This window comes from Microcaecilia unicolor, chromosome 7 (assembly GCF_901765095.1).
Source record: "Microcaecilia unicolor chromosome 7, aMicUni1.1, whole genome shotgun sequence".
Taxonomy (NCBI): domain Eukaryota; kingdom Metazoa; phylum Chordata; class Amphibia; order Gymnophiona; family Siphonopidae; genus Microcaecilia; species Microcaecilia unicolor.
Genome location: NC_044037.1, coordinates 103,532,255 through 103,647,419, shown reverse-complemented (window position 1 = coordinate 103,647,419; position 115,165 = coordinate 103,532,255). Strand labels below are relative to the sequence as shown.

The 115,165-nt window shown below is 43.8% G+C and overlaps 1 protein-coding gene across 1 annotated transcript; it reads left to right on the top strand.

Moving 5' to 3' along the window:
* Window positions 1-29,601: 29,601 nt before the first annotated feature.
* Window positions 29,602-101,532, top strand: PPP4C (protein phosphatase 4 catalytic subunit). The gene is made up of 9 exons (XM_030209671.1): window positions 29,602-30,153; window positions 51,181-51,312; window positions 62,508-62,559; window positions 86,864-86,914; window positions 92,794-92,895; window positions 94,349-94,522; window positions 97,932-98,058; window positions 99,530-99,719; window positions 99,805-101,532. The coding sequence occupies exons 2-9, from the start codon at window positions 51,215-51,217 to the stop codon at window positions 99,932-99,934; spliced, it is 924 nt and encodes a 307-aa protein (XP_030065531.1). The 5' UTR covers window positions 29,602-30,153; window positions 51,181-51,214; the 3' UTR covers window positions 99,935-101,532.
* The last annotated feature ends 13,633 nt before the right edge of the window (window positions 101,533-115,165 follow it).

Genomic DNA, 115,165 nt, shown 5'->3' with positions numbered 1-115,165 from the left:
AATTGAAAATGGTATTCTGAAATAGTTTCTGAACTGGCTGTGGGATTGAGGTCTGCCAGGAAGCAGAGCCATGGGGCAGGGCTGGGGGCATGTACTAAAATCACCTAAAAAATTGTACCCCTTGGCAGTGCTGTTTTAGCTCTTTAAACTTGCTTTAGTCATTGAGGCTAGATTGCCTTCACTTCTAGAGGTTTCCACACCTAAGAGAGGCCCATTGGGGGCCTCCCTCTGAGAGCATCACAAAGGTTCTAGCGGGGGTTGGACTACACTTTTGAAAAAGTGGGGAGGTCCCTTCCTCTGACAGAGGAGGAGGAGTGTTCTCACCATCATTTGCTTTTTCATTTGAGGCGCTCAGTTTCTCCAATACCCAGGGGTCTGACCCATCTGAGGGTGACTTCATTTTGGAGGTGCTAGCAGGACCCCCCACATCTTCTGCTTCACAAAGATCTTCCCAAGGGATGCTAGTGGAGTTGGAGTCCCCAGAATGGGTCCCTCTTTCCTACCCTTCCATCCTGTGTCATCCTTCTTTCTCTCCCCATCCTTCCACCCATCTAGCCTCTCCCAGTCCTTCCTCTTTGTCTCCCTACCCTTCCATCTGGCGTATTCCCTCTTTCTGCCCCCTCCCAGCATTTTCCCTCTCTCTCCCTCCTTTCATCCAGCATTTCTTCATCTGACCAACTAGGGTCTCCCTCAGTTTCTCCCCATGCTTCTCCCTCTCCTGCCCTTTTCCATATCCCCTCTTTCTCTTTCCATCTTTCCACTCATTTCTCTCTCTCTTTCTGTACCCCTTTTCCATCTAGCGTCTTTCCTCCTAGCATTTTTCCTCTTTCTCTCCCTCCTTTCATCCAGCATTTCTCCTCTTTCTCTCTCCATCTGACCAGCCAGGGTCTATCCCTTGCTCCTCTTCCTTCTCAGCAGCTTGTCTCTCCCCTGCCTTTCTCCATGTCCCCTCTTTCTCTCTCCATCTTTCCACTCATCTCTTTCTCTGTACCCCTCTTCCATCCAGTGTCCCCACTCTTCTTTCTTTTTGTCCCCTCTGCTCTCTCCATTTATCACCTCCTGCCTCCCTCTCAATGCCCTTTCCCTCTTCCCCTATGCTTTCCACCCAGTACCCCATGTTTCGTGGCTGCTGCTGCCTCTCCTGATGTAGCAGCAGTGGCCCCAGCAAAACAAGAAAAACAAGCATGGGGACACAGCAGCCTTCAGGCATGCGCTGTTGGCTCTGATGTCCTCTGCCCCCGTTGACATCAATTTCCCATTCCGGGGGGCAGAGGATCAGCAGAGCTGACAGCGCATGCCTGAAGGCTGCTGCAGCCCTGAACTTGTTTTTCTTGTTTTGCTGCAGCTGTTCATCAAGAGCGAAGCAGCAGCAGTGGATCCCCTGGCGCAGTGTGTCTCAGTGGGAGACTTTCACGCTTTGGCGGGAGTGCGGGAGATGACCCACCAAAGCGGGAGTCTCCCACTGAATGCGGGAGACTTGGCAGGTCTGAAATAAGATGAATGAAATTAACCAGAATTTAGTGGCCCCCTCCCACCCCAATGCTAGACCCAGGAATGAGGCAGTAGAAACAGTCCATACCCCCAGGAATGAGGCAGTAGAAACAGTTCATACCCCACAAGCCCCAATGGGGTAGTGAAGACTCCTGCTGCAGAGAAGCTGCGGTATAAGAAACACTGCCTGCACTCAAAATGGCTGCTGTTCTCACCAAAAACCAAACAGGACCACAGTCCTGCTGTTGCTGAAGGAGTCTCCAGAGACATGTGTCCGTGGTCTCCTAAACCTCCCTCTCTCCCAGCCCTCGGGAATTTTATCAAAGATAGAAGTGGTCTGTCACAGGAGGGGCACAGGAAACTGGTAGCTGTATTGAGCTATCAGCTCCCGCAGCTTATACAGCACTGGCTAGCTGGCATGCCCAGAGCACTGTGTCCTGTCTGTCCGCATGGACTAACTGTAAACCCAGGATTGCAGTGTTCTTGCTGAACCCCTGCTTACTCCTCCACGTGTGTTATGCCTCTAAAGACTGCAAAAGCAGTTTCTGTTTTACTTTTTTTTATTTTAAAGAAGCTTATCTTCCTATACAGGAAAAACTGAACCAGGCAAAAACAGTCCAATTTGTTTGCCTGGAGCTGCAGGTGAGCCCAGGGGAAACGCCAAGTAGGTGTAAGGGAAGCAGGGGAGGGGGGATGTGGACTCGCATGCAATATAGCAGGGTTCTATGGTAGCCATAAACCTTGGCCAGTGGCCACTATCAAGCAATACTTGGGAGCACTCTGCACTCAACCACGTCTGATCAATGGATCCAGGAACCTGGGAGCCAGGCTCCATCAAGTTGTGAGGCAAAAGGCCTGGGACCAGGAGCAACAGTCTGAACAACCTTAGCCTCTGCTGGAGGTAGCTAAAATACTGATCCAGCACAGCAGGATATATGGTGATGTCATTGGGAAAGATCAGTTTCTCTATCTCCCTCTGCTGGCAAGAAGGGATAACACTTGCTTTTTAAGGGTCATTTATTAGTAAGGTCAAAAACACAAACAGGAAGAAGCCTCAACGAAAATCCAACAGGAACCAAAAGGAAGTAGAGGATGACACAAATGACAACCAACCATGGAGATGAATCTCAAAGGTTCTTTAATGGGAGCACCAGAATATGGCCCCTATACGAAGTGGCAGTTTAAATATGTAGCCTAAGAAATCTAATATAAAAAATACCAACCCCTAACACTGCATACTGTATTATCAGGCTGTTAATTTAAACATATATTTTGCATCCACAGAAATCCCCATAGCTCCTCCTCTAAAAATGGATACAAAACAGAAAAAGGGCATTTCACCAGGAACTTGCCATACAAAAAAGTCGACTTTGATGTAATCTCAATAAAAACATAGATCCTTTCCAATCCCAAGCATATTATGAAATACTGTATCTATAATACGAGGAGTATTTTCAAACCTATGGAACTGTCTAAGTGCTTTGAAAATGAGTCCCTTTGCCTACAAAAGTTACTCAGGACCTGTAGAGCTAATCTACTTTACCATAACACCGCTAACTTACAGAAGTAACACAACAAGGACCCTACCTAGGATAATGAAACACAATAAAGAATGCAGTCAGATCTAGAACATCAAACAGACTACCTGGCCTCAGTCACAAACAATGAACACAAATAGACCCTTGCCAGGTACAAAATAAGTGAGCACAAATTAAAATATAGATAAGTAGACAAAACTTAAACTTAAAGCCCGAGAAGCCACACTCTGCAGGCAGTGCAATACTAGAGAAAGAGAAATAGAAACAGCCAGGGCCAGTCTTAGACTGGGTGACAGGGGTGGTTGCACAGGGCCTCATGCTCCCAGGAGTCCTGTGCCTCGCCAGCCTTGGAATGTCCCTCTCTCTTTTGCCCCACCTGAAAACCAGCGTCTCTCCCTCCCGGATCCACTAAAATTGCTTCATTCTCTTCTCTGATGCTGACAGCCACGATTAAGACATGTTGCAGTGGCTGGCGTCGGGGTCTTCCCTCTGCCGGTCCTGCCTTGATCCTGCCTATGCGGAAACAGGAAGTTACCCAAACCGGAAGGCACCATGGTAGGACCGGCAGAGGGAAGGCTCCGACACCAGCCACAGCAGCGTGTCTTAATTGCAGCTAGCGTTAGGGTAGGGGATGAAGCAATTTTAGCAGATCTGGGAGGGAGGGAGAGACACTGGATTTTAGGTGAGGAGAAGCACGGACCCATTGGGGGGAATGAGAAGGGAGAAATACGTTGTACCTGTTGAGGGGGAGAGGACTGCTAGAAGGAGGTGGATATGTGCTGGGCTGGGGAGGGGGCTGGAGGGAGGTGGACATGTGCTGGGCTGGAGGGAGATGGATGTATGCTGACCAGGAGGAAGGGGCATTGCAAGAAGATGGACATGTGCTGGACCAGGAGGAAGGGGGCATTGTGGGGAGATGGAGATTTGCTGGGCCAGGAGGGAGATGGAGATGTGCTGGACCAGGAGGGGGAGGGCATTGGAGGGAGATGTGCTGGGCGAGGAAGAGGGAGATGGAGATATGCTGGATGGGTGGGGGTGGGGTAGGGCAGTGGTTGGACCTGCCAGAAAGGGGAGCACAAGAGGGGAGAGAGAGATCAGACTGGGGGAGTGAAGAGACAAAGACCAGATTGGGGGGTGGAGAGTGGAACAGAAGAGGAGAGGTGCTGGACCCAGAGACAGAGAGAAGGAATTATGCCAGACCACGAGAGGGGCAGGGGAAAGAGAGAGAGAGAGAAATGCTGGACCTGTGGGGTATGGGAGGAAGGGGACGGACTGAGCATGGAATAAAAATAAGGGACACAGGGCAATGCTGACGTTCAGAAGGCAGATACTGAACAGGAACACAGAGAAGAGATGCTGGACAGGACAGATGAGACTCAGTCAGAAGATGGATGGCAGACATGGAGAAAGAAGAAATGTGAAATGGACAGGAGATCCAGAAAAAGCAGAAGAGACACAGACCGAATCAAATGTAAAAATATAATGCTCAGACTACAAAGGTAGAAAAAATTATTTATTTTTTGAATTTATGTTGGAACAAGTCAGCTTTGGAAAATATAAATCTCTGATATTTTGTATTTCCATTTCTGTTTCTCTAGTATTGCTGTATAAGCAGAGTCTGACTCGTGTTTTCCAGTTCAGATTTTTGCCTTTGTATCTCTTGGTTTTTTTTTTAGTTTATTTTTATTCACTCAGTTACAAAGTGTAAACACAATTTGTTTACCATTAAAAAGACAATACAATTGGAGTCCAACGAGACCCAGTATAACTCCACATTTCTAAAAACAGACTCCCGATGTGGTATACACTCCACACTGAATTTTTATTTTTAAACCCATATCCCCGTCCAACCATACATTCGCACTCTCCACTTCCAATTCTCAACATTCAGACCCCATTCGCCTCCATATATCCCAGCATTCAACTCAATTCCCTCCCCCACTTATCCCCCCAACCCTCCCATGGAAGCAGATTCAAGCAATTTGCCCACAACGTGGCATATTGTTGATTACTTGAACTAGTGGATTTGGAGTAAAGCTGACTCTCATGTTTGCCTACCTCCCTCATCTTTGTGTGCCATGCTTCTCCTGGGATGTTCTCTTCTGTTGTCCAGAAATGTAGAATAGTTTTTTTGACCAGCAATAGTGTAACATACACTATTGTCCTATATGGCTGTGTCAGGCCCTGGTCCTCTAGTAGAGCTTGGTCCCCGAGGAGCAAAGTTGCATAGTCCCATGTTAGCGTCCTTTGTGTGAGCGTGTTAAGTATGTGAAAGGCTTCATTCCACAGTGTCAGAGCCGGGCACTCCAGGAAGGAGTGGAGGAAGGTCCCTCTCCCCCTCCTACATTTACCACACTGGTCATCCCGCCAAAGTCCCATTGCTACCCCTTTTGCTTTAGAAATGTATGCTCTGTGTAATACCTTATATTGTGTCTCTTGCAAATCAGCTGCCTTAACCATTTCATATAGTGTTGAGAATAGAGTCCCTAAACTTAGACCAGTATAATGCGTGCCTATCTCCCCATTTCACTGAATTGCTAACCTATCCATATCTGCCCTGGGCATAGTCATGTGTAAGATCTTATACCAGGTTGATAAGCCATTAAGTTTACTAGGGATGCCGAGAAGGATCCGATCCACTGGACCCCACGTCCACGAGTTCCCAAACTCTGCCTACAGCGTTGACCAGTAGTGTCTAACCTGAAGGTACTGCATCATGTTATTATTTGTAAAATCCCATTTCCTTTTTAACTGATCAAAAGTGTTAAAGGAGTCTGTCCCTTGTACTAATAAGTGTCCCATATTCCTACAGTCCTTCTCTCTCCACTTGGTAAATTCGGATAGTCCCATGCCTGGCTGAAACGCCTATTTCCCACCATACCCAAAAAAGGAGATGCTTCTGGCGATCGCTGCTGATGCTCCCGCCACCACATCCAGGCTCTCCGCAAGGGCTTCAAGAACCCCAGTTTGCCTTTAAGGCGCGGATTACTACTAGACCCCACATGAAGCGTTAATAAAGGACCATGGGCAACTCCACTCATCTAATCCCCCTCTAGGTAGAAAGCGGTATAATCCCACTATCCCCTCAAAAATAAAGCTCATCAATGCTGCCACGTTATACAACCGAAGGTCAGGGAAGCCTAGACCTCCCTGTTCCTTTTTAAGTGTAAGCTTGGAGTTCCCTATCCGTGCACCTTTCCTCCGCCATATAAAAGCTTTTATGGTGGAACGAAAGAGCCGTTCCTCCCTCCTTAGGACCCATATGGGAGCTGCTTGCAATGGATATAGGATCTTAGGTAATAAAATCATCTTTACTAAAGCAATTCTTCCCATCAGAGAGAGCGGACGTTCCTTCCATTTGTCACATAATTGTCTAATTCTCTCCAGCTGATCAATCACATTTCTCTTATAAAAGATTAAATTATTTGTGCTGAGGAAAATCCCCAAATACCTCATCGCTCCTTTGACTGGCTTAATAGGCAACCCACTCAGCCCGGGATCCCCTATTGCTCCCGATAATGGCAGCAATTCCGATTTACTACAGTTAACTCTCAGGCCTGAGAGGTCTCCGAAGTCCTCTATCAAAGCCAAAGCCCGGGGTAAATTTTCCTGAACATTTTTCACATATAGTAATATGTCATCTGCAAAGAGGTTTAATCGAAGCTCCCCAGGTCCCACCTGCATCCCTTTAAGTTGCCCACTGCTACAGAGCTTTATGGCCAGTGGTTCAATCGCCAACAAGAAAAGTAGAGGAGAGAGGGGACACCCCTGTCTCGTGCCTCTCTGTAGTGGGAAACTATCCGTAAGTTTTCCATTCACCAACAACCTTGCCTTGGGGAGATTATACAAAGCCTGTATCCAAGACACTACTGCTCCAGAGATGCCGAACCTTCTCAATGTCCCAAAGAGGTATTGCCATGAAATGCTGTCAAAAGCCTTTTCCATGTCTAGCCCCACAATAGCCTCCAGCCCTCCCTGTCCCTTACACTCTTGTATAGCCATCATAGCTTGCACAATATTCATGAAACCATATCTGCCTTGGACAAAGCCCACTTGGTCTTCATTTATCAGGTCAGGGAGTACCTTATTTATTGGTCTGGCTAATACAGCTGCCAGAAATTTTATATCCTGGTTTAATAAAGAAATAGGACGGTATGATCCCACCTGCGCCGGATCTTTACCTGGTTTTGGCAAAAGGACTATATGAGCCATATTACTCTGGATGGTCAAACCCTCTTCTACCAACCCATTAAACCATGCTCCCATAGGTGCTGCCACCAAATCTGTTAACATGCGATAATATTCAGGCCCGAAACCATCTGGACCTGGGGCCTTGGTTAACTTCAGGAGTTTAATGCCGAGCTTAATCTCTCTCTCTGTTATGGGTATCTAGCTGTTCTTCCCTTAATTTTGGTAAGTGTAGGCCATGAAAGAAGTCCTCGCACTTCTTCTGGTCTAAATCTCTGGCAGCATATAGAGAACTATAATATTTAACAAACTGCTGCATAATGTGTGATTCTTTAGTGTACACTATCCCCTTATCATCTCTAATATGGGATGTGACTTGTCTCTTACGCACCGGCTGTACCAAATTCGCCATTAATTTGCCCGCTTTACTGCCCCATTTGAATAATCTAAAGCGCCGGAAGTATATATCCCTCTCCGCCCTCTGGGTCAATATGTTATCAATCTGTCTCCTGACTTGTGTCATTTTTAGTTTAAGTGCATCAGTCAGAGATCCCATATGTGCTCGTCGTAGCTGATGATATTCCTGTGTTAATTTCAGGAGCTCGGCTTCCCTTTTCCTCTTCCCCCTTGCTGTGTACGCTATAATGTACCCTCTCATAACCGCTTTAGATTCCTCCCAGTACGTCCCCGCATTTACTTCCTGTGTTTGATTATGTTCCTGATATTCCAGCCACTTGGTGCGTAGGTATGCATGAAAATCCCTATCACTGTACAACGAGGAGGAGAGCTTCCATGTCCTCTCTCCCGGCTCTGCCACAAAGGAAACAACCATCTCCACAGCCGAATGATCACTGAGCACATTATCGACTATCTCCGCCTTCGTGATCCTAGAGACCAGTGAGGCCTGTACTAAAAACTAATCCAATCTTGAATATACTCCATGTGGATGGGAGTAAAATGTGAATTCCTCATCATGTGGATGAAGGAGTCTCCAGATATCCACTAACCCAAGTTGTGATGTGACAAAGTTAACCCCTTTACTCTTCCAATTCCTCCCCTGCATTTGCTTTTTAGGTTTACAGTCGATTGACAGGTTTGCCATTGTGTTCATATCCCCTCCCATAATGAGCTGATAATTGGAATAAGGTACCATCCTTGCCACTAGTTCTGAAAAACATTTGTGAGAATAAACATTGGGGCCATATACATTACAAAACGCAATCTGTTGCCCCCATAGATCCCCTAACATGAGCACATATCTACCCTCTTTATCCTGTATCACCTTATGTGTGTTGAAAGGTAGTTGTTTATGGATTAGAATAGCCACCCCCCTTTGTCTAGAATTATAAGCTGAGTACCCTACCTCCCCCACCCATCCTCCCCTCAGTTTCTGGTGTTCTAAGGCTGATAGGTGAGTCTCTTGAAGGAATGCAATGTCTACCTTTGCCTTGTTCAGCCACGCTAGGATTTTAGTTCTTTTGACCGGGGAATGTATCCCATCCACATTTAAGGTTATTACTTTCAAACTACCCACACAAGTGATCTATATGATCTTTATCACAAACATATACAGTGTTTACCTCGCTGGTCTCCCAGGTTAACCCATGAGGTCTTGTTTCCTTCCCAATCACTATCCAGTTGTTTACAGCATAACATCCTCTATCCCGCACCACTGTCCCGTTCCCTTCAAAACCAGTTTGCTCCCTGATCCGAGCATCCATGAGCTGACCCCCTTCCCAACCCTTCCCGCCCCTCTCCCACTCCCTCATACACTCCTCATTCATCCCTCCACACATTCTCTTGCCCCTCCCTCTTTTTTCCCTTCCCCCCTCCCCTCCGCCCCTCTCCCCTCCCTCCCATTACCTTCCCACATCCTTCACCTACCCAAGGCGACCAGAAGAAGAAACATCCTGCCCCCCCCAACAAAGTAATTCTATGATACTACAAGACTGTACTTTATAACAACTAATGCTCCATAACTGTTCTTCAAACCCTTAAGGATACCAATAACATAGTCTCAAGGAGAACCTTCCAGACAGCTGCTCTCATGTACTTCACATGGCCATGCTCCAGTTCTCCCTCGGCCTTAGTATTGACCAATTCTCCGGCCCTTCTATTATTTCACAGTACAATTTACCACTGCAGTTTCTCGTGAAATCAAACTTAAATCCACTGTCCACGGTACAAATGAGGAAGTTCCAGTCACTGCATCAAACCTCGTTGCCCCGCTCCGCAGATCTCTTTTATTCTGGTTCTCGTTGCCCTGTTCCTTTCTTCTTGGTGTAATTCTCCAAAAAAAACTTTTGCTGCTGCGACATCATTTATGATGGTTGCCTTCCCATCAACCCAAATCCTCAGCTTGGCCGGGTAGAGCAGGGCAAATCGTACCCCTTTTTGTAAAGGGCAGAACATGTGGGCACCATTGCCTTTCTCATGAGGGCCACATGCGTTGATTAGTCATTAAACAACAGCAGACGATTTCCCTCATATAGGAGCGTCTCTTTGGCTCATGCAGCTTTTAAAATCCTTTCTTTTGCCTGCCAGTTCATGAAATGAGCAATCGCAGTCCAGGGCCTGTTATTACCCTCACCACGAGCTCCAATGCGGTGCACAGTAGAAAAGGCCTCCCTGCCCCTCTAGGCCCAGCTGTTCCGGGAGCCACTTAATGAAAAATTCATACAGGCTTTTGACTGACACTGCTTCAGGTAGTCCTATCACTCTTAAGTTATTTCTGTGGGAGTGATTCTTCTGCTCCTCGACCCGTTCACGCATCTCTTCGATTTCCTTTTGAAGTGCGGCTATCTGCGCTGTGGCGCTCTGTGCCTCCTCCTTTCTAGCTGAGATCCGCTGTTCTACTTCTGCCAGACGGGCCGAGTGTGAATCGAATTTTTCATTAATTTCATCAACGGCCAACTGCAGTTTGTTTAGTTTGTCCTCCAAAGCTGCTGAAACGGACCATGAGATTTCCTGCGCCCAATCTGTTGACGGGATTGTTAGAGTGGTCTGTGCAGGCTGCATCCCAACCATTTTGTGCAAGCTGCTCCTTGGGGGATTTAAAGATTTTCTCTGGGCTCGTGAGGGCATACCTTGGAGGGAACTCCCCCAATCGATTTTCAATCGGGATCTGCTTCCCAGGCAGTAAGTTCCTCACTTGCCCCGACCCTGTAAACTAGGTAGCAGGCATCACGTGACCCCCTGTATCTCTATTACTGGTCTGTGATTCCTTGTTTCATATTTATTGATACTCTATCTGTGTTTTGCATGCGTGAGTAAGGTGCGCTATTCTTCTATACTAGCATGTAGTTTTTGTGTAGAGATCTGTAGCATTCCCTTTTGTCCTTTTTTTTCACTACGTAGTGTATTGGGTTTTAGGGTATTGTGTAATATTTACAGTGTTGCCTTTTCACAGATAAGGTTGTTTTTCTTTGTGTCCTGGGAGTTAGTGCTGTTATGGTACAGTAAGGTTCTGAGTGTGTTTCTGCACAAGTTTGTGCTTAGTGTTTTGTAATGGAGGGATTGTGCATTGGCCTTACTGAGGTAATTTCAAAACTTTATTTCACAAATCCTGTCTGATGTTATGACAAACTAAAATTAAATTAATCATCAAATGTACATACATACATGTGTCAATGTTTACAGTAATAGGGTAACTTTAAAGTACTTTGCCCACATACCTGGATCTTTTCTTAGTTAATTAATATTTTTTCTTTATATTCTCTTCTATGTTATGAGAATTGGCACTCCTAATTACAGCAGACTTGAACTGAATCATTTCTGGTTATTTCCATTGCTTAATACTAGGTTTCCTACGATAGCGTTGTGCTTATTTGAATTATTTTTTCTGTACAAGTTTTGCTTGATTTGTCTTTATTTTAAAACACACCTTGCCAACAAGGGACAGGGCTAGGAGGGGCGGGGCTAGGTGGGGTATGGGGCCCCACCAAACTGGTCTGCACAGGGCTCTGCAGTTGCTAAGACCGGCCTTGGAAACAGCACCCTGCATTCTTCAAACTATAAAGAAAGAAGTGTAAATTGAATTTACTGTAAAATTGACAATTTTCATTCACTGAATTAAGAATAAAATTCTTCTTTCTTGTTTTGTTTTTTTTTCCAATCATGTTTCTCCCAGTCTCTGCTTTCCTCTAGCTCTTCTTAACTTTCTTTACAAGATCTCCAGTCCATCTCCTACTTCTTGTCTTCTTCTTCTACACTTCTTCCCCTATATCCATCTCTGATTTAAATCTTCTCCCTTCAGCTTTCCTTCATTTATTTTTCCATCTCTCAATCTGCTCATACTACATTTGTTCTTAGTAGTCAATCTTCCTTTTTTAAAAACCACATCTACCTACAACTTTTCATCTCCCTCACCCCAACCATCCCATTCTTCATTCTGTTATTCCTGTTTTTTGCTAACTCTCCCCTCTTCCGGCATCTCCTCTTTCTATTTTCTCCCTTTAGTACAGCACCCTCTCTCTATTTTCACTCCTCTGACCAGTATTTTTCTCTCTCCCACTTATGTCCAGCACATGCTCCTTCCTTTCCCTTAATCCAGCATCTCTCCCTGTCACCCTACTCCCCCTCATATCCAGCATCCCTCCATGTCCCTCTCCCCTTCCATGTCAACATCTCCCCTATATCCCTATTCCTCCCATATCCAGCATATCCTCTCACTATCCCCATCCCCAGTCTAGCACCCCCTATTATTTTCTTACTCCCTCCATTTCCAGCATCTCCCATCTTTCTACTCACCCCATGTCCAGCATCTCCCCTGTCTTCCTACTCACCCCATACCCAGCATCCTCCAATATCCCTTTTTCCTCCCAACCTGATCTAACATCATTTCTTTCCCCCTCCTCCAAACCAGCATCTTTCTTTATCCCATTCCAGTACATCTCTTCTCTTCCCCCATCCCAATTTAGCATCTCCATTCTGTCACCTTTTTTCCCCCTATGACCACTATATCCCCTTCTTTCCCTCTTTGTTGTCTGAGCAATTTGTTTTCTAGTTGGGCTGGTCTCAGTCTCTTTTCCACTTTCCTTATGTCAGTCTTCTCCTAAATTCTTTTCCAGGTTTCCCTTTCATACATAGTAGATGATGACAGACAAATACCTGTACTGTCCATCCAGTCTGCCCAACAACATAAACTCATTGTATGTGCTACTTTATATGTATACCTGGCCTTGATTTGTCCTTGCCATTTTCAGGGCACAGACTGTAGAAGTCTGCCCAGCACTAGCTTTGCTTCCAAATTACTGGTGTTGTCACCCAATCTCTGCTAAGCTTCTATGGATCCATTCCTTCTGAACAAGATTCCTTTGTGCTTATCCTGCACATTTTTGAATTATGTTGCCGTTTTCATCTCCACCCCCCCCCCCCACAGAAGGGCATTCCAAGTATCCACCACCCTCTCAGTGAAAAAATGTTTCCTGACATTTTTCCTGAATCTGCCCCCCTTCAACCTCAATTAATGTCCCCTAGTTCTACCACCTTCCCGTCTCCGGAAAAGGTTTGTGGATTAATACCTTTCAAATATTTGAACATCTGTATCATATCACCCGTTTCTCCTTTCCTCCAGGGTATACATGTTCAGGTCTGTAAGTCTCTCCTCGTACATCTTGTAACACAAATCCCATACCACTTTTGTAGCTTTTCTTTGCACCACATAAGTACATAAGTAGTGCCATACTGGGAAAGACCAAAGGTCCATCTAGCCCAGCATCCTGTCACCGACAGTGGCCAATCCAGGTCAAGGGCACCTGGCACGCTCCCCAAACGTAAAAACATTCCAGACAAGTTATACCTAAAAATGAGGAATTTTTCCAGTCCATTTAATAGCGGTCTATGGACTTGTCCTTTAGGAATCTATCTAACCCCTTTTTAAACTCCGTCAAGCTAACCGCCCGTACCACGTTCTCCGGCAATGAATTCCAGAGTCTAATTACACGTTGGGTGAAGAAAAATTTTCTCCGATTCGTTTTAAATTTACCACACTGTAGCTTCAACTCATGCCCTCTAGTCCTAGTATTTTTGGATAGCGTGAACAGTCGCTTCACATCCACCCGATCCATTCCACTCATTATTTTATACACTTCTATCATATCTCCCCTCAGCCGTCTCTTCTCCAAGCTGAAAAGCCCTAGCCTTCTCAGCCTCTCTTCATAGGAAAGTCGTCCCATCCCCACTATCATTTTCGTCGCCCTTCGCTGTACCTTTTCCAATTCTACTATATCTTTTTTGAGATACGGAGACCAGTACTGAACACAATACTCCAGGTGCGGTCGCACCATGGAGCGATACAACGGCATTATAACATCCGCACACCTGGACTCCATACCCTTCCTAATAACACCCAACATTCTATTCGCTTTCCTAGCCGCAGCAGCACACTGAGCAGAAGGTTTCAGCGTATCATCGACGACGACACCCAGATCCCTTTCTTGATCTGTAACTCCTAACGCGGAACCTTGCAAGACGTAGCTATAATTTGGGTTCCTCTTACCCACATGCATCACTTTGCACTTGTCAACATTGAACTTCATCTGCCACTTGCACGCCCATTCTCCCAGTCTCGCAAGGTCCTCCTGTAATCGTTCACATTCCTCCTGCGACTTGACGACCCTGAATAATTTTGTGTCATCGGCGAATTTAATTACCTCACTAGTTATTCCCATCTCTAGGTCATTTATAAATACATTAAAAAGCAACGGACCCAGCACAGACCCCTTTTTACATCCTTAGCAAGATACGGCCTCCAAAACTGAATACAGGTGGGGCCTCATCAACGACTTGTACAGGAGCATAAACACCTCCTTTCTTTTGCTGGTTACACCTCTCTCTTTCTATTTCTTCTCTCTCCTTTTATCTTCTCTACATCTGTCTGGCTCTAATCTTTTTTTTTTTTACTTTTCTCTTTTCTATGTTTTTTATCTACCCATTTAATTTATTTATTACATTTGTACCCCGTGCTTTCCCCACACATGGCAGGCTCAATGCGGCTTACATAGTAACAATATAAAGTATTACAAAGTCGTAAGAATATACAGTTTGTAGTAAACGCAAAATTGATGGGGTTAACGGATAAGTGAATTGAACATAGGAGGGATTGGGTGCAGAAGGAAATGGGCGTTAGGAGGTAGGCATAGGAAGATGGAGAGGAATGGATATGGGGTAGCAAACAGGATCATGGGAAACATGGTCAGTGTATAACAATTGTCAATAAGAATCATGTGGGCAAGCTTTGGTTAGGTTGAATCGTTAGGGTAGGCTATCTTGAAGAGATGGGTCTTCAGTGCTTTTCTGAAGGGCAAAAGGCCATTAATGGTACAGATAGGTCTTGGTAGAGCATTCCAAAGCTGGCTACCTGAAAAGGAAAAATTGGATGAGTAGAAGGATTTGTACTTAATACCTTTGCAGTTGGGGAGGTGTAGATTAAGGTAAGTACGGGAAGATGTCATGCTGTTCCTGGTTGGGAGGTCGATAAGGTGATTCATGTAGGTGGGGGCTTCTCCGTGTAATATCTTGTAAATCATTGTGTGGACTTTAAAGTTAATTCTTTCTCTGATGGGGAGCCAGTGAAGCTTCTCTCGAAGAGGTGTTGTGCTGTCGAATCTTGACTTGCCAAAAATTAGTCTGGCTGCCGTGTTTTGGGAAATCTGGAGCTTTTTCAATATTAGGGACTTACAACCTAAAAACCCTCGTTCTCCCTTTCTCTCATTTATTTATTTATTGCATTTTTATCCCACATTTTCCCACCTTTTTGCAGGCTCAATGTGGCTTACAATGTATCATTCTTGGTGGTAATAGATTAGAACGTAATCAATTATTGTACATAGAGATTTTGAGTGACATGGTAGAAGTTTAAAACAAGCAGATATTATAAAGATAATCACTTATTGTTACATAGAGATTTTGAGTAACGCAGTAGAAGTTTAACAAGCAGATATTATAAAAATAGTTCTGAGTAAAGGTATAGAAGATGCATGCATTTATATTTGTTGTTCTATGTGGTATGCCTTATTAAAAAGATGGGTCTTCAATGATATTCGAAAGTTTGTTAGTTCGTAGATCATCCTCTAGTCATTAGTCTTCTCCTTTCACGTCTCATCTACCTGCTGTTTTTCCCCATTTCCCTCTCATTCCCTCTCTAGCACTCCCACACCACATAGTACCTAGTGAGAAAAAAGAACAAACAGGATTACTACAGATTTCTACACAGAAACCACAGGCTAACAGAATACCACACCTTAGTTAAATGCACAAAACATAAACAGACCCTCAACAAATAGGAAACATAGAGCTGAACCTTCAAGAAGTCAAACCTTGCGTACAGTAAACAGAGAAACAAAAACAAAAATGCAAGACATCAGAGATACACATTTCCCAAAGCTGACATATTCCAAAGAACACATTCAAAATAAAACACTTTGAGGGGCATTTTCGAAAGAAACGTCCAAGTTGCGATTTAGACGTCTTTGTAAAATGTCCAAATCCGGGGGCGGGGAAAACCGTATTTTTGAAAAAAGATGGACATCCATCTTTCGTTTCAAAAATACCATCAAAGACGTCCAAATCCAAAGACGTTCTTAAATTTGGACGCCCCTAGATTTGGAGGTCCTTGGATTTGGAGGCCTTTGAATTTCGGCGATTTTCGAAACCAAAGGCGTCCAAGTCAAAAATGTCCAAATGCAAGCCATTTGGATGTGGGAGGAGCCAGCATTTCTAGTGCACTGGTCCCCTAACATGCCAGGACACCAACCGGGCACCCTAGGGGGGCACTGCAGTGGACTTCATAAAACGCTCCCAGGAACATAGCTCCCTTACCTTGTGTGCTGAGCCCCCCAACCCCCCCCCCCCAAAACCCACTACCCACAACTGTACACCACTACCATAGCCCTTACAGGTGAAGAGGGGGCACCTATATGTAGGTACAGTGGATTTGTGGTGGGTTTTGGAGAGCTCGGTGTTTCCTTCACAAATGTAACAGGTAGAGGGGGTATGAACCTGGGTCCGCCTGTTTGAAGTGCACTGCAGTACCCACTAAAACTGCTCCTGGGACCTTCTTGCACTGTCATGGACCTGAGTATGACATCTGAGGCTGGCATAGAGGCTGGCATGAAATATTTTTAAAGATGTTTTTTGAAGGGTGGGAGGGGGTTAGTGACCACTGGGGGAGTAACGGGAGGTCATCCCCGATTCCCTCCAGTAGTCATCTGGTCATTTTGGGCACCTTTTTGTGCCTTATTCATAAAAAAAACACGTCCGGGTGAAAACGTCCAAGTGTTTGTCATGGACGTCCTTGTTTTTTTCGATTATGGGCCAAAGACGTCCAAGTGTTAGGCACGCCCAAGTCCCGCCTTCACTACACCTCCGACACGCCCCCTTGAAATTTGGACGTCCTTGCGACGGACTTCAGTTGGAGACGTCCAAAATCGGGTTTCGATTATACCGATTTGGACATCTCTGGGAGATGGATGTCCATGTTCCGATTTATGTTGAAAGATGGATGTCCTTCTCTTTCGAAAATGAGCCTGTTTGTATACCTTTCTTGTCTGAGCATTTTATTTTCCATTTGCTTTGGTTCAAGTGTCTGTTTTCTGCTTTTCTCAGTTTTTTCCCTGTCCTTGCAGAGTCTTCTGTCCATTTGACATTTCTTTTCTCTCCATGTTCACCATCTATCTTCCCTCTGCATCCCTAGCCATACAATCCATCATCACACCTCTGTATCCCTATCCATATCCTCCCCCATGGTCAGCATCTTTCAGGAACTCTTCTTCCCTTCTTTTCTAGCATTGCCCTCTTCCCTAGCCTCCATCTCCCTGTTTTCCAGCATTGACTCCTCCTACCAGGAATAGGGTTACCATACGTCCGGTTTAACTCGGACATGTCCTCTTTTTGAGGACATGTCCGGGCATCTGGGCAGGTTTTGTCAGCCTACCTGCTTGTCCAGATTTGCGGATGAATGGCCAGGCAGGCCTCAGGGTGTCCTTTCCTCCCCTCCTTTACCTTATTGTAGTACCCTGTTGATCTAGTGACCTGCTCGGGGAAGGAAAGAGCCCCCTCTTTCCTGCCCAGCGCAGCTGCAGATTGTCTTGCTCCTGGTGCTGCTTCAAAATGGGTGCCAAGAGTTCAAGTGGCGGCCTCATGAGACTTCCGCAGAAGTCTTGCAAGGTCACTGCTTAAACTCTTGGCAAACATTTAGAATCGGTGCCGGGAGCAAGACAGGTCCACAGCCGCACCAGGCAGGGAAGAGGGGCTCTTTCCTGCCCTGAAGAGGCCACTAGACCACCAGGGCACTATAATAAGGTAGGGGAGAGGTAGTGAATGGAGTCATGTGGGTGGAGGGAGACTGGAAAATTGGGGAGATATACATGGAGGGAGAGAGAGGGAATCTGGCTTTCTTTTGGGGGGGGGGGGGTCAAAGTGACAGGGGCATGACAGGAATGTGATGGGGTAGGACAGGGTGTGACAGGGGAAGGGTGGGGTATGTCAGGGGGCAGGGTATATGCCCTTTTTCCTTAGGGCAAATATGGTAAACCCTACCCAGGAATATCTCACTCCCTCTCTCTCCTCTTCCTTCCCCCCATGGTCTGGCATATCTCCTATGATCTCTCCCCCCTTCTGCTCCCCCTATGAGTCCTGTATCACTCCCTTCCTTTCCCCTCCCCACGGTCTTCACTACCTCTTTTTTAGTACTGGCAGTGGCAGCGATTACATAGTAACATAGTAGATGACGGCAGAGAAAGACCTGTACGGTCCATCCAGTCTGCCCAACAAGATAAACTCATGTGCTACTTTATGTGAATACCTGACCTTGATTTGCATCTGCCATTTTCAGGGCACAGACCGTAGAAGTCTGCCCAGCACTAGCCCCGCCTCCCACCACCAGCTCTGCCACCCAATCTCGGCTAAGCTTCTGAGCAGTGGCGTAGCTACGTGGGTCCTGGGGGGCCTGGGCCCCCGTAGATTTGGACCTGGACCCCCTGCTGACGACCCACCCGACCCCCCTCCAACCCGCCGTCGCCTGCCTTTGCTGGCGGGGGACCCCAACCCCTGCCAGCCGAGGTCCTCTTCTTCTCACAAAAGGCTTCCTTTTGTGCAGGACGTCAGACTCATGGAACCTAGAACTTGTACACAGTCCCAAGCCTGCGGGTTTGGAGTTTGAAATGGCGCTCGTAACTGAGCCTGTAACCGCTGTGCTCGAGCTGAAGGAAGAGAAACTATCCCTGTTCGGGTATCGAAGCACACCCCCAAGTATTCCAGCGTTTGGGAAGGCATTAGGCCGCACTTTGGGAAGTTGATCACCCAACCAAGCGACTGAAGCAACCCGACCACTTTGTCAGTTGCCCGCCGACTCTCCTCAAAAGAAGACGCCCGCACAAGCCAGTCGTCTAGATAGGGATGGACCTGAATCCCTTTCTTCCTGAGATAGGCTGCCACTACTACCAGGACCTTGGAAAAGGTCTGAGGCGCTGTGGCTAGGCCAAAGGGCATCGCTTTGAATTGAAAATGATGACCGAGCACTGCAAAGCAAAGAAAACGCCTGAGGGGAGGCTAGATTGGAATAGTAGATCAAGAGAGATCTAAGACGGGTCGCCAAGAACCGCCCTTTTTTGGCACAACAAAATAAATGAAGTATCGACCGCACCCTCTTTCAGCTGGGTACAGGCTGGATGGCATCCAGCCGTTGTAAGTTGAGGAGGGTGTGTCGAACGGCCCGCACCTTGGCGGGACATTTGCAAGGAGATTCCAGAAAAGAGTCTAATATTGGACGAGTCAATTCTAACTTGTAGCCTTCTCTGATAACCTCCAAGACCTATTCGTCGGATGTAACCCTGGTCCACTCCACTAGGAATAGGGACAGTCTGCCCCCAATAACCGGCTGGATATGAACCAGGGCCCCATCATTGGGCGGACCTGGCTGCGGGCTGGTTTCTGTTACCGGAAAGGAAGGCCCGCCTGTCACCTCGAAAGGGCTGAGGCTTCTGAGAAGACCTTGCTCTCTGAAAGGAGGCCCTGCGACCTGGACGGTAACGCCGTGTATCCCTAAACTTAGGTCTAGGTCCCGCCGGTCGTACAAACTTGGACCTGTCCTCCGGGAGGCGCTGGCTCTTAGAGTCACCGAGGTCCTTCACAATCTGTTCTAAGTCTGTCCCAAACAAAAGCTTTCCCCTAAAAGGAAGACTTGCTAAACGTGACTTAGAGGCCACGTCTGCAGCCCAATGCCGCAACCACAGCCAGCGACGCGCGGTGACTGCTAGGGAAACCTCCGTCGCTGAAGCCCTCAAAAGATCATAAAGAAGATCCTCAAGGAAGGCTAAACCAGAGTCCAAGGCCATCAAAACAGCCACGAGATCTTCCGGAGAGGAGGCTTTCTGTACCCACGATAAGCATGCCTGCGCCTCATAGGAGCCACAAACTAAGGCCTGCAGGGAAAGGGCCGCTACTTCAAAAGACAGCTGCAAGTCTCCAACTTACGATCCTGAGGATCCCCCCCCTCCTCCACAGGGAGAGTGGTTTTCTTAGTGACCGCTGTGATTAAGGAATTCACCGTAGGGACCTTCAGCAAGTCTAAGTCAGGAGCAGGTAGCGCATAAAGATGCGACATAGCTCTAAGCAACCTTAAGCCCACTGTCCAGCATAACCCACTGCGCCGAAATAAGAATCTTCATGGCCTCATGTACATGAAAGGAATGAGGTGGACATTTGGTGCCAGACAAAATAGAGGGCACCGGACCTGTTCCCCCTGACGATTCAGGGGGGAAATGGCCAAAACCTCAAAAGCCCTAACAATCATGGAGGGAAGCTCTTCCCTGCGAAAAAGGCAGGCAGCTGTCGGATCATCCCCCTCCTCAGAGGGCAGGGTGACCTCATCTGCCAAATCCAAAGATTCTGAGGGAGAGCCCGGAGACAAAACCGGGCCATCTATGTCACCCAGGGACGTTTTGGCAGGAAAGACTGAGAGGCTGCAGCAACCGAAGTTAGCTGAGGAAGAGATGGGGCTGCTTGAAGAGAAGCTCCTGACTTCTTCAAAAGAAAGGCATTGTGCATTAAAAAAATCCGGGGAAAAAGGAACTGCAAGGGACTCCCCTGCTCCCTGTACATCGCTTCCCTCCATCGGAGCCTGTGTCACAGAAGCGCGCTGCACCTCTTGTCTATCAACCACCATGTATAGAATGTTTGTACGTTTGGGAAGCTTGCCAGGTGCCCTTGGCCTGGATTGGCCGCTGTCGTGGATAGGATGCTGGGCTCGATGGACCCTTGGTCTTTTCCCAGTGTGGCATTACTTATGTACTTATATGCGGAGTGGGTCACACTTGAGAGGAAAAAATGACGCCCGCGAACGCCCGCTGCACTAACTGCCCCGAGGAAACTGCAGAATATCCCCTGCGCTTCTGACTCACTGGACGCCTGAGGGGAACTCCCGTTGCGCTGAACATCCGCTGCGGGCTGACGGTGGCAGGACTCACACTCCCCCGATGCGGCTCTCTGTCCCCCAAACTGGGAGCAGCGCTTAGCCGCCTCAGAAGGCACTGACATGCTCCACAAACGCCTGCCCCAAAACTGACTCGGCAGAACATCTAATTCCTTCGTATGATTAAACAAAAACAAAGTCTCTTACCATTTTTATTTTTTTTTAGTCAGGAGAGAAAGGAAACACCTGATCAGGCTAACAGCCCCAGGCAATGGAGAAAAGGTAGGGGGAGACAGGGAGGTACATGGCACCACCAGGTGTACACCACAAGCTGCAAACAGCCACTCAACCCCTGTCTGTGCTAAACTAGGCCCATAGGACACCAGTAGCTAGATCAAACCAGAGCTGCACAGAGATGTCCCTCCACCTGCTAGATAGAGAGAATACTGAGGTTCAGTTGGCTGCACAGGTCCAAATATAGCAAACCTCGGAGGTTCTCTCTATCTCCACCTGCTGGTAGAGGGACACAACCCACAAGTCTCTGGATTGATCTGTGGGACACCATGGAATCCACAATAGAACACTACCTCCTAACCCATGACTCTCCAATTTCCTCTGGAGTCTTTCATGAGGTACTTTGTCAAACGCCTTCTGAAAATCCAGATACACAATGAGAGGCATAATCGAACGCCCATCTCCATGGGCATCTATCTCCGAGGACGGGTGCGTGAAGGGGCGGGCCAGACCGTATTTTCGAAAAAGATGGGCGTCCATCTTTTTTTTTGATAATACGGTTTGTGCCGGGAAAAATGGTGGAGGCTATTATTAAGAATAAAATTATAGAGCACATACAAAAGCATGGGCTACTGAGACAAAGTCAACACGGTTTTAGTGAAGGGAAGTCTTGCCTCACAAATCGACTGCATTTTTTCGAGGGGGTGAACAAACATGTGGACAAAGGGAAGCCGGTGGATATTGTATATCTAGATTTTCAGAAGGCGTTTGACAAAGTGCCGCATGAAAGACTCCAAAGGAAACTGGATAGTCATGGGATCGAAGGCAGTGTATTATTATGGATTAAGAGCTGGTTAAAGGATAGGAAGCAGAGAGTAGGGTTAAATGGCCATTATTCTCGATGGAGAAGGGTGGTTAGTGGGGTCCCTGAGGGGTCTGTGCTGGGACCGCTGCTTTTTAACATATTTATAAATGACCTCAAGATGGGAGTAACTAGTGAGGTAATTAAATTAAACTTCCTGAGCCCCTACGTCTTGCCCCATCCTTGGCCACCTTTAAATCTAGACTGAAAGCCCACCTCTTTAACACTGCTTTTGACTCGTAACCACTTGTAACCACTCGCCTCCACCTACCCTCCTCTCCTCCTTCCTGTACACATTAATTGATTTGATTACTTTATTTTTGTCTATTAGATTGTAAGCTCTTTGAGCAGGGACAGTCTTTCTTCTATGTTTGTGCAGTGCTGCGTACGCCTTGTAGCGCTATAAAAATGCTAAATAGTAGTAGTAGTAGATGACACAAAATTATCCAGGGTCGTCTCGTCGCGGGAGGAGTGTGAAAAATTACAAGAAGACCTCGTGAGACTGGGGGATTGGGCGTCCAAATGGCAGATGAAGTTCAACGTTGACAAGTGCAAAGTGATGCATGTGGAAAGGAGGAACCCGAATTACAGCTATATTATGCAAGGTTCCGCGTTAGGAGTTACGGACCGAGAAAGGGATCTGGGAGTCATCGTGGATAGGACGTTGAAATCTTCAGCTCAATGTGCTGCGGCGGCTAAGAAGGCGAACAGAATGTTGAGTATTATTAGAAAAGGGATGGAAACCAAGCATGAGGATGTTATAATGCCGTTATATCGCTCCATGGTGTGACCGCACCTGGAGTATTGTGTTCAGTTCTGGTCGCCTCATCTCAAAAAAGATATAAAGGAATTGGAGAAGGTGCAGAGAAGGGTGACAAAAATGATAAAAGGGATGGGACGACTACCCTATGAGGAGAGGTTAAGACGGCTAGGACTCTTTAGCCTGGAGAGAAGGCGGCTGAGAGGTGATATGATAGAGGTTTACAAAATAATGAGCGGGATAGAGCGGACAGATGTGAAGCGTTTGTTTACGTTTTCTAACAATAATAGAACCAGGGGACACAAGATGAAATTAGAATGTGGTAGGTTTAAAACAAATCGGAGAAAGGTTTTCTTTACTCAGTGCATAGTTAGACTCTGGAACTCATTGCCGGAGAAGGTAGTGAAGGCAGCTGGCCTTGCTGAGTTTAAAGGGGGGCTGGACAGATTTCTGAAGGAAAAGTCCATTGATCGTTATTAAATTTGGTTTTTTTTGCCAGGTTCTTGGGGCCTGGATTGGCCGCTGTCGGAGACAGAGTGCTGGGCTTGATGGACCTTTGGTCTTTTCCCAGCGTGGCAGTGCTTATGTGCTTATATTTGGGCGGATTTGAGCTGGGCGGTTTCATTTTTCAGCGATAATGGAAACCGAAGGCGCCCAGCTCAAAAACAAACAAATCCAAGGCATTTGGTCATGGGAGGGGCCAGGATTCGTAGTGAACTGGTCCCCCTCACATGCCAGGACACCAACCAGGCACCCTAGGGGGCACTTGTAACAATTAAAAAAAAGTTAAAATACCTCCCAAGTCCATAGCTCCCTTCCCTTGGGTGCTGAGCCCCCCAAAACCCACTGCCCACAACTCTACACCATTACCATAGCACTTATGGCTGAAGAAGGGCACCTAGATGTGGGTACAGTGGGTTTTGGGGGCGGTTTGGAGCGCTCCCATTTACCAGCACAAGTGTAAGAGGTGGGGGGGGGATGGGCCTGGGTCCACCTGGCTGAAGTCCACTGCACCCACTAACAACTGTTCCAGGGACCTGCATACTGCTGTGATGGAGCTGGGTATGACATTTGAGGCTGGCAAAAAAAAGTTTTTAAAGTTCTTTCTTTTGGGTGGGAGGGGGTTAGTGACCACTGGGGGAGTCAGGGGAGGTCATCCCCGATTCCCGCCGGTGGTCATCTGGGCAGTCGGGGCACTTTTGGGGGACTTGTTCATGAGAAAAAAGGGTCCAGAAAACGTGACCCAAATTCTCGCTTCTGGCGCCCTTCTTTTTTCCATTATCGGCCGAGTGCACCCATCTCTCCTCGGCCGATAAACACGCCCCAGTCCCGCCTTCACCACACCTCCGACATGCCCCCATCAACTTTGTCCGTTCCCGTGAGATTGCAGTTGGAGATGCCCAAAATCGGCTTTCGATTATACCGATTTGGGAGCCCACGGGAGAAAGACGCCCATCTCCCGATTTGGGTTGAAATATGGGCATCTTTCTCTTACGAAAATAAGCTGGAATGTCAACCAGCTCACCTTTATTCACATGCTTGTTCACCCCTTCAAAGAAATGTAATAGATTGGTGAGACAAGATTTCCCTTCACTAAATCCATGTTGACTGTCTCATTAATCCATGATTTTTGTACATTCCTTTTGTACTGGTCTAATGGGACAATAAGGAAGGTGAAATTTTATTCATACCTGTTAATTTCCTTTCCTTGAGTCCTACTAGACAGTCTGGGACCCAACCTGGAAGACTGCTCTATTAGGGATTGGTTTTCATTCTGTTCTTCCTTGCATGAAGCAGGGAATTATGGTTATTAGTTATAACGTTCTGCAGGGGTTATCCCTATGGGGAAAGTTTTTTTAGTCTGGACACTATGCTGCTTGAGCTCAGCAAATACTGAAGGATTCTGGCAGGCACCAGTCCTTACATTAGTAATGTTTTTGGAAAAGTTCAGATTTTTCAAACTCCATTTGCTGGTCAGGAAGGGATATAACCTACTGGACTTGTCTAGTAGTACTCAAGGAAAGGAAATATTCATAGCTGTTAAATTTCACCATGTGGTTTATTTTTAGCTTGTTCTGTGGGTTTGGTTTATTAAAACTTTTTTTCTTTCTCAGCTTGGGACAGTGATCGGGCCTTAAATTTCTCTTGGCTGATTGTTGTGTTCTTATATTTGATGCTGTTCAGTTCTTTCAGGCAGTGAAATACCATCTATTAGACCAATGTAAGAATTTCCCAAGAATATTACAGAATAAGCTTTTCAGGCATCATGGTAGATAGGTGCCATCCTTATGAAAAGCAACTGAATTCAGTTTTATTTTAATATCTTTTGAATTTCTTACTCTTTCTAATTTTCAGAATAGGTTTGTCAAAAGAGGTTTCCTGAGTGCGAGTTGTTTCCTACATATCAAGATGAACAGTCAGTCAAAAGTTCTGGAGGTGTCAGTGGAAGGTCACCTGACTGAGGAAACAGTGAAGAAGATAAGAATACAGAAAAGAAATGGAAAATGGACAGGAGGCCCTGGACAGCACACTAAGAGGATAGAAGAAAAAAGCAGCAGAAACTAGGTCCAATATGTTTAGAAAAACATCACCAGACCAAAAAAAAAAAAAGGTAGAAAAAAATGTTATTTTCCATTTATTGAATGGAATGTGTCAGTTTTGGTAATTGACATCTGCTATCTTTATATTTTGCATAGTACAGGAGCAAATGCATCTCTTTCTTGTTCTCTGGTGTTGTGCTGCATGCCGAATCTGGCTTTTTGAAGTTTCACGTTAACTTTGTCTCTATATTTTTACTTTTAGTTTGTGGCCACATTCTGTATTTGGAGAGGGTCTATTTGTGGCCTGCATGTGTGACTGAGCTCAGTTATTCTGATATAGTATTCCAGCTTGTTCAGTTTTCTCAATAGGATTCACTATGATATTTATGATGCAGCCTTTTCCTAGGAAGGGCCTTGTCGGTGCTGATATGGAATAGTAGACTTGACTTTTATAGAGTTCTGTATTCATTCATAATAGGTCTGGTGTTGGAGTGGGGCTATATTACTGCTACTGACATGAAACTAGAATCAGATTTTTTTTAAATATATATAGTGAATTCTATAGGAACATACCCTAGTTTTGTTCTGCACACATTGCATGTGAGAAAGACTTCTGTGGATGCAGAATGTATATTTGCTTTTAACTGTGACAATACAGAGCCAGGGGTCTGTATTTTTTTTATATTAGAGTTTACCACTGCTTTGTAAAAGGGGTCCTTTGTTATGTTTAACAAATAAAAGATCTGCATTTATTTTATTATTATGACTTATAGAAGCACTTGTCCCTGAAACATGCTCAAAACAGAATATTTAATTTGCGTATCTAAAATGTAAACTTCTGCAAAAGAGATGAAGTGAAGATGTGACTCCACCATGAAAGGGAAGTTTAATTGTACTTCCATTTAATTTCAATATATTCCATCTTAATAACACCAGCCTTCCAAAGGCAAATTACAACAACAGTTAAGATGAACCCATCAGGAAAAAGGATATCCTTACTGAGATTTTGCCATGTATTACTGTATTATATAAAACAGTGTAGAATAATGAGCACAAAATACAGAAAGTGTATTACTGCTGCTTCTACCAGTTACAATATTTTTTTATGCTGGTTTAGTGATTTCCAATTTTATTTCATAATATATATGTGTAATCCCCCATTATATAGGGATTACTAGGTGGTACCAATCAAATACTACACATCCAGGTTCTAAATACCTATATAAAAATATACCAGATGTCACACAACTAAATATTTCTGGTAATATTCAAAATTAACAAACACTATTATTGATAAATTAATACAACATAAAAGCAATGTTGTCCATAATCTCCATGTACCTATTAACACAATATAATCATAAATGTACAATTATACTTACAATACAGATCCTAAGATATATAACACAAGCAAAAAAGCCCGTTTCACGAAAATGAAACAGGCCCTAGGAAGGCTATTGCCTAAGCGATTTCTCCTCTCTCCCCTCCCATCCATGTCGAGCAATTCTCCTGTGCCCTCCCCTCATTTCCATGTCCAGTGACTCTCTTTTAAGCGATTTCTCCTCTCTCCCCTGCCCTCCATGTCCAGCAGTTCTCCTATGCCCCCTCCCCTCATCCATGTCCAGCGATTCTCCTTTGCCCCCTCCCCTCCACTGACTGTCTAAGCAATTTCTCCTCTCCTATCCCATCCATGCCCAGCGATTCTCCTCTGCCTGCCCCTCCATGTCCAGTGACTTGCCCCAGCCCCCACCTGCCCCCCCCCCTTTAAGCACCCAAGGTCAAGTTTAACCCTAGCCCTCACCTGCCCGCCCTTGTCTCCCACAACAGCCCTCTTTTCCTTCCTGACGCCTGCCTTTAAAACTTTCCTTTTACCTCAGGTTGCAGCGGCAGTGAAACTGGCAGGCTGGGCTTGCGTCGCCTCCAGCCTTCCCTTCCCTCTGTGTCCCGCCCTCCTCTGCCATCATTTCGTCTTTCCGCGAGGGCGGGACACTGAGAGGGAAAGGAACGCTGGAGGCGAGCTTACATCAGCTTATTTGCATATGGTTATGAACCCACACAGCCAGGCATCCAGGGACGCAGATGCACAAATTATTATATAGAGATTCCTCACCCCCTCCCATCAAGTATAATACTGTTCAAAGACAATACAGTATCCAATCCCTTGTTCCTACTGAATCCAGGACTTTTAAGCATTCACTTACGTCCCGTTTATCATAATTGTACACACATTTAAGGGGTCTTTTACAAAGGCGTGGTAGTGTTTTTAGCATGCGCTAAAAATGCTAGCATGCCTTTGTAAAAGGCCCAATTAGCTTACTGTTGGAGATTAAAGACTTTTTTTTAAGAGGTTATAGACTTCTGGATTTTTTGACTGATATCCTGGTGCACCGTTGGTTGGTTCTTCCACTCTTTTCTACTTTACATTTATCTAGGTATCATAGAGTACTTTGATAAATGACAAACAACTCCTACAGTTCTCTTTTTATATAGGCTGTATTTCACTGGTGCTTCCTCAGATCTGAACCCCTGCCAAGAACAAATATAAATAAAAATACCCCCTATAAACCCAACTAACAATAATAAGTATACACTGAAACACATTCACTATAAATCATGCAATAATTGTACAGCAGCTTAGCAGAGGACTGTAGGAGTTGTTTGTGGGGGTACCATTAGTTGAATGGTTTCATGAGTATTATACATGAGGATTCATACCCTAGTGGACCAGTGATTCTCCCACAAATATGTAATTTATCAAAGGACTCCTAGATAAACGGAAAGTAGAAAAGAGCAGAAGAACCAACGGTGCACCAGGATGTCAGTCAAAAAATCCAGAAGTCTATAGCTTCTAAAAAACTCTTTTAGTCTCCAAAAGCAAGCCAAATGTGTGTACAATCATGATAAATGGGATATGAATTTAAGCTTAAAGTCCTAGATTCAATAAAAACAAGGGACTGGATATTGTATTGACTTTTGACAGTGTTATATTTGATGGGAGTGGGTGAGGAATGTTATATATCTTAGGATCTGTATTGCATGTGTAATTCTGGATTTATGATTATACTGCACTGTTAGGTAAATGGAGATTATGGACAGCATTGCTTTTATGTTGTATTAATTTATCAATAAAAGTGTTTGTTAATTTTGAATATTACCAGAAGTATTTAGTGGTTACTAGGTGGTGTCAGCTCTCTGGAGTCACTGGGGGGAGTGCTGGGATGACCCTGGGTGGGAGGAGGCCCAGCAGAAGGGGAGTAGTGTTGGAATAAGTTGTAGAAAGAAAGTGGGTTTATGGGTTGAAGGTGATAAAGGCTCCTGTTGGAGGGGAGAAGTGGTCTTTGGTTTCCTGTATCCCTGCCGGGACCCTTGGTGGAGAGGGGGAATCCCAAAATGGGAAAAATAAACTCAGGCTGAATTGAGGAGCAGTAGCTGCCTATATAAATGGTAACTGAGATTTATTTTATTTTTGTTATTTTTGTTACATTTGTACCCCGCGCTTTCCCACTCATGGCAGGCTCAATGCGGCTTACATGGGGCAATGGAGGGTTAAGTGACTTGCCCAGAGTCACAAGGAGCTGCCTGTGTCTGAAGTGGGAATTGAACTCAGTTCCTCAGTTCCCCAGGACCAAAGTCCACCACCCTAACCACTAGGCCACTCTGGGAAGGTAAGGGGAACCAGCCCAAGAGCAGGAACCTGAACAGGGGAAGCCTGTTCAAGGCCAGGGTGCAGCTCCAGAGGTGCATCGCTGGAAGGAGGACAGCTTAAAGGGTCTGTGCCTAAGGGAAGCGGATTGGAAGCTGAGGAGTTGAAAACAGCCTTGGACTGTTTCAGCCCTGGGATGGGTAATGGCCAGGACTATTTGTAAATGTGTAAATACTAACATTGCTACGAAGATAAAGTTTGGAACAAAGGGCGAGATTGTAATACACCATCTTGCACAGTTGCATTGTACATATGGAGTTATAAGACATTGGTTGATTTACCTGCTGGTTGCTGAAAGTTCAGTTAAGTTGAATTTGCATTAAATCAACATCCTTGGAGTGGCTGTGACTTCTTTGGCAGCAGGAGCCAGGATGCTTGCTCCCTGGACTGGTAAAGCAACACTGGGAAGCCTTCACTTAATTTCACAATCCCCAGACTATTCCAGACTTTGAACCACCCCCAAGCTCAACCTGAATGGACTGCGCTGAGTGGAGTGTGGCATGGAGAGTGGAAAGAAAATAAAATGTTTCCTTGTGCCCTCGGTTGAGCAGGTGTTGGAACTGAGCTAGTGGGAGATTTGGCTGTGAAACCTGGGTTATATATGTACATATGGGAAGCTTTCAAATAAATAAAAAGCTGCCAAATAATAATTAAAAAAAACCAACAATACAGTCATAAGCTTTTGCTATTGTTTTTATATTGATATTTTGTTAGTATCATCATAAGCAAAAATAAAGGCATATTGTGCAGCACTGAAATCCACAATACAGCATTGCAAATAACAAAGCAAGCTCTGGAGCACAGACAAAATCAACTGGAATATAACCCCCCCCCCCCTCCCCCCCGATCCCCGTCTTAACAGAGAGAATGCAAAACCTAGGAGGGTTAATAAAACAATATAAACCTCACAGGTTTCCAATTGTTTCGTTCTGGGTAATATGGCGGCAAGCTCAGTCCACTGCCTTCAGCCAGATAATGGGCAGGACAGGATCATGCCGGCCTCTGTCATTAAACCTCCTTGGCTGCACTAGACCGGGTAGACAGCAAGTACAGGTGCTGAATTATTGAAAGGAAAAGGCGGCGTACTTTAATGTCTTGGAGGACCCTTGGTAGGTAAGGGGTCAATGAGAGACTTATAACTTCAAACCCCGTTCCTGTGCAGCGCTCAACATCCAACTTGTCTGAGAGATGATGAGATCACGCCCGGCTGCTCCACTCCATCCACACGCCTTTTCTTTTCCTGCGTCTCCCGCCTCCTTCCTTTGACGCAACTTTTTGGATTCTACAGTGTCCTGTTCTCCTCCGACGCAACTTCCTGTTTCCGGCAAGGCGGGACGCATCCGAGGGAGAGAGAGAGAGAAGTTGTGTCAGAAGGGACGGGGTGCCGGAGAAGGAAACCTTCGGGGTTGTTGGTGGGCGACCTCAGGTATGAGTTTTATGATAGGGTGGAAGGTCGGTTGATGGTTAAGGTGCAGGATCGTAGGCAGGGAGGAGAGCGGTAGATGTACTGGACCAGAGAGAGAGAAAGAGAGATGGTAGACCGGTCTCCGAATGCGTATGACGAGGGGGTGAGAGTAGCCGAATGCGTGTGACTTGGTATCTTCTCCGCACATTTTATGCGGTCCTAGTAGGCTGTACCATTCCGAGCAGGGTGATTTTTTTTCTGGCGGACCCGGAAAAGTCTGGACAGTGTTCTTAAAACAGAGTGGCTTTGGAAATTAGTTACAGCGGTAGTCTTAACTAAATTTTAAGTTGGAACTACTTGGATCCAAATGAGCCGAAAGAGAGCTGCAAATATCTTCCTGTGCGAGGCTGTGACACTGCTGACCCATACAAGGGTCAGCGTATCGTCGAGGAGGTGGGCATTTCTAAATGCCTTATTTTTATCTACTGAGAAATGCCTTGTGCTTTAAGCATACTGCTTTTCCTGTAATCCCTTTCCCCCTTTGTCGTGAGCTTGGGTAGGAGAGGCAAAGAGTAGTAGAAAAAAAAAAGCCAGATTGATGAGGGACACTATTTGGCTTCTGGTCCCAGATCTGGGTTAACCTATAGACCAGGTGAGTGTTTTAGACCCTTCCCCCCATCCACATGGCCGCTGCACCTCTGGAAGATACAGAGGACTTTTTGAAACTGCTTCTCACTTCTCACCTCCTTCCTGGAAGATACACTGTGTTGGGTGTCCAATCCCATCATGTCTCGCAGGGAGGAGCGGAGGGCCACCATTGGCTCTTTGGCCCAGAGCTGGGTTAACCTATGGACCAGGTGAGCGTTTTAGACCCTCCTCCCATCCACATGGCAGCTGCACCTCTGGTAGGTACAGAGGACTTTTTGAAACTGCTTCTCACTTCTCACACCCTTCCTGGAAGATACACTGTGTTGGGTGTCCAATCCCATCGTGTCTCGCAGGGAGGAGCGGAGGGCCACCATTGGCTCTTTGGCCCAGAGCTGGGTTAACCTATGGACCAGGTGAGTGTTTTAGACCCTCCTCCCATCCACATGGCAGCTGCACCTCTGGTAGGTACAGAGAACTTTTTGAAACTGCTTCTCACCCCCTTCCTGGAAGACACACTGTGTTGGGTGTCCAGTCCCAGCATGTCTCGTAGGGAGGAACAGGACACTGAAGCATTTAAATTGCTTCAGCGTCTTACTGTGTCATTTTGCCTGTTACTGGACCTGAGCATTTGAGTACCCATCATTGTCAACAGTGGTGAGGATTTTCTACGTTCCAGGTAAGGAACTCAACAAGATGGGCCCTGGTCATAGTCCGGGGGGTGGGGGTGGAGCAATTGGGAATCTTGCTGAGAGAAAATTAAAGCTAAAGTTTTCTTGAGAGGGCAGGGTTGGCTGGGCTGTGGGTTATATTGAAAGGAAAGAGTATTCCAGGGTGTTGGGGCAGAAGAAAAGCTGGGAAGATTAGCTTGTCCCCAAGGCAGGGGTCCCGGTAGGTGGGAGACGGACATGGAAGGGGGTGCAAAAATAAAGTTGGCGCAGGGTGCCATAACCTGTTGAGCCAGCCCTGCCTTACATTGAAGAACACTGAGTTATGGTGTTGGATGATCTTTCTGAAGTCTTCATCATAGACTTCATCATCAGATTCTTTGGCCACCCCTGTTGTTTGCGCTGTCAGTTGAACCTTTAGCGCAGAGAATTCGGGCAAATCTGGATGTTAGGGAGTTTCTAGTGGGTAATCAGTATCATAAAATCTTTTTTTTATAGGCAAGTTATAATGTGGGAGCTGCAAGAATATTGTAAAGTAGCAGGGTTTAAAATAAATTTGGGCAAATCCAAACATATGGGCATTACCACTACCCCAGAAGCAGTGAATACATTGCCGCAAAGCTTTCTGTTTAAATGGTTAAACAGGGGCATACGGTATTTAGGGGTGCAAATACCTAGAGATTTGAAGCTGCTATACACTATAAATTATATTAAGATATTCCAGATCATCTGGACAGATTTAGTTAGATGGATGTCTATTAGATTGTAAGCTCTTTGAGCAGGGACTGTCTTTCTTCTATGTTTCTGCAGCGCTGCGTATGCCTTGCAGCGCTATAGAAATGCTAAATAGTAGTAGTAGTAGGGGGTTGGTTATCTTGGTGGGCTGCATAGTAGTACTCAAAATGAATGTTCTCCCTCACCTACTGTTTTTATTTTAGTGGCATTATCGAGCCTTTAGATTTATATTGTGTGTGGGAGGGGGGGGGGGTTAGTGTTCCAGATTCTCTAAATTATTGGACAAAACCTTTCGTAAATTTTGAGACTCAGTCCAGAACTTTGTGTGGCAGTAATGCCCTATAATATTAAGTTGTTAAAGAGATCATCTTGTGTTTGAAGGCCTTCAACCCCCTCTTATTTGATCTTCTTACAGCCAGGAGATAATATCACTAGACAATCCATCCCTATTCATTGTTATCTAAATATAAGATTAATGTGCAATAAAGTCCAACTTGTTGAAGAGCATCAATCAGGCTATTTTTATCGGAGACTTCTCTAATGGTAATCCTGACTTGAAGGACATCTGGTCCACCAGGTTATAAAATTAAATCATTATCAAGTCAGTATACCCTACAGGAGAAGAGGGACATGGAAAGGTATTAGTATAGAAACAATTATTTTCCAGAGAAGGGAAAATGGTAAAACTAGAGGACATGAATTGAGGTTGTGGGGTGGTAGACTCGGGAGTAACATCAGAAAATTCTTTTTCACGGAGAAGGTGGTTGATACCTGGAGTGCCCTCCCGAGGGAGGTGGTGGAGAGAAAAACTGTGGCGGAATTCAAAAAGACGTGGGATGAACACAGAAGATCTTTAATTAGAAAATGAATGATATAAAAACAGAACTTAAAGGGTTGCATATGTGCTTGCATGTCAAGTGGTGCTTAGATGGCATCTCTGGTTGTATTTACTAAGGCCAGTGCTGAGCTGGCTTGTACGGTTTGAGTCCCGCTTATAGCAATATGGTTGTAGGGTGGGCTGGAGAGAGCTTTGATGGAAACCCCAGTAATTTGGAATGTGAGGATAGTGCCAGACATTTCCCACAAATGACAAGACAGATTTGGATAGGCTGGAGTGGGCTTTGACGGCAACTCTAGTAGTTGGAACACAAGGAGAAAGCCGGGCAGACTTTTACCGTCTGTGTCTCAGAAACACCAAAGAAATACCATGATCAAGTATATAATATCATGTTCATTGTTGATTTAATCTTGAATTGATAATGAATGTGTCTGTTGGGCAGACTGGATGAACCATTCAGGTCTTTATCTGCTGTCCCTTACTATGTTACAGCAAAAGGGGGGAAGAGGAATTACGTTGGTTGTACAATAATTTATTGGATTTAATGCTATAGAATTTGTAAGTAATTCTGATCTGGAAATAGCAGCATATCATGATTCTTTTGAGGATGATTTAACATCCATAATTTTTTTTTTACTGCCTTCCTGCTAAATGGCCCTCTGCTAGAGAAATATTTTATGAATTTATTTTAAGAAACATGTTTCACTCTGAAAGTGTTCTGTTACTTGGGGATATTAATTTGCACTTAGAGAACCCTCTGGATTCAAAAGAAGTAGATCTTTAGTAGGCTGTGGAATAGTTTCCCTAGGCAACTTAGAGAACTACCTACCTCTTATTTTGGAAATTCCTTAAACATATCTTTAAATGATGTTATGTTTTTTTTAATGGTGTATTATTATACTCTATTGTTGAGGTTTATTCTTTTGTAATCTGCGTAGAATCCTGTGAAATAAGCAGAATATAATAAGACTAGTAAAAAAGGCCCGTTTCCGAAACCAATGAAACGGGCGCTAGCATGTGTTTTTTTTGTGTGTGTGTGTATGTGTCACAGAGTTATTTTGTGTGTGTGTGTGTGAGGGTGTGGTGTGTGTGCAGGTTGTTGATGTGTGTCTTATTTTGTTTTGTTTTGTTTTTTGGTTGGGGGATGTGCTGTGCTGGCAAAGTGGCTTGGATTGGCTTTGAGGGTGTGTTTCTGTTAAGTACATAAGTAGTGCCATACTGGGAAAGACCAAAGGTCCATCTAGCCCAGCATCCTGTCACCGACAGTGGCCAATCCAGGTCAAGGGCACCTGGCACGCTCCCCAAACGTAAAAACATTCCAGACAAGTTATACCTAAAAATGCGGAATTTTTCCAAGTCCATTTAATAGCGGTCTATGGACTTGTCCTTTAGGAATCTATCTAACCCCTTTTTAAACTCCGTCAAGCTAACCGCCCGTGTGGTTTTGTCTAATGAGATTTGTGGAGGGGGGTCTTTCTGTTGGTGAAATGTAAATGTGGTTGTAGGGGGGTCAGTCTTTGTTGAGTGTTGTTTTTTTTTTTGTGTGTTGTGCTGAGGCAGCAGTGTTGTTTTAGATGGGCGGAAGGTAGAGGAGCACGTTCTTTGTCGGTATTTTTTGGCCGTTTCAGGGCTGCTGTAGGGGAATGCTGGAAGAGAAATGTGCTGTTGGAAGCAGCGCCATCTTTTTCCATTGGGCTGGGGTTCTGGGCATCCTGGAGGTGGGTGACGGCTTGCCTGAGGACGGGGATGGTTGTTTTAAGTTGGCGGAAGGGAGAAGAGCACGGTCTCGGGCCGTCGGGGGGTGATCCGGTATGTTTGGTCCATTTCAGGCCGGCTGCAGGGGAATGCTGGAACATTTATGCGCTGCAGGAATCAGCGCCGTCTTTTTCCGGGTGCTCGGGGAATCCCCGAGTTGGGAGACTGCTTGCCTGAGGCTGGGGATGGTTGGGCACGTCCTTGGCCGCTTCGGCAAAAGGGGAAGAGGAAGGGGGTGGGGAGTTACCTGCAGCCGCCTGAGAAACCATGTATTCTTTGTTTGTTTTGTATTATTAGTTTGCATTTCTGTTGAAGAAAGAGTGAATGCCTTTCGAATGATGGAGGTGGTGCGTCGGTGTGCGGTTGTTTCGTTAGTTTGGCAGCCAGTCTCCAGCGATTCCTAGGCAGGGAAGGAGTACTCCTCCCCCTTCCTTGGTCGCTGTTTGCTGCTGGCTGGGTCGCGGGTAATCCTTCCAGCTGGGCTGCAGCTTGTCCTGTTCGCCCACGTCCCAGATGGTGACGGGCACGTTGTTTTCCGGCTCCTCTGACTCCATGTCAAGCGATCCCAAATATAGTCTGTGCTATAGGCCCTCTGGCACTCTCCAGTACTGGCATTAGGCATTTAAAAATTTCTCCCCCCCCCTCCCCCGGTCTATTTTTGCACATACCCACAGCAGGAATATTCTTCTCTCGTTCCAGCGGTGGTACTGTGCTCTCTGTGCTGCACAGATAATGAGCCATTCTGCTGGGGAATGCTCCTCTTTTATTGTCACGTAGTTTCCTCTGATTGGTCCGTCTTACGTTGCCTAGTGTTGCCTGGGAACGGTGTTGTGATGGTCCTTTGTGTTTCAGAATGTTGAGGGTGTTTTTTCTGATTGGTCCGTCATGCGAGGGCGGGGCAGAGAGACATGGTCAGTGTTGTGGCTTCACCACCATCAATCCATGAACCCTTCAGTGAGTGACTGAGTGACTTCAGAACGTTGAGGGTGAGTTTTATTATAGTAGATTGTTGATGGTATGGTATCTTTTTACTTTTTTGTCTAATCTTAATTTCCAGTTCCCTTCTGTTCAAACGACTCATGAAAAGGACATCAACTTGATTTTGTTCTCTTTTCAACTAAGTTTAGTACCATTATTGTTTCGGATTGTTTGGTTCAAATCCCTTTTGTCTGATATGTTACGATTCAATTTAAACTGGTTGAAAACAAAGAAAATTGAGATTAGGAAAAAATTGTTATCCCACTAGAAAGAATTGATGTTTACTTTTCTGGAATGCAACTAATTTTAAAGAGACTTCTGATATTTTTTTTTGATAACTGGAATTGTATAGGAAAAACGGTTTTGAAAATTTTAGCACCATTATATATGAAAACAAAGCAGGTTAGAACTCGTAGCAAATGGTTTAATTTGTATCATCTAGTTTTTAAACAAAAAGCCCTTAATTGGGAAAGAAAGTGGAAAAAAAGATTCTTGTAACCAGAATAAATTGCTTTGGAGACAGGCTATTTCAGTTTATAAATAGAAATTGAAAGAGACTAGAAAAGAATTGTATTCATAGTAATATAGTAGATGACGGCAGAAAAAGGCCTGCATGGTCCATCCAGTCTGCCCAACAAGATAAACTCATATGTGCCACTTTTTGTGTATACCTTACCTTGATTTGTACCTGTCTTTTTCCGGGCACAGACCATATAAGTCTGCCCAGCACTATCCCTGCCCCCCAGCCACCAGCCCCGCCTCCCACTACCGGTTCTGGTACAGACCGTATAATAGATGCTAAAAAGCTATTTAAAATGTTTTCCTCTTTAATGTCCAAGATGACTGTCTGAATAAAACTGATGCCTTCCTTAATGCTAAGCAACTAGCAGATTACTTTTATAAGAGTCTGTGACATTAAAGCTCAATTTGCAATTACTTATGAAAATGTAGATGCATTTATTTTGAATAGAAATGATATTTCAGTAGATATGATTGCGACGGACTTTTCTCCCCCTACTTCGACTGAACTGACTGAGGTTTATAATAAGTATGTCAAATCCTATTGCCAGTTGGATTGTTGCCCTTCCTATCTCATGAAAATAGCTCCAACAGAATTTGAATTAAATTAATGGTTCTGGATTGGGCACAGACATCTTTTTCAACAAGTAGATTTCCCGTACATATGAAAGATCATTTTTATTCCGATATTGAAAGACCCAAAAGCTCTTCATGTCCAGCTTCAGCCCTGTTGCTTCTATTCCATTCATTGTGAAGATATTGGAGGGGATGGTGGCTACACAATTAACACGATATCTTGAGAAATATGATATTTTGCACAATTCTCAATTGGGCTCCTGTTCTAATTACATCACAGAGACCATGGTAGGTACCTTGCTAGAGACCACCTTAGAGGCATTGTAAATAAAGGTGGAAAAGCATTGGTGTTATAATTGTTAGACTGGGAAATCAACCCAGGTAAAGCTGGTATAATGTTATAGCAAGCTTTTTCCCAATTAGCCCTCAAACATATTTTATAACTCTCTGGTTCCTTAAAAAGCTCTTATTTGGGAATTACTAATCCTTTTTTTGTCACACCTGCTGGACCTTTGATTTTTAATGAGAGCGCAATATGGTGGGGTACTTAACATTCTTTCCCTGGAACCTATCCTCTGTGAGCCTACTTTTGTTGTGGACACGCTGACAGGGATTTTCTAAATGGGGAAACTCGGGGTTTAACTCATTTTCAGCAGTTAATGGATGCGGAGGAGCTTATTGCTTTGATGATTTAATTTGAAACAATTTTATTGAACAAGGTACAAGGCAGACCAGATGAACCACTTAACAGCACTCCAAATTTTTTTATATCAATCTTTCCCTCCCTTTCTCTCATACATTAACCCCCCCCCCCCCCACACACACACACATCACAGTGTAAACAACCAGACAGATGGTGAAATGGAAAGCCTGAATTCTGAGAGCTCTCCATGACTTTATAGCAACTACCCCTCCAGTGTCCTGATGCTCAAAGGTCCAGTGCTAAAGCCAACAGCGCAGACCCACACAGTGCAAGAACAGCACAGAAACTTACCTCTCCACTTCTCAGAGGAAATGGTATTCAAGTTATATGTGCAGGATGAAAGTGAATGCAAGGGAGAGGAATGTTCTTGTCGCATGCGCACAATACCTGTGATTACCGCAAAACTCTTGTGTGCATGCACAATGCAAGACCGGAAGTGCAAGCACACATCAGCACTGTTCTTCTGCGCCTTTAAATATAGGCATTTCAAAATTTGTTTTCACTTGAGAAACTCATATTTAAGCAGAAGAATGGCGCCGATGTGTATTTTGCTCAGACATGCACACATTTGTTTCTCACTATCGGCAGCTGCATAAGCTTTGTTCCGCTTTTATAAGAATACAAACCAGCAGTTTAAAGTGAGAAATTCTGAATACTCTCTTTAAAAACTTTCAACGCCACCTACAAACTGGCAGTAAGTTTCCAGCATTAAGGGCAGCATTTGTTTCTGTGCTGTTTTCTGAGCATTGGGAGATAATACCAAATGACCTCACTAACATCCGTTGGAGTACATTTAAATACAATTTGCAGCCATCTTTGGCTTACACATTGCTTCCTCACGCTAAAGCCCAATGAACATTCTGCATACGTTAACGTGTATGCTATTCTGGTGCTAATTACCTCTAACGCCGGTGTTAGGTTTTGAGCATTGAACCCCAAGAACCTTTCAAAGCCACCTCTTCCTCACCCTCCGTACCCCCATTTCACCTGAACTCAAATCAGATGGTAGGATGAGAACTGCTACAATTTATAGTTTTCAACCAATATGTGGGGGGAAATTTCCTGAAATAATCTAATACATAATTTCCTGCTCATGAAGCAAGAGATTTGAATATAATGTTGCCATACTGTATAGAAGCACATTTATTGTTTTGAAGCAAATCTCACATCCATGAGCTCCATTAATAGAAGCTGATGTAACTTGTTTCACCAGTGCCAATATGATCGGGGCTCTTGTTGAGTCCAGTATTGCAATACACACTTTCCCCACTAGGCATGATTTTACCACCAAAAGTCTTAAGTCCTCTTCCCTTTATTCCCCAAAAAGAGACCTGCCCCAGTAAAATGCCCATTGAGCTAAATGTTTATCATTTGTTGAATGATGCGCTCTTGATATCTATCTAATAATAGATCTCCAAAACTTTTTTTGTTATCTGAAGACACATCCAAAATGCCTGTTAAAAAATGATCGCCCCCACACTTTATACAAAGTGACGTATCTGCTCTCCGCATCTTGTATAATTGAGACGGAGAGATATACACTCTATAAAGCAATCTATATTAGCATTCCCTTTAAAGCGGCTTTCCCTACCGGTTGAGGTATCACTTTAATCAAGCGGACAATCCTCTGAGAATCAAAGGGTTCCCCAGATCCACACTCCATTAACAGCTAAAGTGTTTAATTCTCTATGATGAAAACTGTACTAACCTTTTGTGTAAAAGAGAGGTTGATATAGGATCATCTGTAGGCTGATCGTTTTTGATGATTTATGGGAGCCATATTCTCTTTGCAGTAGCAATTTGTTCCTATACCTGAAAATTAAACTTTTTATAATTTCCCAAGGTTGATTGAAGGATGATCCGAAGTCTAGGGAGCATCTTGAAAACCTGTGGTTGGCCTTGGAGAAATGGAAAGGGCTTATTTCGATTCTTTATAAATTTCTTTCTAGGAGTAAATTCCAGAAGTATAACTTTATGCTTCAGTGGAAAAAGGGATTTGAGCACAGGAGAATGGAAAACGATATTTTGTGAAGTGAAAAAAATTTCAGTGTGCACTGTTTACAGAGAATGCTTATAAAATTGTTACTTGCTGATATTACATGCCAGTAAGATTGAAAGCTATGTTCCCTAATAGTACCTCTGACATGTGCTGGAGACGTTTGACAGAGAGGGGAACTTTTCAGAGAATTATGTTTATTTAAATCATCGTATTTATTATTTCAGGGGATTTATGGACTTACCTCCAAACTACTCAGTGGTATGTTGAGTACTGCTTTGTCAGGCCATTCATCTCGAATATGCCTTTTGCTGATTTTTCAACCTCCTTTTGCTAGGGGCATTCGGTATCTACAGATTTTCAGCACTCTGTATTCCTTTTCCATAATTTCTTCTTGGATCCTATTACCTACATGGATTCATTGGGAGTCCTCTTATCTGATTTTCCTAAAAAAGTTAACAACTTTCCTATTTGATAAATGATTTAGGGTTGAGTATGTGTAAGGAGTGCACCAAGTAGTTTTTAAGTGCTACTTCTGCATAGATTTTTGTGAACCACATTGAACCCAGAAGGAGGATATAGCAGTATATAAGCTTCTATGGACATTGACATTATGGTAGACATGATAAACTGCAAGTTCATTGGTCATCGGTTACCTGAGCTATGGAAGAGGGATTGGGGGGAAAAAACATAAAGCGGATCCAGAAATGGTCACAATACAGTTGTCTTTATTGAAAAAAAAAAATCACCCATTGTGGTCCATGTTTTGCCCACTCATGGGCTGCCTTGGTGTAGAAAACTACAAAACAATCATAAAATCACATTAATATAAAATGCATAAAATAAACAATAAAATGTAATTAAAAAAATAAAGATTTTAGCAAATCATATAACATATGCAGTGTGTGAGGGAACCAGAGCAAATTGTGTATACTTAATACAAAAAGTACATTGAATTAAAAAAAATCTAAAAATTGGACAAGACTGCAGTGTGCCTTTAAAAAGTCAAACAATATATAAAGTGTCTGTGGTGCATATCAAAATTAACATGCTTTAAATGCATGTGTTTGGCAGCTGCCAAATGTGAGATAGCAGCTAAATGGAAGCAATCATAAAAACATATCAACATATAATACAAAAATTTCATTCAAAACAAACACGACATGGAAAAATGTAAGGAATCCAGTTAACAGAATTATGTGTGACTAGGAAAAAATGCCCGTTTCTGAAGGGCAGGAAACGGGCGCTAGCCAGGCCATCCCCCACCCTCCCTCGCTGTTCCAGACTCCACCCTCCCTCCGTTTTCACCCCCCCGCATGGTGTCACGGCCCCCTGTACCCCCCTTCTGCGACCCTGTCGACCCCCCCCCTTCATGGCGAAAACCGTCCCCCGCCGCCGTGGAGTACCTGTGCTGACGGGGGACCCCAGCCCCCGTCAGCCGAAGTACTGTGCTGGCCTTCGCGGCGTTGCTTCCTCAATGATCTTCTGTTGAAGTTCCTCTGCGTGCTAAAATGAATGGCAGACAGAGCCTCTTTGATAGAGGTTATGAGTTTTCACCGATTTAGGCATGACACTCCTTAGTCAGGTTGCTGAGCACTTTCTTTGAGGAACAAACGCTATAAAAATAGCATCAAACTCCTGCCAAACCTCACACTCCTAGGTTGGAGGAAAAGGAACATGGAGCCAGTCTAGCTGTATGCTGTTAGCATGGTCGCCCAACCAGAAGTCCCCATGAAGAAAGCATTAGACAGGTTTGATTAACAGTACACATGTTTAATCCTTCAGCTGTTTTGTTGGAATGGAGATTTCAGTGGGTTGTGCGGCTGCTATATACAGATCCAGAGGGGCAGGTTCTGATAAATCAAGTTTGCATGTAGAGATTTGATTTGCAATGGGGTAAAGGGCAGGGATGCTTTCTCCCCATTATTGCTTTGACCTTAAAGCCCCTACTACAGAGGATTAGGACTTGTTCCCAGATCCAGGGGGTTAAAATGGGGAGGGAGGAATTTAAACTGCATTTGCAGATAACCTCTTAGTTTATTTTGCCAAGCTGACACTCCCTTTCAGTTAATGGAGGAATTTGCCCTCTTGGGAGCATTCTCAGGACTCAAATTAAACTTGGATAAATAAGGCATGCTTCCGATGCACATCATCACACATAGAAGTTGGGAGGGCAGGTTTCTGCTTCTGTGGGTGGATGACTACTTCTTATATTTAGGTATCAACTTTATATATGAATTCAAATTCTCTGTAGGGTGGGAATGTCCAAAATCTTATTAAAGATACAAAAGTGAAACTCTTGATGGCGACATTTGCCTATATCTCTGAGTGGCAGGGTAGCATGATTTAAAATGGTCCTCTTCCCTAAATGGCTGTATATTTTACAACTACTACCCTTTTAGAGTCTTGGAGAATGACCTCCAAAAGGTAGAAAACTCAGGGTCTCCTTGGATGTGTTAAAAGCCTTTGGTTAGGATTTAGTTGGGCCTCCCAAACTTGAGAGCATATGAGACGTGCTTCTATGGCACCTTAAGAACTGAATATTTGACATGGAGGACATAAGTACATAAGCATCGCCATGCTGGGACAGACCAAGATCCATCAAGCCCAGCACCCTGTCACCGACAGTGGCCAAAAGAACAAGCAATTTGTCCCACCCATCCTAGAAATAGTGTATTATTCCCTCATCCATTCAGTAACATTTTATGGCCTTTTCCTCCAGGAAGCCATCCAACCTTTTTTTGAAGTCCGCTAAGTTAACTGCCTCAACCACTTTTTCCGGCAGCGAATTCCAGAGTTTAACTACGCGTTGAGTGAAGAAAATTTTCTCTGATTCATTTTAAATTTACCACACTGCAGCTTCATCGCATACCCCCTTGTCCTGTGCCAGAGCTGGTGGGGGGAGGCGGGGCTGGTGGTTGGGAGGCGGGGATAGTGCTGGGCAGACTTTATACGGTCTGTGCCCTGAAGAGGACAGGTACCAATCAAGGTATACACAAAAAATAGCACATATGAGTTTATCTTGTTGGGCAGACTGGATGGACCGTGCAGGTCTTTTTCTGCCGTCATCTACTATGTTACTATGTCCTAGTGTTTTTGGAAAGCGTAAACAGATGCTCCACATCTACCCGTTCCATTCTACTCATTGTCTTATAGACCTCTATCATATCTCCCCTCAGCTGCCTTTTCTCCAAGCTGAAGAGCCCCAGCCTCTTCAGCCTTTCCTCATAGGGAAGTCGTCCCATCCCCTGTATCATCTTTGTCGCCCTTCTCTGCACCTTTTCCAATTCCACTATATCTTTTTTGAGGTGTGGCAACCAGAATTGAACACAGTACTCGAGGTGCGGTCGCACCATGGAGCGATACAGCGGCAGAATAATATCCTTATTTTTGTTTTCCATCCCTTTCCTAATGATACCCAACATTCTATTTGCTTTCCTAGCCGCAGCAGCACATTGAGCAGAAGTTTTCAACGTATCATCAATGATGACACCTAGATCCCTTTCTCGGTCCATGACTCCCAACGCCGAACCTTGCATGAGTTAGTTATAGTTTGGGTTCCTCTTTCCCACATGCATCACTTTGCACTTGTTCACATTAAACATCATCTGCCATTTAGACGCCCAGTCTCGTAAGGTCCTCTTGTAGTTTTTCTTGCATGCAGAGACAAAGGATGTTCCTAGGAGGGTTGTGCTAGGTAGTACAAAAAACAGAAGAAACCAGTCTTCGCAAGGAAATCAACAAGAAACAAAACAGCAAAGATGACCAACAAAAGCAAAAAACAAAAAACATAAAAATAAGAATAAAATATATATATATAAAAAATGTCAAAATTTAAAATTAATCATAAAATATGTATTTAAAAGATGAATCCATCAAAATCAAAAAATTACATAAAAAAGACGACACTTTGGTTGTAAAAATGAAGAATCAACTTTATTAGCCAAACTGTAGCAGGGAGAAAGGGACTTGACACAGCTGTGTTTCGGCCGTACTGGCCTGCGTCAGGAGTCTTCTCTGCCGTTTGTTGATTATTAATTCTATCCAAATATAAAAAGAATATGTGTGTCTTGCCAATAAACTGAAGCTATAGTGCTCAATTGTACTGGAAACAAAGTTGTTGAGCGGAGAAGATCTTGTGCTAGGTATGCATAAGATTTGACGTCTGTTGTGGGGACTACTTACATTTTCTATTTGTCAGTCAGTATATCTGTCTGTAAGGGGGAACCCAGACTTCATGCAAGGATTGTAAGAGGGAAGAGGGATTGGTAATGGAGTTCTAAAGGGATCCTTGGTATCAAACAGTTATAACCAACAGGTTGCCTGAAGGGGAGGGGGAGAGGGGCTTAGTTGGGGTGGAGAGGAAGGGGGTTCATTAATATATCATTATTCAAATGTTTCAAGGCTAGCTGTTATGGGAATTGGGGATCACTTTAGGGATGTTTCAGGTTGAATCTGCTAAGGGGTAAGATGGGGTTTGATATACTGCCTTTCTGTGGTACAATCAAAGCGATTTACATTTTTTATATGCAAGTACTTTCTCTGGCCCTAATGGTCTCACAATCTGTACCTGGGGCATTAGAGGGTTAAGCTCCTTGCCCAGAGTCACAAGGAGCTGCAGTAAGAATTGAACCCAGGTCCTTGGCTCACTGCACTAACCACTAGGCTACTCCTCCACTCCAAGCGGTGTTAAGTGGTTGTGCCACTTGTGTGTGTTCTGGTAATTCTATAGTGTTTTCTTTGTATTTCGTATTTTCTAATAAAAAGATTTAACATAAAGGGCTTCCTTGCTGCTATCTGTGCTGGCACTTTGCTGCTGCCCCCCCAAGCAGGTAGGGAGAAGAGGGTAGATGCTGGACACCTTGGGGGGTGGGGGAGAAGGGAAGACAAGGCGCATGACTAATGGTTTGCCTAGGGCATCTTTTTGAGCTATCCCTGCTCTTGGAGATGTGAGTTTCTTCTGGTTTTTTGGTACTTTTGTTATAGGGCTAGCAACTTCATTTGTTTTAATCTTTGAAAAACTAATTTACTTGTCATCCATATCAGACCAGTCCAGACAAGTGGGTTATGTCCATCCACCAGTGGAAGGAGACTGAGAACAAAGTAGTTCTGAGTGAATCATCCCAAGTGAATACATAGTGCAGTCCTAGAATTTGCAGGATGTTCTCTGTCTCAGTGGATGGTGGATGGACAGTGCAATCCTTAGTTGTTGTTTTTCAGCCAGGTTCTGATGCAGTTGTTAACAGACTTTCAGCTGATTGAGAGATTCTTATCAGAAGAATTATGCACATTAACTTAAGAAGCATCTGGCTGGAGCTGGGTGATACACTCACTTTTCTGCTCTGCAGTGTAATAAGGAGTTCAAGAGGCAATAAGCTTTTGCTCAGCCCCTTGTGCGAGTCACACAAGATTCATGGACAGGAGTTTGCTTTTTATAGCATGTTTCCTTGTTGAAGTAAGCTATACTTTTATTCTGTGCCTCTCCAAGGAAGTGTTAGCTTGCTTCGTCGGCTCCAGTGGTCAGCGGTTGGGTGGGAACCTAACTTACTTCTACCACCTCATTCTTCATCTACTTATTTCCTCATGGTCCCCTTTTCTGACCTTTTTTTTTTAAATTATTTTTATTAGCATTTTCAGAAAAAACACAGAAACCCGGAATACACCAGCATAAGTTCAGCAAGTACATACATCTGCAATATTACCCCCCCCCCCACCAATCCACCCAGGTACCCCTAGACCTTGCATTACCTTAGAAATGCCCCTTCTTACTCCTATTACACCGCTAGACCCTGCCATTTCAGATACGGAGCCCATGTTTTACTGAACCGCACCCCTCCTCCTCGCCTTAAGGCTGTAAGTTTATCCATTAAGCAGCAATAATCTACCTTCGCTAGCACCTGATCCACCGTAGGTGTCGCAGTTTGCTTCCACATTCTGGCAATTAATGTTCTAACTGCTGTAACTATATGTGACAGAAGGCAATGATGGGAAGCACGCCCCCCTCACTTCGGGATATTCAACAGACATAAGCCAGGGTGTAATGTGATCTCAGTACTCAGCCCTCCCGGCAGTCGGGCCTGCAGACTGCCAGAACTGCTGTATCACAGGGCACTCCCACCAGATATGCCAAAATGTTCCTACCGCCCCACATTTACGCCAACACTGCGTCTCGCCTGTTTTAAAAATGCGGGCCAGTCTGCTAGGGGTCATATACCATTGATATAGCATCTTATACCCATTTTCCACCAAGGGAGTCGCCACAGAGATGGACAGTAATCTTTTAAAGATCGTTCTCTATGTAGCAGGTTCATAAGAAGTGGAAAGTGAAGTCTCCCAATTATGTATACATTTCTCAAGGGGCTGAGACCTGTGAAGCAAAGCTCTATAAATCCAGGAGATCCCCCCCCCCCCCTCCCCAGCTCTCATTGCCAATTCTAGCTCAGTTACAGACAGGGATAGTTCCTCTCTTGCTTTCCGTTGTATAACATCTCTAATCTGCAAGTAATGAAATCTATCCCTGTCTGCCAACCCAAATTCACCTTTCAAAGTGTCAAACGAGTGGCACTTTCCACCCTCCCAATTCTGGCCCAACAGTCGTAGAGACGCAGCTGACCGTTGCCCATACACCTTCTCCAGTCTACCGGGGTCAAAATCAGTCGCTTACACAATGGGTGTAGTCAAATGATACCTGCGTCCCGGGAACCAAGCGGCTCTACAGCGTGCCCATTCTCCCAGAGCCACCCCCATCTGTCCACTCAAGTCTGATAACAAACCCCTCAGCAGTGGTAAAGGAAGCCACAGTACCGCCCATATAGGTACCCCTTTCAACCCCCACTGTGATGCATAAGTTCACAGCTTATTCGGCCCTCTGCACTGTGGCCAGCATCTGGAACAGGGCCGCTCTATAGTATAGCTCAAAATTCGGCACCCCCATTTCCCCATCCCTCCTAGGCTGATATAAGATCCTTCGATTCACTCGGGGTGGTCTCTTGCGCCAGATGAAAGCAAATATTTTTTTGTTTTCTGACCTTTTTTAATGAGCTTTTCAGCTCCTTCTTGAGCTTGACTTTGTTTCTGAGGTATCCGCTGCCCTTTTTCCTACAGCCTTCAGTTCTGAAGTCCTCTTGGGGGTGTCTTTACGCTTTTGAAGCAGTAACTTTTTTTTCGCTGGATGTTTCTGTTTAAAAAAAAAAAACCAACCAAACAAATAGAAGACCGTAATAACTGAGAGTAGCTCCTTCCATTATACTGGCCCTGGGATTGGTAGCATGGAATCTTGCTACTATTTGGGATTCTGCAAAGTACTTGTGACGGATTGGCTTCTGCTAGAAGCAGGATACTGGATTAGATGGACCATCAGTCTGCCCCAGTATGGCTATTCTTATGTTCTTATTATGTGAGGAATTGAGCCTTAACTGAACATGTTCACTGGTGGCTCAGGCAGTTTTTTTTCCGTTGAATTCATTTTGGGATTTTGCTTGGTAGTGTTTTCTCCAAAGGCCCTGTAACATTGGCAGTCTTAATTGCCCTTTTCTCTGTTTTTTAAACAAAAGTTGTGCAGAGTACAAGTTTCTGTTTTCCTCAGCTTCTGGAGTTAGCTCTGTGGCTGTGCTAATGCTGTGCACAACAACTTTCTGCTTGGTATTCCTTGGTTATCTATAGTTCAGTCTAAGCGTTCTCATTTCGGACCTGCAGGAATCTGCTTTGCCTTGCCTTTAGGGCTGAACTTTCCAGACGTGTTTTACATGCAATGATAATTTTTATGTCTGACAGTATTATTTTCTCACATGGAATATTTGAGAGACAATTCAGATCTGCACCAGTAATGATGCAGAAAAAAGAGCAGATCCAAATGTAAGGTCCAAACAGCAAGTTTATTAAATCAATTTGCTGTTTGGATCTTGAATCTGCTCTTTCATTGTGTATTTTATTCTTGCCTTTTGCATTAAATTGCATCTTAGCTGTTGCATTTCTCATTCTTCAGAGCTATAAAAGTTGCTTCAATTCCAGACTATTTTTTGCTGTGCAATTTAGGGTTTTTTTTTTCCTTGTAATAGGCAATTCGGATGCATTCTGAGCTGGCAAAGGTCAGCTAATTTTTTTTTTAAGACCTAGAGCACACATCTATACGTGTTGCTAAGATTAATAGCTACGTTTAAGAGATTAGTATCTCAGGTATACTTCAGTGCTGGGCAGACAGGGCTAGCTGGCCTGCACGTCAGGGCTACAGAGCTTGCTGATAGACTTCTAGGTTGGAAACTGTAATCATGTTTCAAATCTGTATTTTGTTTCTGGTCAGGTCTGCAGTAGTTTTGTCATTGCTTTCCTAGAGATTATTGAAGCTGAAGAATTCCATTGTACTTTCAACTGTATAGATCATCAGGATCTTCAACTCCTTAAATTTTCATTGCGTATTGAAGATGTACATTTTAACTCTCTGCTGAGCAAGCTTTAGTCTTCCATTTTACATTTTCCAACTCAATTGTATGGGACATTGCTTGTAAGTCTTTTCTATGGCACTGCCATACAGTGCAGCTATTTTCTGTATCTGGACTACAGGATTGTCTTCTTCGGCTGCGCATCTCAATAGGGGCCTCATTTCCAGGAGTTGTCTGCATTTTCATTGTACCAGGTGCTATTCTGGCACATCTTCTGTGGTCAGCTGCTGTCCATTGTGATGAATGCCAGCCCTGTTATGACATTCTACCTCTTTAATGTAGTGCTCACTTACAACAACTGGCGATATTTCCCAGCTGTGTTATAGAAAGGCTGCTACCTGTATCCCTCAGGTACAGCAACCAGCTGTATTTTGGTGCTAGTTGGCTGTATCTTAACGGAGGCAGCAGCTTGTGGTAAGACATAGCTACATTTGTCACCAGTATATCACTGCTTAGGTTAGCTGTATTTCTTTTTTTGCAGCAGCAGCCAGCTTTAGGGCATGGCGGTAGCACTCACCTGCTAGTGCCTAGCTACAGGGCACAGGTGTGCCAACAGGCTCTATGGCACTATTGCCCGGTTTCGAGACGCAGCTGCAGCTCTAGACTGCATTGCACACCCTTAATTCTCCTCTGATGTTGCAACTGCAGACATCAGCTATAGCAGTCTGATACGTCTCTAACTTAATCCAGCTAACTGCTTCCCTAGTTCAAGCTGCTATTTTTCGGTCACATTGGCTCAAGCGACTATATATTGTCAGCAGTAGTAGGTTACAGAGCACAGATGTAGCAGACAACTCTATGGTCTTGTATCATTATCTGCCATTATGATACAGCTGCAATGGCTGGTGGAGTTTGTGCTATCCCAGTCATCCTTTCTACAGTTCCTCATTATCACCTTAAGGTTCTGGAAGTCTGTTTTTAGTTAGAATTGCTGTTGTTTTGGTCAGTTCACCTTTACTAGCCAAGTCACTTGCCCAGTTTCTTCCGTTTCCTATGTTAATCTCTGTTAAGACTGGTTTCTTGTTTGGTGGATCTGTGGAGTAGCTATTTGATACAGCTACCTCCCTTTGTGCTATGATATTCCAGCCATATTGTGTGGTTTCAACCTCTCCCTGATGTTTTGGAATGTCTGGTGTCCATGGAAGATTCACAACCATAACCTCTCTGCCTTATGCTTTCATACTGTCCAGATGTTCTATATTCCTTCTGTATTCTTCCTCCTTTATCTGCTAAGTTGCATATTTTGGTATTCTCTTCCACCTTAATCTGGACACTGTAACTATCTTCTTTTGACAATTTTTGATCTTCCTACAAACTTCTGTTTTGGTATTTCTGTTTGAGTTGCATAGTCTATGGAACTATATCAGGAGAGAGTCCTTTTATTCAGGCCAAGAGGTTATTTTCCTCCTTCCTATGTTCTGTTCTTATATACTCTGTTATGGGTTGTGCTTTTAACTTCCTATTAGTGTCTTTTGGTTATCCAAGGAAGTTTCAATCTCTAGCTTTTTCCTGTTTTCCACTATTCTTTTAGGGTGTGGAAAAGAGGCACAGTGGTTCTTCAGATACTGGTATCTTTTTCAGTAGAATATCAGTAGAATTCTCCTGAAATCTGCAACTGCTAATTACAGATTTGCTTCTCTTCCTATGGTTTACCTTAAAGGCCCTTTCTTGGCTGATAGCATTTGATCCTTGATGTCCTTGTCACATTTCTTTCTGGATCGGCCACAATTCATTGTACTTCATATTCTTTGGTAACCTTTCTGATTCTTCTTGTCTTGTTAAGGAGCTTGGCTTCCTGATCTTCTCAACACAATTGTTATGTACTCCAGATTTCAAGATTTCCTGGGTCTTCTCTATTTAGTCTATATTTTCTGCTCCCACACCCTTTTTTTTGGGTACTGATTTGCCACTTGTCTGGTCTGGTACGGATGACAAGGAAGGAAGGAATGTCTTGATGATTCTCTTTTTTAGTCCTACCAGTCCAGTCCAGAATCCCTTCCTCATTGATTTTGTTTCCTTTATCTGATATCTATTCCTATTTTATCCAGGTTTCATTCCTCCTGACTTTGAGATTGCTAACATAGTTATTTTCACACAGCTCCTCACTCAATGAAATACCTGAATGACAGTTCAGTATCTGCTTTGCTTGTTGGTACAAGTATTTATCGAATCTGGAAGTTATTCTTGCGTATGCAGTATGGGCATACAGTGAAATAATGAGTACTACTGCTTGGCTTTTCGACTACTGAACATTTTAGGGCTGCACTATTCCCTTAAAGAGGCAATTCATTCAGAATTACTTTGTTCTCTGTCTCCTGCTGGTGGATAGACATAAACCACTTGTCTGGACTGGCCTGGTAGTACTAAAGAAAAGAAAATTATCAGGTAAGACACTTTTTTTTTTCTTATTTGCCTTCGATTTATCATTTTTATAAACGGTTTTGTCTTTTGATAGTTTAAATAAGCTTACATTAAATACAAGGTGCTGCAGTTTTATTTCAGAGTTATTCCATATATGTAGAATAGGGAATTGGTATTTGCTCTGTGCTACTCAGCTTCTTGAAACTCTGTTGCTGTTTGTGTGGAGGAGAGATGAAGTTACTTGGTCCATGTGACAGATTCTCAGATCTCATCATTGTGCACTTCAATTGTGTGTTAGGAAGAGTCTGTGAATTGGCAGATGTTACTAGGTGCTTTATCTGGTCCACTCTATTGGTAGCTCTGTGATGCCAATGCAGAAAGCTACCTTGAGGGTAACCGGTCGGTTACCGCTAGTTGTATATGCATCTTACTTGATGAGCAGTCCAGAGAGGGGTTCAGCACAGGTGTTAACTCTTGCGGAAGGCATGGTGGACCCATGAGGCCATTAAGTGTATTGTTGCAATGCATAGAAGAAAGCAGTGGCTTTTAACATGTGCATAACAGAAGAAATTTTTTACGAGGTCCTGAGCATTGTAGAAAGGTTGGTTGATAGGCTTTCATACCCTTTCTGTGTTTTAAAATGCCTTGGGTTTTTTTTTTTTGTCCAACAGGAACAGTTATCTGCAACTGGTAACAGCACTAATGTCTCGTGTCTGAGCAAAAATGTGTCATTAATTTAATTTTTAGTAGAAGTCCCAGCCTGATGATGCTTGCACATATGGATGTCTCTTTAATTATCCATGATTTTTACAGTTTTATTTATTTTTAATTGCTAGAGGTGGTCAGAAAGCCTCTTAAGTGGAGGGGACGATGGCTGAGATCAGTGACCTGGACCGGCAGATAGAACAGCTGCGCCGCTGCGAGCTCATCAAGGAGAGTGAAGTGAAAGCACTCTGTGCCAAAGCTCGGTGAGTACCCTTCAGCCCTGCCTGCTGCTGCTTGCTTGGTTATATGTCGAAAAGTTCATTGGTTTGAGAGCTTTACACAGAGAACTTTTTTTGTTTTTTTGTTACATTTGTACCCTGCGCTTTCCCACTCATGGCAGGCTCAATGAACTAATCCCTACTTCTTGTGTTGTGGTATGAGTGGAGATTGGTAAGCTTGGCATGATGCTTCTATTTTGGTCCACGCTGCAGTATTTAGGAGAGGTATTTTGGCAGAGATGACTGAAGCAGAATTTCAGTTTTTTCCAAGGACAAACAGGATAGCAAGTTACATCATGGATGATGTCATTAATGTAGGCTGTGCAGGAAGCTTTCTAGCTCTTGAGTAACTCCACCATGCATGGGTCACTTCCGGCATGCTGCTGTTAAATGCGATCACTTCAGTCTTCATGTTTTTGCAGAACTGGTCAGATACAATGTCACTGGAGGTTTCTTCATGTTCTGTCACTGTTGTGCGGTATTTGTTTCCTGTTAGCCTCAGAGGTTTCTTGCTTGTTTCAAAGTTTCTTTATTTTTTCACATTGGCTGGTATAGGTATTGCTGAGGACCTCAGACTCTGTCAAGGTATTTATTATCAAAATCAAGTTGTTTTGCTGCTGCTATTTTTCTAGCCGATATGTTCAGGAAAAAAGCCCTTCTTCTTTAAGAAGTGCACTTGATGCAACAGGATCATATCAACTACAGATACCTACAACTGGTGCCTGCAATGCTTGGGGCCCATCCATAGTCTCCCTTGTATATTATTATTAATTATTAATTTAGATTTTGCTTGCACCTTTTTCAGTAGTAGCTCAAGGTGAGTTACATTCAGGTACTCTGGATATTTCTCAGATGTCCAAGAGGAGTCTCTTGTGGTCAAGGGAAGTAGTATAAGCATATTTTTGATGTTGAGAAGTCCAATCCATTCACTTCAGAATCAGAAGTGTTGGTCTCCTTGTGTCCTGGAGCTGACCTGGCATCATTCCATAGCGTCCCACAGATCAATCCAGAGACTTGCGTGTTATGTCCCTCTACCAGCAGGTGGAGATAGAGAGAACTTCAGAGGTTTGCTATATGTGGTCCTGTGCAGCCATCTCAACCTCAGTATTCTCTCTATCTAACAGGTGGAGGGTCATACCTGTGCAGCTCTGGATTGATCTGGCTCCTGTAGTTCAAGTGGGCCCTGTTGAGTGAGGTTGAGGTTCCGACTGCAGAACTCTGGTGTACACGTCCCTCCCTGGTTCCCACTGACATTTCATCCGTGTTCCCTGGGCTGGGGGCCTGCCTGCAGTTTCACTTCTGCCTTAAAAAAAAAAAAAAAAAAAGAAGCGGTTCCAGGTAAACTTTGCCTCTTTAAATTTATCATATGGAGGAGTACTGCGCAGCGACTCAGGCTGGGGGGGGGGGGGGGGGGGGGGGGGGAGTGTGTCCTGTTTGATGGAGGATTGCCGTTATTGTTTATGTTTACCCCCTCAGAAGCCGCATAACGCTGCTCCTGGTGTGGGAGCTGGAGAGCAGCGTTGGGAGATTGTGAGGCTTGTCGGCGGCAAAGCGCCATGAGTAAGCAGTGCAATGGGGACTCCCCTCAGGCGGGCGGTGGTGCCAAAGCGCTGGGGAACTTTTTGGTGGGAACCTTAGTGCAGGTGACATTTTTTTCTCTATTCAGACCTGTTCTGGCCTGCACATGGCATTCGAGCAGCTGACAGTGGAGCTTTCTTTGGCAGGACCTGACCCCAATGAGAGAGAGAGAGGGGGTGTTGCGGCTGAGCCGTTTTCTCCAGAATTTGTTTTACTCATGCATAAAGCCTTCCTTCTAAAGTGCTGAGGGGGTCCTCTGGAGATGGCCTCGGCCCTTGCCCAGCAGGGTCCGTCTGCTTCAGCTTCTCAGTTCTTGCTGCCTAAGTGTCCCCGGGTCGATTTTTTATTTTTATTTTTCCTTTTTGGACCTGGAAGAGAACTCAGACGTAGATGAGACCATTTTGTCTGAGAGTTCTCTTTCGGGGTCTGTGGACTTCATGGAGGAGGCTAATCTGCCTCAGAGGATGGCGATGACCCCACCGCGGTACCCCTTTTCCATAGGGAGGAACTTCCCTTCCTTATTGTGTGAGTGCTGGAAATTGTAGACATTTCCCCCTCCCCCCAGAGCTTCTTCTGGTCCGGCTCCTTCTCCCTCAGTTATGTCTGGCACTAAATGCCCACCTAGATCTTTTCACGTTCATAAAGCTATGAAGGTCCTTATTTCAGCTCAATGGGATATGCTGGACAGTGGGCCCAAGGTGGCTAGGGCGATGGGTCGCCTTTATGCTTTCCCAGTGACGGACTTGGAGTCCCTTAAGTTACCCACCGTGGATTCGTTGATTAGAGCAGTCAGAAAAAAGACCACTCTTCTGGTGGAGGATGGCACGGCGCTTGAGGATCCTCAGGATTGCAAGTTAGAGTCCTCCCTTAAGCTTTCTTTTGAAGTAGCAGCGCTCAGCCTTCAAGCTTCTGTTTGTGGGTCCTATGTGGCGCGGGCTTGTCTCTCGTGGGTTCAGAAGGCCTCCTCCTCGGAACTGATCAATTTTCTGCCAGCACTGGAGTCTGGTCTGGCATACACCTTGCAGACCTTCTTTATGACTTTTTGAGAGCATCTGCAAAAGGGGTTTCTCTCGCAGTCACAGCGCACCGTTGGATTTGGTTGTGGCATTGAAATCGTGTCTGGCGAGGTTGCCTTTCAGGGGGAAGCTGTGAGGATCTCAAGAAGATTGTTAAAGACCTGGGTGACTCCAAAGGCCAGTGCCTCCCAGAGGATAAACCTAGACAGTCAAGGGCAGGAGTACCCTGAAATAGGTTTAGGGATGCATGATGTTACCGTCCTGGCCGTGGAGCCTCCTTTCAGAAGACCCACTTTATGATGTTACCATCCTGGCCGTGGAGCCTCCTTTCAGAAGACCCACTTTTCCCAGAGGCCACAGCCCTTTCGCAGTGACCACTGGGCCGCAGTCTCTGGATCTAGAAATCAGCCAACGGCCAGAACTTTCCAATGATGGGGCCCTGATCCATCCCCTGCTGGTCATTGGGAGACGGCTGTCTCTCTTCCTGGGGGAGTGGACCAGGGTAATACCCGACGAATGGGTGTTGGAAGTCATCCAAGATGGCTACAACTGGAGTTCGCACACCCACTAGCGGTCTCCTTTTTCGAGTCTCCATGCAAGTGCCCCACCAAGGTAAGGGCAGTTAGGCAAACTTTGTCAAGCTTGCAATGTCTCGGGGTGGTATATCCAGTACAGCCAGCAGAGGTAGGACTTGGTCGCTACTCCATTTACTTCGTAGTTCCCAAAAAGGGCGAAACTCTTTGGCCAGTTCTAGACTTAAGTACATCAACAGGTACTCGTGAATCTGCCACTTTTGCATGAAGACACTGCGTTCAGTTATCGCGGGTGTGCAACCAGGAGTATTTTTGATGGCTCTCGAGCTCAAGGAGTATATTTGCATATCCTGATATGGGGGATTCAGGTGCATCATTTAGATGATTGGTTCATTCGCGCATCGTCTTATGAGGAGAGCCGGCGAGCTACAGACAGGGTGATCAGCCTCCTGTAGTCGCCTGGATGAGTGATCAATTTCCCAAAGTGCCATCTGCATCCCTCGCAGACCCTGGAATTTCTAGGCGTATGGTTCAGTACCCGGGCTGGGATGGTTTCCCTTCTGCCCGTTCGCAGTCTGTGATTGCAGGGTCAATTGCGGCACCTTGGGCATGGGATTATGTGTGGGTGTTGGGGTCTATGGCATCCACCTTGGATGTGGTTGCATGGTCCAGGAGCCACATGCAGCCGCTTCAATGGCATCTGCTTAGCTCATGGTTCCCCCTCGCGGAGGACTACATGATCCGGGTGCCATGATCCTTTCAACTCAAGACAGCGATAAGCTGGTGGCTAGTCCAGGGGAACTTCCTCAAGGGCGTCACTCTGGTGGCTCCGAAGTGGAGGATAGTAACAACGGATGCATTGCTCTGGCTGGGGAGCTCATTGCCTCAGTCAGACATCCCAGGGAACCTCGTCCCTTGTGGAAGCGGCTTGGTCCATCAACCGTCTGGAACTGAGAGCAATTCGCCTAGCCCTTCAGGAGTTCCTTTTCTTGTTAAGGGATCATTCAGTTTGAGTTAATTCGGATAATGTGACATCAGTGGCGTATGTAAACAGGCAAGGGGGCACCAGAAGTGCTCTCATGGCGCAAGAGGCGGAGAACCATCTGTCTCTTCTGTCAGTGGCGCACGTTGTGGGGTTGCAGAACATCCAGGTGGACTTTCTCAGTTGCCACAAGCTGGATCTGGGGAAATGGGAGCTCTCCCGTCTAGCCTTCGAACAGATAATGTCTCGTTGGGGTCTCCTGATAATGGACTTGATAGCAAGCAGGAGCAATTTGACAGTGCCCCGCTTTTTCAGCAGGGGACGGGAGTTGGGCTCAGATGGAATCGACTCCCTTCTTCAGCCTTGGCCCCGGGACCTCCTCTATGTCTTCCCTCCATGGCCCATGGTGGGCAGGATGATAGCCTGCATATCCAGTCACACCGGTCAGGTGATCCTGGTGGCCCTGGATTGGCCAGGATGTCCTTGGTACGCAAATCTGGTCTGGCTCCTGTTCGATTGCCCCCTTCGATTGACGGTGACAGACGGACTTCTACTTCAGGGTCCAGTCACTATGGAGAATCGCAACCCCTTCGGTCTTACAGCCTAGGCCTTGAAAAGGCATGGTTGAGGAGGAAAGGGTATCCGGACATGGTTATTGCCACCATGCTCCAGGCAAGGAAGTGCTCCACCTCTGTGTCTTATGCTAGGGTGAGGCGCACCTTTGAGTCGTGGTGTTTGAGTTCGGGGGCTTCAGCGACGTCAGCATCCGTTTCGGTTATTCTCGCATTCCTTCAAGAGGGGCTGCAGAAATCTCTCTCCTTGAGCTCGTTGAAGGTTCAGGTGGCTGCCTTAGCTTGCTTTAGGGGTCGTCTTCAGAGGGTGTCTATCGCAGCCCATCCTGATGTAGTTCATTTCTTGAGAGGAGTGAACCACCTGCGACCACCCTATGCGTCAGTGGTGCCAGACTGGAATCTGAACCTTGTTCTGAAATCTATGCAACGGCCTCCTTTCGAGCCCTTGACCAGTGTAATTTTGAAGGACCTCACTTTGAAAGCAGTTTTCCTGGTGGCTATTGCTTCGGCACGGAGGATTTCAGAGTTGCAGGCCCTAAGTGGGTGTGTCCATTAGGACTTCTTTCTTTTCTGCCCGAAGTTATACCTCATTTCCACAAGGGTCAGTTGCTACATTTGCCTGCTTTTCATTGAGAAGACTACCCTGAGCACTTCAGAGACCTTCGTTTTCTTGATGTTAGGCACATTCTTCTTCAGTATTTGGAGGTTACGAATGACTTTCGGTGTTTGGACCATCTCTTTGTGCTTTTTGGGAGACCCAAAAAAGGAGATATGGCCTCCAAAGCCACGATAGCCTGCTGGCTTTGGGAATCCATAGTTTCAGCATATGTATCTTTGGGGAGGTCGCCTCCGTTAAAGCTGCGAGTATACCCCACACATGCATAAGCTTCCTTGCATGCGGAATTGCGCTTGGTCTCCTTGGAAGATATCTGCAGGGCCGCTAAGTGGGCATCAGCCCATACCTTTATAGGCATTCTAGAGTGGATATAGCGGCTTGGCAGAAAAAGGTTTTCGGTGCCTTGGTTATCTCGTGGGGTTGGGGTTGTCCCTCCGTACTTGAGGACTGCTTTCGTGCATGTCACAAGTCTCTGCATTGATCTGTGGGACGCTGTGGAAAGAAAAATTAGTTCTCGCCTGATAATTTTCTTTCCATTAGTCCCAACAGATCAATCCAGTGGCCCACCCTTTTTTTACTTCCGCGAGGATTCGGTTTCTGTTTTGGTGTTTTCGTCTGTTGGGTGGATGTTCCTTCATGTGGTTTATTAATAAAAAGAAAAGAGAAATCCATGATTGTGAGTTGTGGAGCGATTGTGGGAGTCTGCTTCGCTGGTTCTCCCGCTGCGGCAGGTAAGGTTCCTTATGTCATTTCCTAGAGGCAGGAAAGTTTTACTTCTGGAAATTTCCTTTCTTCCACTGCTTTGGTATTGATCATACTGAGGTTGAGATGGCTGCATGGAACCACATATAGCAAACCTCTGAAGTTCTGTCTATCTCCACCTGCTAGTAGAGGGACATAACCCACAAGTCTCTGGATTGATCTGTTGGGACTAATGGAAAGAAAATTACCAGGTGAGAACTAATTTTCCAATCCCACCCAGAGGACTCACAATATTGAATGGCAGGCAGATCCAATATTCACTAGGGGAAAATAATAAATCCAGCTGGGAAAACCAGCTTCTAGACAGAGGCAGGGAGGCATCAACATCACACCTCATTGTTGAGCACTGTGACCTTCAGGTCTTTGCTGTCTTTGAAATGGCCCCAATTTGAGGACCACTCATCCTCTTCTGTATGCGAGGGTGTATAACAGCCTCCAAGAAACCTAGTCATGGCTTCTGATATTCCTAGGCCACTCTTACTGCGTTTCCTACACCTTAAGTTGATGGTAGCCTTCGAGGATCAGCTCATGAGGAGATGGCATCATTGCAGAGAGACATCCAGCTGGTCTGACGGATTTATGGAGTGTCTGCAGGGAAGGCTTTGGCAGAGATGTAGACAAGCCTCGAAGTCCCTCTACTATACTGTAAGGGTAGGAAGCTTTACTGAGGCATCAGAGATCATCACTATCTCATCACTCACGGCCTGACTGTGATGTAAGGAGGTTGAGAAAGGCAGACACCCATACTTCTCTTCTAGGATATTTTTCTCGGCCTGACTGACAGTGAGCTGGATGTTTTATCTGAAGAGGGTTCAGCTGGCCTATTATTAGACCTATCTCCCCACATGAGAGGAGCTCTCATTCACTGAATTTGTAAGGAAAATGGCTGATGCTGTTCTATTTAAGTTAGAGATGGAGAAGGTACCTGGGGCAGAAATATTGGACATCATCCAATTTCTTACCGTCATGTCCCCCCCCCCCCCCCCAACCCCCAAAAGATCTTGTGACAGGGTCTCTTCACAGAATCCTACAGGGTGTACAGATGAGAATATGGGAAACACTCCCCCCCCTCCCCAAATGCTACTTATTAACAAGAAGTTCAACTCTTATAAAGTCGTGAAGGTTAGATGTGGTTATATCTATTCAACTTGCTATATGAAATATCCTTTTGTATAATCACTATTTTGAGAAGCCCAGGTTTTGCCCATGGAGCAGCTCTCAATACTGTCGCCTTGGTGGGCATCAGTGTCTGGGTTGTCCCATACAGTGACCTCAACATCGGGAGGAAGCTCTCTGGGGTCAGGTGGTAGATCAGTCCCTTGGTGTCCTGACCGACCTGAGGCAGACTGGTCATAGGAGTCTGACGGAGAGCCAGACTACTTCTTGGAGGACAGGTCTTATGGCATTCCCTCAGACCTCTCGCCTTCACAGGAGAGAAGGAAGTCTTCTTCTGAGACTCTCTTCTTCACGGGGTTTGTTAAGGAGATGGCAGCTGCTCTCCCATTTAAGTTGGAAATGGAGGATGAGTCTAGGGCAGATTTGTTGACCATTCTGGACTACAACTCTTTCCCCTAGGGAAGCAGTCACCGCACCTCTCCATTCTGTTCTCAAAGAGGCATAGTTGAAGAATTGGGAGACCCCTCTTTTTGGATAGGTTACTTCCAAGAAGGTGGATTCAATGTATCATATTCAAAAAGGCTCCTGGATTCAGGAAGGCCCAGTTTCCCCAACATTCTGGTGGTTGAATTGGCTCTGAAAAGGGCCAGGAGCTCCAGGGCTTATTCCTCGGCTCCCCCAGGCAGAGAGGCCCAGTTACTGGATTCTTTTAGGAGGAAAGTGTTTCATGCCTCGATGCTCATTTTTCGCATGCAGCTTACCAGCTCTACACGAGCCTGTATTTGAAGACTGTAGTGAGGAGTGTACTAGACTTTGCAGACACTCTCCCACCAGAGCAGGCCGCAGAGCTTTGCCAGCTGGCTATGAAGCAGGAGGTGTACAGGACATACCTAGCCAAGGGCACGTTTGATATTTTTGACATTGCATCCAGACTCTGCCTTGAGTGTTGGGATGCGTAGGCTCTTGTAGCTGTGCGTCTCAGACCTCGAACCAGCAGTTCAGGAGAGATTGGCAGATGTTCCATGCAGAGGGGTTTACCTTTTTGGGGACAAGTTGGAGAAGGTTATGGATTTCATTAAGAAACACTCTGACATCATCGAGTCCCTTTTCAGGCAAGCGCCTCCTGCGTCCACTTCTTCTTGGAGGTTTTTGGCGGGGCCTCAGAGGAGCACATACTACTCTCAAAGGCGTGGGTTCACTCCTCCTTCCCGTCCTGCCCAACAGGCTCAGCAGCAGAACACCCAGAAGCTCCAACTGGCTGTCCAGTCAAAGCTAGAGACGGGCTTTTGACCGGCTTCAAGAGATCACAGCCACCATCCAAGTAGCTGTACCAGATGCCCTACTGGTAGGGGGGAGGCTGAATTTTTTTTCTTTCCAGGAAAGATGACTGCTTGTAACCTCCAACTGGTGGGTTCTCCAAATAGTCAACTACGGTTACACACTTCATTGGCAACACCAGATTGCCCATCGACAGGAAGTATTGCAGAGGAACTCTACCCTTCTGAAGGCCAATGCGGTTGAGCTCGTTCTACCAGGGTAAAAAGGGAAGGGATTATGTTCCAGGTACTCCTTGTGCCCAAGAAAACGGGGGGATCATGTCCCATCCTGAAAGTTAAGCATGACAAGGAAACCATGAATCCTCATTGCTCCATTCTGGCTGAGGAAGGTATGGCTCCATTTTGAGATTGGAGCCAGCAAGGGCAATCCGCAGTGTTCAACCCATTTAGACTCCAATCTCAAATTGGCTGCTGGGACCTCCCACAGCAGCCTTGTGAGACTTCTGTGGGAAGTTCCGGCAGCCATTTTGTCAGTGGAGCTGGCATGGTTAAGAGCTACTGAGAATTGCTACCCCCCTTTCTAGCTAGGACATGCTTCAGTGAGGAACCCCTGAAGGAGAGTACATGGAACTCAGTTTGGGAATTACTGCTCTAGGCAGCCATTTCCCCAGGATGATGTCACTTCCTCCCAACAGATATTTAGTTATATTTATTTTAAATCTTTTTTTATTAAATTGCAGTATCAACAATAATAATTTCAAAATGAACTTGATGCACAAATAGATAGTGAACTTGTACTCTTATAGTTCTCTCTGAAACAATACATAATATTGAAAAACATAAAAATTCCCACCAGCTATTCCCAAAACCCTACCCATCCACCTCCCCACCCAAATTCAAAGACTAAACATTGTTAAACCCAGAATAATAATCAAAGCTGCCTGGAGGGTTCCCCAAGGATATTGATGTTGATGCTTCTGGCTCGGGGTGAAAGGGAGTGAAGGTAAGAGTCCCAAGTAGCCAAAAATCTCCATTTACATTTTTGAAAGTCCTTCACTTCCTTACACAATGCTCCAAGAAATTCAGTCCTGTAGATTCCTATGACAAAAATACCTGGTTTACCTGGCCTGGACTAAATTTTAATTTCCCCCTAAGAGGCAAGAAGAGTAAGCTATGGGAATCCTGGCCCAGAGCAAGAGTTATAGCTTTTTAGATCCTCTATAGAGGACTTAATAAAACATGCTTGGGGAGGGGTTGCATTTTAACATGTAATAGAAAATTAGGGTGTAAAGGTGCAAAATATTCCTTCTCCACTTCATAAGGGGTATAATCTTCCATACCATTTATCTAATCCCCTAAATGTCTTAACAGGCACACCTAATTACACAATTTAAAATCAGATATAACTAAGCTGCCGTTCTTCTAGTTGCCCACTAAAAAGTCAAACTGAAGTCTAAGCTGTTTTTCTCCCCAGCAAAAATGCCCTAATTCCCTAAGCGTAGTGCCAAGACGCTCCCTAAGAACGCTAGAGGTGTAGATAACCACCTAGAAAAGATTTACCATTTGTATTAATGCAATTGTACCTGTAAGGGAGAGAGAGAGGTCCTGCCAAGTTCTCAACAGAGTCCTGGTATGTGCAGTCATCCAGCTGATATTAAGTTTGTACAACTGTGTAGTATTCGTGGACAAGATGACCGCCAAATAAGTAAATGATCCCTCTGCCCATCATAAAGGAAAAGGGCCATGCCAGATCCATCTTATTGATTTAAAGGAGGGAAGCCTCAGACTTTTCAAAATTCAGGTTGAAACCGGAGAAGTCTCCATATTCCCGAAGACTCTCATAAGAATCTTCAGAGAATCCTTCAGCCCTGTCAGATGTACCAGTAAGTCATCTGCTAATGTCATGATTTTAATAGCCTGTGGACACTCCTCCAACCTCGGGGTTTTGCATAATCTCTCAAGTAAGTGGATCTAGGGTTACAACAAATAGTAAAGGGGATAGTGGGCAATGTTGCAGAGTCCCTCAACCAGTGAAAATTGGGTTGGAAAAAGTCCCATTGACCCAAACCCGAGCTTCAATGTAATCCTGTCCATCCAGATATTTATTTTTTAGTGCCAATTTAGGTAGCAGAATGGGGTGGGCCATGAGTACTGTGGCCAAACCAATATTTTGTACAGCACAGTTATCAGACAGCCAGAGAGCTTGGGAGCTCAGCTGAGAATGGTTTGTGTGGTCCCTCTAACCAAAGAGATATGGACTGTCCCTACGTGTCCAACTTCTTCCTTCCCTGAACCATTCCAGTTTGAAAGTGGTTTCTTTTTTGTTTTTAAGTTGAAGCAATAAACTGTCCAAAAGGAAATATACCAAGTTGTTTAATGTTGTACTGTTTATTGTACTTTGTCTTATTTTGATTAAAAGTAAAACAGCAACAAATTACCAGATTTGGGCTGAATGTGAATAAATGATGATGATATTGATCTCATCTGTCCTGCCCAAGTCCAGGAGCTTCCTTAATGGCATTGTTAAGAGCAGTTATGCCAAGTATGTTGGGCTGCAAAGGTTTTGTTAGTTCTGTGTTGCTGATTTCTGGTGCTGCTGCTGTTCAAATCAGTCAAGGATTTGCTGGAACATGTCTTGTGGTGGGATGGGGTAGCAAGTAAAGGAGGTGTACCTTTTCACTTTCTTGATTGTATTTTCTCCCATTTCCCCTTTTTTCCCCCCCTTCAGGGAAATCTTGGTAGAAGAGAGCAACGTGCAGAGAGTGGACTCACCAGTCACGGTAAGAATGAGTTTGGGGGAGGGGGCAGATGCTTGTAATTGTGGAATAGTGACATTGCGGGAAAATGTATTCTTTGCCCATTTTACTTTTTTTTGGGGGGGGGGGGGGGGGATTGCAGTTGACTGAATTAGTTCTATAAAGATTCAATTAATCGTTAGTACACCATTTATATCCTTGACAGACAAGTAAGGAGATGCCAGCACACTCCAAGGTAACACCACCAGAGCCTGTGTGCCACCAGCCTGTGCTACCAACAGCTACTATATCCCCACCTCTTTGATTTCAGCACTTAATTCTTCTTTCAGTCAGCTATGGGTGGTATAAAAGCAATTAAGCTATCCTTCAGGCAAGTGTTTACATGCTGCAGGGATCTGTACTGGGACTGGTGCTATTTAACTTATTTATAAATTATCTGGAATTTAGAACGATAAGTGAGATGATTAAATTTACAGATGACACAAAACTATTCAAGGTTGTTAAAAACACAGGCGAACTGTGAAAAATTACAGGAAGACCTTAGGAAATTAGAAGATTGAGCATTCAATTGGCACATGAAATTTAATGTGAACTAATGCAGAGTGATGCACATTGGGAAGAATAACCCAAATCCTGATGCTGGGGTCCACCTTGGGGGTCAGCACCCAAGAAAAAGATCTAGGTGTCATTTTAGACAGTGTGCTGAAATCTTCTGTCCAGTGTGTGGTGGCGACCAAAAAAGCAAACGATGCTGGGAATTATTAGGAAAGGGATGGTAAATAAGACCAAGAATATTATAGTGCCTCTGTATTGCTCCATGGTGCAACTTCACCTTGAGTATTGCGTTCAGTTCTGATTGTTGTATTTCAAAATAGATGTAGCAGAATTAGAAAAGGTTTAAAGAAAAGTGTCCAAAGTGATAAAGGGGGGGATGGGACTCCTCTCGTATGAGGAAAGGCTAAAGAGGTTAGGGCGCTTCAGCTTGGAAAAGAGACGCCTGAGGGGAGATATGATTGAAGTCTACAAAATCCTGAGTGATGTAGAACAAGTAGAAGTGAATAGACTTTTTTTTTTTTGTACTCTTTCAAAAAGTACAAAGACTAGGGGTCACTCAACAAAGTTACATGGAAATGCATTTAAAACAAATGGGAAGAAATATTTTAATAGTTACCCTCTGGAACTTGTTGCCAGAGGATGTAGTATCAGTAGTTAGTGTATCTGAGTTTAAAAAAGGTTTTGACAAGTTCTGGAGGAAAAGTCCATAGTCTGCCATTGAGAAAGACATTGGGAAAGCCACTTCTTGCCCTGGGATTTGTAGTATGGAATCTTACTTCTGTTTGGGTTTCTACCAGGTACTTGTGACCTGGATTGGCCACTGTTGGAAACATGATACTGGGCTAGATGGAGCATAGGTCTAACCTAGTATGGCATGTTCTTATGCCCACATAAGCCTGGAAACAAAGACTAACCCCCCCCCCCCCTCCCCCCGAAAAAAAAAAAACCCCAAAACAAACCTTCCAGAAGGCTGTGCAGCTTCGATCAGACCAAGAAGTAGAGTATAAAGGTCAGAGCATTGAAAAAGGTAAGGGAAAAATCTAATTTATCAATATTCATCAGAGAAAAGCCACAGATTATCAGAGTTTGATCCATTCAAAGTCACTCCATAAAAAATGGAAGAGTACTTCTCTTTTAAAGAAATGACCCTTCAATCTCAAGGATGAGCTTCAACACCTGTTAATGTTTTGTCCAGCCCTTAAACCTCTGCCATTCAACTCAAGCAGCTTGTAAGAAGGAGCGCAGCCTTCTTATTAGAGAATATGAATCCCCCTCACAGCCTCCAAACAAATTTTTGCACTATTACCAGTTCCAATAGTCAAAAACCATCAGTGGTCTCTGTCTCACTCAAACTAGGGCTCAATGATTGCCCCTGCTATCAAGATGACATCATTCACTCCAAAGTATCTCACTGTCCGATAAGTGGGCTTTAGTGCCGGTTCAATCGGCTACCTTCAGGCCTGAGCACCTGCAACCTTTGTCTGAAGAACAGCCTACCACAGAAGAATGGTTAGTTCATACTGTAAATTCTTACAGATAATTTCTAAAGCACTTTCCCTGAGTTTCACTCAAGCCCCAGGTAATTGGAAGGATTTTAAGTCAATTTTCAATCCTTTAATGGTTCAAAAGAAGTAATAGCTTTATCAGATCCTTCAAGATCTAGAACTGGTGTAGAAATGATAGTGTATTAGGTAGGAAATTGGTGAATTGTTCCATTGTATTGAAACTATATTATATTAATTGTTAAAAAATATTTTAGAGTGTCTTTTCTCTGCTTGTTCCTTTGTATTATCTTCTGATGATACGTCTGTGTAAACACAGAAGAACACATCCTTGCAGTCAACAAAGCAAACACAAACACAGCAAAGGGGTCTGAAAATAATACCCAGACAATGTGAAAGTATAAAACATTTAATATCATCCAAGACTTGACATGGATGGTGTTTTGGCCTGATAGGACTGCATCAGAAGTCTTAAGGAGATGTGAAATGACAAATCTGTCTGGAATCAAACACGTCAGGAGTTGAAAATAAAGTCTCAAACAGCGGTGGTATTAAGATGGATGCCAATCCAATACTAGAAGAGACTGTAAAGCTCTTTACTTCTTGATTCAGTCAAATGCTAGAGTCATTTTGGCATTACTATTTGGCTGAATCGAGAAGTAAAGAGCTTTACAGTAGAGAGCTGCACAGGGTTAGTGGGAATACTGCAGGGATCCCCTCCAGGTGTATGGGACTCCTGCGGGGATGGACGTAGGTCCTGCAGGGTTTCTGTGGAAGTGTAGTGCCAGGCCAGCCTACCTCTCCTTTCCTTGTGTTTATAAGTTAGTTTAGCAATTATAATAAATTAATGGATATGGCTGATAGCCTTGAAATCACCATAAGCACTGAGAGGGAACGGTACCAACATGGGCCACTGTTAAGTTGGATTATTTTAGTACAGGGGATGGGTGGTGACAGTTTAGATTCAAGTGGGGTAGGTGGGGATGGGTTAGATTCCATTGGGGATGGGTGAAATTTCTGTCCCCATGCAATTCTCTACAGTCTCTCTTCTAGTATTGGATTGGCATCTATCTTAATACTACAACTGTTTGAGACTTTAATTTTATTTTCAACTCCTGACACGTTTGATTCCAGATAGATTTTTAATTTCACATCTCTTTAACACTCCCGATACAGTCCGAAACATGGCCCGTGTCGAGTCTTGGATGATACCAAAAGTTTTATACCTTCACATCGTCTGGGTACTATTTTCAGTCACCGCTGTGATAATATGCCAATACCATGTTGTTTTAATGCTAGATCTATATGTAATAAGTTCTTACTTTTAAGAGACTTTATAGCTATTAGGACTAATTTTTATTAACGAAACTTGGTTATGCACTCACTCAAGTCCTATAGTAGCAGAAGTATGCCCTCCTGGTTATACTACATTTCAAGTACCAAGAAATGATAGGAAAGGTGGGTGTTTGGCTGTTAAGAACTTTTTATCATTGGTATATAGACCTCCAGGTTATTGGTCTTAAGCGGATTTTATATGCCAGTACAAAATGTACTCATCTAGTAATTTGGGGGGATTTTAACTTGCATCTGGAAAAACAGGGTGATGGTGATGATGATATTGAATTTTTATCAGTATTAGATAAGCACATTTTGATTTTCCAAAGTTTGTCCCTACTCATGAAAAGGGTCATGCATTGGATTTAGTAGTGAGTGATTCAGGATTAGTATTGTTTAGTTCCTGGACTCCAGTGTATGATCATTATTGTAATTTTACTTTAAATTGTAAGTTTTTATCATCTATAAAGGAAGAGCAGACTAGATATACTAGGGGGAAGATAGATGAGAAGCTGTTAAGACCCTGACAAGCAGGAGGAGTAGCCTAGTGGTTAACGCGGCAGGCTTTGATCCTAGTGAACTGGGTTTGATTCCCACTGCAGCTCCTTGTGACTCTGGGCAAGTCACTTGACTTTCCATTGGCCCAATGACCTGTATATAATCTTTCCCTTTAACAGACTGGAATAATGTTTCTTCAAGCACTCTTGATGAAATAGCGCTGCTGAAAGTTAAACGGTGTTCTAGGAATATAAATGCACCTTGGTTTACTGATAATCTTATAATCTTGAAGAGTAAGGAAAAATTATTTCTTACCTGATAATTTTCTTTCCATTAGTCCCAACAGATCAATCCAGAGACTTGTGGGTTGTGTCCCAGCAGTTGGAGATGGAGAGAACCTCCGAGGTTTGCTATATGTGGACCTGTGCAGCCAGTTGAACCTCAGTATGAACGATACCAAAGCAGTGGAATGGAAACAATAGAAAACTCTCCTGACATTGTCAGACCAATTGCCCAGCATACTTCCACCTATATTTATTGATTTTATTTTATTTTTTGAATCAAATGAAGGAACATTCAGAACAACGAAACCCGAAAAAAACTAACCAACTGCAACAAAACCGCAGACAGTAAACCCAGGGGGGGGGGGCCTCTGGATTGGTCTGTTGGGACTAATGGAAAAAAAATTAATCAGGTAAGAATTAATTTTTCCTTCCACGGCGTCCCACAGATCAATCCAGAGACGTGTAGGATGTCCCCAAGCAGTCCTCAAGTAGGGCGGGACACCCCCAACCCGGCAGAAATTACCGATGAGCCAAACACTGCATCTTGACGAGCTGCCACATCCACCCGATAATGACGAGTGAATGTATGGACCGAAGCCCATGTAGCTGCCCTGCAGATATCTTCCAGAGAAACCAAACGGGACTCTGCATAGGAGGATACTTGAGATCGCATAGAATTAGCATGAACATGGAAAGGGGCTTGCTTATCCAATGCCACATATGCCGAAGAGAAGGCCTCCCACAACCAACGGGCTATGGTGTCCTTGGACACCATATGACCCTTCTTACTGCCTCCAAATGGGACGAAGAGATGGTCAGAAAGACGAAATTCATTCGTCACCTCCAAATACCTGAGAAGAGCCAGTCTCACATTGAGGCAGCGAAGAGCCTGGAATTGCTCAGGGTAATCTTCCCGGCGGAAGGCCGGCAAGTGCAGGGACTGCCCCAAGTGGAAATGAGAAACCACCTTGGACAAAAACGAAGGAACTGTCCTAATCGATACCTCCGCCTCCGTAAAATGCAGGACAGGGGTCTCTGCAAGAAAGGGCCTGTAACTCTGAAATTCTCCAAGTGGAATTAATGGCTACAAGGAAAATCGCCTTCAAGGTGCGATCCTTAATCGTAATCCCCGATAAGGGTTCGAAAGGAGGACGCTGAAGCGCTTTGAGAACTAGATTAAGGTTCCAGGATGGCAGAACTGGCACGTGAGGAGGGCGCAAACGATTTACGCCCCTCAAGAAACGAACCACATCCGGGTGGGAGACGATAGACGCCCCATAAAGCTGGCTTCTAAAACATGCCAGAGCTGCCACCTGCACCTTAAGAGAACTCAACGAGAGTGATTTTTGTACAGCCTCGTGAAACGTGAGGATAACTGATACTGAAGCCGAAACCGCTGGCAATCCCGAACTCGCACACCACGAATCGAAGGTATGCCACACCCTAGCATAACCTATCGAGGTGGATCTTTTCCGAGCCTACATCATCGTAGCGATAACTGCGTCCGGATACCCTTTTCTTCTCAACCTCGCTCTTTCAGGGGCCAGGCCGTAAGACCAAAGGGGGAGGGATCCTTCATCGTGACTGGCCCCTGCAGCAGGAGACCATCCCTTGCTGGTAGCAGAAAAGGACGATTGAACAGAAGCCTGATTACATCTGCGTACCAGGGTTGTCTGGGCCAATCCGGGGCCACTAGGATCACTTGACCGGGATGACTGGCAATGCGAGTCAGTAACCTGCCCACCATTGGCCATGGGGGAAAGGCATAGAGCAGGTCCCTGGGCCAAGGTGAAGAAGGGCATTGATGCCTTCTGAGCCCAGCTCTCGTCCCCTGCTGAAGAAAAGGGGAACCTTCGCATTGAATGCGGTGGCCATTAAGTCCATCTCTGGCATCCCCCAACGGGCAGTTATCTGATCGAAGGCCAGAGGGGAGAGCATCCACTCCCTCAGGTCCAATTGGTGGCGACTGAGAAAGTCCGCTTGCACATTCTGTGACCCCGCTATATGAGCCACTGTCAAGAAAGAGAGATGAGTCCCTGCCCAATCAGATCAGAGCTGCCTTGCGTGCTAGGGGTGCACTCCTGGTGTCACCCAGACGGTTTACATAGGCGACTGCCATCGCATTGTCCGAAAGAACTCGAACTGGGCAACTGCGGAGAAGAGACAGAAACTCCCGAAGGGCCAGACGAATCACCCGTAACTCCAAGCGGTTGATGGACCATGACGCCTCCGTCGAAGTCCAAACGCCCTGGGCCGTCTGTTGCAGGCAATGAGCCCCCCCAGCCAGACAGTGACACATCCCCGTGGTCACTACCTTCCAGTCCGAGGTTGCCAGAGGAGTGCCCGATACCAGATTCTTTTGAATGAACCACCAGTGCATGATTGTGTGAAGACGGGCCAAACATGGCACCTGAACCTTGTAATCCTCCGAGAGCGGAGACCAACGGCTCAGAAGGTGCCACTGGAGGGGGTGCATGTGAGCTCTGGCCCACTTTACCATGTCCAAGGTGGAGGCCATAGAACCTAGAACTTGAACATAGTCCCAAGCCCGCGGGTTCGGAGTTTGAAACGGCGCTCGTAACTGAGCCTGTAACCGCTGTGCTCGAGCTGAAGGAAGAGAAACTATCCCTGTTCGGGTATCGAAGCACACCCCCAAGTATTCCAGCGTTTGGGAAGGCGTTAGGCTGCATTTCGGGAAGTTGATAACCCAACCAAGCGACTGAAGCAACCCGACCACTTTGTCAGTTGCCCGCTGACTCTTCTCGAAAGAAGACGCCCGCACAAGTCAGTCGTCTAGATAGGGATGGACCTGAATCTCTTCCTTCCTGAGATAGGCCGCCACTACTACCAGGACCTTGGAAAAGGTCCGAGGTGCTGTAGCTAGGCCGAAGGGCATCGCTTTGAATTGAAAAGGACGACCGAGCACTGCAAAGCGAAGAAAGCGTCTGTGGGGAGGCCAGATTGCCCCCAATAACCGGCTGGATATGGACCAGGGCCCCATCATTAATCAGGAGAGATAGGAAGCACCCGATCAGGCCAACAGCCCCGGGCGATGGAGGAAAGGTAGGTGGAGACCGGGAGGGATCTGGTACCACCAGGTGTACACCACAAGCTGCAATTAGCCACTCAACCCCTAGCTAAACCACTCTGTGCTAAACTAGGCCCAAAGGACACCAGTAGCCAGATCAAACCAGAGCTGCACAGAGATGTCCCTCCACCTGCTAGATAGAGAGAATACTGAGGTTCAGCTGGCTGCACAGGTCCACATATAGCACACCTCAGAGGTTCTCTCCATCTCCACCTGCTGGTAGAGGGACACAATCCACAAGTCTCTGGATTGATCTGTGGGATGGCATGGAAATGTCGTTAACTTCAAGTGAGTTTGGTATAACTTTAAGTATGTAGAGGATACAGAGAGGTGGAGATTGACATTTAAGAATTATAAATATCAGGTAAATTTGTCAAAACAACTTATTATTCTGAACTTGTAGGGAGTGAAGTCCTAATTTGAAGAAATTATTCCCAATTATTAATAATGTCCCAACTAATCAACTGTCAAGGGCCAGTGTTTCTCAACCTTCGGCAGATGAATTAGCTACTTTCTTCTCTTCTAAGGTTAGTAAGATCCATCATTCATTTGATTTTATTGGTTACCTTGATAGCGAAGTACAACTGTTGGAGGAATATTTAATTGATATACCTGGTGATAGGGAATGGTCTTCATTTAAACCTACGTCTATTCAAAAAAATAATTCCTATTGTAAAAAAAACTTACAAAATCTTCATATTCTTTTAGACTTCTGTCCGTTTTGTTGAGAAATCCTCCATTGAGTTTTTAAATTGGCTAGTCTGTTGGGTTAATTTGACACTGGAGCAGGGTTGGTTTTCATCATCCATAGGAAATATTGTTTTAACTCCAATTCCAAAGCTGATGGTTGCAGATTTACCTCGGGTAACTGATTTTAGATTGATTGCAAGTATGTTGTGTTTTGGGGGGGGGGGGGGGGTTGTTGTTGCTAAATTAGTTGAGTTTGTGGTAAGTTCTTAATTATCTCAATTTGTGCAAAAACATTAATCTGCTTCATGATTCTCAACATGGTTTCAGAGTATATCATAATACTGAGGCATTATTTATCATTGACAACTGAACTGAATCAGATATGTTAAGTTGAGGTAAAGATATAGTGTTACTTATGTTTGGATATATTGGTTGCCTTTGATACAGTAAACCATAGTAAATTGATTGGCGTGTTATTAGAGTTGAGTTTTGCTGCAACAGTGCTTCAATGGTTTAGTTCTTGTTTATTAAATAGGCACTATTCAGTGACAAAGGATGGAGTGTTTTCAGACTGTTGGCGGCCACCATGCGGAGTTCCGTATCCCCGTTGTTTTTATATACAGTGCACTCCATTTAAGTGCATGTCTGATAAGCGCATGCTCTGTTTAACTGCATGCCGTACTTCGGTCCTGTTTTTGGTGCCATCAATTTCTATGGGGACAAACTGGTTTAGCGCACCACTGATAAGTGCAAGATTCGTTTATATGCATGGTTTAAGACTGCTCCTCTGCAGAAAAGACCCCGCATAAGCGCACGCACGGAATATGGAAGCTGATTGGCGCGTGACAAAGGGGCAGTAAATTTGAAATCTTGGTTAACCGCCACAGGCAGAATAAGCAAAAGAGAATGTTGTTAGAGTGTACACTGGAGTCGTCGTCGTTGCGCAACTGTAAGACTTTAACACTGGCTGAACGAATAGAAGTTCTTAAAAAATTAGAAAACAAAGTCAAGCATCTATTGCTAAAGAATATGGTGTCAATCCCAGTCAAATTTCACTGGCTGAACGAATAGAAGTTCTTAAAAAATTAGAAAACAAAGTCAAGCATCTATTGCTAAAGAATATGGTGTCAATCCCAGTCAAATTTCACGTATCTTGAAGCAGAAAGACCAGCTTCTGGAAGACTGACAAAACAATACAAATCCACACCGGAAACGTAAACGGGTAGGAAAAGCTGAGGATGTAGAAGATACTCTTCTTCGGTGGTTTTCTCAAGTCAGGAGCAGACAGTTTCCTGTCAGTGGTCCACTGCTTATGGAGAAAGCTAATCAGCTAGCTGAAAGTCTTGGACTAACTGAATTCAAAGCCACTGTTGGATGGTTGGAAAGATGGAAGGAGAGGAACAACATAAAATTCAAGAAACAGCATGGTGAAAAACAAGACGCTGATGACTTTGGTGCAGAAAATTGGGTTGTTTCAGTTTTTCCTACCATCTTGAACGAGTTTGCACCTCGTGACATTTTCAGTGCTGACGAAAACTGTCTCTACTAGTGAACGATTCCTGATGGAACACTTGCATTCAAACAAGCCGAAACTACAGGAAGTAAAACATCGAAGGACCGGCTGACGATCCTCCTTTACTACAATATGGATGGGAGTGAGAAGTTGGAACCGCTCGTCATTGGAAAGAGCAAATAGCTCCATTGCTTCAAGAATGTTAAACGACTTCCTGTGTCATACGAGGCTAACGCAATCATGGATGACGGGGGAAATTTGGAAGCAGTGGCTAAAGAAGTTAGACACTAGAATGTGGGCACAAAAGCGTCAGATTTTGTTACTTTGTGATAATTGTGCTGCACTCAGTGATGATGTCAGGCTGTCTAATGTCAAGGTGGTCTTCCTGCCACCAAACACAACCTCTCTGATCCAACCTATGGATCAGGGCATAATAGCCAATTTCAAACAACATTATCGGGCTCTTGTGCTACGTCGTCAGATGAGCGTTATAGATGACCAGACTGACAAGGATAAACATGCTGTTGAACTGGCTCGTAATCTCTCTGTTGGATTCCCTACATATGCAGAAAGAAGCCTGGAATCATGTTACACAGGCAACCATTGTGAACTGCTACAAGCGGGCAAACTTTGTTAGGGATGTGGAGAGGGACGAAACAGATGCAGCTGTTGCAAACGTGTCAGATGAACAGGCTATTGACATCCCAGCCGGTGTTACTGAAGAGGAGTTTCATCACTATGTAGCTGTTGATTATGATCTACAAACAGCTGACGACAGCACTGATGTTGAGATATGCTTCTACACCCAGGCAACGGCTGATGATGAAATGAGCAGCGAGGCACATGTTGACGAAATTCAACAACCTCCTGTCACTTTTGCAAGAGCGCTGGAGAGTCTCAACACCGTGCGGGCCTATCTGGAGGCTACTGGATGTCAGTGCTATGACAGTTTTTACCGCCTGGCAGACGTAGTCTATAGAACTCATAGACACAAGAGTGTACAGAGGACTATGACTGATTACTTCAAGTAAGCCTAACTTCAGTTAACAGAGACTGTATACTGTATGTATAATAAACAGTACTGTACATATGTTTATAAGATGTCAAGCTTCTTTGGGTCACAACGGTTAAGTGCACGCGCAGGTTAATTGCATGTTTTTCTTTGGTCCCAGACCCTTGCACTTAAGCGGATTGCAGTGTGTGTGAGAGAGAGAAACGAACTACCGCCTGCTGTAACCCACCCCACCCACAGGAGAGTCTACAGATAACACAAAGGTTTTGTGGTTTAGTAGAAGTGATGTTAGTATTCCTAGTTATATTATTTGGCTAGATGGGTCTCAGGTGGCAGTGGATCAAAAATCAAGCATGCTGGTGGTGATTTTAGGTTCTTCTATTACAATGGATTCCCAAATTAAACATTTATGTCAGGAAGGTTTTTTTTTAAACTTAAAACAGGTTTGATTAGTTCATTCCTGTTTTATCCCTAATCATTTTAGGGCATTAGTACAATTATTTTCTCACAGTTGGATTACTCCAGTTCTCTGTATGTTGGAATTACAAAACAGCTGCCAGGCTTATTTTTTGGAAAGCAAAATATGATCATGTATCTCCACTGTTAATTTGCATTAGCTTCCGGTGAAGGTGAGAGTTAATGCTTTTTTATTTTTTAAATTTTAGAGGGATATTGTTTAGTTGATTTAATTCCATTAGTTACTTTGTTGGGAGCTAGTAGAGGTCTACAAACTTGCACTTCTCCGAAGACAAGATCCTCAGAAGCTTAGCTAAAATTGGGTGGCGGAGCAGGTGGGGGGAAGAGGGGTTGGGGTTCGGAGGCGAGAATAGGGGAGGGCAGACTTATATGGTCTGTGCCAGAGCCGGTGATGGGAGGCGGGACAGGTGGTTGGGAGGTGGGAAAAACTGCTGGGTAGACTTATACGGTCTGTGCCCTGAGAAAGACAGGTACAAATCAAGGTAAGGTATACACATGAGTTTATCTTGGGCAGACTGGATGGACCATGCAGGTCTTTTTCTGCCGTCATCTACTATGTTACTATGTATGCCATATTCTCACGTGGGTGACCTAGCTTGGCCACTGTTTGGAAACAGGATACTGGGCTAGATGGACCATTGGTCTGACCCAGTATTTCTACTCTTATATTCTTACATCATCCATGTCGCCCAGTGCGGAGCATAAAAAAAGCTAATACCACTTTAAGAACACAGGCAGCGTGCGAGTGCCTTCCCGCCCACCAAAACAGTATGCGGACCATCAGTCTCTTCTCATCTGTTGTGAGGAGAGGACGTGTTTTCCACATCTCACCATCTGGTGTATGACTCTTTTTTTTTTTTTTTTTTTTTGTCCAGAGCTTATAGAGCCTTCCTAGGGAGATTTTTGACGGTTTTTCTTTTTTTCTGTTTCTTGTTGATCCCTTATTGGTTTAGATAGGTTTGGGGGTTTTTTTTTTCATGCTCTTTGGCCTAAGTTCTGGTCAGATATGTCATAGTCAGAATCTTAGTACATTATTGCAATTGAGTTTGACTTGCTTTTTCTGTTTTTTTTTTTTTTGTTTGTTTTGATTTGTTTTAATCTCTTGTTTTCTGCCATTGGTGATATGTTTGCCACAGGGTCCTCCCTGGCATACACATAAAGGTACATTTAGTACCTTCTACATGGATGGTAAGGCTGCGGTTGGTGATTGCCAATCAGTGTTATCTGGTACCAGTGACTTGATCATGGAGCCATGATTCTCAAGGTTGAAGAAAAGGTTATCATGGTTATCTCACATGTGCAGGGGCTATCTGCTGGTATATAGTGTACATTCTCACACAGATGACTGAAGCTTTGAGCCAGGCTATATGTTTTGCTATTAATGCCACTACTGCTCTCAAAGCAGTTTCATTCATAGACATTACAGGCTGGTCTTATTAGATAGTTTCCACATTTTTCTATATCACAAAAACTTATGAAAAAAAAATCATCCTTCTCTGCTTCTTAAAGTGAGGGTGACATGGCCTAGGTTTTATCTATTATTGCAAATATTGCATCAGGGCTGCAATCCAGGCAGACTGTCTTAGAACATTAGAGTGTTTTCCTTCTAATTGTGTCAAGCATTCTAGGACCCTTTTCCTGGAGGGTTATTGGGATGCAGTCTCAAACTTTGTGACCTTTTTAAGAGCATATTTCAACCACTACTGACTGTTGTGGTCACTATGGAAATTCCACTATGGACTTTTCCTCCAGGAACTTGTCCAAACTGTTTTAAAACCCAGATTATGCTAACCACTGTTACTACATCCTCCGGCAAAGAGTTCTAGAGCTTATCTATTTGTTGAGTGAAAAAATATTTCCTCTTATTTCTTTTAAAGTATTAACATGTAACTTCCTTGAGTGTCCCTAGTCTTTGGAACAAGTAAAAAATCGACTCACTTCTCATTCTACACCACTCAGGATTTTGTAGACCTCCATCATATCTCCCCTCGTCTGTCTCTTTTCCAAGCTGAAGAGCCCTAATCTCTTTAGCCTTTCCTCATATGAGAGGAGTTCCGTCCCCTTTATCATTTGGTTGCTCTTCTTTGAACCTTGTATAATTCTGCTATATCTTTTTTTGACCAGAATGGAATGCAATACTGAAGGTAAGGTTGCATAATGGAGCGATACAGAGTCATCCTAGTATTCTTGGTCTTATTTACCATCCCTTTCCTAATAATTCCTAGCATCCTATTTGCTTTTTTTGGCTGCAGCCACACACCAGGCAGAAGATTTCATTGCATTTTCTGCAACGACACCTAGATCTTTTTCTTGGGTCCTGACCCCCAAAGTGGACCCTAGCATCAGGTGGCTATGGTTTGGATCGTTCTTTCCAATGTGCATCGCTTTGCAGTTGTCCACATTAAATTTCATGTGCAGTTTGGATGCCCAGTCTTCCAATTTCCTTAAGTCTTCTTGCAGTTTTTTCACAGTTCTCATGTGTTTTAACAACCTTGAATAGTTTGTGTGTTTTGCACATTTAATCACCTCACTCGTCATTCCAATTTCCATATCATTTTAAATATCTCAAATAGCACCGGTCCTAGTACTGATCCCTGCTTCACTCCATTATTCACCTTCCTCCATTGAGAGAAATGACCACTTAACCCTGTCCTCTGTTTTCTGTGCAGTAACCAATTCCTAATCCACACCAGAATATTGTCTCCTATCACATGACACTCTAATTTTCTCAGGAGTCGCTCATGAGGAACTGTCAAAAGCTTTCTGAAAATCTAGATATACTAAATTAACCGCTTCACATTTGTCCACATGTTTATTTACCCCTTCAAAGAAATGAAGCAAATTGGTGAGGCAATATTTCCCTTGGCTGAGCCCATGCTGACACTGTCCCATTAAACCATGTTTATTTAAGTGTTCCATAATTTTATTCTTTATAATAGTTTCCTCTATTTTACCTGGTATTGAAGTCAGGCTTACTGGTCTGTTAGTATGTAAATAGTAAAGTAAAGCATCTGGTGCCTCAAGTTGTCACTCCAGGGACACTGTAGCAATAGGGGTACCCCAGAGGATTGACACAAAGGTTGGGCAATCAGATCAGTGCAACTACAGTACAGTCTTGATTTTATCTGATGTAAAGCCACACTGAGCCCGCAAAAAGGTGGGAAAATGTGGGATACAAATGCAATAAATAAATAAATGAGACCAACCCATTGTCGGATAAGTGAAAAATTGGATAATATGAAAAAAAATGGTAATCCCTTAAAAATTGTATGGAAAACATACTTTATACATAAAGAACATGCATAGGGTATCTTTTAAAAATATTGTTTATTAACACTAATCAGCAACAAAAAATGGAAAAAAAATTGTACAGTACTGGGCATGACTGTTCCATCTTATACAACGGGCAATTTGAGCACAAATACAGAGCAGTATACAGTACTGTATTTCACAATACAGCAATTGTTCAGCAGGCAGTGTGAACAGAAATACAGAACCAAGCAAGGGAACCGTGGGAGCAATAGGCTATATGCACCACTACATGCCATTATAAAACCAAGTTATATAGAATTAATGCATGGCACCTTCCAGCATTACCAACCTGATATTAAAATACAGACTTTGGCTAACTTCATCTTTCTCTGCCAAGGTCTGTTGCTTCATAAACGTTAGCCTGCATAAAGAAGGACCCACCTAAATGTGATCAACTGAGAACAATAACAGCAACAACATTGTTTACTAGAATAGTGACTTCAGGATCAGATTCATCAGAACAACTTTGCTGCCGCTGGATGAGGAGAATAACAACCACATTACATCGCCACAAAGGAGAGTTCACAAACTGGTGGTTGCAGGTGTTGAGGCTCCTTTCCATCAAAGAAGAGCACTGATAACAGTATGAAGCAGACATCAAGACAGCATAGTAAAGAACTGAAACTGGAAACTCTTCACACTCCAAGTTCATAGGCAAAACAGAGCTAAGAATGAGAGTAAGAATAAAGAGAGTGCTGTAAACGTAAATGAACAAATAGGAATAGGTGTACATACTGTACTGTACTGCAGTAAAACTAATTTTGCATATGAATCTTATCATGGTTCTGTATTTGAAAAAGCATGGTCTCTGATCAAAAATGGTTCCCTGGCAGGAAAAGCAAGATCTCAGCTCAAAACATCCTTAATGTTCACTTTCTTTAGCATTTCCTTTACCATTGTCCAATACTCAAACAAATATTGTTAGAAGCAGCATCTGAAATCAAACTTTTTTGCAAAAGCATGGTCTCAGATCAAAAATGGTTCCCTGGTAGGAAAAGGAAGGTCTTAGCTCAGAACTTCTTTAATGTTTCCTCCCTGCAAAACAGGGTCCCAGGTCCAAAAATTGTCCATTTAGTAGTGGTTTATGGACTTGTCCTTTAGGAAACCGTCTAACCCCTTTTTAAACTCTGCTAAGCTAACCGCCTTCACCACGTTCTCCGGCAACGAATTCCAGAGTTTAATTATGCGTTGGGTGAAGAAAAATTTTCTTCGATTTGTTTTAAATTTACTACACTGTAGTTTCATCGCATGCCCCCTAGTCCTAGTATTTTTGGAAAGCGTGAACAGACGCTTCACATCCACTCCACTCATTCTTTTCTATACCTCTATAATGTCTCCCCTCAGCCGTCTCTTCTCCAAGCTGAAAAGCCCTAGCCTCCTTAGTCTTTCTTCATAGGGAAGTCGTCCCATCCCCGCTATCATTTTAGTCATCTTTCGCTGCACCTTTTCCAATTCTACTATGTCTTTCTTGAGATGCGGCGACCAGAATTGAACACAATACTCGGTGCGGTCGCACCATGGAGCGATACAACGGCATTATAACATCCTTACACCTGTTTTCCATACCTTTTCTAATAATACCCAACATTCTATTCGCTTTCCTAGCTGCAGCAGCACACTGAGCAGAAGGTTTCAGTGTATTATCGACGACGACACCCAGATCCCTTTCTTGGTCCGTAACTCCTAACGTGGAACCTTGCATGATATAGCTATAATTCGAGTTCTTTTTTCCCACATGCATCACCTTGCACTTGCTCACATTAAATGTCATCTGCCATTTAGCCGCCCAGTCTCCCAGTCTCGTAAGGTCCTTCTGTAATTTTTCACAATCCTGTCGCGAGTTAACGACTTTGAATAACTTTGTGTCATCAGCAAATTTAATTACCTCACTAGTTACTCCCATCTCTAAATCATTTATAAATATATTAAAAAGCAGCGGTCCTAGCACAGACCCCTGAGGAACCCCACTAACTACCCTTCTCCATTGTGAATACTGCCCATTTAACCCCACTCTCTGTTTCCTATCCTTCAATCCAGTTTTTAATCCACAATAAGACATTTCCTCCTATCCCATGACCTTCCAATTTCTTCTGTAGCCTTTCATGAGGTACCTTGTCAAACGCCTTTTGAAAACCCAGATACACGATATCAACCGGCTCCCCTTTGTCCACATGTTTGTTTACTCCTTCAAAGAATTGAAGTAAATTGGTCAGGCAAGATTTCCCCACACAAAAGCCATGCTGACTTGGTCTCAGTAATCCATGTCCTTGGATGTGCTCTGTAATTTTGTTTTTGATAATAGCCTCTTCCATTTTCCCCGGCACCGACGTCAGACTCACCGGTCTATAATTTCCCGGATCTCCCCTGGAACCTTTTAAAATCGGCGTTACATTGGCCACCCTCCAATCTTCTGGTACCACGCTCGATTTTAAGGATAAATTGCATGTCACTAACAGTAGCTGCTGCGCAAGCTCATTTTTCAGTTCTATCAGTACTCTAGGATGAATACCATCCGGTCCAGGAGATTTGCTACTCTTCAGTTTGCTGAACTGCCCCATTACATCCTCCAGGTTTACTGTGAAGTCAGTAAGTTTCTCAGACTCGTCCGCTTGAAATGTCATTTCCGACACTGGTATCCCACCCAAATCTTCCTCGGTGAAGACCGAAGCAAAGAATTCATTCAGTCTCTCCGCTACATCTTTATCTTCCTTGATCGCCCCTTTTACCCCTCTGTCATCCAGTGGCCCAACCGATTCTTTTGCCGGCTTCCTGCTTTTAATATACCGAAAACATTTTTTGCTATCTTTTTTTCGTAATTCCTCTTGGCCTTCTGTTTATTGAGAAATTATAGATACAACAACAGGAAAGGAACAACAATTGCGTAGTCTGCAAGTCCAATCTCTCAACCAAACCCTCCCCCTTCCCCCTTCTCCTATCCCACCTCTTGGCTGACACAATAAAGAAGTTATGGGTTCAACAATTGACTGCGAGCCACTGAAGAAAATGTGTTCAAAAAGTGAGTCCAAACATTTTGAAAACGTAAGCTTGCAGGGGAAGTTATATCCCAGAGAGCGAAGTGCGCCATCCAGAGAAGGGAGGACATTTGGATATGACATTGCTGCAACTTTGGAGCTGTGGGAGAAAGCCAGCAAAGCAAAATGAGTTTTTTTGCTATTAATATTGACCTAGCTAAAAAAAATAACCTCAAGCCACAAGGTACTGGAGGAGCAGTGGTAGACTGATGAAAAAGTAACAATGGATCTTGATGAATTCTGCAGTCCCAGATATGTTAAATTGAAGTTAATAACTTGTGTCAAAAGCAGAAATGAGAGGATAACTCCAGAACATATGTCCTAATGTCGCTCACGAAGCATGGCATTTTGGGCAACAATCAGAAGTAGTTATATGCATACGGTAAGCTCTATAGGAAGCAATATGCCTTTCTGCCTCCATTGTTGAAAGAGAGAGGGACCATTCCCCGGTGGAAACGCTGGGTTATTACAAATAGCCATAAATGGTGTCACTTTAGCTGAGAAATGATGAAGGTTACAAATCCAGTGCCATTTTGCCTTAGCTGTGGGTAGTAAGTGAGAATCTTGCAGAATGGTGGGCATCCAACCTCCTGACGTATGTAATAAACGACTAAAAATGAGTTTCCTCTGTCAGCTGGGTTTCCAAAGTAGTGACCGAAAAATCTGAGTTATTCTGAAACCATTCATTTATTTGTCTCATTCCACAAGCTACTGTTACATGGTGTAGACTTAGCATGCCCAGACGTCCCCTTGTTAAGGAGTTTGAATGGTTGCATTGGGAAGACGGTCTGTCTTCTCGTGCCATAAATATCTCTGTAGCAAGCGATTGAGTTTTTGTTCATCAGATCTTTTCAAAAACAAAGGGAGCATTTGAAATGCATGCAGCCAATGAGGCACCAAAATCATATAGGTGAATTTTCCCTAAAAGTGAGATTGAGGTACGCCGGCCAGTTTTGTAAACGCATCATAGTGTTCCTGAGGAGCCTGTCCACATTCACTGCATACAGTTGTGATAGATCAACAGGAATTAGGATACCCAGATATTTAAGAAAATCCATGACCCATCTTCGGGGAAATTCACCAATCCATGCTGTATGAGTATGTTCTAATACCGAAAGGGCCTGCGATTTGGTTAAGTATGAAACCAGAAAGTGAGCCAAAAGTGTGAATCAAGTGTAACAACCTATCCAAGGAAATGTGGGGATCTGTTAATATTACCAATAAATCATCAGCATGAGCAAACATTTTGATTAAAACATCTGATACCTGCACACCAGAAATAGTCTGGTCTTGCAACAGGGGTTCTAAAGAAAGTGGAAAAAAATCCCCATTGATGACAGTGGACACACCTGTTTCGTGCACCTATGGATGTCAAATGGAGCAGCTTGCACCCTATTAATGAGCAGAGAGGCTTGTGGAGTACTGTAAAGGACCAGAAGGACTTGTTCCTCCACATCTGCTTAATAATCTGACAAAGGTCCTAAAAAGTGTGGGGGGAGCAGTTTATAAAATTCACCTGAAAACACGTTGGGTCCCGGGACTGAGTGCAGTTTGAGCGACTTAATAGCTGTTTGCAGTTCTTTGGCAGTGAGAAGCCTGTTTAGCAAGGAAGTTTCTTCATTTGTAAGATGAGGTAAAAATGTCTGGAGAGGTGTGTATAGTCACGGGTATCTGGATGGAGGGAATGCCATATATCCAGCAAGCTGAGAATTCTTTTAAAATAAATTATATCCTTATTGCCTATTATCCCCTTTTTCCTACAAAATGTGCCTCAGCGATTCAAAGTGTGGGGGGGGGGGGGGGGGGGGGGGGGTCTAACACCTGATTGAAATCTCCCACTATCACTAACGTATGAGATTGATATGGAAGGCAAAGTTTGGTTAAATGTTGATAAAAAATTTAATTCCCCTGTCAACAGGATCATAAAGTGCCAATAAGATCAATTCACGGCCTTGAAGCCACAGTTTGAGCAGGACATAGCATCCCTCTTAGTCTTTAGATATGAGTTCTGCTTTATAAGATAGCCCTTTGTGAAATAATACAGCAACTCCTCTCCTATTCCCTGAAGATGAGTAGTAAACCTTCTCAACCCACTGCCTTTGTAGTTTTTGATGTTCCAAATCATTAAGGTGTTTCTCCTGAAGGCACACAATATTGGCTTTATGCCATTTCAAAGAGGTTAGAATGTTGCTGTGTTTTATTGGGGAGGTTATGCCGCATACATTCCAGGTAACAGTATGACTAGTGGGAACAGTCATTGACTATAAAACATAACAGGTCTAATGTAAGGTGTGCTTCAAGAGAAAGACTCGGGCGCCCAGCCTCTCCCGAATCTGAGAAAAGTAAGAGTACATGCAAATTTCTCCAACACAGGAAAAAGCATGTCACCTAATACAATTTTGTGTCACTTTTAAAATACCAGAGGTGGTCACCCTAAATAAGTATGATGGCAATATCAGATATCCAAGCAGTTCCCTCCCTAACCCACCCAGTGCTTCACCCAAAATTAGAAGACCCCAAACTAGAACAAAATACACCCATATATCCTTCCCCATTCAAGGAGGAAAGATGGAGAATCACACAGAAAATGCAGGGGGCAACGCTCCCCATGTTACATAATATTCTATGAAAGGAAGAATGTTAAACCAATTATGAAACATCAAAATATTAATAAGATGCAAGCACCATTTCTAACCAGCGTGATACCTTAACCAACTCTGTGGGACACTGATATGTAACATGGAGTCCTCCTGAGAAGCTGTCCTTCAAAAAATGGAGTCAGTTGTATTTAAGTGTTGGATGTGGTCTTGTGCTTCAGTAGTGGAAGTGTAAGATGTCCAGCAACCCTGTGAAAATATTTTAAGTGTCATGGTAAATTAGCATAAAACATATTTTTCATAGCTAATGTAGAGCAGATAGGATGAAATTTCCTCCTGTGATCTTGAAGTGCCATAGAGAAATCTTGAAAAAGCTTAATAGAAGAGCCCTCATATTGAAGCGTGTCTCATTTGGAACGATAATTCTTAATTCCATTTTATGGCGATAATTTAGAATTCTGGTCACCAGTGCTTGAGGTCCTCTGATGGTCTCCCGACACTATGCGCATGTTCCAGAATTAAGGGGTCCTGGTCCCCAGAAAGCACGAGTTTCTTAGATAACCAGCTCTCCAAAAATATAGGTAAGGAGTGCTCTGGTACTTGTTCCGGGAGGCCAATAACACGAATGTTATTCCGCCACAAGCAGTTTTCAAGTTCATCTAAGCATTCTTCTTGTGCCTATAACGTTTGGTCGAGCCGCGCCACTCGGGTCCAGAGCATGGGAGCCATCTTCTAGCGCAGACACTCTCTCTTTTAGGTCTCCAGATCGCAAAATATGCGACTCAATGAGTAACTGATAAGTGTTAAGTTGTGAGGAAAGGCACTCTAGTTTAGGCTCCAATACTCGATCAACTGCTGACGTTAACTGAGCTAGTTGATCTGGGGTAAAAGTAGAGGCCTGGCTGAAGTCTGCTATCTTGTCCTCGCTGCCTTTCCTCCTGTCATGGGTAGATTTTGCTCCAGCAGTTGACATCTCATGTTGTGCTTTCTCTATAAATTTGTCAATAAAGTCAGTGTCTTGGTTGTATATTGCAGGTATAGTTTAGAGTTGGATTACCCTCAAAATAAGCATTCGTGGAGTGAAGCCCCTGAAGTACTAAACAGACACGTCTGCTGTGCTCTGCGCATCACGTGATTCTCTTAAAACTTCTTTAGTGGTTCCCTTGTTAAAAAAGCAGGATGCCAGGTCCAAAAATTGCTGCACATACAGTACAGTACTGGAAATCTGGAAGAGAAGCCATGTGCTTAGGGGTGTATGAAGGAGTATCAGCTGCAAAGCATGGTTCCCTTGCCCATGCTTTTGCCGTCAAACCCATGCTTAATTGGTCAAGTATATAATATCACGTTCATTGTAATGAATGTGACTGTTGGGCAGACTGGATGTACAATTCAGGTCTTTATCTTCCCCAGATTCATGCTGCTTTGGAGTGGGGGGGGGGGGGGGGCACTACAGCATGAGGAGTCATGATTGGGAAGTCCTATATATATTTTATTTATTGCATTTGTATCCCACATTATCCCACCTCTTTGCAGGCTCAATGTGGCTTACAGTTCATCATGGATACTGGAAGTAGAAGAGAATATACATTTGGTTACAGAGGATTAGGTGTTACATGGTGGTGAAATACATAATAGTATTAAGCAGCAGACATTATAAGACAATACTGGAAATTTTAGAGGTTATGAAGTTACTCATGTTGATCTTTGCGATATATCTTGTCGAAGAGAGAGGTTTTCAGTAGTTTTCGGAAATTGGTCAGTTCATAAGTCGTTTTCAGGTTCCGTGGCAGCGCGTTCCATAGCTGCGTGCTCGAATAGGAAAATGTAGATGCATGCAACAATTTGTATTTCAGACCTTTACACTTGGGAGGATGAAGATTAAGGAAAGTGCGAGAAGATTTTTTTGCATTCCTTGGTGGTAATTCTATTAGGTCTGACATGTAGGCTGGAGCGTTGCCATGGATTATTTTATGGACTAGGGTGCAGAGTTTGAATGTGATGCGTTCTTTTACTGGAAGCCAGTGTAGTTTTTCTCGTAGGGGTTTCGCGCTTTTGTATTTTGATGAGCCGAATATTAGTCTGGCTGCCGTGTTCTGGGCCGTTTGGAGCTTTTTAAGTATTTGCTCTTTGCAACCGGCGTAGAGTGAGTTACAGTAGTCCAGATGACTGAGTACCAATGATTGTACCAGATTGCAGAAGACAGTCCTTGGGAAAAATGCTCTAATTCTTTTTAGTTTCCACATTGAATGAAACATCTTTTTAGTTGTGTTTTTCGCATGATTCTCAAGAGTTAGGTGTCGATCGATGGTGACTCCAAGAATTTTTAGGGTGTTCGAGACTGGTAGATTTAGTTTCGGTGTGTTGATAGTAGTGAATTTATTCTTATTGTATTGCGAGGTGAGTACTAGACATTGGGTTTTCTCTGCGTTCAGTTTAAACTGAAATGCATCTGCCCAGGAGTTCATGATGTGCATGCTTTGCGTGATTTCATTGGAGATTTCTCTTAGGTCCTGTTTGAATGGGATGAAGATCGTTACGTCATCAGCGTATATATATGGGTTTAGGTTCTGATTCGATAGTAGTTTGGCCAAAGGTGTCATCATAGGTTGAATATGGTTGGTGAAAGGGGGGAACCCTGTGGAACTCCGTATTCAGGTGTCCATGTAGCTGATGTGGTCGAATTTGATGTCACTTGATATGAGCGTGAGGTTAGGAACCCCTTGAACCAATTGAGAACGTTACCTCCGATTCCGAAGTATTCGAGGATGTGTAGTAAAATGCGCTTGACATGTCGAATTGTAGCAGTAGGATATTATTGCCGTTTGCTATCAGTTGTTTGAGTTTGGTTATGAGCGAGACTAGTACGGTTTCGGTGCTGTGATTAGAGCGAAATCCTGATTGGGAGTCGTGTAGAATTGAGAACTTGTCTAGATAATCCGTAAGTTGATTGGTTACCAAGCCTTCTGTTATTTTGGTAATTAAGGGAATGGATGCTACTGGTCTGTAGTTCGTTAGTTCATTAGCATTTTTCTTTGCATCCTTGGGTTTAGGGGTGAGTAAAATATTACCTTTCTCTCTTGGGAAGAGTCCGTTTTGTAGCATAAAGTTCACGTGGTTTGTTAGGTCCGTTATAAATTGTTGAGGGGCCGACTTCATGAGGTTGTTTTGGCATATGTCCAATTTGCAGTGAGATTTGGCGAATTTTTTCAGTGTTTGTGAGATGAGAACTTCCGGTAGAATTGTGAATTCAGTCCAGATCCTGTTAACTGGATAGATTCCGGGGTCTGGATCTAGGCAGTCTACTGTTCTAATGTGAGTGGGGGAACAGTTATTGGGGACACCCTGCTTAGTTGAGCTGCTTTGAAGCATGGGACGAGGAGTTGTTTGTGGCAGTGGTCTTGACACCGTTAGCAGATGAGCCAAAATGATTACAAACCCTTTTTGAGTGTTTTTCTCAGGACATAGGATCCTGTGGCACTGATGCCATTCTTATGAGAGGTTCTCCAGAGTCACTTATCAGAGTCATGGTGCTTATTAGCCTTTTTTCTGAGACTCTTCTGATCTCTCCATTACAGACTGATTATCTTTAAGTATTCTTTTAGCTTATTACTTGAATTTTGCAAAGCCTGGTGACATACAGGTGCACTTTGAACAGTTAAGGCATAACATGAAACACAATTTGTGTGTGCCATTTATACCAGGCATCGTCTGAAACCATTTTTTCCAAAGAAAAAAAATAAAATAAAAAGCAAAACCTGACCAGACTGCAAATGTGGTAAAACAAAAACTGAAGGGATTGGTCTGGTGGGGAGCACAGGAATACCTGCACAGGCTCAAAACTTTGTAAAGGCTTCTGAACTCAAACCTGCTTGGCTCCATCATAATGACATCACTTGTGTGACTGTAATGGTCCTGCTCACCCATGGAGAAACTGTTGAGAATAGGGGATTTTTTTAAAGGAGACTGCTGGGGAGAGGATGAGAATGAGAGGCTCAGTGAGGACAGGATCAGGGCATAAGAGGTGTGCATTGGCATGAGGGGGGGGTTGAGAGACAATACATATTTTTGTTAAGTAAGGACACTGAAAAATAGCCTAAAATTCTACATAAAACTTAGCAATGCAAAAACAGATATGCAACGCCTCTAATTGGCCTGAAAATAAACCCTTAAATTTATAATTTATAAACCCCTAGAAGCCAAACATTAGTCTTTCTGATACAGAATTCATGCTACAGAATGAATTAAGTTATTATCTTACACTGTTTTAATACTGTTTTTGACTTTTCTCAGTCCATTCTTGTTCTAATTGAATGTAGGTCAGGATGTTTGACTAGGGCTACTGGAAGGGGCAGTATTTTAAAGTGTTTCATGGATCTATGAATGCCTATAGATAAGTATGCCTAGATATGTAATTGTTTACCTTCCTTTTGCAGGTGTGTGGGGACATCCATGGACAGTTCTATGACCTGAAAGAGCTTTTCAGAGTGAGTATATTGGCCAGTAATATTTGCCCCCTCCCCAAATGGCCTAATGCATTTTCTGTTTTTCTGAATTCAGCCTGTGTGTTTGATTATTTCTGCTTTCTGGTGGAGAACTAGGAACCTTTGCTTGTGTACAGGCCTTGTACTTGTAATGTCACATACACATGAGTAATTTTATAAAAACCTATTTCTGCATCTGTAGAATTGCTTTTGAGAATTACCCTCACAACATCTAGCAGTCATTGCAGCATTTCTCTGCTGACTGTGCACATGTTTTTTCTCATTTGTTATATGTATCAGGCAATGATAAACAAATCTGTATCCACCACTGTTTAGGGGGGGAGAGGGCAGATCGCTTTCTTCCTCTTTAGCAAGACCCTCATCTCCCTACCAGTAGGATCACAGATTTAACACCCATGGTGAAGAGAGTTCTTCAGAAGTCAGCATGGGCATGCTGAGGATGTTGAATCGTGTACTTCTGTGGCAGTTTCCACATGAAAAGTGCCTAGTGGAATAAAGCCAATCGGAGGAATAACCTGGCTATTTAAACAAGCTTATGATGGTGGTTGAGGGACTCTATTGTTGAATATTTGGAGTGTGTAGGATGGGATAGCTCAGAGATTGAGTAGTTGGTATGTCTCACTAATCCCTAACTGATTGTGTAATGGGATGAACAAGGGAAGCTGGGAAGTTGTGTGCTGGGTTTCATCTACAGCTTACAATATAAAATAATAATCACTGGGAAATAAAAAAGTTTTCAATGCTTTACGATAATTAGACTCAGCCTTAATAGTCAGAGGTAGCAAGTTCCAACAGGAAATTACTTGAAAAGAGAACATCGCATTAGTAATTCTAAAAAAATGGACTACTTTTAAAGGCAGGTAGCTTCAGTACCAGTTGGCTTTGTAAATGAGAAGAAATACTAGGCAAAGAGCCAATACATTTATCATTAATTCAGATGTAATACTGTGAATGATTTGAAAAATCAGGCATGTTGATTTAAATAGAATACGATCATGAAGGGGAGGCCAGTGTAAATTTGCAATATAAGGTGAAATACTACTGAACTTCTCAAGACTGAAAATTAGTTTAGCCAAAATATTTTGAATCAGTTGAAGCTTATTCAATAATTTTGTAGATGGCCCTAAATAGAGAACATTGCAGTAGTCAAGCTGGGGTAATATAAGCATCTGAACCAATAGAGAGAGGCAATATTTTGATCAGTCTTCTTTAACTGGCATAATTGCCTTAGTTTGAAAAGGTCTTTTGCCAAAGTTGGTTAATTTGTGGTTCAAACGTCATCAATGAGTACAAAATAACGCCCAACATTCTAGATTTATCGTCAACAGTTAAGTTTCCCATTGGGTAATAGAGCTAGATATATAGCTTCCCGGAGTTTTAAACCACAGGACTTTGGTTTTACTGGAATTTAATTTTAATGTATTATTAAACGCCCAACATTGAATCCTGGCCATTCAAGAGGACACTGTCTTCATGGTCTTTCCTAGATCAACTGACTCAGGTGCCAACTTCAAAATGTTATCTGCATAAGAAAGTAACATCTCATCCAAGTTCAGAGTAATGGTTCCCAGTGAAGACATGAAAAATTAAAAAGCAAAGGAGATATGGAGAACCCTGAGGTACTCCGCAACCCGGGGACCAAAACTTAGAACAAGAGTTATTACTCTGAACACAATAACTACAGTTCACTAAAAAATTATGAAACCAAGTAAGGACAGGACTCCTGAGCCCGATCCCACTTAATCTCTCGAGTAACAAAAGATGATCTACTGCATCAAATGCAGCAGATATATCAAATTGGAGTAAAATGCTCTGTTTCCCTAAGCTTAATTGGTTTTTAATATGAGAAGTTAATACTAGTAACTGGGTTTCAGTACTATGGGCTGTGCAAAGCCAAATTGAGAAGAATCAGACAAAAACCTTTGTCCAAATAATTAGCGAACTGCTGGCTAACATAAGATTCTAACATAACATATAAAATAACATAACGAGAATACTCGCAACAAGGCGAAAACTAGCAGGCATAGGCGCCCGGTATAAGAGGCTTGGGGAGGAGCCGAGCGAGTGGCGCCGTGAGTGTCCCCTTCCCTCCCTCTCCGTTTATTACTATATCTGCCCCGCGGCCGCGCCATCTTTAATTTACCTCCGCTCCGTCCCCAGCATTGGCCGCATCATTTCAAAGCCTGCCCTGCTGCCCGTCTCTATTCTCCCCTCGCTCCCTTCGCGACGTGATTCGTTCTGCAGAGAGAGTCCCGCCTTCTGACATCATTTCCTCGAGGGCGGGACTCTGCAGAACGAATCACGTCGCGAAGGGAGCGAGGGGAGAATAGAGACGGGCAGCAGGGCGAGCTTTGAAATGATGCGGCCAACGCTGGGAGTGGGGACGCAGCGGAGGTAAATTAAAGATGGCGCGGGGCAGATAGTAAGCAAGGGGAGGGAAAGGGGAGACCCAGGGCGCCGCTGGCCCAGATGGATGGAGGCAGGGGAGAGGAGAATCGGGCTGGGTATGGATGGAGGGGGGAAGGGGACAGAAGGGAATTGCTGGATGTGCATGGAGAGGAGGGTTGCTGGAATGGGTGGATAGAGGGATGGCAGGGGAGAGAGGAGGGTTGCTGGACATGGGTGGGTGGCTAGAGGGGAGAGCAGGGTTGCTGGACATGGGTGGATGGAGGGCAGGGGAGAGAACAGGATTGCTGGACATGGATGGAGGGGAGGGCAGGGGAGAGAGGAGGGTTGCTGGACATGGATGGCTAGAGGGGAGAAGAGGGTTGGTGGACTTGGATGGATGGAGGACAGGGGAGAGAGGGGGGTTGCTGGACATGGATGGAGGGAAGGGAAGACAGGAAGGAGATGCACATGAATGAAGGGGAGAAATTCTAGACATGCATGGAAAGGAGGGAAGACAAAGGAAGGAGATACACATGGATGGAGGGGAAGGGAGAGAGAAAAAATGCTGGGCATGGATGGAGGGGAGGGAAGAGAGAGGAAGGAGATAAGATGAGGGAAAAGGGAGAAAACCTGCACATCGATGGAGAAAATAGGCAGAAGCTGGATCCACTGGACAGTCGAGTCTGCAGAGGACCCAGCTTTTACTTACGGATGTAAGGCAAGAAATGAAGAAGAAAGGCAGAAAGTAAAGAAATAAATGAAAAGGAAGCCCTGGAAACGGAGTTAAGAGGACAGATAGCAGCAGAATCGGATACTTGGCCAGCATGATCAGAAAAACAGTCACCAGACAACAAAGGTAGAAACGATCATTTTATTTTCATTATAGTGTTTGGAATATGTCCACTTTGAGAATCAGATGCTCAACATTAAAAGTTTATATTTTTTACTTATTTATGGCATTTCATCCCACATTAAACATGAATTAGGGTGTTTTGTGGCTCTACATGAGAATTGTGGTATTATGATCCCTTGTTTCATATTGTTGACGGTCTGAATTTTCCGTATGGGTGGCATATTGGTGTATTAGGTTCTGCCCAGTGTAATATTTATGGTACAGTAAGGTTCTAAGTATGTTTTTGCACAAAGTTGTGCATAGTGTTTTGCAGTTGAGCAATTGTGGTTAGTATATGCTTTGAGCAACCACTTTATTCTTTGACATATGATACATAGCTAATATCTAAATTTAATAAAAGGTATTGAATTTTTTTTTTTCTGTGTGTTATCAGACAATTATGGATTTAACCTCCTCCCATGGCCCCACCCCTAACCCTGCCCCCTTTAGCCTCCCCAAACAGTTGGGCCACCGACCGCCTATGCTAGCAGGTAAAGACAGATCCAGGCATGAAGGCTTAGGTAATGGAGTCAGATCCCTGCAAGCCAGGCTGCAGTGACAACATTCAAGAGTTTCACACCTAGGGTTCATGATCAGTTTAGGAAAATGTTACCACATCACTTTTATATATTAGGTGTTCAGCAGAATTTTCCTAACAGAATTGGGTAGTTATGTTGTATGTGAAAAGTGGGGAGAAATGGTCTCTTATGTCAGGTGGCTGATAGTATGTACAACTGGATCATTTCTCATGGGACAACTCTGAGTCACACACCTGGCAGACCAACCATTGGACCCTTGCTCTCCACCACAAAAGCCAGGTCAATTAGATAGTCACTTACAGAGAATATTTTTCTATCGGAATATGTCTGTCACTTCTCTAAACTCTTTCAAGCTGCATAGGGTGGAGGGTGTTGGATCTTCAAATATCTCCACATTGTGCTCTTCCTACTTCACTTGGCTGCCCCTTCCATGCCTTTCTTAGGACTCGCTCTGTATCAATGGAAGCATGCTACAGTGTTTCCCTGCTGTTCTGAGAACTCTCTGCTTTCAATAAAGTTACACAGATTTGCTGGGTTGCCTGCACAAATGTGGTATTTTCCAGTGTGTAGGATTCCTCACAGTCGGAGTTGCTTCTCCATATTATTTATCTGCTGCTGCAGTTTAGCAATCCCCTCTCCATGTTTATCAATTTTTAACTGTCTCCTCCACCTGATGTCCGATTTCACTGATGTCCTTTAGGCTCCTCTGTATCTCAGTTCCTAAAACCACTTCATGCAGTTGTCCTCTTGTTGGGAGCTGAGTTTCCTCTAGTGCATCTCCATTTTCCTCCAGTGCCCATATTTCCCCTGGAGCTGCTCCCTTGTGCTCTGCATCCACCTTCTTGGCCTTGTGACATGGATCGAGGCAGGCTTCAGTAAGCAAAAGTTTTCAGGTCTGCTTCTGCTTTTTTGTCGCCATCCATGTGACTTGCGATTCCTTCCTACTTCAGCCAGCTGATTATCAGCGGGAAATTGCTGCTGAATCAGGCAGCTTTTTTTTTATTGGGGTAGTTCTGAAGTTCTCCTTCTATCTTGCCATTCATTATGCTAATGTCACTTCCTCTGATGATATTAAGCTAGGCAACAAGTAGATAAGACGACTAGAAAAGCCAAAAGAATGCTTGGTTGTATTAGGAGAGGAATGACCAGCTGGAAAGTATTGCTTCTGTATAAGTTATCTGGTGTGCTCTCATTTAGATTACTGTGTGCCGTTCTGGAAACTGAACCTTCCAAAGGATATAAATTGGATGGTGTCATCAAATGGTCAAGTAAAAATATAAGCATATTTTCCTTGGAAGAGAGGTGGGAAAGGAGAGAGATTTAAATACTTTCAACGTATAAATATATGGGAGATATGTCTCTTTCAGTGGAAAAAAGGCTTTTGAATTAGGAGCCATGGATGAGAATAAAAAGGACACTCGGGAGTAATCTAAGAAAAAAAAAATTTTTCTCCTTACTGAAAGGGTAATGGACAAGTGAAACAGTGTCCCAGTAGAAATGATGGAGATGAAAGCAGTATTAGAGTTCAAGAAAGCATGGGACAAACAGAGGATCTCTGAGGAAGAAGTGGTTGTAGACTGGGTGGTTGCTTTGGCTGGGCAGACTGAATAGGCCTTAGGGTTTTTTTCTGCTGTAATTTTCTGTTTCTCCATTTACAGGCATTGGAATCTGTTTTAGTGACCTATATAGTAGGCTGGAAAGTTCAAACACTATTTATGTACATTGTTGTCATGTGTTAAACATTACCCAACAAACTGCCCCTGTAGTTGTTTCTATTAATTTTCTTTGCAAATTCTGCATTTGCCAAATTTGCTACAGATATAATTTACTGATGCTTGTAGGTTTTGCCAAGTTTTACCATTGATTAATACTGATTTATGATAACATAGCTTTTTGAAGAGGAAGCATCAAAATGATTCTCGTCTTTAATACCCACTCTTTTTTTTTTATTTTATTATCTATTGCTTTCTTTCTCCTTTGCTGTATTTAATATACCTACAGTATATGCTCACAGCTTATTTTCTGTCTCTTCCCTGTTGTAGGTTGGTGGAGATGTACCAGAAACAAACTACCTCTTCATGGGAGACTTTGTGGATAGAGGCTTCTACAGTGTCGAAACTTTCCTTCTCCTCTTAGCACTTAAGGTAACTGAGTTCTGCTTCTTGTGAGTGGGTTCTAAATTTGGACTAGGTGCTCCTTTGCATGATGGCATGCATCAGTGGTGGTGGGGGAGACAGAAGAAGAGGGTGATTTAGCACCACATAGATGTGTGGGAAAAAGCAGAATATCAAATACATATAAATTCTTCAGGTGAAGTGACCTAAGCCTAAGGCACGGGGTAGCATGCATACAGAGGCTTTTATAATTTCAGAACATCATGCTGGTTGGGCTGTTTTATTTTTTCATCTGTCGTCACTTACTTTCTTATTATGATCTGCCAATCTCGCTTTTAGTGCTGTATTTCGTTTGTTCACCAGTTGTTGTTAAGATTCATGGTTAACCCCTCTCCCCATCACAGAAGTTGTGAATGCCACTGTTTTAGCATTCATTGCCTGCTTTCTGTAGCCTAGGATGATGTAACGGTGCAGAGCAGTGTCTTGAAAGTACATAATACTTTCCATGTACCCTTTTCCCATTTGATTTGGTATTGGGACACTCAAACGAGGCCAGGATTCCTAAACACTAACAGAACCACCCTTTTCTGCCCCTTTGGCTCCCTGGGACCATGATAGCAGTGGCAATAGCACTAACTTGCTAGTCTGGCTTTTGGGTTCTCTTGTAGTAAATGACAGATGTTTGTTCATAGCCATTGAGCCCAGTAACGTTTCATAATTTTCGTCGTTAAAAGCTGCATTTCATATATGAGCATCATCTTATCACTGAATATATGTGTGTGCATTTTTAGTGGGTGAGTGTGATCATGGAAAAGGTGACTGAAATCACCAGATACAAAATGAGGTTTTAATTAATTCTATTAGCGCAAACAATTGTACTACAACAGTCCAAGGAGTGGAGGAGTGGCCTAGTGGTTAGGGTGGTGGACTTTGGTCCTGAGGAACTGAGTTCAATTCCCACTTCAAGCACAGGCAGCTCCTTGTGACTCTGGGCAAGTCACTTAACCCTCCATTGCCCCATGTAAGCCGCATTGAGCCTGCCATGAGTGGGAAAGTGCGGGGTACAAATGTAAAAAAAAAAAAAAAACTCCATCCTTTTATGTGAAAAAAAAAATAAAAGCTATGGAAGTTCAAACAGGTAACTTTTTTTCAGACTGCTTATGGACACATGATTTGAAAAATCAGCCATTCTCAACATTTGAATCTGCTATTGTAGTTACCTTTTCCCAGAGATAGTCACATATAACAGTTTCATAAGGTATTTGTAACAGAGGTGCTTCATGGACCAATAAGTTTTACAGGTGTAAGTGGTGGCTGTTTTGGATGTCCCGGTGAATCTTGGCTGGGGTGAGGGGTGGGAAATGTAGTGGGTAGACAGAAGAAGCACAGCTTGTGGCTCAACACTATGATTATTCAACTGAAGTACTGTGCACATGTAAAGTAGCAGAGTGCCTGCTTAATGCTCCATCCTTTCTTTTGCCAGGTTCGGTACCCAGACCGGATCACCCTAATCCGTGGGAACCATGAGAGCCGTCAAATAACACAGGTCTATGGCTTCTATGATGAATGCCTGAGGAAGTATGGCTCGGTCACCGTCTGGCGCTATTGCACCGAAATCTTTGACTACCTCAGTCTCTCAGCCATCATTGATGGCAAGGTAAAAAAAAATAAGGGGTGGGGGGAGAGGAGGGATGGAGGGACAATCTGTGGAAAAAAGATGTCCTATAGGAGAGAGATCTTCTGAATGAAAAAATTAAAATAGGAGGGCATTAGAAAAAGGATGTACTAGAATAATAATTCTGGATTCATCAAAGTGTGGCTACTTTGGCCTGCTTGTTTATGGAGAAAATGAAGTTGCTTAATAGTAATAAGAGGTTCTCCGTAGATGGCAGGGAAACGCAGTCACACTTTCCCTCTTGCTGCCTCTTCCCCACTCCCCCAGCATTTCCTTCCTTTAGCTTTGAGACACCTGAACTCCAATAGGCTTTTGAAAAGAATAGAGGAACCTCCATGTAGGAGCACTAAATATAAAATAAAAATTCAAGTTGGAGGAGGGTTCCAGATATCCTGGCAAGATCGGATGACATCACCAAAATGTATGGCTGCATTTTCCTGGTCTCTATTAACTCCTATTAAAAATGTAAGAAACTTCACTTTCTCTGAGGACAAGCAGGACATCATTTCTGACGTATGGGCATTGTTATGCCAGTTACTCTTCAAAAGTGGAGGAGTGGCCTAATGGTTAGGGTGGTGGACTCTGGTCCTGGGGAACTGAGTTTGATTCCCACTTCAGGCACGGGCAGCTCCTTGTGACTCTGGGCAAGTCACTTAACCCTCCATTGCCCCAGGTACAAATAAGTACCTGTATATGTAAGCTGCATTGAGCTTGCCATGAGTGGGAAAGCGCGGGGTACAAATGTAACAAAAAAAATTAATTATGGTAAAATTACGGTACGCAAAGAGGTAAAATATCCATCTTATACACAATCTCAATGTGAATATCGCATAACTTCATCTCTTGATCCTTATTTCAAGGAGGTTTCACCAACTCATGCCAACTACTAAAGGAAAAGTCCATAGACCGTTATTAAATGGACTTGGGGAAAATCCACTATTTCTGGGATAGAATGTTTTGTACTTTTATGGGATCTTGCCAGGTATTTGTGACCTGGAGTGGCCACTGTTGGAAACAGGATGCTGGACTCGATGCTCCTTTGGTCTTTCCCAGTATGGCAATACTTATGTACATCCTCAAGTCTTGTCATGTTGTGCTAGTTACTCTTCAAAAGTAATTAATTGCAGTTACTGGGACAGTGAATAAGTAGTTAACTATTGTATTGATTATGGAGCGGAGGAGTAGCCTAGTGGTTAGTGCAGTGGACTTTGATCCTGGGGAACTGAGTTCGATTCCAGTGCAGCTCCTTGTGACTCTGGGCAAGTCACTTAACCCTCCATTGCCCCTGGTACAAATTAAGTACTGAATATATGTAAACCGCTTTGAATGTAGTTGCAAAGACCTCAGAAAGGCAGTATATCAAGTCCCATTTCCCTTTCCCCCCATAACTGCAAGAAAAGTAACTAACTACAGTAACTCAATATCGCACAACACTTCGTATGGTGATGTCATCTGATGGAACCCATTGTGGAGCAATCTTCCAGCTTCTTGTAGAAGCTTTTGGAGGTACTGCTGCATATAAGCATATGACTTCGACCCTGCTGCTGCATGGGACCAGTCTGTTTCATCCGTGGTGCAGGGTAGATGCACCTCCTTGTCTCTCTCCACAGCTTGCAGCTGTGTTTCTTTAGCTTTAATTCGTTATTTTTTTTTGTAAGTGCTGCACAGGACCAGTGTCTTTTTCTCCCTCCTTTCAATTTTCTTAGTTTTTTTCCAGCACTTCTAAATTTCCTTTCTTTTCTGTAGCTTGTGGCCCCTCTAGGCCTGAGTGCGCCAGTTGGGGAATATTTTTTCTTCCTTTATTCAATCATTGAGTCGATTTTGCTTCAGATATTTTCCCTGACGTGAACCAGAAAACTCACAGTGGTTTCAAAAAGTGCTCCTGATGTGACAGGACCATGTTTCTTTCAGACACTCACAGTTGGTGCCTGTCATGTCTGGGGCCCAATAAAATAAACAGGAACAAACCTTCCAATGTTTCTTTATGCGCAAAAGATCTTTGCAGTGAGCTGATTCATGCGTTTGGAACATGACGCTGCAGCTGCCGTGAATGCACACCACCAAAACAGTTGGTCCTTCAGAATGTATTTGGAGTCAAAAATTGAACTCTTCCCCCGCCCCCCCCCCCCCCCCCCCCCCAAAATCCCCAGGCCCATGTCTGTTTTCTGTTCTAGGGTGTTACCAAGAAAACAACAAAACAAGTTAATAAAAAAAAAAAAATGGGATGTTAATAGGCCTTAGCCTGTTGCAGGTCTTGTTTTACTCCTTTTTTTATTTTGATTTAGGAATTCCCATATGTGAGAAATAGCCTGCTTGCCCTCCAAGAAGGCGTGGTTATTCACCTGTAGCAGGTGTTTGAGGACAACAGGACACATTCTCCCATACCTGCCCACCTCCTTAAAGAATTGTATTATATTAGCTATTGTATTAAACTGCCTGGTCCTGTTGGGGGGGGGGGGGGGGGGGGGGGAGTCACATGCGCGATGTAGTACCTCCAAAAACTTCCAGAAGAAATCTGGAAGATTGCTCCTTGTCGGATGATACCACCCATATGTGGGAATATGTATCCTGCTGTCCTTGGAGAACACCTGCTACAGGTGGGTAACTACACTTTATGGGAGCAATATTAAGAGTGTGTGTTGCTCTTCACGACATATGAAAAAACTGAAATTTTGGGGTGTGTTTCTGTTTTGAGGAAAGACAGCATGGAAATATCATTAACATTTCCATTGTTTCAAATGAAAAACATACATAGTGACAACTAGGACACATTGAACTTGAATCCTATTTGAGATAATGTGGGATATAAATACCATAAATAAATAAATTAACTAGCAGTAAATTGAGAGAAGCACTTCTGATTTTTCACTGTTATGACTCACTTGCACTTCAGTACTTGACTGCTACAGTGCTGAACAGTGGAAAGTAGAAAGATTGAAAGAGAAAAAGGGAAAGGGGATGGGACTTGATACACTGCCTTTCTATGGTTACAATCAAAGCGATTTACTTATTATATACAGGTACTTATTTTGTACCTGGGGCAATGGAGGGTTAAATGACTTGCCCAGAGTTGCAAGGAGCTGCAGTGGGAATTGAATCCAGTTCCCCAGGATGAAAGTCCACTGCACTAACTACTAGGCTACTCATGGGAAGGGGGAAGGAGATGGGAAACAAAGAGGCAGGGAGCATGGGGCTGGGGGAAGCCAAAGGTTGATGGGAGGAAAGAGGGGGTAAAAATGAGAAGCAGTACACATCTTGCTGAAACATTACTGTTTATCTCCAAGCAGGTCCAAGGTTCACCTTAAAACTATGAACAAATAATTTTTGAAGGATTTCAATATTTGTATATTCTATTCTCCTGATTCCTTCTTTTTGGGGTCTGTTTCTGCAGATCTTCTGTGTTCATGGTGGACTCTCCCCTTCCATTCAGACTCTGGATCAGATCCGGACGATAGACCGCAAGCAGGAGGTGCCTCATGATGGACCAATGTGTGACTTGCTCTGGTCTGACCCTGAAGGTACATTTTGTTTGTTTGGTTGGGGCAGTTTCTACTCTACCTCTCCTGGCTAGCTGCAGGCAGCTCATTAGGGAGAAGCTGCAGCACACACTGCTGACTCTTGGTGGCACCAGATTAAAAGGATCCTAACCCCAAGAAGCTGTAGTCTGAATTCCTGTTAGTTGTAACCAGCAGGATAGCTAGCTTCTTAAAAAGCACCTTGCTCAAAACTCACGAGAGCACAAGAGAGGGCACTGGCAGGAGCCTGTGAAATGGCAAAGGGCTGCTGTTTTCTGTAGAACTGTAGCTCAGTAGCAAAGGTATAGAAATTGAAAAAAATATTCAGCTACTGTTGAATCATAGAGAAAAAAGAAAAGCAGGAGAAGGTAAGTGGGGTGCATAAGTAAGCTCTTCTTTTTCTGTATCAGAATGAGCCTTGAAAATTCAACTCTAATTCTAAATTATTCCATTATTAATTTGTGTATTACTTTTAAGGCAATAAAGCAAAAAAAAAAAGTACCTCTTAGTCAAATATATTTTTTGACTGCCTTTCAAAGTTTAGGAAAGAACAAAAGATGACAATATCAGAATATATAAGTGAAACGTAAAAAACATTCCAGTGACACTCTTACAGGGAAAGGTGGAGGTGAGGGGGGTAAGAAAAGGGAGGAATGGCTGGGTGATCAGGTGACAAAAACAGTATAATTTTATGATTTATAATGTGAAAGGAAATTGGATATCTTAAGACCTGTCTTTTTGGTGTCAAACATTCTTCATCTTAACTTCAAAGAGAATGTGGTAAAGGCGGTTAGCTTAGCAGGATTTTAAAAAGATCTGGACGGCTTCCTAAAGGAAACGTCCATAGACTATTATTAAATTGACTTGGGGAAAATCCACTGCTATTTCTTGGATAAGCAGCATAAAATGTATTGGACTTTTTCGGGATTTTGCCAGGTATTTGTGACCTGGATTGGCCACTGTTGGAAACAGGATGTTGGGCTTGATGGACCTTTGGTTTGTCCCAGTGTGGCAATACTTATGTACTTATGTCTCGCATTCCTGGATTGTTTTCTAATCATAAGGTAACTAATGTAGTGCTCTGCTCACAGAGGTAGTGTTTGATTACTTTTGTGAGCTTTGATTTTGCTTTGACTTTCTAAAGTAGCAGAGATTTGGAAGGGGCAGAGGTAGTCCACAGAGCTAGGTTTTCTTCATAGCAGCGTACATAAGTCCATCAAGCCCAGCATCCTGTTTCCAACAGTGGCTAATCCAGGTCACAAGTATCTGGCAAGATCCCAAAACAGTACACAATACATTTTATGCTGCTTATCCTAGAAATAAGTAGTGTGTTTAGGTTGTTGTTGCTGTTTCTGATTATAGCAGAACTGAATCCATTTGTGGACCTGTTTTACGGAATTAAACGTTTGCCAGGCTCCATGGTCCATATGTTCAATTATTTCATGGTGCTTACTTGCTGCTCTTCCTTCTGCAGACACAACAGGTTGGGGTGTGAGCCCTCGTGGGGCTGGTTATCTGTTTGGCAGTGATGTGGTGGCCCAGTTCAATGCAGCAAATGACATCGACATGATCTGTCGGGCACATCAGCTGGTGATGGAAGGATACAAGTGGCACTTCAATGAGACAGTGTTGACTGTGTGGTCAGCACCTAACTACTGCTATAGGTATGTGGCAGTGTGAAAAGAGGGAGTTCAGGATCTATGGATCTTCATTTCCGTGCTGATACACCTCTCCCCTCTCTGTCCTCAGGTGTGGAAATGTGGCTGCCATTCTGGAACTGGATGAGCATCTGCAGAAAGAGTTCATCATCTTTGAGGCCGCACCCCAGGAGACCAGAGGGATTCCCTCCAAAAAACCAGTAGCGGACTACTTCCTGTGACCTCTTGACTTCTACAGTGCCCCATATTCTCTCTTTCATGTCTCCTACTTGTCAGCTGGGAACTATATCCAAACTACGAAAACACTGTGGTGAGGAGAGAGAGAATGTGGAGCAGTGGAGGATGTTCCTCCGCTCACTTCCACCCCAGAATGCCACCCTTCTCGCCTTACAAAGCTGAATCTGAATTACCTGTACCAGGGATGGAAGTTGTGGGGGTCCATGGCTTGTAGTGGTAACGCCTCCATGAATTCTTATTCTGTCTCACACTCTTATTTTTACCCCCTCCCTTCCTTTTGCCCTTTGTGAGCAGCTGGCACTGGAACCTTTTGGTGGGCATGGAGGGATGAAAGCACCTCCCTGTTTATCCAGCTAGCCATTAGGTATGCCCTACTTCCATTAGGCATAACCAAGAAATCCACAGTGCTACTGAAGGTATATTTTTCTGTGTCATGCAACTGGATATAGAGCTGGGCCAAAACTCTGCTTATCATATTTTCTATTGGAAGAGGATTGCAGGTTGGTAAAATCATGGCAGAAATAACTAGGACCCTGAAGGGACTTGTTAGAGAGACATGTATTTTATTGGAGTGTAACAGGAAATAACCTGGTTTATGATTTCTGACCCGCACCTGCCACCTCCTCCCCCTTTCCTGCCCTTTCATTAAGAGGTAGGGGTGTTTTTGTTTTACATTTTATGTTTCTCTTAGAAATTCTGGCTCTCCTTTCCCTAAGAACAGCTACATTGACAAAGTCTGAAAAAGTAGCACTACTAGCAACAGTTCAGAGGGGGATTTGAAAACTGTGAATTAAATAATGAAAATCTTTGTCTACTAGGTCTAACCTGTTTTCCCTTTTCATCCTCTTTGTTTTACTGTTATTATCATCAGTATCTTACTGGTATCTGGTATAATCTACCCATCATCTCTTTGTATTCCATGCCCTTTTTGCAGGTGCTACTCCACTGTGTTTGTGGAGGAGGGGAAATAGGTTTAAGTCCTGTGACCATACTTTTCCATGTAAAAGTCTATAAAGTAGTGTCAGCAGTAAAGGTAGAGATATGAGCTGGGAATTTGAGCAATCACACAAGTAGCATCTAAAAGGGAATAATTTATACGTAGTCTTTTATCTCTGGAGGATGGTAGCAGTTTTAACATTATCAGAGTAGCTATTTTGAGTCTTTGCTACCCTACCTCAAAAATATTGAAAAGAAACGTTCAGCCCCCCCCCCCCCCCCCCCAAAAAAAAAAAACAATCATTTTCTGTAGTCTACAGGAGAGAGTGATTGCAACTAAGTTAGCTGCCCAAGGACCCCTGCAGTGCCCTAGGCTGGGAACAGTTTGCACGCCCTGTTCTGTACTTGCATTTGAATTTCTACATGGTCCATACATGAGAGGGCAGAGGCAGAGCTCTGCAGCTATAAACTGGCAATGTTGTGTTCCCTTCAGCGTTGGTTTCATGTAAGGACAGAGGATAAGGAGGACAGAGAAAAAAACTCAGTTATAATCTCAAGTACTTGTCATTCTGTATCTTCTCTTGCTCACTTTTAGACTTCAACTTCCAAGGTTTTTTTTTATTATTATTAAAAACCCTATTCTATATCTTTGTATCTTTCTGGGGGCTTTTTTCTCATAAAATTTTCCCCAAAATTGACTTTCAAAAAGTGTTTTGTTAGTAAAAAGAAAAAAAATGATAAAAAAAATAAAACTAAAGGAAAATAAAAATAAAAATGGAAAAATACTCTGATGAGAATTTATTCTGTGGTGGTAAAATGGTAAAACACTGGGGTATTTATTTTGCAACTGCTAGTAGGGCAACTAGTAGATGAAGCTAGTGAAGGAAGGAGAGAAGCAACCTGGGTACTATGCTGAGAAAGTTGGGACTTGCCAGGGAGCGATGTCTGCTTGCCTTGCCTATATAGCCATTTTTCACACCTTCCCCTTTGGTCAGTACTGCCTTTTGGTGTTGCAAGTTGGGAAGGGGGATTTGATTTGGAGGTGTGAAGGGAAGATGCTTCATCAGTCAAAGGCTTCCTCCTCCCCCCAACCCCTTTCACAGGCAAGTGAGAATCCAGAATGAACAGAGCACAAATTGGCAGGGAGGGGAGATAGAACAGCTGGCATTACTATCTTTCTTTAAAAAAAAAAAAAAAAGCTTAAGCCCACTTTCCTTTTTATGCTGGCCTTCTATTTAGACTCTCCTCCCACTAACATTAAGCTGTTAATGAAGAAGTAATAGACTGGGCCTACATTTAATGTTACATCTGCAGCTGTTCCCCACCCCCAAAAAAACCTTTTGAAGAAGAGATAAGGTGTGGAAATGATATCTGAACTAGGCAACATGCCTTGTTTTAGGAAGGTGGGGAGGTGGAAGAGGGGTCAGAACATGTCTTGTTTTAGGAGGTGGAGGTGAGAAAGGTCAGAGCAAGGAGGGTTTTCCTTTCTGCAGATGACTGCTTTCAGCATGATTTTTATTAACTTTGCTGTAGTAACAGAAACACACTTAGCCAGACTTAAGCAACACTGTGTGAATTTAAGTTTTTTTCTCCTTAACAGCAGGAACCTCCTGATATTTTAAAACTCGGTACTATCTGTACCTAAAGCATGTAAATGAGAATCCTTAATATTTTGTATTTCCTGGGGACTGGAATCATTTTCTGACGTTTTGGATAAGGTGGTAAAAAGAATTTTGGTTTTCTCTTTAAGGTGCTCTAATATGAATATTGCCAAGATATGCTGCAGGTGATGTTTCTATGGAGTATTTTTAATGTATTTATTTTGGATTATTTACTATACCACCTTTCAGATTACTGTATCAAAGCTGTTTACAAACAGGTTTACTAGGCTAAGGGCGATGACGATATGTTAGCAAAATATCTAGCAAACTGACAATAGCAGATACAACAGGGGGGATATCAATAGCACAACAATTTGTCTTCCGGTAGACATTGGAAGAGTATATTGGGGGTAGAGTTAGAAAATCGGACATCCGACTACCAAATCTGCCCCTCTGCTGGGTCCTTGGGCTTCATATAAAAATCACTCATTTACACCAAGGCTTGATTGAACAGCTGTGTCTTTAGACCTATTTTTAATCTGAAATAGGAACTTTTGTATCTAAGAGTTTGAAGATGAGAGTTCCAAAGTTGAGGTGCAATACAGCTAAACGCTGCTGCTACTACTACTACTACTTAACATTTCTAAAGCGCTACTAGGGTTCCGCAGCGCTGTACAGTTTAACACAGTCCCTGCTCAAAGGAGCTTACAATCTAAAGGACAAAACGTACAGACAATCAAATTGGGGCAGTCAAGATTTCCTGACTAGAGGTATAATGGTTAGGTACCAAAAGCAACATTGAAGAGATGAGCTTTGAGCAAGGATTTGAAGATGGGCAGTACTAAATGTGTTTGTGAGGACCGCAAGCTTTGTGGTGGTCAGTAGGGAAGAAGGACAGAATGCAGGTAGGACGGTCCCTGTATAAAATGCCCTGTGGGCCAATATAAGGATCATGAATGTGATCCTTGAAAGTACATGTATCACATGTCACTGAATGTGGACTTGGCTCCCTAGAGTAACCTGATTGCAGTGTTTTGTACAGAGGTAGATGTGAGATGGCTAGGAGATGGGAGAGTGATCAGAGGGGACATACAGGGGCAGATGTAAAGAATGAGCACAAAAATGCAAAAAGCCATGCAGAGTTTTTAAATGATGTATCTTTGACTAGTCTTAATTCCCTACTTCTTCTAGAATGGAATAATTCACTTGAACTGCAAACTTGTCTTGCAGCATTTTTATACACTTTTCTCATTTTAAATTTAATTGTGAGAGTCAAAAGTTCTTAGCACTTCTGCACACTATTTGCCTAGTTACAGCATCGGAGGATCAGATTAACCCATTAGTGCCCAGTGTTCCCATATGGGAACAAATCAATTTGTTCCCATATGGCTTATTATGGGAACATTGGGTACTAATGGGTTAAAGCAATTTGAGATGGAAAAGGGTGAAACTGAGAAAATGGATGACAGAATGGACAAATATTTTGATGGTGTCGGCAATATGGTGTGGAGGAGTGGCCTAGTGGTTAGGGTGGTGGACTGTGGTCCTGAGGAACTGAGTTCGATTCCCACTTCAGGCACAGGCAGCTCCTTGTGACTCTGGGCAAGTCACTTAACCCTCCATTGCCCCATGTAAGCCGCATTGAGCCTGCCATGAGTGGGAAAGCGCGGGGTACAAATGTAACTAAAAAAAAAAAAACTATATGAGGTGATGGGCCTGAACCACAGCTGGTCCTTCTGCACAGCATCATCATCAAAGACAGTTATGTTAAGGTGGACAAGCTGAGCCAGACCTGATTTTTACCCCATTGTATGCATGAAGGCCTAGTCCTGATTCCTTTAAAAAAAAAAGGATTAAATTTCCACACATGCAATGGAGGTGAGAGTGAGACTAGGACTGACCAACCTTGTTTCTTTGGCATAAATATATGATCACTCACACTAGCCCTTTAGCATTACCATACATTTTTAATTGTGCAGAAATTACCTTCGTGCACATTAATTTGACTTAGTGTGAGCTAATTGTTTGAAGTGCGCTAATTAACTGGATGTCTGAATGTGCATTTGCCCTAAAGAACAACCACAGAAATATTCAAAAATTAAGAAACCAGAAAGTCTTGCTTGCACAAGTGTTCATATCTGTTAACACACTGCTTGGTGGAAGCCTGTTTTACAGCCATGAGTCATTAGAATAAGTGTCTATACCAATACATTGGGATGGTGCAGATTTTGCCATTCTTGGCTAGTAATTGTTAGGACTCTAGTTTAAGGCTTTGACAGGGAAGAAAGTTTGCTTCTTGATGAGCTACTTTGTTGTTGCTTGTGCTTTGTGCTTAGGATCATTGTTGACCTTCCGGAAGCTGAATCTTCTACCCAGTCCCAGGTCTCTGGGAGACGCAGGTTTTTCTTCAGGATTTTCCTGTACTTTCTAACAACCATTTTCCCCTTGATCTTCACTAGCAGAGTGGTGGTTCCAAAAATATAACCTAGTGCATTTCTGTGAGACAAGGAGTTCTAGTTCCCTGTCTTATACTGTAGAGCATCCCCAAAACAAACTGCTGCCACTAGCAGGGTGATGTGCTGTGCTGTGTATTACAGTACACATCACTGTAGTCTGACTTCAAAACCTTTACACATGAGGAGAAGGGGAAGAGATTTGTATTTAGTTCACGCCTTTTACAAGTAGGTATTTTCCTCTCTCTGTTTGTATTGAGTAAGTGAAGGGTTAAGGGGCCCTTTTACCAAGTTGTGCAAGTGTCTACGTGTGCCCAGCACGCACCAAAATGGAGTTACCACTCGACTACCGTGTGGTTCTTGCGGTAATTTCATTTTTGGCGTGCGTCCGAAAAATATTTTTTATTTTCGGACACGTGTAATGGTCGTGTGCCAAGTGGAATTTGACACGCGTAGGTCATTACCGCCTGGATTCTTTATCGCTAGGTCAATGGCTGGCAGTAAGGTCTCAGACCCTAAATGGATGCGTGGCAATTTTGATTTTGCTGCATGTTCATTTTTGGCAAAAAAACAAAAGACCTTTTTCACAGGCACGCTGAAATATGGATTGGTGCGTGCCCAAAACCTCTGTGCCTACACTACCACAAGCCATTTTTCAGCGCACCTTAGTAAAAGGACCCCTCAGTGACTTGCCCAAGATCACAAGGTGCCACAGTGGAATTTGAACTGAGCTACTACTGCTAATCATTTCTATAGCACTACTAGACGTACGCAGTGCATTACACATTATATGCAGGTACTTTCACTGTCCCTAGAGGGCTCACAATCTAAGTTCTTGTACCTGCTGGGACAATGGAGGGTTAAGTGACTTGCCCAAGGTCACAAGGAGCTGCAGTGGGAATTGAACCCAGGTTGCCAAAATCAAAAGGCCCATTGCACTAACCATTAGGCCAACTCTTCCAGTTCTTAGCTTGTTACTTTTCTGTGTGTGTGCAATATTCCTTAAGTGTTTCTCTGCAAATGCTATGTATGGTATATCATTATGGCTTTTTTTTGGTGGTGAGGGGGGGGGGAGGGGTTGTAGCTTCCTTCTTGCCATGTTCTCATAGGGGCCATTTTTGTGGAGTAATCTTGAAATTGTTAACTTTATATTGTATCTGTTCTTTTCCAGTGACCTTTGTAATTCTTTAAAGTAATCTTAGGACTGGGGGGGTTAACCCAGAGCTACAGACTTTGAAGGGATGGACTGATTGAGGCAGTGTCTTGGTGGTGGCAACTTGTTTCCACTGTAAAAGATGGATGGACATGACAGTGCCTTAAGAGAGAATTCCAACACTGATATTTTCTTAACAGCATTTGCTGCCCCATCCAGACTGTACCTTTCAATTACTTTAGCCCAACGTTCTTTTGGAAGCTTTGTGTTTGGCTTCTTTAGCTATTTCAAATTCACTTCATGCAACCAAAACAGCTCGATTCTTTAGCCAGGAATATTTATTTCAGCTCAGTTAATGTGACTGGATACAGATGTGCTCCATTAAGGCATTGTTAAAAAATGGAGCTAATAAGGAGTTGTGATAACAAAGGTTTTGAAGACATCTGTAATTGAGACTTTGTTTCTTAATTTTGAATATTTACAATGTGTGGGTTTAAAAATGCCACATATTAAAACTAGGGATAATATGGAGCATAAACCATATACATCAAAAAACTTCACACATAACTGCTCAAAAAAAAAAGGAGGAAAAAGCCTGAAAGCACTCAGGTGCACTGATTCACACCTCAAACCAATCATAGGCAAAAAAAAAGCTTCCTTGGAAAATAGTGCAGTAATGCAAGTGGTGCAAAACATTTATATAATTTTGAAAAACGTATATGAAATTTATATCCAGCTGCCATCTGAGTCCTTGCTTCTTCATGGAGGTTGGTGTGACTTGGGTTTGAAAAAGTTGGGATACACTGTTTATGTGCATGTTGCAGGGTTTGACTGCTTTCATAAATTGTGTTCTAGCTGTTTTTGGTAGGACATGTTTGCTTACATGTATGTTGAAGAACTTTTTCCTGGGTTTTGTGTTACTTCACAAAGGCCCTGATGCTCAGAGGTAAACGCTGGTGCTAAAAGCCATTAGTGCCAGACTAGCACCTATGTTTACTGGTGCGCAATGCATAAAAGGCCCTACCGTGAGAAATGAGCATGTGCAGGAACACCGCAAATGGCATGCAAATGAAGGGAAAAAATATGTATATGAGATGTTCAGAAAATAGCATGCCTCACAAGGATGCTTCTACTGCTTTAACCCTAAGCTGGCATTAAGGTTTCAGCGGTGGTATTGAGCAGCTGTTAAGCTAGCAAGGTATGAAAATCTGCAGCTTTAATATGCAGTTGCTTTACCTTCAGGACGATTTTGCAGGTTTCTTCCTCTATCAGGTGTAGCATGGAGCCTAAACTTCTGAGACTCACCATGGTGGCCACTCAGCAGCTGAGGACTCAGGCTCCAGCTGGGGGGGAGGGGCAGGCACTGTCCACCCTGGAAAGTGGTGGTGGCGGCGCCACTCTCCTTCCAGTCCTCCAGTCCTGTTGCTGCCCGCCAAGGGCAGTGGGGTCGCCCTGCTGTAAGCAGCAGTCCAATGTGAGTTCATGAGACTGGCCAGCAGCTCCTGCAAGCAAGCAGGGACCTGATGGAGAACAGCTTCGACTGACTTGAGTTCTAATAACTGGTTCACATAACTTATGGTAACTATTTAAGATGTTAGGAAATTTTCAGTTCTCTTGAATATGGCCTTTTTAATTACTTCTGGACTGACATAGCATTCTCCAGCCATAGCCAAACCCCTTCCCCTGTGCCACTTTTCAGGCCTGGGACCCTGTTCATCTAGGCATGTGCACAAGAGCTGTGCTGGGCATGTTCCCCCCCCCCCCCCCCTTGCTTCCCAATGCTCAGTGCTAACCGCGCATAAAATGTGCATGCCATTAGCGTTGAGCATTGTGGAGTTCCTTTCTGGTGCTATTGCATTGTTATATTTTGGCGCTGTTTTGTACAACGCCAAAGTATCTTGCAGTGGAAAGAGGAGGGAGAAGGGAAGGGGGTTTAAGCTCGCATCCTTTTAAGTAGTAGCGCAAGGTGAGTTAACATTCAGGTACACAGGTAAATTTGTGTTGCTGTTGAGATGGCACCATTATTACAAAAAAAAAAAATATATATATATATAGTACGGTGAATAGCAAAGGGAAGCGGCCTCATTCTGCTTCTGCATCTATTATTGGGATATTTCTGTGGACATGGAATGTTTCTATTTCACACGTCATCCACCTTAATAGGAACTAGCCTGTACTCCAGGGCTTACCTTTACCTGCTCTCCTTTTAACACCCACTTATGTAGCCAGTCACAGATGTAGTGTTTCCTTTTGGAACCTGGTAGAACCGTGTTGCTGTTATGAAATGGCAGATTGTCCACCCTACTGCCCCCCGCCCCCCACTACCACTTACTGCAGCAGGGAGTTAGGAGGATTATGGATTTAGCACCTATGTTTTTTCAGTAGTAATTCAAGGTGAGTTACATTCAGGTACTGTGGTATTCCCCTGTCCCCAGTGGACTCACAATCGAAGTTTGTATCAGAGGCAGTGGAGGGCCGTTAAAAGCTTAGTCTGCACTAATGGAATTAGTGTGTGCTAAATTCCAGCAAGCCTGTTTTATATACCTGGGCTTTTTAGCACGTGCTAAATGCTAAGCTTTAGTTAAAAAAAAAAAAAAAAAAGGCCCTTAAGTGACTTGTCCAGGATCACAAGTTGCTGCTGTGGAATTTGAACTGGGCTTCCCTGGTTCTCCATCCACTGCTGTAACCATTAGGCTGCTCCTCCACCCCCTTTCAACTGCAGCAGTAAGCGCTTTATATTTCAGTCATCAGTCCTACAAGGCCCGTTTTTAACTTTTTTAATGCAATAAGCAAATTCCGCTTCAAAATTACTAAGAGCACATATGTTCAACAAGAGTAGAAATAGTTCAGAGCACAATATAGGAGTGTTTATCAGCGATATTGTGTCAATCCATGTCATTAGAATACGCAGACGGGCACTGCTTTTGCTGTATAGCTATGTTGTCAATTGAGTATACCCATCACAATTAGATGGTCCAGATATAGGACTAAACATTTTTTTTTCTAGCAGATGTGTGCTGGCACTATTTTCATTTTTGTGTATCCATTCACCCTTGACCCAACAGCAGCAGCAGATCTCTATCTGGCACCTCGACCACTGGCACACTCTCTAACCATATCTGTGCAGGAGTGTGGAGGCACTGCATGCTGACAGCTAAAGTAGCTTGGAATGATTTTCTAGATCAGGTTACTGAAGACACAGTAAGCTGCAGTAAGTCTTTCTTCTGTTCATACCATATAATTAACTGTGACAAGTAATTTAAAAAAACCCATGGAAGATACGAAAGTCCTGTTTGCCACTGGGAGTATATTTTGGTTTTGGGGGTTTACTAACAGTTTTCATAAATTAAAAAAGGCATTGAGAAAAGACAGAACATGAAAACAGGAAAATAAAAATGTCAAAATCAAAGGGACTTGGATTTTCTCCTCACTACAGAAATACGTATCTGAGAGATGCTATGCCTTGTGGAAGGTGTAAAGGTGATATAGCATTACCCTTCTTATCCTAAATCTGAACTACTGTTCAGATGCATTCTTTTACTTGTAGTCCTCATGCGTAGTGTGTACTCAGTAAAATGTCTTGTTTGTATCAAGGTAGGTGCCTGTGGACTGAGCACTGTATGCGCGGGACAGTGCTGCTGCTGCAGGGTACGTAAGGCCAAGTTTGGCACAGGAGCTCTGCAGGAAGGCTGGGAAGCGCAGGTCAGGGGTTACTGGACTGACTGGGTAGGCAGAGCGCTGGGCTAATGGATTCTCATAGCCAGTAGTGGGGAGAATGTCAGTTCCTGGAGCTGAGAAATTCAGGTCCAGGTTGCAATGTGAAGGTGCAGGTGGAGGCTTGAAGCTGCTGCCCACAGTTGCTGCTTCAGCACAAGGGAGGATTGCTGGTGCCATAGAACTACTGAACTTGTGGTAGGGAATGCTGGCTGGATACTCTTCTCCGCTGGCCTGCTTCATATTGAGGCGCCCAGGGGAACTGTGGGGAAGAAGAGAAACTGTTTAGGTACAAAAGTGGTGTACAGTAAGAATAAATCAAACATGAGCAATAGACAATTATAGCAGTAAAAATATTCAAATAACAATACAACGTATGGCTTAGTATACTACTTACAATGTCAACACAATACGTAATAGAACATTTTGATTGATAGTGTAGGGTATAAGCAAAGATGGAACATATAGATAGGTAAGAGAGTAAGAAGAGTTAGAAATTAAGGTGACTAAATTAAATAAAGTTGCACATTGAGGTCATAGTTAATGCATTTAAACAAAAAAAGAGAAACTATTTCTCTGTGTTCAAAAGTCTCTGGGATAGCCATGTATGAATCAAACCCTGATTCCAAAACACACTGCCTCATCCTCTCATCTCAACACAATACTGTACGTACAAACCCACAACCATAAACACATCAGACCACCTTCAGGCTATCTCAGCCTGAAAATACTTGGCGTTTCAATCGACCGCAACCTTACACTTGACAGCCAAGTGAACTCCACAACAAAGAAAATGTTCCACTCAATGTGGAAACTTAAATGCGTAAAACCTTTCTTCCCGAGGGAAATATTCCGTAACCTAATACAATCAATGGTACTAAGCCATGCAGACTATTGCAACGGAATCTATGCGGGATGTAAAGAACAACTCACAAACTCCAGACCGCTCAAAACACAGCAGCCAGGCTGATATTTGGTAAAGCACGATTCGAAAGTGCCAAACCCCTCCGAGAAAAACTGCATTGGCTCCCAATCAAAGAACGTATTACCTTCAAAATCTGCACCCTGGTCCAAAAAATTATCTACGGCGAAGTCCCAGGCTACATGACAGACCTCATAGATCTATCAACCAGAAACACAACCAGATCATCACAAACATACCTAAACTTCCACTACCCAAACTGCAAAGGACTGAAATACAAAGCAACCTATGCATCCAGCTTCTATATAAGCACAAAACTATGGAACTCGCTGCCAAAAGCTGTGAAAACAACCTACGACCATCTAAACTTCAGGAAATCACTAAAAACCAACCTGTTCAAAAAGGCATACCCTACCGACTCAACATAAATGCCTCCACTCTGCAACACAGCAAAATCAAAGCTCGTAATGGACACTAAATAACCTCTCCTTTCTTCGATCCCCATTGTGCCTGAACCTTAATCGACCACAACATCACCATGTATTTGTTTCTCTACCGGACTTGGCGAATGCCTTTACGGTACTATGTAAGCCACATTGAGCCTGCAAATAGGTGTGGAAATGTGACATACAAATGTAACAAATAAATAGATTTGTAGTTTGAATTCTGAAAGAGACAGAAAAAAACAAAACAACTTTGCGATCAGGGTCCTAAAATGTAAATTCAGATCAATCCAGGTTGTAAGACATTTGAAGTTAAAACACAAACACTTTGCAACTGACAGAAAAGGATGTAATGAACATTTGGGCATTTGATCTGTTTTCTAGAAATTATTCTATTGACACTGCCACCTTATCATTCTTAGACAACAAACTCCCCCCACACCACTACTTTATTATAATCTAATTAACTTGTATTTTCTGGTGAATGTCATTCCTTTCTTTGGCCTGATTATGTGGTTGAGAGAAACGGAACAATGTCATATTTCTCTGAGGACAAACAAGAAGGCAGCCCTTACAAATGGTCATGTCATGTGACTGAACTCATTGTGAACAAAATTTGAGATCTCTATGGAGTGCTCTAGTGTGTGTGTGTGTTAAACCCCTAAATTATTTTCTTTTTTTGTGCATTGAGTGGCATCAAGCAAGTGAACTCTTTGATTTTTGCCTTAGCTATTTTTCTCCTACAGGCAGAAGAAACCCAGAACCTCAGGAACTGTGCTAGGATACTATTCAATACTGACAGTTATGGCTTGTGTTTGTCATACCTGGGTCCTAACCACACCATCTCTAGCTATGCAACTTGCCAGAGGATGATAGGGGGTGTTATGATAATCAGGAGTTCATGGAAAGACTCTTCAGTTACACTGTCTGATCGAGGTACACCAATATTTGTGATATTGACCTCCAACTACTCTGAAACTTTACCAAACACTAGGGTGATGACACGGAAGAACTGAAAGAAATCTTGGTGAACCTGGAAGGTGTAATAAGCCAAATTGACAAGTTAAAAGGCAGCAAATCTCCTGGACCGGATGTTATACTACCCTAGGATATTGAAGGAGCTCAAAAATTAAATTGCAGATCTCCTATTGGTAATCTGCAATCTGTCACTTAAAATCATCTGTGGTGCCTGAAGATTGGAAGGTGACCAATGTAAAGCCTATTTTTAACAGTTCCAGGGATGATCCAGGAAAGTAGAGACCAGTAAGCTTGATGTCAGTGCCAGATAAAACAATAGCAACTATCGTAAAAATGCAGAGGGGCATTTTTGAAAAAATGTCCCAAGTCAGAATTGGGACATCCTCATAATAACAACAACAAAAAAAGTCCTTCATATCAATTTTTGAACAGGAAAGACATCCAGATTTCCTGTTTGAAAATATGTGAAAAGGATGTTCTTACACTGGAGGCAGCCATCCTGAACAACCATTTTACAAACTGAAACATTTAACTTATAAATGGGGAAAACCATGCACAGGGGCATCTGTCTTTCAGCATTTTTATTAAAATGACCAGACATCCTTGCATAACAGAGGAATAGCCTAGTATTTTTTCAACCTTAAACATTTCCTTCCTTCTAGTCATCCATCTCCTTTCTATCTGAGTACATCTCGCCTTCGTCGCTGTCGTCGTACCTCTCCTACTCTTCTCTGTACTCTCTTACTCCTCCTGCTCTCCGCTGGGGACATTAATCCCAATCCTGGTCCTCCACACCTGTCCTCATCCTATCCATGCAAACGATTCCGGGATGTCTCCAATCTCATCTCTATACCCCTCCTCCCTCCCCTTCTCGTGTGCCCTGTGGAATGCCCGCTCGGTCTGCAACAAACTTTTCTTCACCCATGATCTCTTCATCTCCCGTTCCCTTCAACTGCTTGCCCTAACTGAAACCTGGCTCACCCCTGACGACTCTGCCTCAGTCATGGCCCTATGCCATGGAGGTTATCTTTTCTCCCACACTCCCTGCCCAGTTGGCCGTGGAGGAGGCGTCGGGTTTCTACTTTCGCTCTCCTGTAGTTTTCAACCCCTCCTCCTACTGCAATCTCACTGCTTCTCATCCTTTGAAGTTCACTCCATGTCTATTCTACCTGCTGCCACTCAGAGTTGCAGTCATTTACCGCCCCCCTGATAAGTCCCTCTCTTCCTTCCTTACCGACTTCGATGCCTGGCTCTCCGTTTTTCTTGAGCCCTCATCCCCATCCCTCATTCTTGGTGACTTTAACATACAAGCTGACGACCCATCCGACTCTTACGCTTCTCAGTTCCTCACTCTGACATCCTCCTTCAACCTCCAGCTGAGCTCCACCACCCCTACTCACCAAACTGGCCATTGTCTTGACCTCGTCCTCTCCTCTACCTGCTCACCCTCCAAATTCTGCGCCTCAGCTCTTCCTCTCTCCAATTATCACCTGATCACCTTCACACTTCATCACCCTCCCCCTCAGTCCCACCCAACACTAACCACTACTTTCAGGAATCTCCAGGTTGTCGACCCTCCCACCTTATCCTCTAGTATCTCTAATCTCCTCCCTTCCATCATGTCCTCCGAGTCTGTCGACAAGGCTGTCTCTGCTTACAATGCCACTCTCTCCTCTGCACTGGACACCCTTGCACCATCCATCCCCGTCCCACAAGGCGTACTAATCCCCAGCCCTGGCTGACACCTTGAATCCGATACCTTCGCTCCTGCGCCCGATCTGCTGAGCGCCTCTGGAGGAAATCTCGCACCCATACCGACTTCATTCATTACAAATTCATGCTATCCTCCTTCCAGTCCTCCCTATTCCTTGCCAAACAGGACTATTACACCCAATTGACTAATTCTCTCGGCTCCAACCCTCGTCGTCTCTTCGCCACCCTCAACTCCCTCCTCAAAGTGCCCTCCGCTCCCACCCCCCCTCTCACTCTCTCCTCAATCACTGGCTGACTACTTCCACGACAAGGTGCAGAAGATCAACCTCGAATTCACTACCAAGCCACCTCCTCCTCTTCACCCTTTAACCCACTCCCTCAACCAACCAACCCAGGCCTCCTTCTCCTCTTTTCCTGATATCACCGAGGAGGAAACCGCCCACCTTCTTTCCTCCTTGAAATGCACCACCTGTTCCTCTGATCCCATCCCCACCAACTTACTAAACACCATCTCTCCTACTGTCACCCCCCATCTGACATATCCTCAACCTCTCTCTCTCCACTGCAACTGTCCCTGACACCTTCAAGCATGCTGTAGTCACACCACTCCTCAAAAAACCATCACTAGACCCTACCTGTCCCTCCAACTACCGCCCCATCTCCCGCCTACCCTTCCTCTCCAAGATACTTGAACGTGCCGTTCACAGCCGCTGCCTTGATTTTCTCTCCTCTCATGCCATCCTCGATCTGCTGCAATCCGGTTTTTGCCCTCTACACTCGACAGACACGGCACTCACTAAAGTCTGTAATGACCTGTTCCTTGCAAAATCCAAAGGTCACTACTACATCCTCATCCTCCTCGACCTATCCGACGCTTTTGACACTGTCAATCATAATCTACTCCTTGCCGCACTATCCTCATTTGGATTCCAGGGCTCTGTCCTCTCCTGGTTCTGCTCTTATCTCTCCCACTGTACCTTCAGAGTACATTCTCATGGATCTTCCTCTACCCCATCCTGCTCTCTGTTGGTGTTCCTCAGGGATCTGTCCTTGGACCCCTTCTACACCTCTTCCCTGGGCTCGCTCATTTCATCTCATGGTTTCCAATATCATCTTTATGCTGATGACACCCAGCTTTATCTCTCCATACCTGACATCACTGCGGAAACCCAGGCCAAAGTATTGGCCTGCTTATCCGACATTGCTGCCTGGATGTCCAACCGCCACCTGAAACTGAACATGGTCAAGACCAAACTCATTGTCTTTCCACCCAAACCCATTTCTCCTCTCCCTCCACTCTCT

Excerpts from the sequence above, each read along its gene's own strand:
- PPP4C (XM_030209671.1), top strand. The coding sequence starts at position 51,215 with ATGGCTGAGATCAGTGACCTGGACCGGCAGATAGAACAGCTGCGCCGC. Across the intron at positions 51,313-62,507 it reads GCACTCTGTGCCAAAGCTCG|GGAAATCTTGGTAGAAGAGA; the intron begins GTGAGTACCCTT and ends CCCCCCCTTCAG. Across the intron at positions 98,059-99,529 it reads GCTCTGGTCTGACCCTGAAG|ACACAACAGGTTGGGGTGTG; the intron begins GTACATTTTGTT and ends TTCCTTCTGCAG.